We start from the raw sequence: 141,157 nt of genomic DNA, 5'->3' as shown, positions 1-141,157 counted from the left end.
ATACACTCAGATGCACACATACACATTCAGAGATTAGATTTGGTAATGTTAAACTAGTGATGTGTTTTTTTGGTTTTGTGGTCTGAAATTACCGTCGTGTTTTATTCCAGTAATGAGTCACAGCCGATATAATGTGAGAAAAGACGCCAGATTTCAAAGGTGGATTCTGACCCCTCCCCACAGGAAGAGCTGTTTACAGCAGCAAGACAGATCAAAAACACACACACACACACACACGCACACACACACACACACACACACACACACACACACACACACACACACACACACCACCGTCACCACCACCACCCGAGTCTAGCCCGGCCCAGGTCAGGTCAAGCAGGATCATGGGAAACCATTCCTGTGGCCCTTCTCACCTTTTTCATCTCAGAGCGTCTCAAAAACATCCCAGACATCGTGCTCTTTGCTCCCCTCCTCTTCCTCTTCTCTCACTCTGTCTTCACACACACTTTCAAGTCAAACCATCCTTTTTTTTCCAGCTCTGGAACAACAGCAGTCACAGATGAAAATGCCACGGTGCTGTCAGTGGTAGAGGGGGGGATTTTCAGCTTTACCATGGCACATGCATGTGCAGACTCCTTTTGAATCGAGGGTTAAATGTTCACAAAAGCCTTTCTCGACTACTTTTTTGAGGACTGAAACAGTCAAATTAATGTTTTCTTTGAGTTAAACCAGACTAACTCTCTCTATGTGCTGCACACATAATGGCTTTGATTCTTGATGGCATATGATTTAATACAGGTGATTTTTCCACCAGAACACACATTGGACTTGCCAAATTTTCCCATTCCTCCCCAAATGTGATGAAATAAACAGGACTCTGTGGTCTATTTCATTTGCCAGCTGCAACAGCAACGTATAAAAGAACTTTTAACTGGAGCTTTAGCTCGAGCCTGTCACACAAAGCTGCTGTTAGCATTAGCATTAGCAAGCCTGATAAAAATGACATCATACTTGTGCGAGATCAGTTCCTCTGCAGTGGCAGTAAACACCTCACAGAGACAGACCAAGATCTGGAAATACTTCCCAAAATTCTGTTTTCCAGGTTTTCCTGTTTGGCAACCAGTTAATGACGTTCACATGTGAAAATTATGTCGTAAAACAAATCATTCAGTTGCTCTTCTCTCAGATGCATAACCAGAAACTGCTTTGTGTGTGGAAGCTGTAGAAATGTTTTTTAATGCAGTACAAGTATATAAACTTTTTACAAAAGCAGTAATTTTACCTCATTCACCCCCCCTGCTCTGCGCATCCTGGCTACTGTACCCTGAATACTTCCTCTGTGTGAGACATGCCGTCTGGTGTTTGGTGCAGACGTCAAATGACCCAAAACTGCTGCTGTGTTGCATTTTTATTCCTCTTTGATTTGGTTCAATTGCTTTTATGCTTTCATACCTTTTCGGGTGGTTGATTTACATTTCATGTACATTCTATCTATTATTTTCCTACTTATACGTGTGGTGAAGTAAGTCTGCTCAGTGTTTGTATGGATAGTTTTTTGGGGGTTTTTTGAATCGGGGTACATATAATTGCTATGTGAACGTCCTGTCAGTGGCTACATTACTACTTATATGAAATCTCATGCCAAATGATGTCCGCATATGTTTGATGATCAGATCCTGCCAGAGCTCTGATTTTCAAACCAGTCAGACACAGAAAAGTCAAGTCTGTCGTCATGTTGCCTGATTTTCTAAAGGAAAACTGACCAATACAAAGTCCATTTATCCAGATACCATACTGGTGTGCGTAAAATTGCTTGAATTCACAGTGAACAGTGAAAGTCTGTAATGTTTTTATATCTGACAACTGACACTGTGACCACTGCTTTGATCAAATCGGCCTAAAGGGCTGCCATGCACTGCACCATGTGACGCCCAGCTCGGGTATTTCCCTGCTTTTTCTTAGTAAGTTTGGGTGGGGGGCAGTAATGAGAGGGCCTTTCCCTTCTTTCATGTCACTCATTCTGGTTTTCATTGTGAAACTTTAAATCCTGCCCTGCGTGGACTTTGGAGGCTGCTGGAGCAGATATTTACAGATTGAGGGATTAGGAAGATAGCTCTTATTAAAACGGAGTCCTCATCATTTGACTGTCATTCTATTTAATCATCACTAAATGGACTCATTAAATTCCTCCTCTAAAGTGTTTCCATTCAAACTCCGTGGCTTTGATGCAGTGCGCGTACACACACACACACACACACACACGCGCTAACACACATGCTAACACACACTCAAACACACACACGCGCGCTGCACTGACCCAGTCTATTGAAGAGACTTTTATCAAATGTAATTTATCAACTTTCTAATGCGACCAGGACTTGTGATGCAGTTAATTCTCCAAGAGGGATTAGTTGTGTGTGTCTGTGGGTGCACAGTGTGTGTGTTGCACTGAAGTGCTGCTCTGAAAAGGGCATGTTCCTTTGGTGTGTAACCGTAGATGTATGAAATATGTGTTTTGCCTAAACCTTTAGTAAATTGAATGTTACACACCACAGGGCACAAGTATTTCCCACAGATGTTTTTTGGAAAGCGTGCTTTGGACAATCTAAACTTGTTTTGTTGATAATCAAATGAAAACAAACTGCCTCTCATCCAATGAGCTTCTTCACTTCTAGCTGATGGACAGTTCCAGATATTTAACCTCTGTGACGTCGTTATCGAGGTCACTGATACCATGTACCACACAGGGCGATGCTTACTCTTTGACTCTCGCCACCCACTGGAACGTGAGTTAGGAGTTATCAGAGCCCTGCGAGGCCGAGCTGATAGTGCACCAACAAGTGGCCAGGCCCAGGAGAGGGAGCACAGACACTTAAAGCTAGTGGATCTTAACTGGACCTCACTGAAAACAGCTGCAAGACTGAGGAAGGACACCAAAACTGCAGGTGGTGAAGAGAATAAGAGCAGCATCGTCGTCCTTTTGTGCCTGCAATGTCTGAGAGTTTTCAACAAACAGCACATTCATGTGTTTTTCAAACCCAGCATCCCTGCATGTCTAAGAGAAACTAAACCATTTAGAGACAACTCACCAGGCCAAGACTCAGCAGTACCTCCACCTGAGAGATAAGGGATAGGACAACAATGTACATACTTTGGTCCACTAGGATTTAACAGTTATTCACAGTTGGCTTCATGTGACAACTCCCAACAACTGTCTTCACACTTCGCCTCAAGCTCCTCCAACGCAGGAGCGCTGACGAGCCAAGTGGTATCAATGACTTTGATAATGGCTCCACAGCAGTTAAATACCTGGAACCCCCCACCAGTGAAACAGAACTGAAGACGCTCCTGCGATGAGAGGTGAGATGTTTTCTAAAGCCAAGTCCAGCTGCCTTTGATTTAACCCTCATTGGGTTCCCAAGAGGATGTAAACAATGAGGACTTTGATGATCTGCTGATTTTTCATTAGGTTGACCTTTTTGTTTTTTAAATTAAATATCTGAACTGTTGGGTGGAAGTCAGTGAAATTAGTCTCTTTCTGTGTGAACTGTAACAACTTAAATCTGCATTATGGCACCACCATGAAGTAAAAAAGTTCAATTTGTCAAATTCTTTGGTTTATTAAGAGATAGCTAATGTTAGCATGCTAACATGCTTGATTAAGATGCCACATTTTACCTGCTTAACATCAGAATGCTAGCAAAAAATGACGTTAGCATTAGCTCAGAGTACGGCCTCAGAGCTGCTAGCGTGACTGTATTCATGGACTTTTAATGTGTAAGTGCCAGTATCAGTATCTTTTAATAACAGAGGCCTCTTCTCATCTTCCTCAGCTCTCCTTCAATATTTTTCCTTTTCTCAAACCCCTCTCCTCCTCGTCCCAGGCTCTCCTCATCCTCACTTGTTGTCTCTCCTTTCTGTCGAAGCCGAAACGGGTCGTTGACGGTTAATAGATTTAGTCGCTATTCTGGTGGAGAGACAATAAGAGAACCACCAATTTATCCACCGTTTAACTGCTCCAATCTAACCTCCGTAAACTCACCCGGTGAAACTCATTTCTGTGTTTCCTCGCCAATCTGAAAAGCTATCATCTCACTAATCTCGGGGCTTTCAATTCGCCGGGGGGACAGGGGGAGTTGAACCAATCCCAGATCTCGGAGATGATCTGTTAGCCTGGCGTAAATGTTTATAACACGGGGCAATCTCCAGGGTTTATACGCTGATGCACATGCACACGCTCACGTCCGGTCATACACACACACACACACACACACACACACACACACACTTCCTCTCTCTCTCTCTCTCTCTCTCTCTCTCTCTCTCTCTCTCTCTCTCTCTCTCTCTCGTCCTCTCCGGGGCATTTATAGGGATGTGAAAGCTGTTATTGGGCAGGTCAGTGGAGTGGAACTGTCAGATAATAGGCTAGTTACCGTGGCAGCACATGAATGAGGGATGGAACGGAGGAGGGAGACAGAGGGAATAGAAACGCTCAACTCACTCCTTAATCAGAAGGTAAACTGGAAATCTGGGGAGTTTAGACTCCCTGCTGAAACAGATAGAGAGGGGAAGGAGGAGGGAGAGAAAAGGGGGAGAAAAGTAAGTGAGTGAGCGAGATAGAGGATGACAAAGGGAGGAGGACAGAGGAAATGTGAATGGGCATGGAGCAGAGATAAAGATACAGGGAGAGAGAGCTTATTACCATTCCCAGGGAGCCAGGTGTTTATTTCTCCATTTGTAAACGCTGGCTTCATTACCCAGAGTTCAACAGGAGCAGGCTGAGCTGCGGCTGCATCAAGGTCAGACTAATCAGACAGCCAATGGGAAGAAAGGCAGAAGAGGGAACACAAATTATGTAATGTATCCTCTCCTCTGCTTTTGCCCTCCATCCTTGCCGTTTCCTATACGTCTGTGGTCCTCCTCACCCCGCCTTCCTTCCTCGCAGCCTGCTCGGCCTCCATCTCCCCCCGCTCGGCGGTCCACAGGGAGCAGAGCCGTTCAGACTGCCTCCCACCTCCTCTGATGGAGACTGACAAAGTCTGCTTTGCAGAATGACACTTGTTTGTATGTCTCTGTGTCCTCAATTTGTTTAACGGATCAGCCAATATACTGCAAAACCTGCTCTGCTGCATACACGCGCTCCTGTCTGAGCCATCGGGAGACGGTTTGCATTATTGTGAGCTTAAACTGTGAACACTTGAAGTGAGAAACTCTACCTGCAGGCACAGAACTGCCACTGCTTATCAAAATTAGGTAGAAATTTCAGAAATAATCATAATTCAGTCCCAAACTCTAACTTGGAACTGACCATTTAAAGCAAATAATTACAGTTAGATGATCAGAAAAGTCAAGTCTTAACTGCAAAACCATTTTCAGGAGCTGTCAAAACATTCGAATACCAGCGATTTTTGTGCTGCGAGAACAAATCCTCCCTCACATCCGCATGAACATTTTCGAAATTTCAAATATCAAAAGCGTAGCACCAAAGGAGGAGGCTGAGGTGGTGGAGCTGTCACGATTGTATCATTGGAATAACAATGAGGAGAGAATTAGAAAGGTTGTGCTGTACACTTGTATGAATATAATTGGATGATCCCAGTGGTAGCCAATCATTCGATGGCTGAGCCGGTGATGCATGAAGCATGAATGAAGCAGCTGATGGCTTTAGTGCTCTGCCAGAACGGCTTTCTTGTAAATAGTCAAACGTTTGGTCTGCTGGGTTCTGCTGGACTTACGGGCAGAAAACCTCGTTCACCCTCGATCCTTTTCACAACCCCAACTCCGGCTGTCTTAGCCTACGTCTTGACCTACCACAGCAGCAAAGATGGAGTGTGAATGAGCTTAGTTACAGACGTCAACTGACACATGCAAGTGACATAAAACTTCAGTATTTCTATTTTATGGAACTTTACACTTTTATTTCACCACATCTGACAGGCAGAGGTTGAACCTTTAACTCAACAGCACGTCTGACAGATTTTTAAATTACAACTATTCAGGTTACAGCTTTCCTGCCCTTCCTGTCCAGTGAAAACTAAGTCTCTCTGAGGTGTTTTTTAATGTTTCTGAAGTTTAACCTCTGACACTGAAGTGTCCCTTCATGGCTGTAGAAAATTCTCCTGTTTCTGAAGATAAATAAATTATTTAAAAACCCTCTTGGATTAGCTGAAAACAGAGATGTTCCTCGACTTTTTGGAGCTTCTCGCAGCAACACTTCAAACATACAGCGAAGGCATTGCATTGCAACTACCCAACAGAACGTAAAGTGGTTCAAATTAGCAGACCCTTAAAATGCAATACAAATATCACACATAATGCCTAAAAAGAGCCTGCACAAAGAGTATTTGACACTTAACAGGTGGCACGGTGGCTCGGTGGTAACACTGTCGCCTCACAGCTCGAAGGTCCCTGGTTCGAATCCCGCTGTGGGCGTGTCCTCCACCATGCCCTTGGTGCCTGCTGCTCGAGGAAAAAAAAGGGGCCTTTCTGTGTGGAGTTTGCATGTTCTCCTCCATAAAAATACCCCCACTAAAAACATGCAAGAAGATCACCACCTGACCAATGGTGACAAATGAGAATTGGGTCCCCGGGCGCTGGTCGACTGGCAGCCCACCGCTCCTGGTCTGCCGTGGAGGAAGGACTGTTTCCCTCCTCAACTCTGCATGTTGTGTGTAATGTGATAATACTTTTAGTCAAATTAGGCGTTGAGTATGGATTTGTATACGTACACCCTCGATCCTTTTCACAACCCGGTTATTAGGTTATTCAGATGCTAACCTAAATGTGATGACCTTACAATTAAGCAGAATAATTTTTTAAGCTTTGGCCTGCAAACCCAGCGTCCCAGCCAACCACATGGTGCCCAGCCTAACCATCATGGGGGGGTGGGAGCTTTAAAATGTGAATTCAAGCACCAGCACAAGTCCATTTGACTTTTGTGGTAAAATAAGAGGAGAACATGTTTGGCTGTTCCTTCCAGCTCCTACCACAGAGCCCTCAACCTGGACTATCTTAGTATTTTGTACTCTATAAATGTCTGATTCTCTCATTAATTGGAATGGAAAACAGCAATTTGCTAAAGCTCAGTACATCCTTGTTTTGTATAAGGTTTATTATGCATCGTTCCTGTTCAAATGAAGACACTTGGAACATATGTCTGGATTTGAAGGACTATTTTTTGGGTTGAGAAAATGGCAGTTTAAAGCAGGCTGAGTGCACGCTGTGGACGTCACTTTCTGACCTTACGTTCAAGCAGCATTGTTCTCCGCAGCCCAATCAAGCCAAACAAGACGCATAAACACTCAACAGCTCAACAAACCACTCAAAGCAAGCTTGGCATGATTGCGCCCTCAAGTATGAATTATAGGTTGGTATGTGAAGGTATCTGTATGCATGTGGGTGTGTATTAAGATAAGAAAAGCTTTTTTTTCTTATGCACACATGACTCTATGTGGTATTGTAATAATCACTGATTCTTTTGATGTCCCGGGCTTGAAAAAGGCTCTCAACAGGGCTGTTCTCCAAACTGCTAATCTCTCAAAGGTAGTGAAGAGGAGGAGAGGCAGGAGGAAGAAAGCAACGAGTAATGAGGAAGGAAATGGAGAAAGAGAGGAGGAGGAGGAGGAGGATGGAGAGCGGCGGTGGACGGGGGAGATCAGTGAGAAGGAGGCCAGACTCGTGGAGAGATGGAGGGAGAGAGGGGCAGAAATTGGAAAATGAATGAGAGGAAAAGTGATAAGAACTCTTGCTTTTGAACTTGAAGAGCTTAATTTGAAATGTCAGGGCTATACCTCCCCCCACACCACCACCACCTCCCCCATCATCCTCCCACCTCCTCCCTCTTCCCTGCCGCACTCCCTCTCCTCAGGAGTCCCTGTTGTGCAGTAGTGTGGATTAAAATAATTAAACAGGCTCTGTTTTAATTAAGACAATAAAGCCGGGAGTCTCTAGGTAAGACCTGAGAGAGACTGAGGGAGAAAGAGAGAGAGAGTGGGTGAGGGAGGGAGGGAGGGAGGGAGATGATAAAGTGGTCTAACGAGAGAGGCGGGATGATAGGAGGTACAGGGGGAGATACATTATCTTCATTACTTATCTATCTTGTCTGTTTCTACGCATGAGATTGCATTATCACTCTTTACATTAAGTATGTTTGCATTGGACCTGCATGTATGACGAAAACTTTGTGTGTGTGTGCGTGCGCGTGTGTGTGCGTGCGGGTATGTGTGTGTGTGTGTGTGTGTGTGTGTGTGTGTGTGTGTGTGTGTGTGTGTGTGTGTGTGTGTGGGATAGGTGTCGAGAGCTGCTTGTTTAATGACTTAGGCCTGTATGTGAGCATGAATGTATAAATGCATTTATATTGCTTTTTTCCCCTCCGCCTTTGAAGCATGCATATTTGTGTGTTCCTGTGTAGCGCATGTGTGTGTGCGCATGCATCTTTATTTCGTCTCCCCCTCAGCCTGCTAATGAAATATTTATTTATTTCTCGGAGCGAGGGCGCTGGGTGGCGAGAAACTCAAATGAAATGTCATATCTCATTGTGTCTCCCCGTGAGGAGGGGCGACAGAGGGAATAGAGGAACAGAATTGCTACTGAATTATATACGGAGGATTCAGAGGGGAGTGATTACAGGACGGAGACAGAGGGGATATGAGGAGTAAGACGGAGAGAGACAGGGAGGAGGAGGAGGACGAGGACGAGGAGGGAGAAGCAAGTCATTCATCTTCCATCACTTACTGTTGTGTACGTCATGTTGCTTCTCTGTCACATCATCAGCCTGCGGTTCTGAGCTTCAGATGCTGAACTCTGACTGTTGTGATTCCTGTTGGACACACACACACACACACACACACACACACACACACACACACACACACACACACACACACACACACACACACACACACACACACACACAGTCTGAGTGAGCCACAATAGTGTTTTAACAGAGGCCATCTAGACTGTACCAGAGGGACCAGCTACTGCTTATCTAGTAGTAGCTGTTATCATTGCACTGAGAGCACACACACACACACACACACACACAGTGGGCCTTGCTTCCCACCCAGAGGAGATTAGAACTTCTTAATCTTCTCTCGTCCCTACTTGTGTGGCACAAACATGCACAAACACACATTCAAACACGCTGAGCTGTTTTCCTACCAGCAGCCTGTTCGACCTGCAGAGTCACATGACCGACGAAAGGCGTCAGGCTACTTTCCTGTAGCCTCGTTAGCTCGTCTGCGTGTGCTGTGAAAACGATGAGTGGCGAGGAAGGGCGTAATGCTGCAGGCCTTAAATATATAACAGAACTCTAAAGCAAAGGGGAGATGCAGGAAGTTTGATTCTTTGCTCTTTCATCTGTTTTTAGTTTCACTGTGATCAGTGCAGAAATGTTTAAAAGACAAAGCCAGCCTTCCTGCTAACACAACCTCATTTAAGATTTAATTATCCCTTCAGTATCCGTTACGGCCGCGTTGCTCTGTAGTCCAGACCGACATCTCAGCAACTGCTGGATGGATTTCCCTGAAACTTTGTAAAGATGTTCTTGATCCCCAGAGGATGAATCCTGATGACTCTGGTGATCCCTGACTTCTCCTCTGGCGCCACCATGAGGTTAAAGTTCAGTGCTTTGAATTATGACCAAATACTTCCCATCAGTTTGAGCTGTATTTTGTGTTTAGTGCTAATTCGTAAATGTTTGCATGCTGACACACTAAACTAAGATTGTACATGGTAAACATTGTTGTGAAACATCATCATATTAGCATCGTCACTCTGTGGTAGGCTACAGCCTCACAGAGCTGCTAGCATGGGTGTACACTCTTAATCTTAATCTAGCAGTAAATAGACAAAAATGTCATTTTTCATTCCAAGATTAATTGTTACATCATTAAATTAAAAAAATCATCAATTGTAAAATGCTGCTCTATAAGAAAACGTTGTAATAATACATTTAAGAGGCAATAATCAACCACCAGCAGTGATCATCAGCAGTGATTAGCTTGCTAGCGGTAGCACTATCTTGATTAGGCGACCCCAGCCTTGCAGGACTTTGCAGGCCCTCGAGAGCTTCTGCTCCCTTGCGAGTTTCTTAACACGACCGTTTCATCTCCCTGAGCCTTTCTCACGACCCTTCATGTCTGCGTCGCAGGTGCAAAAACACACCGCTAAACAAACAAACAAACTGTGAAAACAAACGCAGGCTAATGACGGGACAGCTGTGCGCCGCTCAACAGGGTTCTGCCCATTCGTTAAACGCTTCTTTATGACTTTCCCTTAAGGAGTTAATGTGTCAGGGACCAAGAGGGAAGGAGAGTTAACACCTCAGCATACAAGTCTGAGTCAGGTCTCCATCTGTTTTGAAGAAGGCCACAGATAAACACTTAAAGCTGCAGTAAAAGAAGGAAAACACACTCGTCACCCGCTTGCAGAACGCTCCGTGTGCTCCGAGTGGAATAATCGACTTATCTAATCAATTAAATCTTTTTTGATGTTTTTTTTTTGCTTGTTATGTTTCCCGTGTTTACTTTCCGATCATATTTTTGAGCAAAAAGGAATAAAGAAAAATGCATAAAATTGCATAAAATCTAATTATTTCCACAGAGCTCTGCAGCGAACAACGGAGGACTGTAAATATTCAGACTCCAGCGGCAAAGAGCATGACCAAAGAAATGATTTGCAGCAACACGCTGAAGCGTCAGCTGTGCTGAGAAGCAGGAGAGCCGGCCTGATGAGGACGAGTGTAAAACAGAGGAGCGATGCACTGAGCCGGCCTTTCCTCTGTTAATGACCGAAAAACACTCCCCCCTTTAGGACGTTAATATTTCAGCCAGGGATCACCAATAAAATTCTGGGGCTATATTTGGGGCGGAAAAGTCAGTCTGAAATGAATTTTGTGGGTGCGAATATTGCTGTGCTGTACTCAGGCCAGGGGCAAGAAATGAGACTGTCACACATACGATATTCAATAACGAAATCCCATCATCCTCCACTGCAGGCCAGCCCTAAAACTGTGCCAGTCAGCCACTGACACTTCCTGAAGTTCAAGAAATTATTGCCAGACAGGTGAAGTCTTTCCGTGCTCACTTGGCGAGGGCAGACTGAACCCTGTTTGCACTTTGTATTTGGCATAAAATGTTCATGAGAGCAGCTTAAGTATGAATCTTTTTAAGCAACGTGAGACCAAACCCCAGTTTAAAACAGACATATCTTACTAGCCTGATGCAAGCGTGGCCATTTTAACCACCACTTTAATCATCTCGTGTACAAAATTAATTTCTGACCTTTGACAAAGAATTATTCGCACACTAACAATAATTACAGAGAAACAGGTGCACAAATAATTAGGATGTGCAGAAATGACATGAGCGATGATGATGATGATGCAGATACAGAAGGTCCAATAAAGAATAAAGCAATAAATGTAGCATAAAGGTGTTAAATAAAGGAATATAGTCTTTGTGCTGTGGTGCCATTGAAGGAGGTGAGAGCAAGTGTCCTTCATGGTGAGGATGTAATGTGAGCTCATTTAGAACGTGCAGAGAAACGAGTTTGTGGAGCCGTCAAGCTCCGGCCTTTCTCACATCTCTGAAAACTCGGCATGACTGTTGGATTGATGTTGCTCTTCTGTTTTTCTTCATTAAGTCGGCCTCACATTGTGCTCGTGTCACATCCAGCTCGTCACATGAAGCACGGACGCCCGGTCTGGACCCCTTGGCGTCACTTTTTAAGGCACTGGGTTCCTTTTAGCATCAGTTTTCAACGCGCGGGGCTCTGAACACGTGGTTAACCACACTTTGGTTAGGTTTAGGAAAAATCATGGTTTGTCTTAAAATTAGCACATTAAGTTATGTTACTTCAGAAATCAACCCTCACCTTTTTCTCACCTGAGACACAAACCCTCCCTGGTTTCCTGGGTGAAAGTCCTGTGTGTCCAAGCACCCCACCTTCCTCACATCTCGCTCTTTGTAAGATGTCATTTGATAGGTTGGGAGGGGGAACAGGCTGCTATTGGACGACACTGCACACTGATAAACAACGCGGAGGGCTACCCAGCGCCTTTAAAAGCGACATGTGACGCATTAAGAGTGAGGATAGGTTGTAATTTCTTGTTGGTGTTTGGAGTTATTTAGTTTTGCTTTGACCAATCAGCAGTGGTTGAATGCAACTAATTATACTTACTCAAGTACAGTACAAATTTGAGCTATTTGTACTTTATCTTTCCATGTTACACTCTGTTTCTGCTCCACTGTACTCCAGAGGCAAACATCATAATTTTTTACTTCACTCCAATTGTTTGTCATCTTTAGTTCGTAGTAACTTTATATGTCGAGATGTTTGCACACAAAACAGACAAAGAGCTTGTAAAATAAGTTTTGTCAATTAGTCATTTGGCAGAAAATCAATGGGAAAATACTTTGAAGACAATTCAAGTAATTTTTCCTGCGAAATCTTTTCATGGTTCCAGCTTCACAAATGTGAGGATTTGCTGCTTTTCTTGTTAATCATACTGGGTAATTATGCTGATATTGCACATACTGTACAGACTTACTGGCTGTGTGCATGTGATAAGTGTATGTGCACATGAGTAACTATATATTTTAGTTTATTCCAGTTCTAATATTTGTATATGTTCTGTGTGTCTGTGCAGCATGAAGGGGTTATAACTTACATTTCATGGTGCAGCTCTGTTGTAAAATGAGAAATGTATGTTTGTACAGTTTGCACAGCTGCGTCCACGCTTGTCTCTTTTTCTTGAATATGGCTGCCTACATATACTGTACACGTACGCAGGATGATGACATCCCCATTCTTTATCACGCCTACAAAGCTTTGATTAGCCTATTGCTTCTCTAACCCGGGCACCACACCAGACCTGTTTGAATTGCTAATTGAGTTCGACTGGGATTGCTGGTTTGGGAAAATTGAATTAGAAAAAAAGGAAAGCAAAATCTTCACTGTTTTCAGAAATCTGTTGTTGGAAGGCCAAAAACGGTCCGAAGCAGTCAAAGTATTAATTAAGGTCACATATAAAGCGATAAGATAAGATAAGATAGACTTAATGCAGCGCTGCTCTCAGACTGACAGAGTGTGTGTGTGTGTGTGTGTGTGTTGTTTAGGTGTGTATCATCTGGCCTTCTGTTATTGAAACGGCTCTCTGCTGTCATGTTATCTCACAACTCTCGGCTATGAAGGACATTCATTCCAGAACATACAAGTGCAATAAAGATCATGGGATGAGCACACATGAGATCACTTTAAAGGACCAAACTGTTACACTGTGCTGCACTTTTTTGGAGTCTGAAGACCTTTTGCCCTGACCCATAAACCACAATGTTTGGCAGCGCTTTATCTCTTGACCTCTGATGAATGAGAGTCCATTGTACGTTACATTAGGTCTCATGATTAGCTTCTCCACGCCATCATCTCAAATGCATTTTTATCTTGTTGCCACAACGACTTCATTCATCGTTTTCTCTGAAATCGCCCTCTCAGATGAATTCTGCTTCCACTGCGAGTGACTGTTTTGCATTAAAAGAGGCACAACAGTCCTCATTCAGGAATACTTTTGGGTGGAAGCGTGTGAGATTGAAATGTTTGGTCCCGCTGTTCAGGAAAACACAGTGCAGCGTGTTTTCCGTTTCGATGACATGCGCTGGTGTCTGCGCTTATCTCATGAATAAACTGAGATCAGAATAAAGCCGAGCAAAAGGCTGGCCTCGGCCTGGTGTGTATGGAAAAGGCTGCAGAGCAAGTAATAGCAGCAGGCGTGTGGGAGTGTTTAATGGAGAGTGGAGTAATTTGCACTTTTTAATGATGATTAGAGGAGGAAATTGGCTCAGATTTACAGTGTCACTCAGCACTGAGACAGAGGAGGGAGAAAATAGAATAAAGGCCTCTAAATTGTCTGATACTTGTGTGTGTGTGTGTGTGCGTGCATATGTGTGTGTCTGTGCACAGGTGTGAGACAGAGAGAGAGACCCGTAACGTACGATTGACCCCCCCTCCACCACCACCACCCACAGCACCCATCCACCCACACACCTCCACACCTCCACTTGCAGAGGAAATGTATCACTTAAACCAACTGCAGCTCAGCTCACAGAACCTAATGAATCTGGACTCAATTTTACGCCTAGCTGCCCTTCCAACTGACACACACACACACACGCACGCACACACACACACACACACTTAAACACTGAGGCAGTCTTACCTATACGTAGCTGGGTGGTAGTCTTGTAACGTAAAGAGGAAATTGGAAAAGTGTGATTATGGCACTGATTGGCAGAAGAGTCTTTTCTCAGACTTTTCTGTCTTCTCATCAACACTTTATTCTCCTTTTGACCTCTCCATTATCAGCCGAAACCTGTCAAAACTCTGGACATTTATCTCTTTCTTCTATGTCTCTAGGTCCGTTTTTTATTTTTCTATATGATTGCACCATTTGCTGAATTAATAGAGGGGAGAAAAGTGCAGTGGAGGAATAAAACGATGTTGCTGAAGCTGGATTAAAGAATCACAACATGCACAGGATCTTGTCCTACAAAGAGGGCAGGACTGTTAGCCTGATAGCCTGCAAACAACCTTTTTTTCAACTAATTTAGTCAGATTTTGCCCTATTGTGGGGCCAATATGTAATATATCACATCCGGCTGATCTGATGACTGTTGGCTAGCTTTTAGCTTCTAGCATAAAAAATTGTAGTCAGTAAAAGAATTTTTTTTCATGTAAGGCCACCTCAGAGGACTTTTTTGCTCTTATAAAATGAAAACTTAAAGAAAAATGTTAAACCTGTGTTAAATTAGCTTAACCTGCTTTTTGTGCTGTCCCTCCAGCTAACGGAGGATAACAGGCTAGCAAGCTTTCAAGCTAGATTTGTGGACTTGATAGCTTACAGTAACCTACTGTTAGACTGGCCCCTCGACAGTCCTCTTCTGTTTCACACTGCCGCTTACGAGGAACAGACATTTTACCTGAGACTTACTGTGAAAACATGAGGAAAAATACATCATTTGGGACAAGTGGCTAACATGTTAGCACACATTTTCACTGCATGGCTCAGCTTGACTCGACTCTACTTGCTCTTTTTTCTTTTTTCCACTGTGGATACTACCTGGTACTTGAAGTTTTTTTTTTGGTATCACCTGGTTTGAGGGTCTAAACAAGCTGAGCCAGGCAAAGATTAGCGGTGAAGCTGTCAGTTTAGCCACTAAAGCTCCTGCATGTTGTTTCCCAACTGCTGTGAAAGTGAAGTAGGCCGCTGTGACGATCAGCTAAGAGTCCCGCCAATATGGAGGGAGTATTGTCTGGAGTGCAAAACTGTCCTTCCTTTGCCTTTGTCTACCAACACAGCTTAAGAAACTCACCTCTAATAGAAAAAACTGGGATAAAATGTCTCGATAATCACACTGAATTGTCATTTTTGGCTCCATTATTCCGTCTCGCATTGTGTTTATGTTGGGTAATTTCCTGTCGTTGCAGCTGCAGTAGAAGTTACTCAGAGTAGATTTAATTTGTGATGTTGATTGAAGAAATATGTTGAGTTAATTGTTCGTTGAGTTGCAACAGTGTGAACATCAGTCTCATCCACGCTTGTGGTCATGTTTGAGCCGACTCTGGCACAGATGACGAGGTACGACCCCACTCTTCGTCTGCCTTACAGCACTGCAATGGGCTTTGTTGTTACAACAGGACAAACATCTGTTAATGAACAGATGTTTTCAGACTTTTTCAGACCTTTTCAGTCACATCAGAGTTTGAGATGTGGGCGATTTGGAGGTCTGGCACAAGGTACCTACAGTTCTCTTCAAAAGCATTGTGAATATTTCCAAACCACGTGTCACCTTTTTAAATGTTAATTGTGAATACTTGAGAACAAAACTCCTCTGTTTGGTGAAAACAAGCTGGGTCGGCACTGACCTGGTTTCCGCCTCCACTGAGGCCTCCGTGAGTTCTGAGTGAAAAGCTCTTCAACACGGTTACAAACAAAATGACATTTAGTGCAAAATCACTCGAACAGTTTTGATCATAGATGAGAACTCAAGAGGAGAGCGACCCTTAAAATGCAGGTTTGTTGTGGTTCACACAAACTAACCAAAATGTCTCTCCAACACACACAAAGAGACTCTGTCATTCTGAAGACGAGTTGTGCAGCGTTTTTTATTTATTTTTTTGTGGTGGGGAGCCATTGCATGCATTTCTCTATTAAGATATGTAAATTCATAATCTCTCAAAAGCCCATTTTTACACCCATTTCTCTCTGTCATTCAAACAGTCCTCCTTCTCCCCTCTTTTCCTGCCTCTGACTCGCGGTTTGGACGTCTGTCTTTCTGCTCTGTCACCCTCCGTCTCTGCCATCCAAACAGCGAATGCCAATGAAGGAGACTTGCCTCGTCCCTAAAGGCCAATTGTCAGGCATAATTACCATCAGAGAATTAGAGGTTGAAAAAGCAGATTAGATTAGAGCGTGTGTTTCATTTCTTTTCCCCCCTCTCTTCGTCTTGCATTGTTCCTCTGCACTCTTTATTTTTCTCATTATTATAGAACTAAAGAAGAAAGAAATTGAAAATTAAGGAGTGCAGAGAAACGGAGGAAAAAGAGAAGAGAAAAATAATCATTTGCATTAGGACCGCAATTTAAGGTTACTGTTATAATCCATTCATTTGGCCACTATTTTTACTAGGAATGCTTTTAAAACATCATAAAATAGTGAAAAGAGCCTGGTGATGTCTTTAAAAGTGTTATAGAACAGCGAACAGCAACAAATCCTCACATTTGGCATTTTTGCTTGGTAAACATTTAATTAATCCCACAAATTGTTCACTATTAATTCATTAATGGTTTAATCTACTATTTCTGTATTAGGTTGCATTAAAGTCAGATCAAACATGCTTAGACTGAAAAGGCAGTTTACCTGACAGGTGTTTCTGTTACTTTTAGCAGGATGAATCTCATCAGACTGCATCAGCTTCAGCTCAGAGTGAACCAGTAACTGAGTGTACCTGGTCTAAGTAAAGACGCTTGCACACGCACACACACGCACACACACGCACACACACGCACACACACGCACACACACGCACACACACGCACACACACACACACACACACACACACACACACACTTATTGATTGACTGGGCAAACCTTCAATAAAGCTCCCCCCTCTGCAGCCGTCGACCCCCTCCAACAGACACACAGACACGTAAACTCCATAAACACCAGCCGACACACACACACACACACGTGCACACACACGTGCACGCACACTTACAGATTCTCTAAAGCTCCACCACAGCCACAAACGGGCGTCGTGCAGCCGGCAGAGTGAGGAGTGCAGCTCGATTCGGTCCTCTGGCGCCCTGCAGCTTGGACGCTGTCCCTGCTCTTTGGCTATCCTCTGTCATTCCCGCCTTGCCAGCTCTGTCGTTCACACACATGCACACACACACGCACGCACACACGGGGCATGCCAACTGTTACACTATCCAAGCCAGGATGACCATGTGTTGTTGTATCCTTCTAATGTCTCCATCATAACAGCAGTGCTTCTAATAGCACTTGATCACTTCTATGACACAACACGCTTCCTTTTCTTCTCTAACGTCCTCCATATTCTCCTCTGCTATTCAGATCAATGGCGGCTGACATCATTAAAATGCACCGGGCTGATCTTTACACACACACGCGCACACACACCTCCTAGAATCAACGCAATAATTGAAATATTTTCAACCTGATTAGGTCTGGCCTGCTGGCTGGGTCGGTTGCTAGGGCTGTGCTCCCTGGTTGCTAGGGGGAGTAAATCATCTGGCATTATTTGATTTCTGTCCCAGATATGAAACCGTTACCGCGGCGATTAAATGTCTCACAGCTTAGACACCTTGAGGGGGGGAAAGACCGAGGAAGAGAAAAGGGAGAGACCGAGAGAGAGAGATTAAGTTGAGGAGGCGGAGGGAGGGAGGGAGGGAGGGAGGGAGGCAAAGAGGCCCCTCGTGAGAAAGAAATATGAGAAAAGGTGAGAATGATAATGCCTAAATACAGAAATACGGAGTGTGTGTGAGGGAGAGAATAACAAGGTAATAAGGATGAAATGTTTTCCTGCACTTCCATGTCTCAGTTGGCTGTTCTTTCCTCCTGACGGCCGACAGGTTAGTGTGTGCGTGCGTGCGTGTGCACATGTGTGACAATAACGTGTTTAAGCTAGCATGCATGCATCCTGGTGTGTGTGCGTGCACGTGTGCGTGCGCGCTCAGGAGCTGTTTGCACTGTGTTGATATAGAGACGTCTGCAGAGTCACGGCGAGGGCACGGGGATCCGCCTACACATGGGAGCTGTGGGCGTTCTCAAATGTTTATAAAACACAAAGTGAACCAAGAACTCCCACCGGAGCACACGTTGTACACAGAAGAGAGAGCAGAGAGGGGAGAAAAGACAGAGGCAAAGGCAAAGGCAGCGACAGGAAGTGTCTGAGGCTGGCTGTTTTACGTGTCTTTAAGGTTAGTTAGCCAGCCAGTGGATCCATGCAGACATAGCAATGCGCTGCTATTAATCATATCTTGTAAAATTTTGCTGTAACATTGTAAAAATATACATATGTTTTACACATTCACAGTGTCACATATTATATTCCATATTTTTGGAGAGACATACACGTTTTGTTCAAACGTAGGACTGTGCATCAGACTTAAATACCTTCCAAGCACCAAACAAAATGTGTCCGCAGCATCTCACCTAGCAGCTGTGCTAATGTGGCTACTTTTGGGACCACATGAGTCTGAAGAGCCTGCAGATGCTGAAACACTGCCCAGCTGTTTGTACCGTGAGGACGGCTTTCACAACTCACCGCTGCAGCGTTTTCACAGGGAAAATCCTCCATCACAACAATTACATGGAAATTACTCTGTCTGTCTTACAAAGTCATCTACCAGCAATACAGGATTGCATGTATTTTACCGGCCAGTGTGAGACTTTTTGGGATGACTTGCATGGTGTTGCTGCAAATACTGACTCACGTTCAGCTTCTTTGCAGGACAACCGTACTTTTTTTGTGTTTGGGAAGCACAACAAAAAAAACAAACACAATTCACTGAGGAAATCAAGAACTGTTTGCTGATTTGAAGCTACTTTATTTAGCAAATGTCTTGCACAGCTGTGTGTGCTTTCATCCACCTTGTCTGACATAACTTATGTTTCTATACAGCTTATGTGCAACAGCAGTTAAGTTGTTTTAACATAATGAGGACTTGCTGTTAATTAATGTATGTGTAAGTCTACACATACAGAACGTGTCAGTAAAATGTTCGCTGAGAACAACTTTAATTTGTTTCCCACCAAAATCTCTGATCTTGCAATATAATATCCTTATTAAACATGCTAATGGTTATAGCACTTGGTTAGGGTTAGAGAAAGAAGCCTGCAGTGACCTGAGACATTGTGTTTAGCAGTATTTAAGTGAAAGCACCATCTTTCCCTGATCTTAACCAAAGAGCGTCTGTTGCCTCTGAGCATAATAATTACATTTGAAACCACCACATAAGGGAAAATCTTAGTTTATTTCTAGGAGGCAGGGTTGATTTTCACATGCTAAACACACATTTTTCCAGCAAAGATTCTTAAGTCTTACTCATCTGCGTCTCTTCTGTCCCCGTCTCATGTTGACACAGTTTGTGTTGACCTCTCACAGGCTGCATGAAGCCAGCTCGCCCTGTCTGATAGGATTACAGCAGTAAGCGCTTGTATTTGTATGTAGCTGTCTGTGGCTGCCTCTCTGTCCCTCTCCCTCCCTCACTAGGGTGTGTGTGTGTGTGTGTGTGTGTGTGTGTGTGTGTGTGTGTGTGTGTGTGTGTGTGTGTGTGTGTGTGTGTGTTTCTGAGTAATATCAGGCTACTTGAACGTGCTGTCAGATGGAGAGATGAAAATGAAAGAGGAAGAGAAATGATTGTGTACCACTCGCAGCACTCCACATGAAGAGCCCGCAGACCGTTTTATGTCAAGCACCCCAAATAGTTCTGTATTTGATCACGGACCCCCTTTTGATAAGTTTGTGTCCTTACCCCACATTCATAATGTCAGCAACCTGGTTGATGGCTTGCTCTGCGCTGACCAGTTGTAGCCGGCGTGAGAGGCTCTGATTTTAACAGAGCGGCGGTCGAGTGCAGTTCAGTGTTTTTACAGCGGTAATACAGCCTCATGCAATAATACAGTCTCCTTTGGAAAGCTGTGATTGGACAAAATGCCATAAAATTTCATCTGTTTCTCGAGACGTTTTCTCTTTCAAATGAGAGATGTATAATGAGATATATATAAGACGTATAACTTTGACTGAGCTTGACTGTTGCGTCATGTCCGATTGGTCGTCGATGCCCAGCGACTACAACACATTCATCCAACTTCTCGGCCAACTTTTCTCAGCCGACAAGCTCGTTAACCTCCTGACTTCCTTGCATCAGTCGCTCAGCTCAATCTGGAGTTAAAGGACGTGTGGCGACTTGTTGATTGTGCCGTTTGTCGTGTTAACACGAGGTTAGGAGCCAAATCGCAGACGGCTTTTGTTGCAGACTTGACACAAATTTATGTAATTGTACCACTGCTCTTACAAAAGGAAGGGTGAGAAATAAAGTGACTTCCTGCACTGAAGTTCAAGGATCCTTTATTCTGTCAGCGCTGCAGACCACAGACAGAGCACCGCTGCAATGAACTGAAATCTGATTAAAGCGTCTCTGCTGTAGTGACCACACACGCTCACTGTGCTGCATGTGAGCGTGACAGTGGGGCAAAGGCCACATCGCCGTCTCACTGAGTTATTGTCTTTATTTACTTCTTGTTCGTATATATATAACGTGGATTAACCTTTAGCCTCGTGATACATTTCCTGATCTCGCTGAAACATCAATTAATGGCCAGCTATTCATTCTCTTCATGCAGTAAACAGTTGGATAGAAAGTGGTGGGCTTTGACGGAAAATTAACCTTAATGGCTTCTTCATCTTGAACGCCATGGAAACTGAAAACACTTAAATACGTGTAACAATAACCCTAAAGTTGTTTTTCAGTTGAACTGATTCTGATGCAGCACCAGTTCAACTAGAACGTCAGATGTGAGTGACACCAAAGAGCCCATCAGAGCTTCAAACTCACCCGACCGTCATTAGTTATATATGTATATAGAAATGTTTTATTGGTATAATGAGACAAAGACAAAGCTTCAGTTACAACACAGAAAACTTAGCTCCTCTGTTAGATAAGGTCACTTTAAACATAAAAAGTCTGAACTATGTAACTGCATTTTATCCCTGCCAGACTTTCAATGTAATTGTAACCAAGTGCTATCATCAAAATATATTTGAAGTACAAAAACTTCTCATTATGTTGTTGGATCTAGTTATTGATGCATTAATGTGTTCATCACATTAATGTTGCAGCTGGTGCAGGTGGGGATAACTTTCACTTCTTCACACACAGCTGAAACGCTCGTGAATTGACTCCACAACAAATAATAACACATCTGGTCAAAGGTCAAAGGACAGGTTTGTGTCCCATGTGACACCAAAGTGAAGCCAGATTTCTTTTGTGAGTGAAGTAACGTAACGTTTGTAAGTGAACTTACGTAAGTAATGTACGTAACAAACGTACTTAATTCACGCTAAACCGTGATCTTTTCCTGAACCTGACAAACATATGTTCATTGTTGTTGCCTTAAAAAGTGAGGCCAAGGGGTCCCGACCAGGCGCCCGTATGTACTGATCAATTGAATATTAGCTTATTGTAACCTATAATAATACGTAATGTATTTCTCGATCATATTTTGTGTTATCAGCCTGAATCTGCAACTAGTAATTAACACCTGAAGCTGGAGTAGAAGCAGAAAGTAACATAAAATGGAAATACACAAAGTACAAGTACCTCAAAACTGCACTTAAGTACACCACTTGAGTAAACGTACTCGGTTACTTGGCAGCACTGTTCTGATGAAATGACGTTTACTGACTGGTTTCAGCAGGAAGTGGCTCAACTCATCTGTGAATTTGCACTTAAAAACAGAAAATAGACGAGTTTCCAAAAGCACAACCCACAAACCATCAGCTAATTTAAACTGGTGTAGTACACATCCCAGTTAGCGCCTGCTGCTCCCAGAGCGGAAAAACTCTTTTAGATGAAATGAGTGTGTATTTGTACATGTGCTCACTTGGTACCTTAAATCTCCTGCTATGTTGCGTTGTGATAGTGACAAGAGTAACACAGCGGCAGTGTTCACCAAAGTGGCTTCTGCTACTTTCTTCCATTGATGTAATATTAGTCACACTTTAGGAGTAGTTAGCTAACTGCAGTGAAAAGGATCATAGTGGGTTTCTGGCGGAAAGTACACTGCTCTAATTGCCTTAAACCTGTTTCTCCCTTCAACCAGTCAATATGCCCACAGTGTGTGTGTGTGTGTGTGTGTGTGTGTGTGTGTGTGTGTGTGTGTGTGTGTGTGTGTGTGTGTGTGTGTGTGTGTGTGTGTGTGTGTGTGTGTGTGTGTGTGTGTGCGAGTGTGTGTGCGAGTGTGTGTTCCACTGGTCAATAAAGCGTGTGCTGAGAGGCAATTGGTTGTTTTTCCTCAACTTGACACGTTTAATGCAGTCACACTTCAGGTAAACACACACAGGCACGCTCACACACACACACAGGCACGCTCATGCACACACACACACACACATGCACGCACGCACGCTACGAGGCTATTGGGTAAATGGTATTGATTCTGTCCTGTTTTCAACTTATTTTCCCTCATAACCCCTCAGAGCTCAATCACACTCAGTGACGAGCGTGGAGAGTCTCTTAAATCACACCCACATGCAAACACAAGCATTTATTCATAAGTGCAAACACACCAAGAGATCGACAAAGCTCTGCTGTAAATGCCATGTAAAAAAAAAGTTTTCAGCCAAATGAAACACAGATGATGAAGAATTTCCTCCGATGACTCCAGTGATTTACTGCCGCTCTTACCGGGCCGATGCGTCGTCTGGGCTCCCAGTCGATGAGCGCTGGTGTCGACCGGATTTAATTGGTTTAAGTTTGAGCTGCTTGAATTCCACCTGCTCCAGTCGTGTTTGAATCAGCCGCCTGGCCTTCAGCGCAGTTCGCTCTTAGCTAGTGTTCATACTTGAACCTGGTCAGTAAATCAGAAAGTTTTAATAAAAGGTCCAGTGTGCAGGATTTAGAGGAATCTACTGGTGGAAATGAAACGTAATATTCATGTTTTCATTAGTGTATGAACACCTGAAGATAAGAATCAATGAGCCCTTTATATCTGCAGAGAGAGTGTTTGTACAGTAGCTCAGAATGGACAAACCAAACGCTGATCACAGGGAGGGCCTTCCGTGCTTTTTGAGTTTTTGCTGGAGGAGAGGGTGAGGGGGAGGGGGAGGGGAGGGGTATTCAGTTGGCTGCAATCTGCAACCTCACCACTAGATGCCACTAAATCCTACACTCTGGACCTTTATGGGAAACTTTTTATCATCTGTGTCTTACTTCAAGAAGAAAATCGGTTTATCGTAGTCTTGGCTGTCGTTCCATGTGGTTAGGGAGGATGATTGCAGAGATCTTTCAAGGTCTTTAAAGATATTTTAAGGCTCTTTGGGCTGGTGTGAATACAAACCATCGAAATCTGGTGTGGACCGAACAGACCAAGACCCAGCCGGAGAGCTGGTCTCGGTTCACTTCCAAACGAACTCTGGTCCGGTTCACTTAATATGTGAAAGCGACCGCGCTCGGTCCGACCCGGTTCTAAAAATTATATGTCTTTTTGAACACAACAGGCTCCTGTTGCTGCAGGCATTATGCAGGCATTATGGGAAATAACAGAACAAAAGTTCTGCAAACCTTTCTAACTGTATAAGTTACCCCCCCCCCCCCTTTTTTACCGCATTACCCTGCGTTATCCCGCCCCCGACCGTTTTGTCCAATGATTGATCAATCTTTGCGCACATGTGGGTTTGTTGACAAATTCTGGGGCTCTTGCGAAAATTGCAATGTGGACCAAAAGACTTTCCTGGTCTGAATATGCCCTAAAATACACTTTTTTTCTTTTTTTTTACTGTATGTGAGCCCAGTGACTCGATGCTCCATCTCATCATTTACACCCAGCGTTGATGTTTCATGTGAATGCTGGAAGTCGTGTGCACTTCACGTAGTTTTTGTTTAAGGTAAGGCTGTGGAGGCTGAGCTGGTGGATTTGAGTCGCACATCTGACAGATTTTTCCATAAATAAGATTTTTCTGTAACCTTAACCGAGCGTTTTGGTTCTTAGACCTACTGCTGCTTAACCGTTCTGTGGTTGCCATGTGCAAATCATGCAGAAAGCAGCATTTTTAAAAATGTAGGCATTAAATGTAGTAAGGGTTTTCACAGAATGTCTGATAATAGGACTGGTCAATTAATATTAGTGTCGCCTGGGTGTATGTTTCCATGGAGGGAACTGTGAAGAAGAGAAGAATTACCTGTGACTTCGCTCAAGTCACTCAGGAGAGAGAAAGACAGATAGAGATGGATGATACATTTCAATTGTCAGGTTTTATGGCTCGGTTCACCCATAAATTACAACAGTGGAATCTAGCGATGCAGTTTTGACTTAATCTGATGAGATTCAGCAGTATTTGCCTCTGAGATGTCTGCCTTCAGCCCAATACAATGGAGATAAATGGAATTTCAATTCATGCTCGCTGTACAATTTACACTGGAACACAGCGGGAACATTAAGAGGAACATTGTTTCTGGACAGACGCGTTTGTGTTGGATGTCTGAAATGTATTTATTTTCACCGCACTGGGGAATGGATATCTCCACATCTCAGCAGAGAAAACCAGAACTATCTGGATGACTAAAAACTACTCGAGGAAAGTGGGTAAATATGGAAGGAATTGGCATGAAAATCAAAGATGATGAGTAATGATAGTTTCTAATTAGATATGACAGAATTACACCATACACAAACACGCAAACAATGCTGCTCCTCAGTGCCAGTGAGGCAGAGGGGAACGCTGTTTTTTACAGGCAGGAGTGTGAGCTTTGACACCCTCGCAGCGTCCAAGAATAAATAATTAGTGGAGTTGGCACTGGAGAAGACGGGGGACAGAGATGTCATTATTTACGCCAGATTATGGACATATACACACACTGACTCACACATGCGTGCATATTCGTATTCACACACACACACACACACACACACACACGCTTGCAGATGTGCAGGTTTTAATTTGGCAGGTGACTTTAGATGCATCAGTGATTTGTTCTTTGTTTTTCCATCTTTAGCCGCATTAGCTGTGAGGCACGAGGGATGACTGTCTGTCTGTCACTTTGGCCCAGACTGAACTGGCTCAGGAATTATTGGATGGATTGCAGTGAAACTTTGTAGATTTGTGGTCCCCAGAGGATGAATCCCTCAGACTTTGATGATCCTCTAACTTTTCCTGTAGCACCACCATGTGGGTGATTTTTTGTTTTTGGTGAAATGTCTCATTGCTCACTGGTACATTTGGTACAGACGTTCATGTTACCGTCAGGTAAATTCAGGTGATCCGTTGGCCTTCCATATTATGCCTTCATCAGCTGAAAATGTAAGTTTGTACTTTGGTTTATGACCAAATACCTGCAAACTAATGACATTCCCATCAGGCCCAGGTGCACCTGGTATCAGATGTTAGCATGCTAGCAGGCTAAAGTAAGATGGTAAACATGGTAATCATTATATCTTCCTAAATATCAGCATGTTAGCATCCTGACATTAGCATTTAGCTCAAAGCACTGCAGTACCAAAGCACCGAGCCTGCAGGGTGGCTGTTATATGAAAACATACAGGTCAGCATCAGATTATCCCTGAGTTGCCCTGCTATTGTTGGATTGTGTGATAGAAAACTTACTTTGTGGTGCAGCCTTTCGTTGTTTTACAATGCAAGCCTTTCTCTCTGATGTCCAACTCTGGGCTGGGCGTGGCTCAGGACTCTCACCCTTTGCCAGCTGTGGAACTGGATGAAACCAGTCCTGACTCATGCTTATCGCACATGTCGCCTTCTTGGCCTTGAATATTCACACAGTGTGCCTTATAAATAATCTTTCTTCAAGTTTCTCTTGGTCTCTCACCCTGCATGTTGCACTGCTGTATGTTCTCTGTGTGACTCTTTTACCTTCTTTGCAAAGAATAAATCTCAGAAACACAGTTCAGGTTCTTGAATTTATTTCTGATTCTCAGATGACAGTTGTTAGCGGCAGACTGGTTGGTAATCAGATCACGGATGCTGCAGGTCGACATTATTGCTTCACAGGCCAAAGTCTCACGTGGCCGTCGCCATATTTAAAAATCTCAGTATTATTTGTTGTTTGATTTATTGCCATGTTCCCAAGAAAACTGCTGGTGTGTCCAGTTCCTTTCACTTTGGTTAAAACGATGTTAAATTTTGAAAGGTGACGAGGCGCCACATGGTGCATTTTAATCATTGCTAAAGAAATAAAATCCTCAAGAGCGCCATTACCCTGAAAACACTGGGTTTATTTTATTAGTCACTCTTGCATAGGTAGTATTGACCAGCAGTGTGTGTGAAGCAGTGAGTCCTGTAGCCTCTTTGTTTCTGTCTTTTCAGATCATTTTTACTCCCGCTTTCCCTCCAATGCACTTCCTCTCTGTGCCACTCTGCCCCCTCCCCACACTGCCCCACCCATGCCTCCCTAACTCACTTCAAGCGGACATCCAGACATTTGTAGACTCACATCTGGAAACAGCATTTAGCTCTGGTCGAGTCTCAGGAAGTTTTCACACTTCACGACTCATTAACCTGCAGACCTGCAGGCCTCCCAAGCAAGAGAGGGGGCAGCGGGGGAAGTGAATGGTGGAGGAGGAGGAGGAGGAGGAGGAGGAGGGGGAGGAGGAGGGGGAGGAAGGACAGATAGGGGGATGATGGGTTGGATACAGGAAGGAAAATGAGATGATGGAGGAGGGCTTGAAGGATATTTGAAACCAAAGAAAAATGAGCACTCACATAAAGAGAAAGTTGAATTAGCACATTTCTTCTCACCAGACCAGTAAAAAATATTGTCGCTGGATTTAATTGGTCGGTGGCTGTTTGAAACACTGTCAGTTTCAACGGCTGACAGTAAGAGAAGGTTATTGAGGAGTTAACATCAATATATGGAAGACGAACAGAAAGAGGTGCGAAGAAGTCCAGAAAAACAGATCGGACTGAGGACACGACTGAGGAGTGATGAAGTAAAGACTGGATCATGTGCGTGTGTGTGCGTGCGTGCATGTGTGTGTGCGTGCGTGTGTGTGTGTGTGCGCGCATTGTCCAGGGTGTCTGTGTCCAACCCTCTGTGAGTAATGTGTCTGAGAGAAGAGCTTTCTTAATGAAACACTTTTCCCGGAGTGATAATTACACCAGTAGAAAGCAAGGACACCTCCAGTCAATGTGTGAAACTTAGCTTACTAAAACACAAAGTTCCTCCCAGGCTGCTGTGTGTGTGTGTGTGTGTGTGTGTGTGTGTGTGTGTGTGTGTGTGTGTGTGTGTGTGTGTGTGTGTGTGTGTGTGTGTGTGTGTGTGTGTGTGTGTGTGTGTGTGAGACATGCTTTCACAGTGTGTATAAGGGAGGCTGACATTATAAGCTTTGCTTAATAATCAGCCCAATAAGTTGGAGCAGAGCTTCTCCCAGATGTGTTTGTGTTTTTCTTTTGCAGGATACACGAGCTGACATTTACATGAGCCTCACAAGCTGATTTAATGCATTCACTTTCTATACACTTACTGTATATGAGGCCTGCTTTCTGTCTCGTGGGGGTCAAAAATGAAATTATATTAACTTTGCCTTTTCCCCCTCTGCCTTTGGTTTGTTCTTCCCTTTTCCGTCTCTGATTTCAATCTCTCTGGCACAGCTGACTGACAGCCCCTGCTTTCACTGCATGTCACAGTGGTTGAAATCTCACTGAGGGGCTCGATGCAGATAAGCGGTGAAGATGTGGATAAGCAGTGACAGAGCTGGGGCTCAGATAGGCAGAAGAGAGGAGAGGGGGGATGAAAAATCAGCTCTATATGTGCTGGAGATGCACAAATACACAAAAGATACCTGCGTCTTTAATGGAATTTGCAGGAAATCTTGTATCACACTTCGACAGCCAAAGAATTTAGTTAAACAAATCAGACCTAGACCAGCAGAACAATTCAATTATTCTGCGTGGCTTTAATAAATGTTTGATATGCATTACATGGGAACTTTCTCATTCAAATTTTACGATTTAACAGTTGTGGCTTTTCCCATTAATTCTCAGCACACAGTTACAATTTGCTCTGTGGGCGTTTATTAAATAAATATGAAAAAAGTTGAACAAAATTATAGTCGGAGCAGGATAGGGTGGAGATTAGCGCACATGAGTAAAACAAAAGTTTCAACTACCGGTGCGTTTATAATACAAACTCCTGGCGTGTGCGCGCTGGGATCTGGCAGATGAAGTATTTAATTCTTTGGTTTAATAGATTTTTCCGCCTTTTTGGAAATATGGAAATGCCCTTACTCCTTTAGCACATGCAGACTTTTCCACGTGGTGTAAGCAAATCTCTCTGTTTGTCCTGCTCTCACTGTTGATGAGATTCTGAGTCTTCTGTAATTTCTATAGACATCCATAATGTTTTCCAACTGGCAGATTTACAAACAGTAGCATCTGGAGACTCTGCTTAAGGGTGGCTTTAGCTGCCTGTTCAAAACTCTCTTAAAATTCAAGGATTAACACCCTCTGGGATGTTGGTACATGACTATCCATACCTTGTGCCTTACTGGCTTCACATAGTGGTGATAAAAATAATATTTCTCCAGAGAAATTATTTTGTGTGTCATGCAGAAAGAGAAAATTAAACAAAGTATTTGATGTACCAACAGCAGCTTTTCATCCACCGTCCTCTGATTCCACAAAGAAAACACATAAATATCTAACATTTAAAACGTGGAGCTGAATTTATGTTATGTACTTCTTTCGGTGCGTTTTTGTGATTTTTGTGTTATCATTAGCCCACAGTGTTTCAGTAAGGATCTTATCGTCGCAGATAGTTTGAATGAGGAGCTCCAAAATAATGTTTCTCATCAAAGACGTGTGGAGACTGACGTTATTCTGGATGAGTAATGTACCGAGACGCCCGCCCTAAAATCTTTTTCATTCATTTCATTGGGGCCGAGTGATTGGATGGGCTCATTACAGGCCTGTGATTGCTGTCGGGATTAAAGAGAATTTCAACAGTTATGACAAAAAGGGCTTTTAAAATACATTACCACCATAGCTTTGAGCAGTCGGCTACCAGACGCCCTGTATCAGCTTTGTTTTCAGCAGGCTGACAGTATAATCTTAAATCAAGGCAACATGTGCTTGTTTTTGTCTGACTGGATTCATCTTGTTACCGGGCAGTCTTTGTGTCAGAGCGCGTCTCATGTTTCAAGCTTTTCTGTCCTTAATTGCCTTAATAAGATATTATAACGTCTTTTTATTTCTGCCTCTGAGTAATTTAATGCTTCAAACTAGAATTTCCAGAATAATAAAGCTGATGAGCTCAAAACTTTCTGTGTATGCAGACAAACGCACTTGTTTTCAGCCTGGCTGCACTACCTTAAAGCTAACTGTGATAACACGCGAATCACATGTGCTAACATCCCGTCCCAGAAGCACAGTGGCGACGTCTGAATCTGTCACACGTTTATCGATTGGTGTTCGACATGCGAAACGCCGGGTGGAGAAGTTTATCACTGTTAAAGTCTCATTATGGGAAGAGTGAAGTGTTGGAGTGCAGCTCACATGTTCATGAATTTCACAAGACTTTTACACCTCCACACCCAACTAACAGCCAAAAACAAGAGTGATGAGTTTATTGGACTCATGCTTTAAGAACAATAAGTAAAATAGATTTTGATGGGACAGTCATAAAAACAGGCTTTAGGGAGTGTTGTTCATTGTGTTCAGGAAGGACGCTACATCAAATGTTTTGTATTAACTGCATCATTTCCAAACATAACCATGTAGTTTTCATAGAAAATACAATAAGTCACTACATCATTGTGAAAATGGCCGAATCAGCCATCGACAGATTATAAAAGAACCAATAAACCAATTATATAAAGACAAAACGAAAAGTGGCCGTGCTTTTAAAGAACAGTGTAAATACAGTTCAGTGCTAACCAGCGGGATGTTTTTCCACACGCAGAGTGAATGAAAGCCCACTTATCATTTTGCCAATTAGCTGCGTGATGGCTTTCAGCTGAAATTAGCCCATCCACTGCTGTGGAGTGCAGGTTAGACTGCAGCAGCCACTAAATGAAAAGAGACACTTCAAGTCTCCTGAATGAATCAGATAGATAACAAACCAACTCCACGCTGCACCGACAATGTGCAGCTTGATCGCTCGCAAACGCACCAGAAACACGTCATGTCATTCCCTCCGTGTTGAATAGTGAACTCAGGTAAAAGCAGCAGAACTGTGGGACGGTTGGGAAAATATGCTTTCCAATCATTTGGTGAGCTCGTGGGTATTTCTTCCATTGGATTCACATGTAGCTATTTAAGACTTTAAGACATAAGTTTACTGTTAATTTAAAGTTTATTGTTACTGAATGCAAAAATATGGAAGTCTGTTGGATGAATACTGTGCATGGCAGTCAAAGGGAATTGAATTCATTTTCTTAAACTGGACATATATCAATATATTTATTATGTTATTCTCTACCCTGTGGACTCCACACATACATATAAACAAAAATCGTATATATACTCAAGAACTGTCAAAGATCAACCGTACCGGGAGAAAATGTACCAAGTCGCATGCGTACATAAAATGAGTCATCATAGATAATGAAAAACATGTGGAATCTGTGCCCCGACAAGTCCTCTATATACAGGTGAAACAATAATGGAGATAATATACCACCGTGTCTAACCCCATTACTGAGATGAGAAGAATTAACTCATCTTATCTGCTGTAATCTGCATGGTCTCGCAGGCATACCAATCATCACCATTCAAAGGTAGATATTTGGGTTCTGCTCTACACCTGTTTTCACACAGTTTCAATCAATCTGAAGCCTTTGTGGCATCAAAGAACCTGGTGAAAATAGCATAATTTGCTTTTGAAGTTAAAAGCTAAATAGTTTTTTGAAGTGTTCCTGAGCCCATGTAGTAACATCCTTCAAGCAATCATGTGTTCACAAATCAGCGAACCTCGCTGGTGAAGGGCTGAGCCTTTCCAGGACGCTCCTTTCATACCCAATCATCACCTGTTACCAATGAGCCTGTTTTTAGAATCAGGGTTTGTAGATTGAGGTGGAAAATCATGAATTTAAGATCCTGTGAAAAAGCTGAATGAGCCTGTTTTTGATGCGTTGAAGGTTCCTCATGTCTTACTGTCATCTTCCCTCCAGCTTTGGACTCTTCATCAGGCCTCGTCTTCTGTGCGCTGAGAGGAGTCAACATCATCAACAGGAAAGGTTTTCTTGGCACACAATGGAACAAGTCTGACCAGCGTCTGTGGTGAGAGGCTTTGCTGTTTGTGACCATCGTTTCTTTGCAACTTCCAAAATTACCCCGTTGTTATTTACTTATTTATTTTACTGAAGCAAACAGTGAGTTCAAACAAAGCTTTGGCACATTTTACAGCATAGAGACCCTCCTGCTGCAGGTTCAAGTGAGCTGGTTTCATTTATGAGTTCTCACATGACAGTCAGAGGCGTGGGCAACAGAGGGCTGTGCTGTGATCTTCTCAGCCAAAGGAGACTTCTCAGATAGACAGGAGGGCCAATCAAATCTCTGCTCATTCCAGTCTTACCATGCCATTAAACTCAAACTTTGGTCGGTGTCTTTTCTCGTGTTTAGCAGCAAACAATGAGCTCAACTGGAAAACCACAGCAACACATAAACAGTAAGGGCCGTGGCTTTAATCAGTGTAGAGCTTCTGAAACTGCGAGGCGTGGGAGAGTTGGAGGGGGGAGGAGGGGAGGAGTGACACGAGACGTGAGGTTGCATGAAGAAACATACTCCTCCTCAGAGTCGTCAAGTCTGGACACACGGACACGACGCACATATTACATTCAGCTGACTTCCACTTTCAGATGATGTCACCGCGAGCATCCACCGGAGATCAACCTCCAAAAGTCGGGTTTGAAATCATAAAGACGCTCCGTTTAACTCCAGAACTTGACTCAAAATCCTAACATTTTTACGTTTGCTTCAGTATGAAAGTCATGCAGTGACAGATGTCTGTACAGACGTGAATACACTGCAGACTGGAGCCGCTCGTGGCTAATTCAGCATCATTTTAATGGTGCCACTGGACAAAATGTAAGCTAATACAGGGTAAAAACAGCCAGGGATGAAGGTGCAGCCCACAGCTGAATGACTTCATAGCAACATTATACTTCCTGTTTGCATCCCCCAAATGCCCCAAATGATAGGAAACTTAGCATGATTATCCCCAAACAGAAGTGTTTGGCCATAACAAATAGGAGCTTATTTGTGAGTGTTATACTAATGAGCATCTAATCTGCTCAGCTTCTTAACTGGCTACATTGACAGATTGCTTAAGATTAGTTAAACACTTTCTAGTCCAATTTTGTCATTAGCAAATGTTGCTGCAGTGCAGGTGTGGCTTATTAGCATCCTGTGCAACTTCAGGGATGTGCACCTCCGACACTGCATTCAGCATACAAACCTGACCTGCTGTTAGTTTATTTTCTGAATAACATGTCTTTTATCATAGATTACATTTTATGATGGCAAACAGAAAACACTGGTAATCAGGCCTGAAATTGACGTTTCATGCACAAAGACAGTGATTGTTTTGGACATGAATGAAATATTTTTGCCACTGGCTGCAGAAAAACACAATATTTGGCTGTTCTCTCTCACCACAGGCCATACACACTGTCTGTGGCATTGCAAATAAACCTGTCTATCATGATAAATGTCTCCATGCATGCAGCATTCTTAGCACCAGCCTCCTCTTCTGTGCTGCTTAAGGTTCACGTCCTAAAGCCATTAACAGTAAGAGACTTCTGTAACTGCTGTGTAAATGACATTGGCCTGAGAATATAAGACACTGCGTGCCGGCTGCAGCCACTATATATTCAGCTCAACTACCATAAGGTGATTATACAGAGGGCAAATTTTTCACGTTTTAAAATGATATTTGGTCATGAATTATTAAATCCAATCACTATTAATTCAGTTTCCAGGTTAGCGGCCATTCAGCCACAGGTTAATAAGCATACGGGCTAAAAACAGCTGAGTCAGCACTGATTGACTGCCGGGTTTTGATTTACTAGATGTTCTTCTTTGGCAACTGAGGACACATTACCAACCAATTATGCAACTGAAAACTTTTTACTGGGGTTCAATGAATCACCCTTTATGTCAAATATGACCTCTGGGTTGTCCCCGTGCTGAGCAGAGCAAGTTAGGGGTTTCCCTGGAAATACTCACCTCAGAGGTACTTTACTCAAGTATTTCCATTTCATGCTGATCTAAACTTCAGAAAACCACTTTGGCCTACATTTCACTGCAACTCATTTTGACAGCTATATTTACAAATTATGATTTTACATACAAATATATGAGAAATTATTAGATGATACAGTGTGATGCATAGTTATGGATTAAACCACAACAGCATATAAAGTTCAACCAGCAGTAACGTGCTGCTTATATATTATTGGATCTGTAATCCTATAAGATTTGATATTCAGTGGTGGAAAGAAAATAAGTACATTTACTCAGCTATTGTACTTAAGAACAATTATAATGGTACCTGTACTTAGCTTGAGTAGTTATGTTTTATACTTTTTTGCTCGATTTATCTGACAGCTTCTGTTACTGTTTTTAATAAGAATTTTCTATAATAATATAGAAATCAAAGGGTGCTGGGAGTGAGAGCTTTAAGTCTATTTTTCTTCTGTAGGTAGAAATGTGAAAGCAGGACTTTTAATGTACGCTGTGATAATACTGAATACAGAACAGTCGTTTTTCAGCATATCTTCATTCTGCTAATGATTTCTTCAGTACAGGAGTTTCGTAGTACAAGTAGTGTGTTTTTGCTGCTTTGCTTCAGAAAGGTTACTTCCTCCATCACCGTCCTGTAGGTCCAGTACAGAGGCTGCAGCAGTGCAGCTCCACAGCCATGAACAATGAGGTATTGGTGATCAATACCTGCTCAAATAGTTCTGTGTGTTTGAATGTTTAGTCAGGACATGTGTCTGTCACTTCCACGCTTCAGTTAACCCCAATCAGCTGGTGCCAGACCTGCTGAACAATTTGTCTCATACACTGTAGATAAATAACACACCATCTCTCTCTCTCTCTCTCTCTCTCTCTCTCTCTCTCTCTCTCTCTCTCTCTCTCTCTCTCTCTCTCTGTGTGTGTGTGTGTGTGTGTGTGTGTGTGTGTGTGTGTGTGTGTGTGTTTAACTCTCTGATGCTGAATCAATGCGACACCTCAGGGATGGCACAGTGGATGGGGGGGGGGGGGGGGGTGAGGGAGAGGAGGGTCGTATGCCAGCCTCGTTCTTCACACTTCTTCTTCTTCATCTCTTTTTTTTTTTTTTAAGGAGAGGTGTGTGCGAAATAATACCCGCTCATTAGGAGCGCGCGGCTCCTGGTTAATTCATCCCGGACTGTCATGGGCTTGTGTACGACCCCCGGGTAACACATAAATCACGCGCAGAACCAACCGGTCGAGCGGCAAGCTTCATGCCCCTAACGCCGCTGATTTATCAACCAAATTACTGCGAGTCCTGCTCGGCCCCAACACTTTGCCGAGGAAATCACCGACTAACCCCTGAGCGAACCGATTTATTGAAAAGCTGTCCCCCTCCACCTCCATCCCCCCGCCTGCCCCGCTTTCTGTGTCACTCCACTCATCTCTCACTGACTTAATTAAAATCTATCCCGTTGGCTCGTTGGCATTTATTACAACCACTGGGCTAATGAAACAAAGACCACGACAAAACCAAAGCTGCTTTGTGCCCATAAACGTTCATTAAACCACAACACACACACACACACACACACACACACACACTGTACTTATTGGCATTTAAACAAGGTGGGCTTATTGGGGTGTCTCGGTCAGTATCCTGAAAACACTAAAAGATTCAAAACCAAACAGTGAATCAATGAGCTCTCCTGTTTGCTGATGTCGGTTTGACATCCTCATTGCAAAATCAGACGTTTCATCTTCAAACTGCCTGTGTTTCACTGTTCCTCTGACCTGTTAGTGTACTGGTCACCCTTCCCTTTGACACAAACTGGGTTTGCACATGAGAGGAAGCACCAGTTCAGGAAGTGTTTTGTGTTAAATATGTGCATATATTAGTTTTGTTTGCTGCAATGTCTTTTTTAGGGTCAGTTAGATCCCAGATGGACATAACTCCTGATATTAAACTCCAGAAATCCAAACTGACTTTGGATATCTGCTGCTTGCTGTGAACACCAGTCGAAGAGCTGAGGACGGTTCGCGTATTTAACCGTGTTTTACAGCTGGAGTTTCTGATGCTCCAAACTGAAGTGATGTGACATTTCCTCCAGCTGACTTCCCGAACACGTGGGTTAAGATCATCTTCATGAGCAATGCTCATGAAAGCAGGAAAAGTCATGATGTATCGAGGTGATAAAAGGTTGTGAAGTGAGTTTTTGGAGCTTTTAGAGTCTCCAGGAGCCCACTCAAACAGCATTATTAAAAATAAACCACGAGGCCCTGAAATTTGGCTGTCAGGCCAAAAAAGTCTATTCTCTAATAGCTTTAATTAATTAGTTTTCAGGAAAGTGTGATTCTCTTCAGGAACTGATCTGAGAAGGTTTAGTGATCAGGTGCTTCTGGTCTGTTCATTTGACTGAAGTGGTTTAAAGACATTCAGTTCAGTTATTACATCTGTCACATTTTGGTTTTTTTTTAAGTTCATTCTTGATCTCAGAAACAGATGTTTGACAAAAAATATCTTATCTTCAGGTCCATTTTTCCAGAGCTTTCATCCACATCTTCAGCTTTGATGAAAGCTCTGCTAGTAAGTGGACCTTGAGTTTTTTTTGTCAAACCTGTATTGATCTGTAAATCTTTATTAGCACTGATATATTCAAACAACAAACATGAGACATCCTTGGCTCTGAATAAGGCCTGTGAGTATATAGACCTTCATTAGAAATCACCTCAGAGGTCCAGTGTGTGTCAGAGGGGTTCAGCCCATATTTATCAGTGTAAAACCAACCTCTGCATCGGGCAGGTCACACAGGGTCCTGGTGTGTGACACTGGCCCATCCAGTCCGGATCAAAGACGCCTGAAACTAATGACAAAAGCTGCTAATTTCCTCGGAGGCTGAGGGAGGGAGGGAGGTGATGGAGAGTCAGAGGGGGTGGAGGTGGAGGTGGAGGCGGGGGGCGGCGCGTTGTAATAGGTTCTTGAAATTACGCTGATAATTAATTGTGCAAATTTGTTTCTATTAAATAAGAATAACACGTATATTGGAGAACTCAATTAGCGTTAATTAATCCTGCCACTAAAAACAGCGCAGATTGGAGGACTTTCTCTCCTTCTGCGGTTCTCTCCAACCTTAGGCTGTTTTTTTCTTGGAGGTTAGGCAGCCATTGGACTCTCTCCTCTCCTTTTTTTTTCTTGCCTCCTCTTGAGAATTGGAAATGGGGGATGGAGACGGGGAATGTGGAAGGTGCTAAATTAGCTGGCTGATCCGCGCTCATTGCCGCATACACATCCCCCTATTACCGTGCCCCTGCGCCGCTTAATATTCCGGGCATGGCGGGCGCGTCTAGATAGCAGATTTATCAAATGGGAAAATGAATGTATGATGATCAGTTAAATTGAAAATCAGCGGCCGGGTGACAGGCCGCACTGACACCTCGGTAATTAGAAAGAAAAATGATGGCGTCCGAATGCATAATAGAGCAAAAACAATTTACGCTATCCCCCCACGCCGTAATGATCGCGCGTTCAAATTGAAAATTTCTCCCGGTTGAAATTGAATTCATAAAGTGTGATGCATGAGCGGCACGGACACAGCGGGAGGGCCCGCCCGGTCCAGGCTCCGAGTGATCGATTGGTCGTTTGTGTCGGTGCGACCAAAACACACCTCCCTCTCTCTCTCTCTCTCTCCCCCTCTCCCCCTCCCTCCCTCCCTCCCCCTCTCTCACCCTCTGACTCACCCTCATTCGCTCTGAGTTTACTCAGTGTTTCACGCTGTGGCCCCTAACCAGACAGACAGATATTTTGGGGATTTAAAAACGGACATACACAAAAAGTCGTATTTTTCCTGCTTTGACACGTGGACTGCAGCTCAGTGACGTGTTTATCTTTCTGAAAGGCGGTTTAAAACTGAAAAATTTGCACAAATACAACTCAAATCATACGAGGTCTTCGTGAAAGCCTGTCTGTAGAGCTGCTTTACACTGTAAAACCATAATCTGCTGGATTATACCTCTGAAACAGTTTTAGTAGCGGGGTCATCATTATTTCCAGATGAATCAAAGCTTCAGGTGTGAAGGCTGCTGGAAGCCCGCTGTGGAATAAACACGCTGCAGGCCGCTTACATGCATGCCGGCTCTTCATTTTAAAAAGCTGCTTGAGGAGGAGCAGATTCTGTTCAATGGCCACAGCAAAATGATAACCCTGTTATTCAGTTTATTTCTTAGCCTAATTATTTGGGAGAGACATGTCCGTGGTGCGCAGCACAGGCGCGTTGCGTCTCTCCACACGCGCCCTCACACGACACGCGCACAGGCCTGCTGGAAAGGCCTCGCTGAAGCCAAATCAAACCTATATTTTCTAATTAATCGTACTCTTGAAACTAACCGATTATAATAAAGCGTGTCCCCCGCCAAAAAAAGGGAATAAAAGTAGAAATTTCACAGAGCGCACGCGGAATGAACGATTTAATGTGATTGTTTCGGTCGAAGGGGACGTTTCCTGAGGCCTTATGGGAAAATAATGTCCTTATGAATTAAATAATAGGGTTATTACTTTCATTGATTTTAGCTGTCTGGGAATTTAGTGTTGAGCTTCGGTCTTAACCCGTCCTCCTCCTGCTGTTTTTCACTCCGGCTCCCTCCTCGTCCTCTTGTCTAATTATTTTCCTGTAAGCCCGCTTCCTACAGCGCAAATAGCAGAGTCACTGAGCGAAAATTATGTAAATATTATTAAAGGGACTCAGGCACGGAAATTCATTTTAGGTCGGCGCAGCAAAGTAAAGCTCTGTCCCTCGGATCCCCCTCAATTTATTTGCAAATAAAGGCGAGGTGACCGGGAGGGATCAGGGATATTTAGCCGGGCTGTCAACACGGCTCCTCCGCGCGCCGGCTCGCCAGAATTAATGGTTTTAATAATTGGGATTTCAGTTTCCAGGGAATTGGTGGCGTTTACACTTCATAAGCTAAACACACTCTTTCCTAAACGGGCGCGCGCGCACGTCCAGCCGGTGCGCGCGCACACACCTGCACTTTTAGGAGAATCCGTCTCCTCTTGTGTCCCTTAACATCTCTAATTCAGCCATCCTTCACTTTACTTTTTCTTTTTCTTTTTTCTTTATTTTTTTTTTTTTTAGCTCAGCCAACAACTGGTCAAAAATATTATTAATGCAAGCCCGGCGCATCACTCGCCTCCCTCTCCCTCTCCCTCTCCCTCTCCCTCTCCTATATCTTTATCTGTCTCCCCCCGAGGGACTCACGCTCCTATTAGAACAAATGACGAGGGGCCCAGGCGCTTTTGTAAAAAGGCGCAGGCAGGCGGGCGCGCGCCTGTCCTATTATGTGCGACACATGATCAATAGGGCGATAACGCGGCAACATCAATATAAGCGACAGAACAATGAGGGATATCATCGAACATCTATCTTAATATAGCCGACTACAAGGGCCGTCTGACAACCACGGCAGCTCATGAAAATTCCGCCCCACGAATCTACCACCATCTCCTCCTCCTCCTCCTCCTCGCGCTCAATAGACTATGCGCACTCAGGCACACGCGCGCACGCTTGCAAACACGCACACATACACGATGCAGCTGGCGCGGCTATTATTTTCCCATTTCAATTTGACACCCCTGCCTTTCATGCTAATTCTATTATTGTAGGAAGTTTATGTGATTCCATATCACTAGAAATCGGTAATGTCTAATAACCCTATGGGCTGAAAGGAGGGGAAAAAAACTGCCTCGAGACCCGCGGCAGCCAGTGGGAAAATAATTACTTTCATATCAAAACTCAGCAGGAGGCGCAGGGTCCTATAGCCCGCGGCCACTAACCTCATTCCAGCTCGGCCTTTCAAATGAATAAATTTGTTAAAGCAATAAATACAAACAGCCAGACGGACTTGAGCCCCAGCTCCGGCTCACTACACAGAGAAAAAGGAGGATTTATCTGCAGGAACACGACAAAACTCCAGCCGCCATGATCCAAGGTTCTGCCACACAGCAGCCTCTTTTTTTTTTTTTTTTTTACCTTTCCCCCTGAACACGCACCTGGAAAGACAGTGATTCAATTTAAACAATAACTTTATTTATCAAAATGTTTACATATAAATATCATTTTCTCGTTTTTACAATATCTGAGGATTTTTGTTGTGTGTAAGATGTTTATTGTAGCCGAGTTTTTCTTACAGGTTGGTCAGCAAAAAAAGAGAGAAGGAACCTGCTTCTATGGTGTTGAGGCCTAAAGCCTGAATGTGAGGACGGCCACAGCTTTTTGGGGGCCATCTGGATTGATCACACATCATGATTAAAAAATAGATGAGAATTAAGTCTCCTGATTCCTGATATGTTTTAGAGTGTCTCAGCAGAGCTTTGGGAATGTTTGAATAGTCTGAGCGGTGTTCCTGGTCCTTTGTTTATGTTTGCTCCTTGCAAGTGTTAGTCCATATCGACATCCTCTCCATCTGTTCCGGGTGTTTCTTGACAGTCTGTGTTTGCCTTGAGATGCTCGGAGAGGTCTGGAGATGCTTGCTCCTCTCTTGCACCCTTCTCTTTTACACACAGCTCGGCAGCTTGGCAGCCATCGCTCGCTGCCTCCGTTCGAACTTTCAGACTCCTCTCCTCGCTAATGTCGCCGGACTGCGTGGAGCTCAGCCTGGCCAGGGCCGTCTGAGCCACGCCGTTTGGTGGAGGAGAAACAGGAAATCTTCCATCACCGCAGTCACCACCACACTCCTCCGTGTCTGTTCCATCCGCTCTATTGCTCATGTGATTGTGGTGATGCTGCGTCATACGCTCCATATGATCCGAGTTTAGAGGCTTTGTGACAAAGCCGGAGAGGTCAGCGGGAGCAGGGCTCCCTTCACTTGGCACACACCTCTGTCCCAGGCTGAGCCTGTTCATGCTGTTGTCCTGACATGGTGAGGCCTTCAGGGCTGTTTGGGGCACTAAAAAGCCCAAGGGCTGATGGGTAATGGGGTAAAGCAAGAAGTGACCTTTACCCACCAGTGTCCTCTGACTGGGCAACGAGGGGAAGTCCAGCTGAGATTTCCGCCGAGGCGTGGCGTCGGAGAGGAGGCTCTCCACGCTGAAAGGGTTGCGTTTCTGCAGGGCAGAGGACCTCGGGCCTCCAGGGCTGGAGCTGTGCGTGCTGCCTGGAGAAACCTGCTCCGGTTCTCCTGCGGTTCTTTGGTTTTGGTGGTTTTGTAGTTGGCTGAAGTCGTGTCGTGTTTGGTCACAGCTGGATTCCGTTTGGTGTCCTCCTGCACCCTTCGTTGCTGGCAGTTCGATGTGAATAGTCCCACTAACGCTTGACGAGTGCTGCTCGCTGTCGGTGAACTGGGAGACCCCGCTGTCGCTCTCCGAACCTCCAGGTGTGTGGAAGCTGTCGCCTGCGAGGAGCTTGTTCTGGGACTTCAGCAGCTTCCTCTCCTGTTTCCGTTTCTTCTTCTCGTTGCGCTCTTGCTCCCGGCGTGCGATCTCCTCGGGGTCCATGGGCTCGCCGCTGCACGTGGTCGGGTGGGAGTTGTGGGCAGGCCGCCCCGGCCCTTTCTTTGTGTTCTCCTTCTTTCGCCATTTTGCACGACGGTTTTGGAACCAAACCTATGCACACGCACAAAGACACACACATGAAGTTCACACATACACAGGTGGAAAACTGACACAAGAGATGATTTTTGTCTGAAAACAGTTTCTGTCCAAACATCATCTCTGAGATCATTCAGAATATCACGTTTCATTTTACATTTGTTTTGGCAGTTTTATCATTCAGGCATTGATTGATGGATTGATTGATTATTCTGGCACTTCAGATAATTAATCGTCAACGATTTTGATAATTAATTAATTAATTCATTTATCAAGGAAAGATTTCAGATTAGATTCCCCAATATGATGATTTTGTGCTTTTTCTCACGATTTGCGTCAAAATAAATCAAATATCTTTGTGTTTTGGGCTGTTGGTTGGACAGACAAAAAAGCTAATTCCAGACCTCTCCTTGGGCTCTGGGGTATTGTGATGAGCTTGTTACATTATTTCCAGACATTTTACAGACTAAATAGTCGTAAAAATAATGGATCAATTACTCGGCTAAGAACATAACTGCTGGCTGCAGCATTAGTTGGAACAACAATGCAACTTTAACAAAACAAGGCCTCTGTTTATTTTAGGCTGTCCACAGTCTGAGACAATCCAGTGTAATGTCCCTGCAGTAAGCGTCTCCTGTGGACACTACGATGCTGACCGTCTGACAGCAGCTCTATCGATGATTCGATCAAAATCTCTGGCTGTTTTTCAGGTTGAGTTTGGGGTCATTTTCTTGGATTGGGGTCTCCTTGATGATTTTTCCCCCTTAAGGAAATAAACAGGCCACATTAGACAAAATGTCACTCAAGGCGTGTTTAGACAACCCCAGACAACAGACCTCACACCTGCCATGATAATAAATCTGTGTCAAAGTGATTATCAGATAAGGACAAAACCATACTGCCTCCAAATCCAAACACATACCACAAAGCTCTGAAAGAAGTGAAACCTTTGTCCTCTGCCTCTCTGCTGCCTGCGTCTTTGTTTACTGCGGCTTTAAACATCTGAAGAGTACATTAGGTTAATGGGTCACAGAGGCGGACCAGCAGATGCACACATGTGCCGGTGTTAATTACCAATGAGTCTGTGTAATGGGCAACTCCGCCAATTACGTTTAATTGTACCGTAGCTAAATCAGCCATATCCCGTCTCTGTATATTCTTCCACACCCGGACTCCGCTCATGTGGGGCTTAACACTTGCACGGCAATCCCCGGCTCTCCTCCCTCCGCACCGAGCCAAGAGAGGCAGCTTCCCCCGCCTGAGAGCTCTCACTGGCCGGCCTCTGGGCGCGCTCAGGGCCGCGTGTTCGGCGCTGATAACGCCAGGAGTTTAGCCTGCAGGAGCAGGATCCGCGAACATTGCATAATAAGGACGGGACACCGACATCATGTGCGACAAAGGCGCTTCTTATGAATTGTTAATGTTGGTTATATCTTTCCCCCGCAAACCTGGTGATAAAGGAGCGTTAAGCAGCTTGAGGGAACAATAATCTGAGGTTTAGGAGCGAAATCCCCAAACAACATACAGCAACGGCGAGCTCTGCTTCTGTCCCGCTTCTGCTCGATCCAGCCATGCATGAGAATTATGTGGAGCTCATTTCGAAAGACACGAATATACGTTAAATTACACAGAATATCAGAAATGGATACACAGCTTTTACACAGCGTGCAAATAATACGCACCGAAGCTGTGTTTTCCTTTATTATTATTATTATTATTATTATTATTATTATTATTATTATTATTATTATTATTATCACATTAAAGAAACCCCTAATCATGAAATAGACCTATCCTTTCACAAACTTTGACAAAATTTTATTTATTTTTTTTTTTTTACTTTTCAGTAATTGCCCAAAAATATCTCTTGCACGCTGTTAAATCGTTATTATTCTGCTTCTTCTTTATCTTATTATTATCATTATTAGCATTACAATGTTTTTATTATCTTTATTATCGTTATTATTATTGTTATTATTATTATTATTAGTAGTAGTAGTAGTATTAATAATAACATGTTAAATTGTTTAATTATATTTTTGTCATTACAAAAAACATAATCATGAAATATTGTACTTTTAGAATTACTATATGTAGTCAGTAATAATAATAACAGACATAATAATAATTAACAATAGCCTGAAATAAATAAAATAATAATAATAGGGTCTACTTTCGCTTAAATTATTTTAAACCTCAAACTGAACCGCCTCAGACTGTATAATTTGGGGTACTATTGTGAATAAACTGTCAAATAATTAGATGTTAAAAAAAATTGATGGCAAAGAAAGAATAATAGTTACGGCTTCCACCCCTGGGTTTGCTCAGTAAATAGCCTTGTTTTTATTAACCCATAAATCAATAGGTTGCCTCCATGCATAATTCAGAAGAGACTCTTTATTGATGCTCTGATAATTGACAAATGGCTATCTCGGTGTGGGACAGGCCTTCATGGGCATCACAAAAAACAAACGCCCCTCTCACATTTTCTTCAGAATTGGATGTTTTGTGGATTTTCAGCCTGAGATCAGAATTTATTTGGAAGCTCAGCACCTCAAAATATCCGTTTCTCCTCCACCAACCAAATAAATGAATGGATGCGTCTCAGTCCACTGGACTCGTTTCTCGGTGTCTTTACCTGAACCCTTGACTCCACGAGGTCAAGCCTGAGCGCGAGCGCCTCCCGCATGAACACATCCGGATAGTGACTCTCGTTGAAAGCCTTCTCGAGCTCCTCCAGCTGCCACCCGGTGAAATTCGTCCTCGTGCGTCTCCGTTTACAACCGGGACCGTCCTTATCCGGGTCCCCAGAATCTGCATTGGTCGACGTGTGTGTGTGTGTGTGTGTGTGTGTGTGTGTGTGTGTGTGTGTGTGTGTGTGTGTGTGTGTGTGTGTGTGTGTGTGTGTGTGTGTGAGTGAGAGAGAGGAGAGACTGTCATGGCAGAATTTGCTTAAGCACCATTTTAGTGTGAAACTGCCCGCTGCCACACCTTTCCTCTAAAATATGTTGTTGCTCGTGAGCTCTGACACATCACGTCACACTTTTAGGCCTAAAGGAAACTTAAATGTCATAATTGATACTTAAACGCGTTCTCAATAATTGATCAATTCAGTTGTGACCCAAGAATCAGCGGCCAGTATCGCGATTAATGGCAAGTTCTCACCTTTAGCTGAACACACAGTGCCATTGTCACATTAAATTGTTAATTATGAGCCTGCACATAAACTTTTCAGCGTTTCTTTTTAAATTCACGACGCTCCACAACTTCTAAACAACAGGCTTCCCTCTGCAGACTGACTTTCTCTTTCAAAATCTGTCCTTAAAATAAAAAAGTGTATAATAGGCTACAGCCACAAAGTCCACAACAAATCGCCTCAGTTGGCCTGGAAACAAGCCACTTACGCTCTGATATAATGCATTGTTTTCACACGTGTTTATTAGTGAGACACCAGACAGAAAGAGCCAGGCCTACCGGAGAGTTTGAACGGCTGGTTGTCGGACGAGAGCAGCGGGTTGGAGCTGACCACCGAGGCCGAGCAGGAGCCGTTAAGTAATCCGTCTATAGAGAAGGGGACGGCGGCCGAGGACTGGAGCTGGTGTCCGCCGGCGAGCTCGTAGACGTGCTGGTGATGGTGGTGGTGGTGGTGATGGGGACCGAGCGGGTACGGGAAGCCCACCAGCCCGCCCAAGGAGCCTCCGAACTGGGCGTGAGGATGCTCGAGGACCCGACTGTCCATGCTCGCCGGGGCTGCGGCGGGGCCGAAGTGAAGATGCAGAGGGAGGCAGTGTGGCTGAACATGCAGTCAAAAACAAAAGTCAAGGAGAGGAGGAAGAAGCGGCGAGGAAGAGGAGGTGGGGGAGAGAAGGGAACCCAGACGGCCGTCTCCCGCGGCCACGGTAGGCTGCGGGCTGGAGGTGAGGCGGCGGAGACCGGGCTGCGCGAGGTATCTCACGTTTACGGTCCAGCCGAGATGTCAACCCTGCTCTTTCTCTCCGCGAGCCAGCTCATTAGGGCTCCTCCATCTGCTCGCGGGACCAATAAGAAACGTTAATCGCCCTGTGACGTCAGAGACGCGGTTAATGGAGTAACGGAAGGCAGAGCACGAGGGGAAAAAGGAGAGAGAGAGAGAGAGAGAGAGAGAGAGAGGGGACGCTTTTTTTCCTTTCCAGATCGATCGCTAATTACACCTGGCGCGGTCCTTTAATTCAGCCCTGTCAAAACAATGAGGCCGAGGCTAAGCCGCGCGTGCAAACAGCCAGGTGATTGATAGGCCGACTCCATTAAATTCTCAGGAATAGAACCTGCACGTTTTCTATATTTCTTACGCGAAAACACGTTTTCTCCTAACTAACTTTTTAAAGCAATCACTCCTTCCCCTCCGTCTCCCCCCGCGTTGCTCGTGCGCGCGCGCGCGCGCGCTCCCACATCATGCGTGTAAGTGTTTTATAGGGGCATTCAGGGCCAGATTGATCCAATAACAGCGCCTTTATCATCCCCCCTTTTCCTGAGCTGTCACATCGCATTTTAGACTACAAGCCTCTCTCCATCTCCCAGGCACACACACACACACACACACACACACACACACACACACACACACACACACCGTCTTACCGAAGCCAAACTCCGCATCATTATCTCGATTTTTCACCCGAACAGCTTACACCGATGTTAGTTGTAAATGACGACCAGAGTGGGTTGTACATGATGTGATGTTTCCTAGAATTCAATACTGGCACGTGCAGGCGCCGTTCAGCCTTAAATTGTGTATGTATGGTTACAGGACACTATTGAGCAGCTTTGCTGTAGTTCAGTGATGCTTTTTTAACCATTGAGTCTGTTATTTTTTGCTGGTTTCCACAAAAAATGTTATTTAGAAAAATGAAATATATATATAAAAAACAAGAATAACCTGAAGTCTTGGAATGTTTTTAGTTTTAATTAGCCTAATATTGATAAAAACACAAAAGAAAAACAACAACACACTTGTAAATATGTAGCCCATATAATTAGTATATATAATATAATATATACATAACATAACACAGGGTATCAATTAGGTGGATGTTAAGTTAACCAAACAATCTCACCTCATTCATGTCTCTTGACAACTGTGTGAACTCCACCTGCTGATGGAGATCAAAAACAGTTACTGTGGATCTGAGCTGAGGTTGTTTTGTCATCTACTGTTTCAAAAGTCAAGAATACACTTTAATAAAACTCAATTATTAACTATTAGACACCCAAAACAAATGCACAGACTCCACCCAGTGACTTTCGGTAAACACAAAGCTCTGCTCCTCCACCAGTAGGTGGCAGTAAAGAGTAATGCAAATTATCGTAAATACAATATATGAATGCGTTAACGCTGATGAAGAAATGTGTTATATGCTATCCATTATGATCACACCTGCTTCATTTGTACATGAATCAAGCAGTTACAGCATTTCCCGAAAAAATAACAACTAAAAGAACAACAAAGTCATTGTTATAGAGACCTAAAAACTGAAGAAATGTAGCTACAACACTGATCCCGTGTTTGATCTCTAAAAAGCAAAAAAACAGCTGTTTTACATTTGCTATAATTCTTCCCTGATTGATTTTATATTGACGCTTTCTATATTTATGTGTAACTTCACACTGTAATTATATGCTCCTTCACACAACACCTGGAAAACTGAATCGTTATAGACCTTCATCTACACACAGTCGTTCAGCCGCTGCGTAAAAATAACTTGGGCTGCAGGTAAAACTTTGCAGCTAAATCATCTTAGGGTTACATCACACAGGTTTGCAAACATGAAACTTTTCCATTTCACGCCGCCTGCTTTCGTCATGAGGTCTGTGTTGGACTAGATTTTGGACTCACTCACACACGATATTATGTCAAATGTGGATGCCATGTACAATAAACATGGTACATTTGAGAGGTTCCACAAAGACTCGCCTGTCGTATCTGGTGGTGATGCTCCACCTTTATTAGCGGCACTTGAGGTTAATGGCATTTGAACTCAGGTTCGCGCTCCTCCATGTGTTGAACCTCTTCTTTGAATCTTGATCTCCTTTGAATAAAATCAACCACACAATGGACGCAAAGCCTTAAATGAAACAAAATCTCTGTGGTGAACGAAAAGAGCACGAAAAAATACCTTTTCCATGGCAGCTTCTTTTATACTTGTATGTGGTTACTACAGTTACCCATAATACCCTTCTCCGTGTAGGCCGGCGGAGGTGTTTGCATGCATCTTCGTAGAGTCAGTCCAGAGCCGCACAAGCTGCTCTGTGAGGTCATACTGTTGAGCTGAATGCTAATATTTCATGCTAACGCAAACAAGCTCAGAATGACAATGCTAACATGCTAATGGTGACAGTGTTTACCACGTTCACCATCTTAGATTAGCACGTTCGGTCAGTTAGCACTAAATGCAAAGTACAGCTGAGGAGTATCACTCATTTTGCAACCGAAGAACTGGCTGGATTAAACTTTTGACCAGACGATGGTGCTGGTTGAAGAGCAAAAGGATCGCTAACGCTGATGCAGTTGATCCTGTGGGGGCCATGAATTTTCACGCATTTCACTCAAAACCACAAATGTCAATCTCATGGCTTCCATTGCAATGAATCCTCTGGAGACCATGAATGTCTGTATAACATTTTGTCCCGATTCATCCAGTAGATACTGAGACCAGCTGGCACTGCTATCTGTAGAGCTACGCTGCTAACATGGCTAAAAACACAACTGAAGAATTAAAGGTGTACCATGCAGGAACTGTTGGATACTGTTTGTGAACAGTTTTTGGCACTGTGCCATTGTCATAGCTTCCTCTTGGATGTTTGGTTGTTAGGGTCTGCACCTGGTTGCTACCTTTCCCGACCTCACCTGTGCTCGGGGCTACATACCATCTGCCCAAGGTTGAAGCCCAGAAACGTCCAACCACAGCAAAATAAGAGGAAAATAAGCATCTTCATGCACTTCTAGTGCCTCATAACTGATGTTTGAGAGGGATTTCTTTTATATTTGAATCCATATATTGTTTTTTTTTTCTTCTGAAAATCCTGCACAGCATACCTCAGATAATGCCATAAAGGGAAATGTGGTTGCTTCTCCTCCAGAAATGAAGTTTAAACTTCCAACTGCTTTTTGTTAAACAATGGAAACCGCCCTTTTCCACATCCCAACAAAGCAGTTTTCACAAAACCAAGTACAGCATGTGCTGTGAGTCATATGTGGTATCTGTCTGGTCCAGATTAAAAAAAGGAGAAGATAATTGCAATTAAAATTTCAAGTTATCCTATTAAGTTGAGGGTCTTGTCTAATGCAGGGGAAATGGTGCTCGAATTGAAGTATGCATTGAAAAATGAAAAGGTTCTGAAATTTACAATCACAGCGCAGGCCAGGAGCAACTGGGCGTCCAGGTGGACATCTTTGGGGAAGCGATGGAGAGAGAGGGAGAGAAAGATTATACATATAAATTGTAAACGGTGTCGCAGGGGCCAAATCTTGCCCGAGGCGGTGACTGCTTCATTTTGTGTTAAATTTCTTGACAGAAAGCCACCCGCGTGCTGGTGAATACTGAATGGTAATCAGAGCTGGTTGAATAAGTGCCTCTCCCTCCCTCTTCCATTACTGTGAATTAATTCGACTTTATTTATCCAATTTCTGGAGCTGACAGAATGTTAATTTGAGTTGAGATTTCTCTCTGCTGTTATGCCTGTGACCCGTAGCCCTGGGATTGGCGTGTTGTAATAACCTGAATCTTTCACCAGAAGCTCCGATAATTGTTACCTTATTAGCATGTAAATTGTTTAATTAATATTATTATGAAGAACCATATAATCCCTCAGTTACTTGACCCCGAGTCCACACACGAGCAGGCTTTCTGCATTTCAATGTCTAGTTTTTAAATGGACTCTTTAATGTTGGCTGCTCGTCGGGCTGTTATAAACCCCTTTTCCCTCAATCTTAGTGCAACTTTGAACGGCTTGAGAGGTGCTTTTGATGTCACCCCGTCGCTATCTCTCTCTTCTGCTCTCTCTATCCCCTTTTTATTTCTCTGCTGCTCTTTCTGATGTGTATTTATTTCCCCGCTGCCATTTTTGAACATCAAAACCCAACGCCTTCTTGTCATTTGCTTATAAAAGCTCTTTTTTTAAAAAAAAAGCCCCCCCTCCCTCCACTTTCCCAGTGGCTGTGCGAGCCAAACACATGCAGCGCTCGATGAAAAGCAGCCCTTGACATGAGGTCCTAAGAGACCGCAGCATTTAAATTCGCTTTTCTTCCTTCCTCCTTCTTTTTTTGCTGGGCACGAGTGACATTGTCAGATGCTAGCTTTAATTAATTTGATAATAAGATGGGCGACTCACGTACAGGCCTCCAGCCTTCCTCCCCTCTCTCATCTCTCTGTGCAGGCAACACAACCAGACAACCAGTCCCACACTGAAGGGAGAAAAGGCTAAAAAACAAGACAAAACATTGGTCCCCTCTGTGGTGATGGCTTCTAATCTGTCGTCGTTTTAAGATCTGAGGTGGCCGATCGTGACACTTTAATATTTCTAATTTGGTCAAAATAGATGTGGAGTCACAGGGAATCCCCAAACAAAGACCAGTCCACTTTGTTGAGCTGATGTCTGGATAAAATCAGATATTTCTGCATGTGTAATTGGACCAATGTTCATGCTGTACAAAACATAATAGCAGACAACATCCATCTGATACCTCCTCAATGTGCTTCTTATGTGTATTTGTGTTTCATTAATTAAAATCTGGTCTAAATAAAGTGTTTGTAATGTTCCTGACTAAAATATAGCACAGTTATAATGACAGCATGGTCTAATGTGCACCAGCTATCAGTAATACAACAAACCCCTGTACTTCTACTGCTCTTGCTGGGATCAAATAAACAATTCAGCCATGGTTGAAACAACCTGAAGGGGGCCTCCAGTGAAAAATTGCATTTGGACGTGCTAACTGTGCAGCAGCTTATCGCAACAACAGTTAAAAAGCGGCGGTCCACCGTGGCAGTGCGTCGTTTCTGCCTGGGCGTGAAAAGTTAGCGTGTTCTCATTCTGCGGTCAAGTCGGCGGTAATAAATATGCAACGTCCAGTTACGCTTCGAAAATAAAGCTTGGTGAGAAACATTTCAGGTGACAAGATGGTGGTTGCGGTTGACTTGTGTGTTGTGTTGATTGCGTGTGTTGTGTTGATTGTGTTGATCTGCTCCCTGTCCTGCCTGGACTCTTGCTCTGGTATTATCGCCCCCTGCTGTACGTGCTGCATGCACTTTTCAAGCCTAAAAGCCCAAAACACTGATGTAGCAGCGTTGTATTTTAATATGGAGGTCTATAGGGATTGACTCATTTTTGGAGCTAGCCCCTAGTGGCCTTTCAAGGAACTGCAGTTTCTGGCACTTCAACATGTGCTTCATTTTTCAGGTCCAGAGGCAAAGCATCACATGGACACGGTGTCCTCTAGTGGATCGGAGGGTGTTTTAGACACTTCGGTGTGATTCTGGTCTGCAGCAGATGTGAGTTACATGTTTGAAAAGCTGTACTTCGGTCTTTGGATATTTTGGTTTGAACAGTAGCAGATTGAATTTTGCTGATGTGACGTTCATTTTTTCCTTATTTGACCTCCATAACTTTTGGCATACAGTATATTGGGGGTATTTTCTACAGCAGAAACAAACTATGGAGTAACTTTGGCTTAGGTCTACCAACAAAGTGCTACTGTGTAAGCTAGTTCCTCCATTCTGCCAATTAATAACTCATAGTCATCAGTACATGTACAACATTAGACTGGGAACTTTGTGTTTGCTCAGAAACCCTGAAAACCACCAAACTGAGTCATGGATGTCAGAAGTTTCCCAGACGTTTGGGACAAGTTTCTTTGTGGGGCACTACAGATAAGCATGTGCATGGAGGTGGCTCAAAGGTGATCAGGCGGCACACTGAGCAAGCAACAGGCTTCATCTCACCTTTGTTGTGAAAGGTCTTTATGCTTGTTGTTCTGTCTGTTAGCCAGTCTGTGGTTCACCACAGTCCACACTGAAATATCTCAATAAGAACAACTTATTCTAATCTCTCAACTTTTCATCAGGCCAAAACGAAAATCTGTCACCAAACTCTTGCACAATTAATGACATTCCCATCAGCCTCAGCTGCACTTTGCAGCTCAGCTCAGCATCATCGCAACGTGTTTGCATTGTCCTTGCGAGCATGTTAGCTCACCGGCCGCTGTCCCTGCAGCACAGAGCGGCTAGCATGGTTGCAGACCTTTACCTGTGTTAAATTATCTGCTGTGGCAGCTATCAGTCATTTACCAGTTATGGCCTACATCACGTTAGGCCACAGACACAGTTTAACACGGGTAAATCATTTAGCACTTAGGGGCCGTGAAGCATAATACAGTCTCACACTGCTGGTCACTGAGCAGCTCCTCAGGGGGACTTCAGGGTTTTAATCTTTACTAAAAAGCATCTCAGTGACTTTTGCTCCTTTACTTTCTCATCTGTTTTTCCTTCTAGTCCACAACCGCTCACCAGTCGCAGTGTGTTTATAGAGCGCCATGCAGCCAGACTCCATATGCACACTAAATCTGCATGTTTGAAGAATCAAAGGTAGATTTGTGACCAATCATTAACAAATAAGCTCCGAAAATGAAGCAAAAGTCATGCTGTTTATCCAGTTTCTAAGCAATAGGTTAAAATGAGAGGACATTTAGGAGTGACTTTTTAAGATCAGGCCTCATTTCAAGCCTTTTCTTTAGCAAAAGTCAGTAAACGGGGTAACCAGTTTGCATACTGAGGCTACCTGCCCTGTGCAGAGACAGGCCTGCCGCAAGTACATTCACATTGCCCTGATGGAAACAAACTTTTTTTTTTTTTTTTTGGTCAAACATGGCTCACAGATAAAATAATAATGATAATAAACTCTGATCATGTAGGCCACTACACAGAAGAATAAGAATCTTTTCTGAGGCACAAACCCTCAACATGCCTCTTGAGAGGAGGAATCAAGTCATATTTATTTTTTAATTAGCAAACTAAGGTGAAGCAGTGGAGAGTTAATTACTCAATTACTGGTCCAAGTTAATTTTTAACTATCTGAAATGATGTCACTCATTATTTAGGCAATTGGTTGATAATTAAGAGTCTAATCTAAATTAATTGTTGGGAGGCGTTTTTGATCCTGCAGTGTGCTTTGTGCAGCCTAAAACCAGGAAAGGATGCGATTCCAATTAAAAGTAAAGGGATTTGATGTTTTTTTGTTTTGTTTTTTTCCATAAATCCTGACACATAATGGAAGCTTTGATAATTCAGAAAAGGAAAGAAGCCATTTCCAGGCGACTGCGTTTTAGCCCCTTCTCTCCACGCAATTAGAAGCTTTTCCTCCATCTAATTACGAGCGTAATTGTGCCTCTGACAGAACATTGGGAAGAAATGCAAATTGTGATTGATTTAGTTCTTTACTTTAATTCACCTCTTGTTTGATATAGATTAAACGTGATGCCTTTAAAGTCCGTCAAAGCCTCCCCTGTGTGTATAATATATCTTTAAAATGAGTGTAACAAAAGCCAAACTTCCTCTGGAGCAATAATTCCATTTCAATTAAAAGTGACTTATCACCTTTTCCTAAAACGTGCTTAATATGCCAAAAATGTTCTATGCTTGAAAGAGTCCGAAATGCCATTTTAATTGTTATCAGCAAGTCGGATCTCCCCCTCTCTCCCTCTTTCTTCTTCACCCCCCCCCTTCTTTTCCTTGGCTGTCTTGGCACAAGCCGCACGGAAATAGACCTAATTAACCCCCCTAGCCCACAGGGAAATCCGCTATGCAAATGAACATTTTCAAAATATAGTAATGATATAATTTGAGAAATGGTGACGCCAATTTTTCACGCACTGGCTCGAGGTATTTGCATATGCGCTTTAGCAGCCGCATCCACACCACAGGCCACGTCTCTTCTCAGCTCTGGACCATCAGGAGCGTGCGTGTGCGCGCGCACGTGTGCGCGGGGCGGGGGGTTAAGACAAATGCTCAGATCTGATGGGCACAGAGGAAGAATGGATCAGCCTTTTCGGCCACTGGCTGGCTACTGGAGCCCAACAAAACCATCTGCCGGGAGTGAAGCGGTGTGGGGAAGGAGGAGAAAGTCACCTCCTCCCTCCCTCCCTGCCCCCCTCCCCCAAAGAGCCCAGCTTAAAGCCGCTCTGTAAACGAGGAAAGATGTTTTAATTAGGAAGCAAGTTCACGCGCATCTCATTTAAATCACTTTAATGAACAGCTTAGTCAGAGCGGCCCGCGCGCTGAAATGAAAGGCTGTTTGAGACAAAGGTGTTTCTCTGCTGCTCGGTTCACGTGTTGTTTTCTCAGCTCGCCACGAGGCCTCATTTCTCCTAACCCTCCTAATGTCAATTTACAGTGTACACATGGCCTCCACCACTTCCTTGAATACGTTTAATCTAGTGCAAATATGCCTGTTTCTGCTGCCTGTTAGGGTTCAAAGTGTGTCCATATAACATTTGGATTACAGCACAGAGAACGGATCACATGTATAAAAGAAAAGAACAGCTCAGGTGCAGTGTGTGCAGGCTGCACTTCATCACATTCACTGTTGATTCATGTACAATCATTCCTTAAAGAGACGCGTAAATACATGCTGAGGACTATATCTGCTCTTTATTCTGACACACGATTCATCAGTTGAGGCGCCGCACACAGCGAGGGGGAACGCTGCTTAAAGAATCAGCAGATCAGCTTGTTTGGCCGTCTTTACACTGCAACAGCATTTTAATAAGGTGAGATAAGATCAAACTTCATTGATCCCACACTGGGGAAATTAAGTTGCTACAGACAGCAGGAGAAAAAAGGAGAACAAATATATTATCAATATTTTATCCTCATCAGTTGCGTTTGGAGTTTTATGGACGTTGTTTGAGCTAAACTGACAAGTTGAGTTTCAGTGATGCTCCTCCATCATTACATTACTGTACAGGAAACTGTGTGTTTGAAATTTCTATGACTGTGCTTTAAATGTTCTATTTAAATGAGTCACAGTCAGAAATTGTATTCTTAAATCTTCTCCTTTAGGATCTATGATGCTACAAGAATCATTGAAATTCTGACAGTTTTCAGCCGAGACGAAACCTGAAGGATGTAGTTGTTCATATTTCCTTTAAAGTTGATTTGTGGTCTTAAAAACGTTGTCAGTACTTTACTTTTACTTCAGTACCTGAGAAAACTCACACAGCTGCATTCACTTTAACACCATGATATTTATTTTACTGTCACTTCACAACACACTGAGGATAAAAACTTCATAATGACACTGAGGACTTAACTGTGGAGGAATCTTTGAAATTATAACTTCAATGCTGCACAAAAGATATTTTAACACACAAGCACTCTCTCTTCTCTTCAGCAGCTTTTCTCTTGCAGCCTTTTTTGTACAAGTCATGACAGCATGCAGTCGATGGCACGCAGCCAACATGACAGAACAGTTGAAGCAATTAATGCTCAAAGATATCCGTCAGAGTGAAATAACTCCAGATGAACCGCCAGTCCAAGCACAGCCTGATGATACCCTCTGGAATATCCCATCCTAACATATGTCTAATTGTTTACTGCTGCTTGTTTACATAAATACAAAATGTTGCAGGGGAGGAGGGGAGGGGGTGGGGTGGAGGAGAGGGGGTACACTATAAGACAGAGCTGGAGAATTAATAACAATTTGTGGCAGATAATTACTTATCAATTAAAGCTGTTATCCTGCCTAATTAGGCAACGTTCATTAAATTCAGCCAATTTAAACCTTAATCAAAGTTAGCAGGGCCTGACAGCAGCGCGGGGCTCAGTGCAGGAGCGCCCCCCAGTGGAGGAGAGAGGAAGGAGGCGCCGTTCAGGGTGCTGTGTTTTTTATTTATTTATTTATTTATTTTGTAGTCTTGGAGTGGGTGATGATGAATGTCTTTTTAATTGTCATATTTTGAGACAATATTTATTTTCATATTTAAAAGTTAAAAGTAGTAATATCACAAGTACAAATATTAATATATCATTTGCTATCATTGAAGTATTAATGTCTGAGCATTAAGGTCGAGCTCATTTTTACTCATTCATAAGTCCAAAGAAATTAAATCTGTCTGAAATGTAGAATTTAACTGTAACGCAGCATCAGAGTGAAATATTCAAGTAAAGCGTGGCCACATGAGCCTGTTAGCTCGCATGAATGAGCCACTAAGTGTCCCTGGGTTCGCTGTGTGCCAGTTTGACTTTGATATTAATGATATTTAGGGAAACGGTAAACTATGGGAGCACAATATCAGCTCAAATAATGAAGTTCTGACAGCCAGATTTTGATCTAGAACCCCTCTTCCAGACAGGGTCTAAAGTTCAGGTGAGCAGGACCCACGTGAGTCTTATCAGCTGATATCTTGATTTGATAATGCACATCATGAACAGTCCAAAAAAAGTGAGTTACTAAGATTATCTCCACTGATATTTAAAACATCGGAGCAGAGGAGAAAGGGAAAGGTTTCAGTTTAACTTTAAAATGATCACAAGGAGCAGGTGCAGGTAAAGCAGGTGAACACCAGGTGTGTCAGCTGATTGTTCAGTTGTAGCAATAAGACTGATGATGTCACAGATCTAAAATTGTGGTGAGATACAGAAACAGGCCTCTCGGTCTGAGGCTCTGGAGCAGTTCTTCCTTTTGTTCCTTAAAAACTCTCCTGAAGTAAAAGCAAAAATACTGAGTTCCTTTCCACCAGTGATGATTATCATTGTTGTCATTAGTAGATGCTGTAATAGTATAAGAAGTACTACGATCAAATATTGACAGAAAACACCACAGTGTAAAAATACTCAAAAGGTCCCACATCCAAACACCTTCAGCAACGTAGAGCTGTTTTTTTTTTTGTTTGTTTGTTCTGTCAGGTAGTTTCATCTTAATACAAAGGCATCATATTTTAAAAGATAATATTTTTTTGTTTTTAAAAACTCAACCTCCAAAGTGTCTCACAGGCTGAATCCTATTAAGCTGCTGAATAAACAGTAGAATGAAAAGTACATTTGCTTCTGAAGCGCAGTGGAGAGAAAGTATACGGCGTCCGAAAATGGAAACACTCAAGTTAAGTAAATCGAAATTGTTCATAAGTGCAGCACTTGAGTAAAAAGTTACTTTCTACCAGTGATTCTTATTTCATGTGATGTTTCATATTAATATATTGCACTCATGCACGCAGTGACTGGAGGTCTAACACACTCCTTCACCCTCTGGCCTGTCAGCTCAATCGACAACAAAGCACGCGCTTCTCGGGGAGGCCTCAGCACCAGGAACGAGTTAATTAATATTGGCTCTTGTTTGGTCTAGTTAATGAATGAGTGAATTATGCACCTCTGGGACACCGCCTCCCCAATCGCTTTAAATTATCCCCCCCACACCCCTCTTCCTACATTGTCCTCCAATTTCCCCACTCTGATCCTGCACTGATGGGGTCCCTGTCAGCAACCAGATCATGACACACACACACACACACACACACACACACACACACACACACACACACACACACACACACACACACAGGCTGAGGCTACCCCTGCAGTCTCCATCTGTCTGTCTTTGTCCCGCTCGGGTGTATTTTACTTCTTTGTCTCCAGCACATTTATTGACGCCTTTTCTTAATTCAATGCTTCTGTTCGACCTCGCATCGTCAGCTCAGGGTGGCAAATAACTTCCATCCCATTAACTCGCTCGAGAGGGGAGGCTAGTCAAACAAAGCCTGGCCGCAATCTGATCCTCTCTCTCTCTCTCTCTCTCTCTCTCTCTCTCTCTCTCTCTCTCTCTCTCTCTCTCTCTCTCTCAGACACACACACGCGCTCAGTCGTGTTGGTCAGAGAGGGAAAAAAAAGATCCATATTATTTGCATTAAAAGCCTCGCACCGTGAAATTCATTTATAATTACAAAGCGGGGTTCTGCGTGTGTTATGCAGATCAGGGACATGTGTGTGTGTGTGTGTGTGTGTGTGTGTGTGTGTGTGTGTGTGTGGAGCGACTGGCTCGGATTGGTTATTTTGTGATATGCTAACACGGAATGTATAGTGACAGATTGCAATTATCCCGTTATTGTAATTGTCAGAGTCAATTCTCTGAGGCTGAGCGCAGGCTGCATGAGAAAGAGCGCTCGGCTTACGTAGGCTTGGTCCTCCCTCTTTAAACCAGGCTGTGCTTTAGCAAACACGCTGCTGCACAGAATCACTGCAAGTGGAGCTGGAGGTTGGCTTTGACCCCAATTTTCAATATTTATAAATCATCTTTTAAGTTTCGATTGTTTCTTTTATGAAATGAGCCTTTGCTGAAAGAGCATTTTAGCATCTGAAAAGGAAACTAAGGCAAGATTCTGCTAAACTGTTCCCCAAAATAGTGTCAGGCCTGCTGTGACTTCATAACCCCAACTGGCTGAAAATGTTCAGCAAGTTTCATCATGTCCAAAAAAACTATGATAAAGTTGTCATACAAAATATGGGCCGCTACGTTTAGTGTGTGTGTGTGTGTGTGTGTGTGTGTGTGTGTGTGTGTGTGTGTGTGTGTGTGTGTGTGTGTGTGTGTGTGTGATGAGGAGCTGATGTCAGTTCAAGGGAAACTGCCCCTAAAATATGTCTGCAGTGTCGCTTACAGATATCCACGGATCTCCAGCGCCCCCGTGTGGAGAACAAGGCGCAGTGCTGGACAGCGTGGCCATCCCATCATCGACTATTCTCAAGTATGCACCAGAAGCAAAATACATTTTCCTTCCTAACACTTCAGCATTTCATTTCACCGAGCATCAACTGGAGAGGGAAGCGAGCAGATCGATGACATCGGCTGAGCGCATTAAGCTGTGTCCTGGTGGAGTGTGCAGAGGCACGTTTCTGCAGAAAATAAGATACCTATTGACTGATACAGAGGAAACTGTGGCAACCTTTCAGCTTACAGTTTCATCCATGTCTGTCCACACTTGTATAATATGTGCAGTGAAGACGGGCAAACTGGACGTTGTCGCTGTATTGACATGTATGATTCCAGTGAATGATGTCCAGTGAGAAACTTCACTGAGAGACTGTTTTCACAGACGAGCTTCATCACATGGTGCGATGACAATCACCTGAACATCAGCGGAACCAATGAGCTTGTGATGGACTGATGCTTTTAATATGGCTGCTGCTGCAAAGACGTTGCAAACTGTAAAACGTGGACACTTCACACACATCTTCAACCTGACAGCAGAGGAGATCTAAACAATCAGCACAGTTTCAAAGTGGACACCAAAGATTAGAGTCACAATTCAGTATCGGACCGAATGTGAAATATGGTCCCAATCTGTCCGTCTGTTCCTGTTATGGTGCTGAATAATGGCCAGAAAAGTGTTTTTGCATAACACTATGATGTCACAGTGAAGCTGACCTTTGACCTTTTGGCTATGAAATGCCATCACTTAATAAAACACAATGGAAATAAAATGTGAAACTGTGAAAGTCTCCTTCACAAGACAATATTATTTTGTTACTCCTTTGTATATAATGTACATGCAAAGTTGATTTTAATTGTTTCCTTTTATTGTTTGTTCTTTTCTATCCCTCCTTTTCGTTCTTCCAGTCTGTAACAACAAAACTTCCCCAGGGATAAAGTTTTTATCTTATCTTATCTTACCATATCTTATCTTTTCTTTTCTTCCAGCGTCTGTCCACAGCTCTCACCTGTGCAAAGGAATGAAAATGTTAATAATTGTATGCTAATTATCTTGTGCATTTCATGCTACTCAGACCTGTGTGTCGCGCGTGCGCATGTTCTTCATGGTGAAGTCAGTGCATCACCTCAGTCAAGGATGTGTGGACACGCCAGTGTGAGTCCACGCCTACGAGGCGGCTGCAAACAGCGCAGAGTTACGGAGCCCCCAAAAGGTACCCAGGTGTCACAGGTGAGCACTGAGCAGAGCGCGCGCAGCACACCTGCGCGTATTTCTGCTTAATGGAGCCCTTCGCGCCTTGCGGAAAGCCAACCACAGAGCTTTGTGCTTGTGTGTGAGCTGTGATGGCTGAATGTCGGAGAGTTCAGCTGACCGCTCTGTCCTCTGATGCGCCTCCATCCTTTGACGCGCAGGCTGCCGCGCCGGAGTCTCAGCGCGGTGCTCCGCAGGGGGAGGAAGGCCGACCCGCCGACACGGTCCGCCTGGCGCTCACCTTATTCGAGCCTGATGAGAGGAGCTTTCCAGAGTTCAGCTACAGTCAGCTCGTCGACAGCAAGGTGGGATTTTATTCTGACTTCTGCGCAGAAAACTGAGACCACTGATGGTTTGAATAGTCAAGACTTCAGTCTGAATGTCCGTCAGCCACCAGCCCTTATCCCACGTCTAACCTCTAAGAAAGATCTGCATCAGCTGGAAGACATGGAGTGAAAGTTGAATGAGAGTGATTCATGTAGGAAGAAAAGTTTCCTGATGTGATCACGCTGACCTTTTATTGCTTCCTTTATCTTTGTTAATGATTGATAAATATCGGCAGGTGGGGCATTGAACTTTTCCCTTAACTGTGAAATTCGCATTAATTTCCTCATTTTTCCTCTAAAACTACACAAATCAGAATGTTTAGAATCAATGATGGGTCGTCTTTGTTAGTCCTGTGACAAACTGAGAATCTGTCCATGCGCAGCCAGTGCATGCTGGGATGCCCCAGCGAGCGCAAACTGGAGCTGACAGGAAATGAACATCTTACAAGTCACACTGAGATTAATGTGTGACTGAAGGACAGAAAACTGTTTTTTATGTGTAAAATGTGTGTTTCAAATGAGACTTTCCATTTTTTAGATCAGCCAATCAAAAGGTAAAGTCCCACTGAGCAGATTTGAGGAGGAAGAAAAGAGGGCGAACGATGAGGTCGCTGCCATCGCAAAGAGGTTGGAGGAGAAATACGTGAGTGGCTTTACGAACCTGAGTCATTAGGACAGATTTCCACTGGGACTCTTTAGTTAAATGAAGAGCGTTTCCTCTCCACTTTGAAATTGTAAAATTAGTTTGAATCATTTTTCCTCCTCATCTGAATGTTGTCACGTGGCAGAACAAAGCTTTGCTGTTGCAGGGTGACAAACCTGAGAAAAAGAAGGACCGCATTCAGGACTTGATCGATATCGGATACGGTTACGATGAAGAGGACTCTTTCATTGACAACTCGGAGGCTGTGAGTCAGCGTTAAGTCACACATTAGGATGTCTCTAACTGTTATTAAATCATATTTCTGTGACAGTTTTCAGACATTGTAACTAAGCCTTGTTTTTTACTGTAGTTAATAGGAATTTGTGCCTTTTTAGCAGTTTTCTTCACTATCTTCTGCTCGAGCAGTGACTCATTAGGAGGGCAGTTCACTAAAGCCAACAAGTCAAAGTAAAACCAGGTGGATCCAAAGAAACATGTCCGACAGAATGAAGACGTCTGCTCAGAAATGTGGTCGCTCTTTGTCAATCTGATTTTTAGGCTTATTGTCTGAAATATTAAAATCTAAATATATACAAATTAAAATGTATTACCTCTCTGTAGTATGATGAATTTGTGCCGGCCTCCATCACGACCAAATTTGGTGGATTTTATGTAAATTCGGGCGTGCTGCATTTCCGCCAGGCCTCTGACACGGAGGACCTCGCAGCGGAGGAGAAAACACTTGAGCCCTCAAAGGTACGAAGCGTGGAAAGCATGAATGTGTTCTTTGCACCAGTGTTTCGTATCTCTAAAAAGTTTTCTATCTGACGGTACAATATGAAACTTTACAGAAGCGTAAACTCAACAGCAGGAAGGATAAGCCAAAGAAGAAGCCGTGCAGAGGCCATGAGATGAAGAGCAAAGTGGATCCAACGTCAAGGTGAGGAAGCAGCGTTGTCTCTGTCTGGATTCAGTGCTTCTCGACATAAATCTCTCGTCATCGTAACGTGTTTATCTTGCAGCACTGAAACTGGAGCGGATGACGGGATGAAGAAGAAGAAGAAAAAGGCCGTTGGCACTTTGAGCATCACCAGCATGTTGAAAAAGTTTCAAAGAGAGAAGGAAAAGGAGCGACAGAAGGTGGAGAAAGCCAATCAGAGGGCAGCGGCGGCAATCGTGGGCGCACCCACAATCCCTCTGTGCCCTGCGGATGCAGCTGGCGGGGGAGGCTCCGGATTGGCCGACCCTCTCCTCAGTTTAATTGGATCTACCAATGACCACGCTCTCATCCAAGCAGCCAACACGGTGGATTTTGATATTGATTTGGACTCTTTGTTCGACGTCACTGAAGGGACTTCCTCGCCAAAATTGGTTCCTGCCACAGAGACGCAGCTTTTTCAACCCGAGACAGATGATCGCACTGAAGCTCAGCCTCCAAACGCAAAGACCGACTCACGGCCGAAGCCTCATTCAGAGCAAATCCAGCCCCCACCTCATCTGTGTGTCCCCCTGCCGGAGGGACTTCCATCAGGACTGGAGGACAGTGTTCAGAAACTCATGGTGGTAAGGTGTGTGTGTGTGTGTGTGTGTGTGTGTGTGTGTGTGTGTGTGTGTGTGTGTGTGTGTGTGTGTGTGTGTGTGTGTGTGTGTGTGTGTGTGTGTGTGTGTGTGTGTGTGTGTGTGTGTGTGTGTAGGGGGGTGTGTGGGGGTGTGTGTGTGTGTGTGTGTGTGTGTGTGTTGACAGATGGAAGCGTGAACTGTAAATAGATGCGTGCAGGATGGATGCACGTAATGACGTCCACTAATATTTCAGGCTGCCAAGACGTCAGAGGGGGAGTCGAAACTCAAGTTCTTCACTCCAGAAATCAACTCCATCCTGCTCGAGTGAGTCCAGCAGCGCAGACAGTTTGACTGCTGTTGTCTTAAGCCTCTTTTAGACCGTTAGAAAGGCGCCCTGTGGACTTTTATTGCAAAGACAGATTTCTTTTTCCATTCAATGCGTCTAAAAACGCATTTTGTGAATCACTGAGGGCTAACATACGTGTTATGTACATTTAGTGAATGATCACCTTCTGATTTATGTTCTGCACATTGCCACAACACTTTTGGAGTCAGATATGATCTGGCTTCAGACCATACGACATAGTGCATAATTCAGCTTCACTGTGTCCTTGTCCAGCATCGAGTTGCAGTGTCGGGAGCAGGGCGGCCAGGTGCGCTCCAAGGTCTACACACACCTGTCGTCCTTCCTGCCCTGCAGCAGAGACACACTCCTGAAGCGCGTGAAGAAACTGTTACTCACACACACGGTGAGCGTGCTTCAGCGTTTGCGTTGTGGTAGTTCAGGTTGTATGTTTACACGCGACTTCTTGAATTTGAAGGAGGAAGCTGCTGATGTGGAGGAGCCCATGCACAAACTGAAGGTGGCCATTGGCAAAGCTATGCCCGAGCAGATTGCACGTTTCCATGAAGTGTATGAACAAGCCAAGACTTTGAAGTAAGTTCATCAGCGTATGCCAGCGGGTGAGCAGAGTTTGGATTTTATTTAGCGCTTAGACCACTTAACAAAGTCAGCAGTTATTTGGACATACCAGGTTTGCAAAGTTGTGTGAAGAAACATTTCTATTAACACAGTTCGATGTGGTACACACAGCATACGCCTCTTTCTGAGCACGATTTTGGTTTTTGGATTTCTCCTCGAGCTGTTTGTGTCCATTTCAGAGCAACGGAGGAGGAGAGAGAAGGCAAAGCTGGCCCAGACGACAGCGTGGAGGGCAAAGGAGGGCGAAGAGGAGGAGGTCCGAAGAAGCTGTTCAAATGGAACGACGAGATCAGGTATATTACAGATCGGCTGATAATTAGAGATGGTTTCATACTCCACGATCACCTTCTGAGAGAATCAGGCTTTTGTGGTGCGTGAAAACCGAGAGGAAATGAAATAACCTGCTTCAGTGCACATCGTGCTGTTTGTGTAAACATAATCCTTTTCTGTCTCGTGCAGGGAGTGCTTGTGCCATGTGTTACGGGTGAAAATGGAGAGGCATAAAAAGGAAGGCAAAGGGAGCCAGGAGCTGGAGGAGTACCTCAAGGCCTTGTTAGACAATGAGGTCAAAGCGCTTTGGCCAAAAGGGTGGATGCAGTCTCGGTGTGTGACAGTGGTCATTCACGCCTTCGCTCATAAAAACCTGATTTTCATACTTTTTAAAGTCCCTCTTTACTCGACTGTGTTGTTTCAGGGTGCTGATAAGGGAGAGCAGGAACATTTTAAACCTCTTTACGTCTTTACCGTGAGTACAATGAGCTCCAAAAAGAGGCAATTTAGTTTCTTTTAAAGATGCAGCTCCAACACATGAAAAGTCAGTTTTTAACTCCACTGATCTGTGTGTGCTCAGAGTAAAGAGGACGAGGCCTGAGAAGAAGAAGCCGCCTTCTGTCTGTGGTCCCCCCCCCACATTCGATGGCTGCAGCTTTCTGCAGGGATCTCCACCACTGAAAGGACTCCCCCAGACAGCAGACGTCGTCTTTATCGAGGGCTCGAGTATCTCCAAGATGATGGAGGGGAAAACCGGAGGAGGGATGGCGGCAGATGCTGGTTCCTCCACACCCGCAGAGTCAGACGAGCCTCTGGCCGGCGCCACATCAGCTCCGACTCGCTCGCTTCTGGATCTCCTCGCCGATCAGGCGCTGGCTCGGGAGCAGCCTCTCCCAGCTTCCCAGGAGCTGCTGGCAGCAGCTGTTGCAAAATACAAACGTTCAGATCAGCACTGGAGCTTCAGGGGAGACACCAGGAGTTATCCTCCTCCTCCTCCGCCTCCTCAGTCCAGCCCAGTCGGCTTCCCAGTGAGCGGGCCGTGTCAGGTCGTTTTCCCCCAGCAGATCGGAGACTTCGACCAGCACGTGGATGCAGACGAGGTGCAGATCATCTCGGATGATTCTGACATTATGATACAATGACCCCCCCCCAGTGCAGGTTTACACACAGTAATTAATGTGTTTATTTTTGTTGTTGAAACGTTTGAATGTTGAAATCAGCAGTTGGATGACTCACAAGAGACAGATTAAAAGAAAAATCAATCAAAATTAAACCATCCTGACTCTTAGTCTCCACTATGAATCAAGCAATAACCTACATTTCCCATAATGCAACAAATGGCTTTTTTTCCCTCCCTGCCTGCTAATGAAGACCATGGGATGAAAGCTGAGGAAAAAGCCAGTCCATCAAAACAGAACCATGCATCTTAAAAAAAGATTTAGCTGGGCTGCATTCAGTTTATTTGTTTTGGAAGGTTTTTTGTGATTATTTTATTTCAGCTTTCAGAAGAATGAAATGATTCACATTTGGTGACGTCTTTCTTACATCTTTCGATACCTTGAAAGCTCTAATAATTTGCTTCAATGCCGTCGACACAGCCGTGTGATGTCAGTTTCTTTGGAGACAGAGTGGACGTGCTGGACTCTAACACAACCCAAAAATCACCAGTGATAAAGGGCCTCAGAGAAATGAATAAGATAACATCAATCTGACTTTCTACAGCCACAAGCTGTGCGTGGTCCTCAGCTGAAGCTGTTGTCCTGTTGTTTACTGCCTGTGTTGAGCATGAGATGAAGAAAGTGAAGGCAGATGCGAATAATAATAAAACCTGCTGCTCCTACTCAAAGGATTGTATTTGAAAAGCTTTGTTTGAAATGTTAATGATTTACTTTGAATGAATAAATAGTAAAGAGCGTCCGTGTTGGTGCTGGTGGTTTTTAGCTTAACTGTCTTAATGTGACGTCCGGCAGCTGAGGCAGAGCTGAGCCTTTAAGTTCTGGTAATTTAAAATGTTTATTGAAAACTGACGAAGGGTCAAAGTGGCCCGTCTAAAGCCCAGAACATTTTACTGTTTGACGCGAGACAGTTGAGCATTTTCATGTACAGCAGACAGAACATAAACCTGGTGAAAGATCTGCGCTCTGCAGCGCTGGAAGCGTGGATGCCACACTTGAGAGCAGCTGTAACGTTGTTTAGCAAAGGTCGTTCAGAAACATCCTGCAGCAGGCGAGAGAGAGAGCAGTGACAGACCTCTGACAGCGTGAATGTTGATCGTTACATTGCACAACAGAAAAATGTGAATTTCTTTCCTGAGCAGCTTTCAGTCTGGAACATTTACCTTTTTGTGCAGATTACATGGAGACTTCAGTCCAATAACATCAAATGTACCTCGGCAGAAGCTCTCCGAAAGAACTTCATCTGCTTCTAATTAGACCCCATTGTTTGTTTCTTATTATTTGCAGTGTTGAAAATGATGCGCAGGAAGACGCCGACGCAAAAATGGATCCATTTTAACAAACGAAGAGCGCCGCAAAGCGATGAGTCGAGTCATCCCTGACCAACGTGTCTCAGAGCAGGAGCGGTTCATCCACACAGCACAAGAAGATCCCGCTGGTTCTACAGACAGCTGATCATCTGAACGAGCAGGAGAGCCATCAGGACATGTCTGTCACAGCTGCTCGTGCTTCCTAGAAAGAGGAAGAGACCAATGATGAGGATGACGTATGATCTCCATTTTCTAATAATGCAGGTACTTAAACATACCGCTGCCACCAAGGACCTCCACCTCCACGGTGAAGTTTTTCTGTTCGAGAAGTCCTTTTGCCAAGACTGTGTATTTCCCAGCATCCTCTCTGCTTGAGCGAGTGGGCAGGGCGACAACCTGCCCATCTCTGAACCAGGTGACTGATGGTTGAGGGTTTCCTCTCACCTCACAGCTCAGGCTCTCTCCCTCTCTCACCTGAAGTTTGCTCGGACAGACGAGCTGTGGACCAACTGAGAGACGAGAGACGTCAGAGAGGAGGAAGAAACAGCTGATAGAAGAGCATGGTTGATGTGTTTCCCATCAGGAAAGGGGTGAGAGGACTATTGAATAGAGGAAAGGGATCTTAAAAATGGAACACCTTGGAAGTTGAAAATAAAAAGTCTTACAGGTACAAATGACACCTTAGCCAACAATAACGAAAGTCAGCAGTTTCACTCACAGAGGATCGAGGCGTTGAGTTTCGGAGACGTCACCACTGGAGGAAGCCGAGGTCCTTCAGGTCCCAGTTCCAGCTTGGCTTCACACCAGTACTCGACTCCATCATCCTCCTCAGTGGGGCTGATGTTTAAAGTGAAGACCTCAGTCACTGGTGTCTTCTGCTCTGTGTTATTGTTGGACCGCTGTGAACCCAGTGCTGTCTGTCCTTTGTAGAAGGTCACAGTGAGGTTTTCAACAGGAGCAACGTCCTGTACTGTACACTGCAGAGTGTACTGATGATCCGCACGCATCGGCCCAGTGTGGTTAACAAAGCTGATGGAAACATTATCTGGAGGCTCTGTGGAAGCACATGGACAGATTAACCAGACAGGAAAGGCTTGATGCGTTTTCTAAAATGTCAGAAAGACAAAAATTTGGACTCACTGTAGACTGTTAGAGGGAGGGGAATGTGGCACTGCCCCCCCTGTTCAGACAGTGCATAGCACATCGGCTCGACGCTCCAGTTGCTCATTCTGTCCACACTCCAGACGAGAAAACAGTCCATGGTGGCTTCAGGAGCTGCCTAGAGTTTAAATAAGTCACAAATCACCAAGAAATTAAGATTTGGTTTGAATGGTAACTACAAAGGATCGAGTGCAGCAGCCTTGCAATGAATCCTGTCTCTATGAAGGCTATAATGTTCACAGTCTAAGCTTATGTGTGCCTGAGCGGGTGCTCACAGTGTCTGGCCTTCTTGGAGTCTCTGGGTTTGGTCCTGGGCCCACATGCAGGAGACCCCGCCTGCCTGACGCGAGCTTGAATTATGTCATTAATTGCCAACAGCTGAGAGCGTAATTCATAAGTGTAGCTGGTCCAAGAGGACAGTAGCCTGAAGCTTTGTTGTGGTGTCATTATCTCTGCAGTCACAGTAGATCTGGGTCACGGTGAGGAGAGGAGCTGATCACCATGTGGTTATCAGTCAAATCAAGCAGCGAGGGAGGCTGTCGCAAAGACTCAAACCCAAACGTGGTGAGCGTGAACAAGGACTGACTGGCTGAGGTCCCCGTCCACTACTCTTGTCTCCACAGGACATTTTCTGTGTCCTGGTGGAGTCCAGGAACAACGAATCCAAGTGGGCCACATATCAGGCTGCACACCTCCAACTTCTCTGCAAGGTAACAAACCCTGCACGTTCACACCATGTGTAGCAGAAAAGGCCAATTATTGCTCGACTTCTGTACGAGTTTAGTTTGTTTTGCTGCCCCCAGAATTCTGTGATCTGTAGTGTTAAACCACATTTTCTGTTACCACTAGAAGCTGCAGGTGCCACCATTCAACCACACCTGAAAATCTTTGAGTCATTCAGAGTTACTCTTTATGCTCATATGGTGTTGAAGTCATGTATTCGAGAGAACTGATCCTCCTACCAGTGAGACCGCCCAGCCGAGGAGAGAGAGACCCGTCCTCTGCACAGAGCAGTTCGCTGTGGCTGGATCTCCAAACCTGTGACGGGAGAGTTTACACACACAGAAACATGAAAGAAAGCCCGTTTCCTGAACAGATCAGAGGTAACACAAAGGAAAAGGAGGGGATCCGTTCAAAGTAGCTGCTAGTCTCAGTGTCTTTTGTATTTGTTTGACTTTTGATGCCTGCGTTTGTGCACAAATTGAGTTTTCTGCACAGCTTTCCCTCCTTTTTCCTCGTGGCCAGTTTAAACAGGCTAATGATTATGAGAGTAGAAGATGTCTGGAGACCAGATATTCGTGCCTCAGTGCAGAGAATCCAGTGCTTTCAGAGTGAAATCAGTCGAAACAGCCTTCACACAGTGCTCACTTGAATAAGACATCTCATTACTTTGGTGCATACACTGCTTCCCATGTTTGCTACAAGAGTTTAAATCTCCTCTGCTCCTTTAAAGACACACAGAACGTTATTTGGAATTTGGTTTAAAGGACCCTTTAATCACTGAGCCGCCCTGAAATTATCACCAGCTGTTCCTGACATACCTGACCACCAGAGCCGGGGGTGACAGCCTCAGAGGGCAGCTGATCTTTTCTGCCGGCTGTCCGGAGCCGCTGAAGGGTGGGATGCTGAGGGAAGGAGAGGCCAGAGACGGCAGGATCGTTGAGGAGGGAGAGGGAGGTGAAATCTGCGCTGCGAGGGGTGGAGCGGGTGTGTAGATGGAAACGGGGGATGAGGTAGCTGCAGGTCGCAGGGAGAGAGGAAGAAAGACACACTTAAACATGTAAACCTGTGATATATATATGTATATACATTAAAGGCTTATTAGTGGGCATTATTGTTTTACTCCAGTTACAAAACATCACATTTCACAATAAGTCATCTGAATCTTCTAAAGCCTAAACATTTAACAGAGAATTACACCTAAAATATAAGATGCGCTTCTGTAAAAAAAAAAAAAAAAAAAAAAAAAACAGCTTTGTGTATATATATTTATATTGTTTTTTTTTACTTACTGTTATATTTTTACTTTTTTAATAGCTTCTTTTTAATAGATGTGTCATGCACCAACCTCACCAAAGCAAATTCCTCTTATGTGTAAAATCGTACTTGGCAATAAAGCTTTTCTGATTCTGAGTCTGATTCTGATTAAGCAGTCTTGCCCCATTGGAGAAGACCCCAATCCACAAAGGAATTTGAAAGTATCTGCAGTGTTAAATCCAGTTACAGAAAAAGAAAAATCTCTATCTCTTCATTTGTTTATATTTGTCCTGTAAGCTCCACGAACTTATGAGCCATTTTCTCCTCTCTCTGCATAACAAAGGCATGGGTCAGCTGAATTTTGCCATCTCGTGAAATAATACTCTTTTTAGCTGATCTATTGTGAACCATTGTTTGGTAGCGCGCTGAATACACCCAGTGTGTTCCTCTGAGGAAGGAAGGACACCCTGCCCAAGTCCAAAGAACTCGCTCCTCTTTTCTATGACCATTGTTCCACTGAGTCCTGAGGCTGTTCTGCTGCTATCAGAGGATCTCACCCACAGTAGCTCACTGCTGTGTGTGTGTGTGTGTGTGTCGCCGTGCTGGCTGTCAGTATGTTTGGTTATGATTCCCAACATGCCACTCTGCAAAATGAGTGGAATGAGACGTCTGCCAGGTTTTGTCTACACCCACAGTTCTCTCTTCTAGAGCTAAATATTCTCAAAAATCAACGTTTTGGATGACATTTAGTTTATTTCTAATTCACATGTATTCAAAAGTAATAACACTAAACGTGGAAGTAGGAAATTATATTTTAAGTATCAAAATTAAAGTACTAATTAATCAGAATTTACTCTTTTAGGTTTATTATCATTTCTTTAATTTTAATGCTGCAGCAGGTTGAGCTGGATGGTTTTTCCTGTTTCATGTAGAGCTGGCAAATTTAATCTTATTAACAACAGCATATATAATTAACTGATATATTCTGTTTTAATTCTTCTAATCTGCGAAGTAACTATAATATTACAATAGTACAATATTTCCATCTGAAAGTAGTGGATTTAAAGAATAAAGTGGTGTAACTTTGCACCACTGTTAAAACTGTCATTCATCAGTTACGACACACGTGATGGATTTCCTCTTGTGATCTTTACTACCTGTGGTTCCCAACCTGAGGGTCGAGACCCTCGACAAGAAATAAATAAAGTAAATCTGAGCGATAATGAGATGATTTCAGATAGTGAGAGAATAATAATAATAATGATAATAATAATAATAATAATAATAATACTCCACACTTGTTTTTCTCTTCAAGTTATTGTTGCCCAAAAACTCAAATTTTCCTGAAAGGGTTTTTACAAATTCTTTAAACATTCTCTGCTTTTTGTTTTGTAGAAAATCTGCAGTTTGGCTCTTTAGTCCTGTAAAAATGTGTAAAAAAGCCTCTTTGGTTGAATCTCTCACACCTCACTAACATTCAAAACCTGACAACACTAAAAAGCCAAAAATAGCCAAAAGATAAAGTCCACTCTTCCAGATCAGCAGCTGGATCGTCTGCTCTGCCCTGACTGTTCCCGCATGGAGCAGCTTTGCTGGTTTCGTCTCATCGTACCTGCCGTCATTTCACTCACCTGAGCCGAACAGGCAAAACAGCAGAAGCGTGATTGGCCGTCCAGATGCACACATCCTTCTTCAGCTTCCCTCGCTCAGAATATCAGCAGCTGATGATCAGACGTCTCTCAAACAGTAGAAACTGGCTGTGAGGCTGGCAGTGACACAGTTTGAGACTTCTGAGAAAACACGGGTTATTTCAGGTTTTATGGGAGTGTGTGTGTGTGTGTTTGTGTGTGTGTGTCTGCTTATGTGTGTCTGAAGCTGATGATCAGGCGATTCCTTTGCTTTGGCCTCTGAAAGCCACCATGGGCGTTCTCTGTTGGTATATCAAGAAAGGAAGGAAGGGAGGGTCAAGAATAATGTGGTGTAGTGCTGCAGCGCAGAGGGCAAGAGAGTGTGTGTGTGTGTGTGTGTGTGTGTGTGTGTGTGTGTGTGTGTGTGTGTGTGTGTGTGTGTGTGTGTGTGGCTGGGCAGTTACACACAGTAGAACTGTTGAGAAAATCTAACATAAGCTGATGGATGATGTGTTATCACAACACTTTCACTGCATCACTGCTGTAGTTAAAACCACATTATCTCCATATTTCTCCACTTCAGATATCCTCTTAAAGCTGCTCTACTCAATATTTTTACATTAACGATGGAAAAAAATTCATGATGTGAGTGTTGGCCAGCAGAAGTTGCTCCATGTTTCGACATCTTTCAGCTCGTTGTTTTGCTTTTCCGCCAGCAGCTTTACAGGTTTGGTTCACACTGCTCTCGTTGGAGTCAGCAGGAGGCTGTTTTCACTGAGGAGCTGTGGTAAACCCACATTAGGACGGCCAGACCAGCGCCTACAGCTGGGGACACAGTGGAGTGTTCAGCTGCTGAAGAGCCAGATATTTCCCTCTGGTGCTTAAAAAGCTTAAAGGAGAAAACTGGAGCTCATCCATCCGCTGGACACAAACTAGACTTGAATGCTGATGTCAGCAAGAAGCTGTTTGCCTAATTTTGCAGTGATGTGAGTTACAGCTGGTTGCACTGCCCCCAAGTGGCCAAAGTGTGCAAGTGCGCAGTATAAACACGTCACTCTGGAAACTCCTGTCACATGGTAACTTTGTGAAATTCAGATTCCAGCCTTGAACTTGGTGTGTAATCACTTCACGCCCCTGTCCTTACTGTCTTCAGGAAGCCTGAAAGCGTCCACGAGGCCAAATTTGGTGATTGTGTATTTTTTCTTGGACAGATTAAATGTTCCTTTAACATGGAGGACCACATGTCGCATTATTAATTGACATTTAATTGGACAGTAAAAACTGAATCAAATACAATATTTTACAAAGAAATCAATGAATACATTGATTAAAGTATTAAATGTTTTCTTTAATTAAATGGCCAATAACAAGAAGAGGAATTACAAGATTTTTTTACAGGACAAATACACACAATAATAATAATTCTTCTAACTATAATTAGAATAATATGTCCATTGAAAAGCAAAGGAAACATGAAACGCGCTGCCTGTCGTGAGCAGCTGTAAACTGCAGGTTAAAATGTGTTAAAGTGTCTCCGGTTCATTCTTGATCTTTAATTCGCAGACGGAGCAGTGGTGAGAGGTCACAGCACCTGTGAGGAGACAGTTTGAACTCTTATCCATGCATGCATTCATCTGGGGTCATTTATTTGAGTCAAACTGACCTCTTTACTCTCCTCTCTCCTCCACACTGATCATCTCTGCCGCTGCGCTCTCAGCTTTTCGTAAACTTCCTGTTCGCCCGTCTGAAACCGAAACTAACATTTTGCGCCATTTCTCTTTGCATTACTGAGCTTCTGGAGCTGCTGCTGACACGGTAGGTTTCTTTGGATGATCGAGCTCATTTAAAGGCAGCTTTGGTGCTGCTTCAGCTGCAGCTTCCTCTCAGTCTGATGAAATGACGATCAGAAGTGTGAAACGGGCTGCTGGCGGTGTTTCAGCCGCCGCGCTGTCCTTCTGTCTGCAGCGATAACAACAGATTTATTCATTTCATCCGGATTCATTTCTTATTTGCAGAAGAAGAGGGGCGTTTCCAGTCGCGTGTTTTTAGTCTCTGCTGCGAAATGAACTGATTTCAGAAGAGAGGCACGAGTTCAGATCACAGGACAAAGAGCGGGTCGTTCCGGATTAGTGTGTATCCGGATCCAGATTTTTGTTTTAAAGGATTTCAGGGAACCACTTTCTAACCAGACAACCTCTACAAGCGATTATATGAAACTGTAATCAATGACTTTATTAACGTTACTGGATAATTTACAGATGCGCGGTTGAGCCGGTATGAGAGTAACACCGCAATGGTCCCTCTGAGTCTGAGCGCGTCAGCACATAAAGCCCTCCACACTTTAGTGAAGCTGGAAAGATTCACAGAGTCGATGCTAACAGTAACTCAAACTTTCAAACACCGAGGACACCTCTTTCAAACCGCAGCAAGGCAGACAACGAGCTGCAAGCTAGTTTTAATTAAAACCAACTGTCCTGTGTGCGGAGACGAGTGCGCAGGGACCGTCTACAAAGTGCAAACCCGAAAAGAGACACGGCAAAAATATTCAGTGACTTCCCTGTTACATCTCGCGGTGGTTGCACTACAAGTCATTATTTCCCAATAATTTGCGGTAATTTTTATTGGGAAAAATATTTAATCCCTTCACTGATGTACTGCGTAGTGTCACAGAATCACTTCATGATTTGATCACTTCAGTCATGTTTGTGTTTTATTGATCCCGGCACATTGAATCTGCAAATATCTTTCCAGCTCTACCAAAGCAACAGATGTTAGTTTCATCCCTCTACAGTAACACGAGTGTTTCTTCACCTCGCTGCTAATGCATGCAATCCGCACTGTGTGTGTTACAGTATTTATTCAAACGTGTGTATTGCACCAAAGGAGCCTTCCTTCCCTTATAGACCCCTTTCAACCAAACTGTAGTGTAGTTTTACACGTTTCTGTTGTCCATCACCGTACATACATTTTGTTATTGAAAAGAGTTGTGGGAATGGAGAACCAATGTTAAAGTATTAAACAAATAGTTTATTGTGTGTTGAGACATTCAGCTCATCCCTGGCTGGAGAAGTTAAACTATACTGTTAACAGTTACACTGTTCAAACTGTTTTTGTAAAACATGTGATGAAACTGAAATATAAAGCAGTCTGTAATGTTACCTTTAAAACTGACATTTATCTAAAAGTGTGACTTTACCTCGCACCAGCTCTCCCCTACTGCTCCAATAATGAATAAGAGTGAGAGAAAAGGGGCGTTCCACTGATTATACATTAACATTCAGTGTACACGTCGTCATTAAACAGTTGTATAAGATCTTCTGTGGTCCAAAGTTTGACAAATAACCAGGCGGATGTCATCAGGCGATGAAAGATGCTACCAACTTGCAACTAGGATGCAGTGCTTTTGGAGATTTGAGGCCAAAAATGAGGATATCTCCGCCCCTGATGCTTTGATTCAGACTATTAAGAAGCTTGTGCCCCAACAAGTGCATAGGACAGAGAGCGGTATTGATCTTCATATCGAACTTTTAGCACCAAAAGTGTTGTTGAATTATTTCTGCTGAAGGCTAATCTGGAAACTAATCTCTCCACATGTTCAGTGAGCAGAGATGGTGGTTCCGCAGCTTCTCTTGGGCGCTCTGGAGGACCTGGTAGATAACGAGCTCAAAACGTTCAAGTGGTATCTCACGATACCGATCCTGGACAGCTGCAGCCCGATTCGGAAGTCCCATCTGGAGACGGCATCCCGGACGGAGACTGTGAGCAGGATGATAGAAAGCTACGGCGAGGAGTCGGCGGTGAACATCACCGTCGAGATTCTGGAGAAGATGGGCTTCAACAACACTGCAGTGAAGCTGAAGAAGATGCACGCAGGTGCAGTGGATAAGTCACAGTAACCTAGATCAGTTACTTTCCGGTTGGTTTTTCTACATGCGTCTGTGCTGATTCTCATCTGCAGGGGGAACAACACCCTCCTCCTCCTCCTCCTCCTCTTCCTCCTCCTCCTCTGCTGTGCCACCTCCTGCTGCTCCCGCCGCCATGATGGCTCAGCAAGGAGGTGTGATCATCGCCCCGACAGTCACCGGCGGCACCTCTGGAACGTGGAATATAACCTTCAATAAATAAACTCGTTAACCAGCCCAGGATGACCAGCAGGGACTTTTCAGCATCGCTGTGATTGACAGGTGCTGTAGTTCACCTCCTTTAATTCCACGTCCGCAGTAAAATAAAACTGTTTGTACACAGTAACTACTTTTTAATAACACTTTACTTTAAGTCTCTGTATTTAGCATTTCTAAAAGGTTTATCTGCTTACCAGTCAAACCTTCTCATTCAATGATTTTTCTTTATTTTTATTATTTTTCTGCATTGCAGATCAATACTGAAGATACCAAAACTATAACAATAAAGTGCAAACAAAAATATTAGTTTAAATTCTAGTACTAACCTTTTAAACCAAGAAGCGTTGCATTACATGAGCTGGCCTCCACGATCATCCGAGCTAAGTGAGATGGTTTGAAATGAGTTGGATCACAGAGTGAAGGACAAGTGCTCATCTTAAATGGGAACTCCTTAGAGAGTGTAGGAAAAGCTTTCCAGGTGACGACGACCTGCAGCTGTTGAGAGAAAGCCGTTTGTAAAGCTGTCATTGAAGCCAAAGGTGGATACGTTCAAGAATCCCAGATTTAATACAAATTTAATTTTAATACATATTTCCACGTCTTCTTTCATAGTTTTGATGTTCAGTATTCAGTATTAATGTACAATAATAGAACTGCAGAAAAACTATTGAATGACAAACTTGTGCATTACAGTGTTACAAACCATCTGTTCAGTGCTTATATATACAGAGACTTAAACTAAGCTCATTTTTGTATAGAATAATAAAAAAATAATTGTATCTGTCAAAGTTTTTTGTTGACTGGACCATCCCTCAAATCTGATTCAAGTCTAATGAAGACCACGACCTTTACATTGATTGATTGACATTCAACGGTGTGTTTAGACTACGCACCTTCAGTACATTTTAATACATTTTTATTGTAATTGTGCTTGAATATGCCCTTTTCTAAATAAACAACAACAAAACAAGCAGTGTAGCATGTAGCAGTGAATATTTATGTACAATGGGAACACAAATGGGTGAAGTTATAACCTGTAAGATTTCAGTCCTGTGCAGAAAACACTGACTCCAACAGTGACAGTAAAAACTCCTTGCAGACCATGAACATTACAAAATGTCTGTTCATATGATGGCATTAGTAGTATTAGAAGTATTCTGTATCAAACATTTTTATTCCTTATGGGCATTTCGGCTTGCCATAGTAGGAAAAGCAAAGCTGTTACTAATAGCATGAACGGTGGCTCTGTTCTGTTCAAGTGTCCCGTGACAGTGTGCCAGCGAGGCGGCAAGAACAATATCAGGACCCTGAAACTGAAGCAGCTTTGAAGCTTTAAATCTGTGCTTTCATGATCTGCTCCTGTGACTGCGACGCATTTGGAAGTGTCGATCCTGGGATTGAACCAGCTGCGTCATATTTGCAGAAGCATCTTGCATGAGGCGCTTGTTACCTCCACCAGGTGTCAGCAGGTGGAGCCGGGGCCACACTGATGTGTTGTTGTCACCGTATCACACCACCAGTTCCCATTTCTCAGAGGCAGATTAAGACAGAGCTTCAGCGTGGAACAACTGACAACATATCTGAAGGTCAACCACAATTATAAGCTCATTCCTTTTTATGATGCATCACATGGCTCTTTAAAAGGTGTTGACATGAAATAAGTGGAGTTATATCATCAGGAAGTGGATGTCCAACTGAATGTATGACATAATCATAGCACAACCTTTGAAGGGATGTTAGTCTGTTTCAGATGCTTGTAAATTATTTTATGAATTCAGTTACTGTGATCTGCTGCATCTGACATTTTGGATGGCTAAATGGACTTTTGATGGCGGTTTTCTCTAAGCTTTATCGCAGCCAGTGTTATCTGATCAGTATTATCTGTTGCTGTGATGCCCATGAGGCCAGTTGTCTGCATGTTTATTATCTCTGAAGTCTTGACTTCTCCTGTGTTTCTTTGTAGAACATTGCAGAAAGAGTTTTTGAAAAGACAGTTTTGCCTGCAAATTTGTCAAAATTTTAACATTGAATATCCATAAATGAGGTTCTACAGGACCCTTCATCTCAAAGCTCTCAAAACGTTCTGCTCTTTCTCTCTGTAACATGAATTTGAAGCTGTGTGGTTTGCAGTTGTCAAACTTCCTACTCAGCGGTCTTCAGTTAGAAACTTAAAGTGCAGTATCACCACCAACACCGTCACATCCTAAAACTTGACTTTATCATGATCGTGTTATTCACCTGTTTGTTCGGTGGTGATTTTTATGTTCATCATCAGCTTTGCTTGTAGTATGTTGTGCACGTTTCATTTGCACGTGAATGTAGTGATCTTCAAGTTAGCTTTCTTTTCTGTTTGAGAGGAGAGGACTGGTGGATTGGACTGAACCTTCAAGAAACATTAAAAAAGTGGCTCAACATTCAGCCACACCAAACCACTTTCCAACAACTTCCTCTTCCTCCTCATCCTGTCAGTTAGTCATTCATATTGGTTTTATGCCTCATTAAACAAATTATTCATATTGCTCAACTTGAAAGTGTCTGTATCAAGCTGAAAAGCTTCTACCAGAGAGCTTTCTTGACACAATGCTGATTGCAGACATAAAAACCTGTAGGCCTATTTAAAAACTGAAATTACACAGAAAACATAATCATGCTCTTCAAGCTGAAAACTGAATTAATAAGCAATAACGTACACAGTTGAATAAACTCAGGAGTTTTGTTGCTCCAGCTTTATTTGGTCTGGTGTGACCAGTCACTTATGTTGGCTAAGGTTAGCAAACATTAGATAAATATTGCTGGATAACAGCGAGCAGGAGTCAGTTCACTGGCTGCTTTCTTGGCCTACTTGTGCTGCTTACATTATGTTTTAGGTTGTCACACATTTCCTGCTTCCTCATAGTTTGCATCACCAGTTCAGCAGCTCTGCTTCTCACCTACAGCATTTAAGCCTCTTTCAGGCCCATTTTGACCGTTTTAGTTCTCATTAGCGTAGTTTATGGCTGCAGCAGGATGCCGTTTTCAATGAAAAAGCACAAAATTCAATCAAATCACACTGTGCTCCATTAGCTCAGCAACAAATGGCAGACAAAGTTAGCAGCAGGCTGGGGAGCATGTTGGCACATACAGCTCCTAAAGAGCCAGATATTTCCCTCAAGAGTCGGTGGAGGCCAAACAGAGACTATATTATGTACTCATATTCATTAGGTGGCCAGAAACAGGTCTCCAGATCAATGCTAATGTAGCTCCTTGAAAGTTTTTGGGTTTTGTTTTCATTTGATAGTTGGTTGGTTTTGATTTTTGTGGGTCATTTAATGCATCAAATCTCAATTAAAGTATGGATGTGAAGTTAAGTCAGTAAGAATATTCATAATAAAGCTTTTGTCAGTATCTTTCTTTCGTGAAAAGTAAAACATTACTTTAATGGTAAATAACTTTAGTTCCACGTGTCACACATGGCTAATGTCATTTCTGCATACATGGCAACCCGGACATCAACGCGTCCGACGTGGACTGACATTCGTGTGGACATTTTCAGCCGGAAGCTCACAGTGAAAAAACTGAAGCGTGTGACCGAAGCTAGGCCAGGTAAACAAGGTGTAGACAGGACCGTGTTAGTGAGAAGCTCAACGGTTGGACAGACAAATAACACGCGATTATAGATTGTTCACGTAGACGGCTGCTGTAACTGACACTTACCCTGATTTTGTACATCTTGCCGCACGGTATCGCCCTGTAAATCACGCCAGCGGCAGTGTACCGGATGTAAAGCCGACAGCGGGTGACGCTTTCGTCTACACCATCCTCAATGTTTTGTTCTAGTATTCAAGACCAGGAAGTGAGAGTTTGTGAGAGCCATCTACAGGCTAGCTGTTCCCATACGCGATGAAAACACAAAAGAACTCGACAGCGTAACGTTAACAGAAATTCGTATACTTTAACGGTTATCGACGTAATTAAAGAACCGATACTGTGATTTGTAAGATTAACATCGACGTAACTGTCCTCGGATCCTGTGAACACCACTAGCTAGCTTGCTATTCAGCCATCTGGCAGGATTCTCGCTCGCTAACATTAGCAGTTCGTTACCGTTAGCAAGTCACTGCCCGGTGATGGCTGTGGCACACAGAGGCTGTGTCGTGGCTGGATGTTTACTCCTGCTGCTGCTGGTTGGGTGCAAAGCCAGGATACACAAGCTCACCCTAAAGGTAAGGCGGCTATCTCACATCAGAGTTATGTTAGCTAGGCAGCTAACGCAGAGTACTACGCTGGTTTGAGTCCTTCAAACGGCATTTTATTAGCTAGCTAGGTGTGCTTTAATTAGCTTTGAGAGACCAGGATCCAAACATGGTGTGTTGCTGTGCCAGTATAAATCTCGGTTATGAGTGAGGAGATCTAAGCTATGAGGATGATAATAGATGACTTATCGGGGCTCTCCTCGAGTGAACTGGAGGTGTAAATGCTAAAGGACTGAAGTGTTCGCCACAACAGCTCATCTCCTGCTTCTGTTTGCTCTTCTTCCCAGAATGAAACTCGATTTATCGTCGACCTCAACAACTTTGGTTTCTATGCGAACGGGACTCTGGATGTCAACCTGCACTCTCTGCGCATCCCAGAAACGATGAACTCCACCTTATACCCTGTAAGACGTGTCTGTTTCTGTGTGTAGTCCTGAGAGTTTGTTGTGGTTGTGAGCTGTAGCTGCTTTCACTGGTTTTCAACAGGTGGAGTCATTATCTTTAAAATGGTTTTATGAATCATTCGGAAGAAATGCACGCTGGGATGCATTGAAGGAGAAGGCTGGTGATACTCTCTAATTTCTTACTGTTAGCTGCTCCCTTGAAAGACTCAAACCAACAATGAGTTGATCCTAATGACGATTACTGCTTGTGTTGTCAAAGGCTGATGTGATATTTTCCCCCTATGTGCCATAGTGCTGTTAAAAACATACCAAAAAGCCACGCCATTGTCCCAGAGGACATGTTCCTATGTTACCACGACCACGGGCACAAACCTGCATACATACACCTGGTGCAGTAAATCCTGCCAACCTTTATATGTTCCCTGTCAAATAAAGATGTCAAATATACAGAAATATGTGAAATTATATATCTGTGACCTGTCTTCTAAAGATTTATACCTTCATCAGAAACAAAGGGGCTTTGCTTTGAGCGTCTCATCGTGGTGAGGAAGTCACGATGACGCCATGTTAGTGCTCTGTCTCAAAAATATTTGCAGATAGTATTTGTAGATGATGTTCACGCCCCCGACACCATGAGAGGGGACACGATTAAACTGAAACTTGTTGTACTTTTCCCTGGCCATCCACACACGCCCTGCAGTGGCTCTGTGCCCCCCAGTTTGAGAGCCATTTGAGGGACTAGTGGCATCTAACAGTGAGGTTGCAGAATGCACCCACAGACCGTATAAAACATGGACGTAGCCTCTAATGTCACCCGTAGGTCTCTGAAGAGTCATTGTGAAGCTCAGAGTCAGCGGCTCCAGCCGTCACCATCATGGCAGCGCCCGACTCTGCAAAACTCCCAGTTAATCCAAAAATGGTCAAAGAGGTGGAGCTGAGGGAGTCTGAAGGAAGCGTGGACGCTGAAACCCAGTGCCCAGCTGTCACTCAAACCAGCCATGCTCACAGCTGTGTATAACTGTAAGCCTTAGTATAATTTAAGTCAGTGGTGTACCCCCATATGGTTTTCATGAATGGGAAATTGGCCGTATTCTGCTGGAAAGTCGGGCATTTCAATGTGAGCGTCTGTGGGGATTGACTTACTTTTGGAGCCAGCCTCAAGTGGCCGTTCGACGAACTGCAGCTCTTGGCACTTCCACATCGGCTTATTTTTCAGCCTCAGAGGTTGCTGCTAGATTATGAGCAGCTGAAGACCCCTCGACTCACACCTCCCTTACCAAGCAGGCAGGACGAGGATCCTCAACTACAATTGTCCCAGGGACAGAGTTTTTCAAAGCTGGTGCTGTGGCCGCCGAACTTTCAGAGGGAGAAAAATTGCCTTGTTTAATATTTTCACTTTCCTATAAAACTAATGGTGTTTTATGAGACCATATTGGTGTCTTCTCAGCTAGAAGATGCTCTGTGACCTCTGCCAGGATCCCAGGAAGCAAACAGCGACTTTGCGACTCATTTGGCCAACAAAAATAAAGCCAAGTGACGCCTCTTGTGTCTAATAGACAAACTTAGTGATTCTCCGACGACGTCAGCGTTACCTCCCACAGTCTGCTGTTGGAGTTATTCATGATAACTAACTGAAGTGAATCAACTGATTCACCTTTAAAAGTCAAATTAATCAAAAATAAATGAATAAATCCCAGATTTTATTTCTTCCTAAACACGGAGCTGAGAGCTGAGCTTAGCTGAGGCATTTGTCAGTTGGAGACTTGAGATAACCTCTATCTTATATTTCAGTAGCTTTTCTTGGTCTTGCCCCTGAGGTAATTTTGTTGAGCGATGATCTTTTTCCAGCAGCGGAATCACAAACAAGTGAAGTCGTGTGCTTCTGGCGTGTGGAGTGAGTGGTTTCACCTGTAGTATTTTCACTTCTTATTGTACTCTGACCACTGGAAGTCAAATGTTGGGAGCTCTTAAATGGAGCCAGACTTATGGGTTGTTGAATGCTGCCAGTCTATTACAAATCCTGGAAATCATGTTTTTTGACCTACTGACTGACCTCAGTACAACTGTCTTCAGGTCGGTTTCAGCCTCTCCAGGTCGCGTGTGAATGGAGTCTTGTCCTACACGGTGAGTACAGAAACATCTCTGGAGGACATCACGTATTCTCAGACTTGTTTTAATTAGTCACAGTATTATGTCAGTAATGCAAGATACTGACACATTATTGATGTTGCAGGGCAGGTCTGGTTTGACTGCTGTGATTTTTGTGTTTTCTCAGGCAGAGGAGCCGGAGAAATGCCCGCTCACGCTCAAAAAGTGGACCAACACCGAGCCGCTCATCCTTTTTCTGATTGATATCCACAAGCTCAGGTGTGTATGTTTCAGCACCGCTGCTTACAGGAGTGTGTTCCTGGGCCCTGGCAGCCTCATGTGAAGGTTAACTGTATGATGTGTTTGATGTGTTTGTGTAGCGTCACTGTGACCGCTATGGGTGACCAAGATAACACCTTGTTCGCAAAGCCGAAGTCTGAACCGACTAAAGGTCAGTGCCGCTCACACTTCATAACAAATCAATCTGTTTTTTTAGAGAAAACAGACTGTGCTTTGAAACATCATGTGAAGATATAAAAATAGCTCGTTTACCACCATTTAGCCAATGAATATGACACACAGCTTGCTTTGTCTTGTGTCCGTTTGTTTACTGCAGGTCAGAAGAAAACCAGGGAAGTTCCTGCTAATATTACAGCGAAAGCAGAAGACAAGCATGAGGACCCAAATGAAGGCAAATCAAAGCTGGATGAGAACAACAAGCCTGACGGTCAGGACAAAGATGGTCAGACAGACGGATCGAATGTTCCTGCAGCAGAAGCGAACAAAGCGAAAGGAAATGAATTCCAGGTAAGAGGTGTTGTTCTTTCTTTGTCTGTTTGTTTGATCTGTTCATGGAATCAGTTTCTAATCTGCGTTTGCTTCCAGCTGTGGAAGACCAACCAACTGGTGCTAGCTTTGGATAAAAATAACGGCTCCTATAACTTCAGTGTAAGTACGCCCGTCTCAGCCGTGCCGTGTGACGTGAAACCGAGCTTGATGTGCTTCAGTTTGCACGACTTGCTGTCTGTCCCTCCTCCACAGTTCCACATGGTGGTCGGCTTGCTCGCCGAGGGTCTGTACAGCCTCAAGTTCCACTACTGTCAGAACAGGTCGCCCGGACGCAAGCTGCCCTACTCGTTCACGGTAAGCTCAGAGTTTCTGCGTGAGGACACACGTGCTCGGGTATGCATGTGTTAACCTGAACGCGTCCTCTGCAGGTGGAGGTGACGGAGAGGAATCCAGGCGGCTACCTGTCTGCAGCAGAGATTCCTCTGTCTCGCCTTTACATTGGTATGGCTGGAGTCTTCTTCACTGCTGCCATGGTGTGGGTGTACACACTCATGAAGCACAGGTACGCACCGTAACAGGCACTCTGACATGGGCGCTCATAGTACTGTGGAGCAGAAAGATCCACAAGCATAAGAGTCATTCCAGCAGATCTGGGAGCTGAAGTCACAGCAGAACACAAGCATGCTCAACATGACACGCTCATGTAGAAGGAATAATGTGTATCATGTGCACCGTCTCAGTTTAGCCTGTTAGCATGCTAATATTTGCTAAATAGCACAAAACACAAAGGAGAGCTGAGGCTGATGAGCGTGTCATTAGTTTTTCAGGTGTTTGATCATTAACAGCATCAGACTAATTAAAATCTGTTGGAGGAATGGCCTCAGTTCATCCTGACAGGCTGAACATCTGAGACGAGCGTGTGTTCAAACGTAGCATCTGTTTCATCTCATAGACCTTTTTCACAGAAGACGCTTTGACTTGTTACGTCAGGAAAACCACAGATGAAGCTAACTTAGCTAACTCTGTCACTTAGTGTCATACCAGTGAGTCTGCACAGAGCTAGCTCACCTGAATGGAATGCAGCCATTTTAATGTTACGATCGTGCTGAAACTTGAGCAAAGAGGAAAACTCAAATATGAACACCCTTCATGAGGTAACATACATCATCTCCTGCATGCTTGTTTACAGGTACAGCGTGTTTAAGATCCACTGGCTGATGGCAGCACTGGCCTTCACCAAGTCCACATCACTGGTTTTCCACAGTGTGAGTTCACTGTCGCCTCTTCTCTAGTGTCTCCTGTTTGTCTTTGCCTTTTATTGTGTTGTCGTACTTCTGTCTGTACACCTGGGTTCTTCGTCCCTTTATGGAACCTCTCTCTGTCTCTCTCTGTCTCTCTCTCTCTGTCTCTCAGATCAACTATCACTTCATCAACACTGAGGGCCATCCTATTGAAGGCTGGGCCGTCATGTATTATATCACACATCTGTAAGTACAGTTTCCAGGACACAGACTTTAAAGCTCTTCAGGACCCTGTTGTACGTTTTCTTATTCTTACAGTTTGTATTGCTGTCCTTTCCAGGCTCAAGGGGGCCCTCCTCTTCATCACGCTGGCACTGATTGGCACCGGCTGGGCTTTCGTTAAGTACATCCTGTCTGACAAGGAAAAGAAGATCTTCATGATTGTCATCCCTCTGCAGGTGTGTGTGCATGATAAACAGTGGCTGTGTGTGAGTGTTTACGCTCAGTGGATTTGTTCTGGTGATCCGCTCACCTGTCGTCCTCCAGGTCCTGGCTAATGTCGCCTACATCATCATCGAGTCCACAGAGGAAGGCTCCAGTGAATACTACCTGTGGAAGGAGATCCTCTTTCTGGTGGACCTCATCTGCTGCGGAGCCATCCTTTTCCCTGTCGTCTGGTCAGTGTGTGTCCATTAGAAAAGTATAATAAAGGCTAGTTTTGAGACGAGCGTATAAGCAGCTTATTGTTTCCGCAGAGGATAGTTGAGATACGAGGATCTTTATGGGAAAATGGCCATACGGCATCCAAAGTGCCCCATTTTCAGTGCATTTTGTAAGACAGTCAACTTACTCACAGCAGTAATTACCATAAGTAATGCTGAAAAGAAAGCAGGAGTGATGATGGGCCATTATGAAGAGCAAAACTACTCAGTTTACTCTCCAAAACCTCAAGGTATGAAACTCCTAGTCAGAGATTAGCGGGGTACACGGACCGTGAATGCAAGTTTGCCCATGATGGTAAATTATCTATCTATCTATCTATCTATCTATCTATCTATCTATCTATCTATCTATCTATCTATCTATCTATCTATCTATCTATCTATCTATCTATCTATCTATCTATCTAGGTCCATCCGTCATCTACAGGAGGCCTCCAGCACCGATGGCAAAGGTGAGAGTCCTGATCAGTTGCGGACAGAAGGTGTGATGAGTTGTAGACGACATTTTTTCTGAAATTTGGTCCTCGTCTCTTTCAGCTGCCATGAATTTGGAGAAGCTGAAGCTCTTCCGGCATTATTATGTGATGGTAAGAAGAAGTTCAGCGCAGATCCACCCACCAGATCTGACCCATATTAGACTGCCAGTGAAATGAAGTTTGTCAGCCAGTATTGATGGCTTGTTATCTTCATCCCTTAGATCGCAAAAAAAAAACAAAAAACGCTGATGTTGTAGATGATTTTTTTTAATTACACACATTTTCATTATCTTGTGTCAAGCATTATTTTTTTACCACATGTACCTGAGTCACAGCAGTTGGCAAGGCCGCTGCAGGCTTCTCACTGAGCCGAGTCGAGTCAGACACTGTTTGACCTGTTCGAGCATGTCGCTTCTGCTTTGCTGCAAAGCAAGTTTTTCTATCCTGGAGCAAGATGATCAGGCCAACTTTCAGCTTTGTGCAAGTTTTGATATTCTGTTTTTCTTCACTTTCAGATCGTGTGTTACATCTACTTTACAAGGATCATAGCCATTCTGCTCAAGGTCACCATGCCTTTCCAGTGGCAGTGGTGCTATGAGGTAAGACAGCAGCCAAGTACAATATCACTAAACACGGCACGGCACAGGGACTCCTGTTTGGAGGTCTGATTCCAGTTATATGAAGCTCATTTGTACTCTGGCTGGAAAGAAATTAGTTTAATTTGACAAAATAAAATGAATGTGCAGCTAGAAGCTGTTAGCTTGAGGCTCAGCAGCTGGCAGATCGACTGTGAGCTGTATTCATTTTTATTGTCGGTGCACATCTTAATGATTCTTCTACTCTGTCATTAAACTCACTCCTCATGTCCCTTCAGTTTCTGGTGGAGGTGTCGACTCTGATCTTTTTTGTGCTGACGGGTTACAAGTTCAGACCAGCGTCCAATAACCCCTACCTGCAGCTTCCCCAGGACGAGGAGGATGTGGAGATGGATGAAGTGTAAGCATGCACCGTCACTCCTTCCATTGAACGCTCTAAACCCTGCAGACTGTTTTAAGTCTTTCTTTACACGCTTATGGCGCGTCACACACATCACTTACACAAGCTGCTGACGGTAAAATGGTTAATTCGTGCACATACTCATACACCGATGGCAGCGAGCTGTCATACAAGGCGCTGGCCTGACCATCGGGAGCAATTTGGGCTTCGCTGTCATGCAGAAGGACGCTTCAAACTGTGGCAGAAGGCGATTAGTGGATGCCCGCAGTGCCTCCTGAACCACAGCAGCTAACGTGCCGCTTCCATAACACTGAAGGCAAGCTGTTAGCTAGAAATGGCATGTATTATAGATTAGCTCATGGAGGAAAAACAACACACAAATATGAATATTAGAGATGTTTTCCCATCATGCTCTGGGACCTATAAACAGGTGGATAATGTTAGCATGGAGACAGTGAGCAGTGGGTGTTTTAGCTTAGCCTGTATTTCAGAACGTCCTCCATGAAGAGTCAGGCATCAGCTGCTAGCATTTCCTGTCCGCACTGTAACTGTGAATGCAGACAGCAATCCCTGAAGTGCTGTGTGCATCTGGATCTTCAGCTAAAAGCAGTGGAGTTTTTTAGTGATTCAGTGCTTTTATGGCTGTCTGTCAGTGAGGGACAGCAGAGACACAGCTTCCCGCTCACACAGGAGTGTTAATATCAGAACACGTCGGCTGTCGTCTGCCCTCTGGCTGCCAGCGTGTCGGCCTCCGGTGCCGTCAGCGAATGTCCACACAGCAGATATCCTCACCCAGACTTCCTCCTCCGCGGCCTCTGTGACTTTCAGGCTCGACAGCAACTGAACATCTCAGCTCACCTCTGTTAACAGATGTCAGCATACTTGAAATTTCCAGGCAGCCGATTGGTTCTAAGAGAACATTCCAGCCGCTGTGTTACGCCTCTTATGCCCTTCAGACGGACTGTTTACCTGCATGCAACCAGCCTGCTCAAACGTGATTGGTCAATACTGCGCAGATTGCAAACAAACCACAATGCTTTATCACAGTCTTGTGTTTTTCGTATCAGTCAGGCACAAAGGACAGCTGAAGGTTAAAAGGCTCTTTAAATGAAGTGTGGTTGCTCCTCTCTGCTTCCCCCCCTGTCCAGAGTGACTGAGTCAGGAGCGCTGGAGGGGATTTCCAAAGTCAAGAAAACCTGTAACGGACGCGATCGCCAGAAAGAGTCCACCTTGTGAGCGGGAAGCTGCATCTCTGGGGGGGGACCCACTGAGCACCCCCGGGCCAGCTGGCACAGAGGGGTGCACACGGACCAAGGCTCCCCACCCCCGGCGACAGCTTTCCTTCTGAAACTCTTATAGTGGTTGCAGTGTTTGTGCCCACTGTCTGGCTATGCAAAAAAAACAAAAAAACAAGAACTTTGATGGACGCCCTCCATTTCCCCGGAGCACCTCCACCCAGAGACTCTGAAAGGTGTCAGGGAGACGAGCTCCTGCCACATGGAGGGGTGGAGATATGAAAGGAGGTCTGATGTTCTTTAGTTTTCACTCTCATTCTCTCTCTCTCTCTCTCTCTCTCTCTCTCTCTCTCTCTCTCTCTCTCTCTCTCTCCAAAGATAATTATCATTTTAGAGAAAAGCTCGGTTTCCGTTATGTTTATATCGGTTATTTAAAAACGGTTCCTCTGCCTCTTAGTTGTACCTTTTCGTGTGTGTGTGTGTGTGTGTGTGTGTGTGTGTGTGTGTGTGTGTGTGTGTGTGTGTGTGTGTGTGTGTGTGTGTGTGTGTGTGTGTGTGTGTGTGTGTGTGTGTGTGTGTGTGTGTGTGTGTGTGTGTGTGTGTGTGTGTGTGTGTGTGTGTGTGTGCGTGCGTGCGTGCGTGCGTGCGTGCGTGCGTGCGTGCGTGCGTGCGTGCGTGCGTGTGTGTGTGTGAATATGGGGCAACACAAAATTTAAACACAATGGTCTTTTCCTTCCTTTTGGAGTCCTTGGCCCGTGCTCAGGTAAAAGGCTAATCAGTACATATTTCAGATCTCATCGGTTATGACACAACTTTACGGCCACACAATACTGTACACGTTGCTTTCTTCTTACACACTTCATTGATGTATTGAAATATACGGAGAGACAGAAGAGGTCGTATATTTCAGTGTGTCGACTTCTTCCACATTGAAATGTTTGATTTCAGTGTTTCTGTGTGTTGGAGAGGAGGAGCTCCTCCGGGCCGTCTCATGGACCGCTGCTGTAATTTAGTGCTTCAGTGGTTGAGGTCAGCTTCACATCTGTGTGGACCGGTGACTCGTGGACCTCTGGATGAATAAAGTTTTTGTGACCAGCAGTGGCCCTGCTTGTGTTCGACGGCGGCCTTGTTTTTTTTTTTTCTTTTTCGGCCATGCTGTGCCAGTCTGGGCAGACGAGTGACCTGACAGATCATTTTTGAATTTGTACGCTTTCGGTTTTACCTCCTTGCTCTTGATGTGAAGCTTCTTTTATTAATTATTGATAACTTAACAGTAAATGATCAGAAACGTGTTCAGCCGGTCGGGGTAGATTTGTAAATAGTTTACAGAGAAAGACTGTTGATACAAAAGGAGGCACATAACACTTTCATAAGAACTGCATAGAGGCTTTGTAGACAGCGCTTCAGACCGTAATGACAAAGATTCACGTTCAATCAGATTTATTGATTCATTGACGGACGGTCGGAGTCAGATATGAGGAATCAAGAAAAGACTACTGAGAAGCACAGACGCTCCTGGACGGGATGGACGGCATTTACAGGCTGGTTGTGTGTGTCTGTGAACCAGCCGAACAGAAGAGGGTTTGTGCTTGTTACAGAGCTGTTTGATATCTGTGTGAATTGTCACAATAAAGCTGGTGTTCTGGAAAGGTCTCAGACGAAGCTGCTGTGTGTAAAAGCCTCCACACAACTGGATTTGGTAGCTGTGCTCACAGAAAACTAACATCTGCAAAGAAGAGACAGAGGTCATCATATCTGAGTCAGCTTAAAGTCCAAAAACAGACACATCCCATAATGCAACTCTTCTCTTTGCTCCCTGTCTGTCTTTCACACTCCCCCTTTTTAACTGCCTGTCTGTGTTAAAGAAAGCCCAGTACCAGTTACTTTCTCCTTCAGAGCCACTTTATGGAAGGAGTCAACCCATTTTGACCAGTAAAATCAGCTGAAAGCTCCCCTTCACTCTGGTCCCGCCTTTCCATGAATATGTTAAAATGTTATATTTCAGGATAAATTTGTGAAAATCTATTAAACCAGCACCATAAATATCAAGTTTAAATATCAAGTGCATTTTTGTTAAAGTAGTAGTAGTGAGTATTTCTGTGTTTGTGTTTTTCTCTCTGGTTACAAAGTTGACATCTGGTGTTTTGTGTCTTCCACTCTGACTTAATTACATGGGATCAGTGCTTATTTAGTCATATTTAATATTCTCGATGAGAACTCGGCACGTTTTCAGGGCCTTTAACCTGCAGCAGTGTGTAACAGAACATGGGCTCCAACATGAGCTTCAGTCCTTCAAAGAAATGCATCCAAAATCCTGAAACTGGGGCACGTGTTGAAAAACTGTCAGCAAATATCCAAAGACAGTAAGCGCGCGTGTCTCTGAATGCAGCTCAGCTCGCTGTATTGTGGATGTAAACTACGAGCAGCCCACATGAGAGGAGCAGTTAAACCTGGCCTTCATCCTCTCATGCACGCGCGCTATTATGGATACGTGATGGCGCATCTTTGAGCAGCCCTCCTCGTGCTGCGGCGTGCTGGAGGTGAGCTGGCTGATGACGGGCTCGTCGCTGCTGTCCTGTCCGTCCGCTGGTGCGCAGCCATGTGCCAGCTCAGCCCCTCCCTCCCGCCAGCTCCAGGCGGACGCTGGTCCTCCTCACTGCAGTCCACCGGCTCCCGTCAGAGTGCAGCAGACTGCAGTCTCCATCACACTCCTCCTCTTCCTCCTCTTCCTCCTCCCTGCGCTCCCCTGGCAGGTGGAAAGGACACACGCACACGGGGCCGGCACCATGTGAGTATCAGCTCTTTATATCAGACTGAGAATAAACGCCACAGGCTGATTTTGCGCTGTTTCTTCACAAATGTTTGGCTCTAGCTGATGTCTGTTTTAGCGACTTTTCTGCAGCGTCATGCACAGGTAAAGTTGATTTTTGCGTCATTGTTGATTGCGTGCATGGAAATCTGACCTTCTCTCTCAGTCCTTTTCATACTGCTTTAACATCTGTGCGTACAAACGCAAACGCACCAGCAGATAGACATGAAGCTGAGCTGGTGACTGTGTTTTGAGATGCCGTCGTTAAATAACCCCAATTTTCCTAAAACGGTCTTGGATTTAAAGGAGGTGTTTGGTTAAGCTGAACAGTCCGTGAAGGTGCAGATGTCAAAGAGCTGAGATGAGCTGCTCTTCCTCCATGACCTCAAAACGTCTTTGATTTTGAAGAGGCAGAGTGTGATGATGCAGCAGACCTCTCCCTCCCTCCCTCCCTCCCTCTCCCTCCCTCCCTCTCTCTCCCCTCTTTGCGTCGGAGCAGAAAAACGTGTCCCATTTCATCTCTGCAGTGCCAACAGCGGAATGCAGCACGCACACACACACACGCACACACACACACACACACACACACACACACACACACACACACACACACACACACACACACAGAGTCAGAGCTTCTTCAGATCTGTCTGCCGACATTTCTCCTCTGACGTTTTAAAAATGTTCTAGTTGTGCTTTTTGTCAGTTTTTTTAGGCTTTTTTTTTTCATTGCCTCGTTCTCTTATTGGTCCGTGCGTTATTATCCTACAAATGCTTGAACTGAAGATGAGTGGTTTGTCCTTCCTCAGGGTTCTCTTCCCAGTCTTGGCCATGTTGGCCCTGGCGGTCTCTGCTGAAGGAAGTGTTGGGTAAGTCTGTCGCTTCAGATGGATGCACTACGTGGCCAAAAGTATGTGGACATCACATGTGAATTCAGTTTAGCACTTTTCTCTTAAGAGCAGTCTGACATCTAAAGAGTGTGCTGGCTGTTATTATGACACGTCCTGACTCTGAGTTACAGCCTCTGTGTGATTTGTGATTGCTGGACAAAGGGGAAAACAAAGGGCATTAATCTGCTGCTGCACCAGCCTCCACTCTCCTACAAGGCTTTTAATGGCTGCAGTGGTTTCTTTGTCCCATTCAGCCACAGGAGCTTTAATGGGGTCAGGCACTAATACAGTTACCAGATGATACTTTGAACTAACCTGTCATCGCATTAAAGTCTTCAGAGCAGGGACTTCTGGCTGTTTCAAGGTCAAGATTGAAAAGGTAGCAGCGATGGTGCTTCAGTCTGGATTCAGTTGGTGCTCGCTCTAAAAGAATCATAAAACTGATTTGTTGTCTTGATCTTATATCTTTTCCTTTGTGCGTTAGACACTTGATTCTCATCGTTTCCACACGTCTTTTCTGTCTCCTCTATCTTTCACTTTTTGTCTTGTGGAAAGCACTTTGTGTCTTCAGTTTTGGAAAGCGGTTTGTGATTACAGCTGTTTTGCCTGCTTGCCTGACGTTGGGTGATCAGGCTTTGCTCCGGTGTGGTGTTAGACAGCGGTTGAGAACTGAGAAATACATCTGTTTGTGGGGCTGGCTTTGTGCACGAGGGCACTGAAACGCACACTAGTCAGCCTCAGACTAAAAAGTATACGAAAGTGAACCATGTCCGTATACTTTTGGCCTCCTGTCATCACTCTTTATCTATACTGCATATTAATGATGTAGAATGTTGCACAGATATATTTCTATGTGCTATTTATTGTAGGATAATACACAAAGTTTACATATTCACATTGACATATATAGTGTACACATTTTTACATACTTTTACATATTCTCTTAGATATTTCCTTTTTTCTATTTTATTACTTTTGTGCTATGGGAGCACCTGCAACTGATCCAGTTTCCTCCCGGGGATCAATAAAGGACTCTGATTGTTTGTTATAGGCCGAGTACCAACAGCAGCTTTTGCACAGAGTCGAAGGAATGTCTGGAATATGCACTGGTCTGCAAAACAGATGAATACGAGGTGCGTGAACTCAAAGTCAAACAGCAAGGACGTCTGTCCATCAAGGTGTCACTTCTCAGTTTTGTTCTCTTATTTCCCCGTGTGTGTGTGCGTGCACGTGTGTGTCTTCAGGTGCGACACTACAGCCCCACCCGCTGGGTGTCGACGGATGCCGAAGCCTATTTCATGGGTGTGGGTGCAGCCATGGCCTTCAGGAGACTTTTCCAGTACATCTCTGGAGCTAATGAAGGAGGTGAGGACAGGACGGAGGCTGAAAATCAGAGTGTCGTCATTGTGTGTGTCTTATACTGTGTGTGTGTGTGTGTGTGTGTGTGTGTGTGTGTGTGTGTGTGTGTGTGTGTGTGTGTGTGTGATGTAGGTATCCAGATGGAGATGACCGCCCCCGTCCTGGTCAAGATCCCAGAGGAGACCAAGTTGTGGGAGCCGGCTGTCTACACGCTCAACTTCCCGCTGCCGGCGGCCTATCAGGACAAGCCGCCCGCGCCCACCAGTGACAAGGTGAGCTGGGCCCGAGCGGTGGGGAGAGGAGCCTTTAGGTGCAGGGGGAGGCAGTTTTTCCAGGACTTGATGAGCTTGCTCTTGCCAGTCAGGAGGTCAAATGCTTAACCTCTCAGTGCTTGTGTGTAATCTGATCATGGATTTTTGCTTCAGATCAATAGAGAGCATTGACTCTCCGGTGCTGCCTTCACTGACTCAGCACAACAGAAATAGTGCTGTCTCATGCTCTATCAGCGCTGCTGTCCTGTATCTGTTTCATGATATAATTGATTAATTAAAGAGGGAAATATTCTGCTTTTTATTCCATGACAGTTATTTGACAGCTGCAGTCACTGGTTACTTTTCAGATAATATGAAAAGCTTATAAATACAACACATTGTTGAAGATTAAACAACCTTTTGGCTTTGATTGCTCATGTGGTCAGTTTCACATCTCTCCTGTGTGCTTCCACACATCCATTTAAACAGCATTTCGTGCTGCCTCGCCCGCTCTCTTCTATCAATCTACTGAGACATATGTGACGGCTAATGCTGCATCTGCGTCTCCTGCACAGCTGTATTTCACTGAGATGCCAGAGATGGACGTCTATGTGAGGAGTTATGGAGGCTGGATGCTGTCTGTCACCTCCAAGCTTCACGCTCACCTGCTGACTAAAGAACTGGAGAGAGTTCGAGCTTCCTACAACCACAGCTACCACTATGGAGTCGGCTATGACAGGTATTACACGTCCAGGAACAGTCTCTGACTTTCCTATGCTGCTTTGTTTGGCTGCCAAAATCTCACAGGTGTTGCCTAACTGACGTGAGAGTTGCAACCAAAAATGTCGGTGCGCAAACCTACACTGAGCGTTTCTGTAAAATCTGGATCCGTATGCTGCAGAGCTCAACGCGCTGCAGCTTAAGAAGACGCCAGCAAATAGACAAAAAACAGACAACAGCAGCTGTTTCCAGGGGACTCTAAAAAGTGATGCACACGGCTGGGACGCGCTTGTTCTTAACTCATTACTGAAGTCGTCTCTCAGGCAGCGATCAGGGAAAATAAGCTTGAGTATTTTTTAGTGGGACAACAAGAGTTTCCCGGCGTGTGCATCGGCTTTTAGTGTCCCCTGGAAACAGTTTCCATTGTCGTCTGTGCTACTGGCAACATGGAGAGGATGCAGGTTACATTGTGTTGAGCTCCACTGTAGCAGATTAAAGGCAAATTACAAGTTTCTATAATAATCAAAGTAATGCAGAAGATTATGAGATCTATTATGATAATTGATTATGAGAGATCTCACACACACACACACACACACACACACACACACACACACACACACACACACACACACACACACACACACACACACACACACACTCCAACACCACTGCTCTCATCACTCACTTGTAATTGTTGCGTTCATCTCTTTTGCTCTTTCCTTGTGTGTGTGTGTGTGTGTGTGTGTGTGTGTGTGTGTGTGTGTGTGTGTGTGTGCGTGCGTGCGTGCGTGCGTGCGTGCGTGCGTGCGTGCGTGCGTGCGTGTGCGCATGTGTGTGTGTAGTCCCTTTAAGCTGTTGGACAGGCACAATGAGGTGTGGTATGTGGCCGAGGGGCAGGTAGTTTGCTCAGATCCTCGGGAACCGACCCCTGCACACACTCCCAGGCCGACCATGACCAACCCCCCCACAGACTCTGTGTCTGACCCTCTCCCACACACACTCTCTGACTCCCCCTCACTCACTCCCTCCAGCCTTTCCTCAAACACAACATACAACGCCTCCTCCTCACAAACGCCCTCCGACACACCCACTCTCCCTGCGTCCAATGCTCCACCCAGCCCTTCGTCCAACCTGCCCGCTGATGCCCCGTTCAGCAACCCCCCCACCTCCGCCCAGATCCTGCTGGACCCAACAACCAACTCCTCCGATCCGGCCTCTGCGAGTCCGTCCCTGGAGCCCCAGTCTGACGCTGCCCTGTGGAACAGCACAGCCCACGGCGCTCTGGATACACAAGCCGACAGCAACCCTGCGGTCGAGCCAGAAGACGCTCATTAGCGGTCTGATTTGATAAAAGCAGCTGTTCCAGGTGTATTAACATGGAGTCTAAACAGAAAAGAAGCAGTGGAGGTGGGTGATAGATGGAGCTGTTCTCTTCCTCCTAATCTCTCTATTCCTGTGTATTACACCAACTCCTCCTTATGGCACTTAGTGTTTAACTATATGTTCTCTCACAGCTTTGCACCTGCAGCTTCCTGTAAGCAAACACATGCTTGTCCACTTTGTCGTTCTGAGGTTATCATACCAGCTGCATTATAGAATTAAGTCTGACGTATGCATTAGTTAGAAAGTTAGAGTCCAAGGTTATTGTGTTGGATCAGCCGGCTCGAGCTGAAGGCAGCGACAGACGCTGTTTAACATCAGTTTAACCCTAAAACTAACTTAGCAACTAATAGGACTTCAATGGAAATGAGTCGAAATGGAGTTTGATGGTGTAATTAGTGATTCCTCAAAGTTTTTGTCAATAGTTTCCAGCCATAACATCCTACAAGCTTCTTGCACTCTGTTGAGCTTCATGTCAGTTAATTTCATGATATATGTGGCAACATAGAGGTGAATCCTTATAAATTCAGTGTGCACATTCATTGGGATCTTTGGCGCTAATCACTGATACTGAATGGCTCTATATGATAGTATTTCTTGAAATTTCCCAACTTATTATTATTATTATACTTTGGATCGAACATTTTTGCCCAGTATTTGTTCTCAAAAGTGCCTGTAAAAACACTCACTGTATGTTTTGCAAATCCTATCGTCTTAGTATTTTAAAATCAGTTTTCAGTTCACCAGTAAGCAGTTTGATCAGATTTTGTGGATTTAAAGAACACCTTTATTACAATTTAGGATTATGATGAAGGGATACAGTCTGCTGTGTAGCAGAAAATGGCTTGTTGTTGATTTCCCTTCATTTCACTGTTGAAAGCTCAACAAAAAAGAACAGCAATAAATATTTTAGCGTCTTTGAATCACAGTCACCCACACAAGTGTAAAAACGTCCCGCTGTCTTAGACCAACATGTTTCAGACGAGGACAGAACAGTGAGATTCACACACATAAGCACAGCTCTGGTCCCCTTGATTAGTTTTCTGTTGGCTAAAAACATTAACGTATCAAAATGTTTAAAGTTGCTTTTTTTATCCTGCTGGTGGCGCTGTAGGGTGATGTATTGCATCATGAAGGATGCACATACTGTATGCGTCGTGAAGTCAGAGGTGATGAGGTGATACATGTTTGGTCTGACCAGTGACAGCTGCAGGAGTAATGTGCTGCGAAAAGCAGAAATGTGCTATTAAAGAAATAGAAAAAGACTTCTAAACAATACAGGATTCAAAAACCTTAAAAAAGAAGGTTCATCCATCAATTTAATGAGACAGGGAATACATTCAGCAGGTTTGTCAGGCCTCATATAAAGAAAAGGTTTTGGTCAAAGATGAAGAAACCCGTGTTGGTTTCCAAAGGAAACCCCACAGAGCACTTTCACCTTTAGCACACTGTAGAAATCAAGGCCCCTGTCTCAGTTGAGGCCTGATGCTAAATCTTGGACTTACTTTGTATCTGCTACAAGAAAAATCAAATCATTCCACATCAGCACCGTATCTTAATTTTCAGCCTCGGTATGGTGGTGGTCTAATCCAGAAGTGGGAGGACTGCCCCAAAGATCCCAAAGAATCACGCCTGATCAACCAGTGCAATATGAATGACATCAGTTAACAAGTGATATTCTCTGTCGATGCATATCTGAGCTGCATACTGTATGTTCTGAGGAAGGTGCAATAAAAAACCATAACAAACTCTTGTCAGACTCACTGTGTTGTTGATGTCTTTGGACTTAATGACAGTAATTACTGTTCTGATTGTCTGATAGATCCTTCAAGGTCCAGTGTGCAGGATTTAGAGGGATCTATTGGTAGAAATTCAATATAATATTGATAAGTGTGTTTTCATGAGTGTAGAATCACCTGGAGATAAGAACTGTTGTGTTTTTGTGACCTCAGAATGAGGCAGTGAGTCCTCTTCCTGGGGTGGCCATGTTTTTACAGTAGTCCAGAACAGACAAACACACTAGAGGTTTTTGTGTGTGTTTTCTGTGGGTTTCATGGCCACCATGGGTTCTCCTACACGCTCGGAGAGGGAGGGTGAGGGGAGGGGTATTCAGTTGGTTGCGATCTGCTACCTGACTGCTAGATGCCTCTTAATCTGACACTCTGGTCCTTTAAATGTTTTTCCCTTTGGGTTTGAAAATTCCTCAGTTTGTCTCCGTCAGGTGGCGGCATTAAGGCCGACACTGTGGTAGAAGGCAGCACAGCTTCACCTGCTTGGTGAGTCGTCTACACCAAACTCTGTCCAGTCTTGTGAAATAACCTTATTATTAACGATGATTCTCAGTTTTCTCTCCAGCTTTTGTTCGGTGACAATGATACCTCTGTTCTCTTATGTATGTCAATGTGGTAATTTTGTCGCACTGCCCCCAAGTGGCCAAAAAATGTAAGACTCCAACCTCCAATCCTGATTGTGCTGCTGAAGCTGAGCTGCCACTCAATGCTAGTGAACATTCGGCCCCCAGAAATATAAAACAACTTCTTAGAGACCTTCTGTTTACAGGCCAGAATTCAAAGTTTTATCACAAATGTATGACCGCTGCTGGTGACCATCTGTGCATCTTATCAGGACACAAAGTCACCTAAACTTGCTGCAGAGATTTTCAGGTTGCTTATTTACCATGTTACCATGCTAATGTGCAAGCTGTTCATTAGCTTGTGAGCATTGTCATACCTTCAGGGAAGAGAGAAAAGTCCTGGAAGTGATGTTGAGCAGTTGGTTCACTTACAGTGAGTCTTAACCTTTGCACCTCCTCTAAAACCTCCTGAATGCCCTCCAATCGCACTCAGCCTGCAGAAGACTGAACAGAGGAACCCAAAGACGGCTCACACATTCATTATTTAGAGAACGGTCCTGAGCAGCCATGTAGTGTCCTGCTTAAATCTCAGGTCGGCTCTGTTCACTGTCAAAATTATGGACTGCTACTAACAAGATCTCATTCAGTGTGGGACAAACAACAAACCATGCGGGTGGAGCAGGAAACCAGGAAGAACTGAGCGAGAGAGGGAGGACAGAGAGTGAGGAAAAAAAGAACGAAAGAGCGAAAGAGCTTGATCAGTGGAGTTTAATCCAGTCTGTTATTTCATACATGAATGCTGGTCTGAAACACACCAGTGTAAGTGTGTGCACTCTACCAAAGGCAGGGTCAGGGTTCACTCCCACTTTATCAAATCTGAATCCAGTTCTGATGGAATCCAAATGCTTTTGAATCCATTATCAGTCTTTTAACCTCGTAGTACAATATGTACTGTTTTTTCAGGCATGTTTAGGGATGATACTGTTCTTCAGTGTCATCCCTAAAGCTCAGAGTCGCTCGTGCACATTTTCAGCGCTGCTCTCTGACATTCATTAACTCCATCCTGACTCATTTTTCCTTTTGCTGTGTGTTGCTCCTCACGGGGAGGCTGTGCTACAGCTGCAGAAGCCGTCGAAGCTAAAGTCAAAAGCAACACAGTGGAACTAATATTAATTCTACTTTTTCATTGAGCAAACATCAACTAAACCTCACATTTCTCTCTGTGCACGATGAAATTAATGTTACCTGACGACGGGTTCAGTGTCGCTCTACTGCAGGTCCCAGAATAGAGTGACACTGGCAACAGATTGATTATCAAAAATGTCACAAGTTCTTACTTTAACATGATGGACAACAGATAAATATTCAAGCTCCAGACTTGTTTTTTCCTCTTTGTCTTCCAATAAAGTTAGGACGCTGTGTAAAATGTAAATGTAAATAGAGCAGAATGTAATCATTTGCAAACAAAGTGTTTACTGACAACAGTTTTAAGTGTTCCTGAGACTTTTTAGGAATATTCTTTATCCGGTCATGTGTCCACAAAGTGGTGAACTGGCTCCATCCTCTATGAACGACTGAGCCTAAGTTTACACCTAGCAGGGTATTTTGGAAAATGGATATTGTGGCCCCTCCATTTTCAAAAATAACATTGTGCACACAACATTGTTTTCAAAAATGTCGTTTTCATGAACCCGGATAAAAACGCCGTCGAGCGCATCATAACTATGCCAAACCTATGGGCGCGAGTGTAAACAAGGTCGCTCACATGACGTTAAGTATTCAGTCGCATGTTGTGACGTTTCGGAACCTAAAACGCCGTTTAACCCAGTTTACATGCCAACAAATAGCCGGCGTTTTCAGAAATCTCCACCGGAGTTTTTAAAAATGATCGTTTTCCATGAAAAAAACTCTGTTTGCATGTAAACGAGAGGCCAAACCGCATGAAAACATATGTGTTTTCCATAAGTGTAAACGGGGTCTAAGTCTTTCCAGGATGCCCCTTTCATACCCAATCATGATCCTCTCACCTGTCACCAATCAGCCTGTTTACCTGTGGAACGATCCAAACAGGAGTTTTTGGAGCGTTCCACATCTTTCAGTGTTTAGTTGCTCCTGTCCGAACCAGTTTGAAACGTGTTGCTGCATCAGATTCAGAATAAGCAGATATTTACAAAAATCAATGAAGCTGATGAGGTCAAACGTTAAATCTATTGTCTTTGCACTGTTTTCAGTTGAGTATCTGTTAAGAGGGATGAGCAAACCATCACATTCTGTTTAACTGATGTTTTTCACAGCGTCCCAACTTTTTGGAATTGAGTATTTATGCACCAATCTGCAAAATACTACAGTTTCACAGTTATTTTGTTGACTCTAGCACATTTAAGTTAAGGCGGTCCACCATTTTCAGTCAGTCTTGCTCCGTCATCAATAGTTAATATTTTCATTATGGATGCCTGTAGTCTCAGAAACAGGTAAAATAGGCTGAGAGAGCGCGTGAATCAAAGATTTGATGCAGGATTCTTTGGCCTTTGAGCTTAATCAATCCAGGTATTTTACCAACGTGGAACTGGATCCAAATGGAAGCAGCTATCGGAACCCATCCCTAACCAAGAGTGCAACGATCCAGGTACTGTAAGTTTGGCATGACGTGTCATCTTCAATATGCTGTTAGTTCAAAGCTGTTTACTTGGCATCTGACACTTGTACGTATATCCATTATCAACATAGTTTCTTCAAACATTCAGCTGATATTATTTTGAAATAAGCTTAAACCACACACAGTAAATCACCCTCCATGCTGCGGTAATCATCTCTGAAAACCACCGACTCATTTACAGATCTTTGCCGTTCACTGCTGCTCTCTGCAGCTTATGCTTATGGCTATCTTTCACTTAGCAAAACAAATGTGCTTTGATCCACCTATTGAACATTGATGGTCGAATTAAACTTGAAACTTGTACAAGATAAAAGTCCCGTCAGTCACTCCGACACAAGAAGGCATTTTCTCTGTTTGGCTTAGCGTATAAAACTGGCGTTCTACTCGAGGACTTCAGTCCACAGAACCAGAACAGACAGCAGTCGTGTGTCTTATGAAAGTCAGCGTTGTTCAAGAAACAACTTAAAGTTTCCCTTTCTGCTCAGTGAAAGTCATTTCTGAGTTTGTTCTTCAAATAAATGAATGTATACCATAATGTAATGAGACTTTTTAAAAGCAACTCTTCTTTGTGCAGTTAACCTCAACTTTTTAGAAAACCTTCCTCTCTGCACTCTGCATGTGGGAGTGTGTCTCATTCAGTGTTTGGGAGACGAAAGCTGTGCCGTTAACATTGTCATGCACATGAGTGGGGAGTACAAATACTTTTTTAAAGTTTTGTATTTGTAGTAAAATCCCATGGCGGCAGAGGTAAGGTGTATGTATGCACACACGGCTAAAGGCTCGACTGTGCATAAAACTGTTTTTCAGACTTGACTACAGATTCTCTATAATTACAGTGTTTTCTTTCATGATCTGCCACTGTGATGTGTCTGTTCTTCACTTGGAAACGGCCGCCCTCTAAGTAATGCTCGCTCTCCTGCTTCCTCCTCTTCCTGCTGTATTTCACAACAGTTTTACTATAATTACAGTGTGATTACAGTGTTTGTTTCATTGATCTGTCTCTGTGATGTCTTATGTTCCTCACTTGGAAATGACTGCCTTCTTCGTAATGCTTGCTCTCCTGCTTCCTCCTCCCGCTGCTGCTCCTCCTCCATGCCAAAGATGGCTGGGGATGGTGAAGGCGTCCACACTCATGCCCACGGTTTTAGAGGGGATGGCACTGAACTGCTTCCTGTCTGAACTGTATTTGTAGATGGACTCCACCTGGGTGGAGCTAATTGCCCGCGGGCCCACGCCAGCCAATCGTACAAGTTCCTGGGAGTCAGAGTTCATGGTGTAAACGCCCCTGAACTGGCAGCTGGAATCACGGAAGAGGATGAGGAAGTGGTTGGCGGGACTCTTCTCCATCTCCTGAGGTTGGAAGAAGGAGGATGTAAGACAAGGAAGAGTGCACAATATCAAACTGGCTGTGGTTCAGTTTCCATCTGCTTGTGCCTACAAAGCAACAGAATTCCCAGCAAGATTTAAATGATGAATATCATTGATTTTACTGAAGAGGTAGCAAAGTAAAGTAAAACGCATCGTCTACCTCAACGATCTTGTTTTTTTGTGTTTCGTTGACCTTTCCAGCAAGGCAGCAGCGAGACAGAGCGTTGTGAATGATGAATTTGTTGGACTTGAAGCTCGGTTCTTTGAAGAGCTTCGGACCTTCAAGAACAAACACAAGCACATTCGTTTATGCTAACCCATCGGTACAACTGTAGGCATTTCGGCAAGGCGTATGAGTACTGTGTAGTACTGTACCAGTGTATTCTGGGGCAGGTGAGGTACCATTGGAACCAGTCTCCCATTCTTTATCTCCATTCTGATTTGCCAGTCTACTTGGTGGCACACCTCCTGCAGGCGAACCAGGACGGCTGTTGGAGAAATGTCAAACAATGATGCAATAGTCCATCACCTCATACCTGTGCTATACTCGAGAACAAACTGGATTCACAGTTGGATCGTCGATAAACGAGCATCAACCCGCTCTATGCTACTCTTTTCTGCCCAAGTTGGAAATGTTTAGTAGTAATTAGCTGGATGGATGGTGGGCTGACATCCATCTGAGAAGGTGAGCAGTCGTGGTAAAAGAGTAGCAAGCAGAGCAGTATGAACTGAAAATGTTTGTGTTACTGAAGCAAAGGAGGTGTTAGCTGTGGAGTAGCAAGAAGCACAAGAGCTTTTTTTATCTTAAAAGGTTTGGGTGTACAGCACAACTCTCAATCCTCAATCAGTATTCAACAAGTGGTCACAGCCCTTATACTTGAGTAATAAATCACAGAACAGCGCACTTGATTGGGATCCTTTTTGTGACACAGACTATCATCCAGAACCAGCAGTCAATCTCATTTCAGCTACATACTGACAACTCTGTGTGTTAATAATGGAAAGTTTAACCAGTAACATCTAGCATGCTCTTGTGCTAATGTTAGCACACCACTGTATTACCTTTATTTACCTCAAAAGTTTAGCTAATGTTAGCATCAAAACATGTGCACTATTACTGGTAATTTGGTACGTGCCATGAACTGAGGTAGTACACAAGTGGAAATTTGGCATGTTGGTTTTGCTAACATGTCTGAGGATCACAAATTCTGTTCAATTTCTGTACCAAATTTCATGGCAGTCCATCCAGTAGGTGGCGAGATATTTCATCTTGGACAAAATAATTGGCTTAAAAAAACTAAACAAAAAACAACCAAATCCGACCAATCAGCACTTCCATCTTCTAAACCAAGCCACCAATGTGGCTAAAAAAGAGGCAAATGATGTATGCAGCAGCGTACCTGCTGGGCTTCTTTGTGGGGTCGGTACATTTGTTTCCTGGCTCATCCGTGGCTGCCAGATTGAGGGAGGAGTGAGAGTAGACTTTGGTCAATTTAGAGCCTGGAGAAACATAAATCATTTGTCATTGAAATCATCTACAAACGCACAACACGTCTTGATTGGTTGATATCTTTTTCCACTTTTGACTCTACCAGTTTTTCCTTTGGCTGGACTCAGAGACAGCTGTGTCTCCTCCCTGGTCATGCTGCGAGGCCGCGAGCGGGTTTTCTTAGTGGAAGACCGTCCGTGATTGGTTGATTTCTGTCGAAACATTTTGTCCAAGTCATCCATGAGTCTGAGTTGTTGCCGCAGTGCGTACTCCCCTCGTGTGAAATCTCCGCGGCGGGCAGGTGTGGCAGGAGGTGTGGGGGAAGGTGAGGTTGTGCCTGCAGGAGGCGTACCGGAGGGAGATGCCACTCTTTTGTCTGGTCTGAAACCGAGAGGAGTTAGGTTCCTTTAACATGGGTGCATGTCAGCGTCAGACTTATTAGTTCACAAATGTACAAATGCAGGTATGGCAGAGTTTGCATACAAAGAACTGTGTAAGCGTGCACTTTGTGCAGGTGCATTCATAAATGTGTTACCTGTTTTCTCTTTCTTGTTCATGCCACTGTCTCCTTTTCTTCAGCTCCTCAGTTCTCTTCTGCTGTTTTTCCAACAGGACAGCTCTACGCTGGGCCATCTCTCCCTCACTGTGTACCTCCTCCTACAGCCACACAGGCACGAGATCACAAATGTCACGACAGAATTAATGTGCAAACTCTTTCCCTTCTGTTTTGTTTTGCAAGCACTCACCGTAAAGAAGAATTTAATTCCTCCTCTCGTGCCCAGCTCGTTCTGTTCTCCACTTGGTTCCAATGTTTCCGTCTGTCTTGGGTGTTCTCCATTGGATTCCTCTTGTTCTGACATGTTGCCAGCTCCTGTGGCCAGATCCAGCTGTTCTATGGGGTCCAGGGGCTCTGCAGCTGGTCTTCTAGCAGGCTCCACAGCAGATTCTGTGTGGTCGCTCATAGAATCAGAGGAGAACTCCTGCCCTTCATCAGTTGGTTCATCACTGCCCCCATCTGGACCTCCAAGAGATGACAGTGAGACCTCAATCAGGCTGCAGGGCTTCCCTGCACCTCCACCTCTCCCGCCTTCACCTCCTGCGCTGTACGCAGCAGAAAAGGACATAGTGTCACTCTCAAACGAGCACTCAGACGGAGCTCCAGAGCTGCTACCACCTGCTGCCATAGGACGATCTTGTCTTGGCTGTTGCAAGACCGGCAGCCCTCCGACAGCCTCCACCTCCTCTTGTTCCAGTTCCAGGCTGAACTGAGTTGGTGTCTCGCTTGAGCCTGTGTCTGACATGCACTCATCAGGCTGCGGTTGCTGGATAGGCTGAGGAGACTCTTGAGGAGTCCGAGGACCACCGATTCGGAAGGAAGAAGAGGTCTGAACCTGACACTTGCTGGGGGATACACGCCGCAAGTGGGGGAGGGTGTCCACATTCTGGGTTGGTGTCAAGACGCGGTTGAGTGGGGGGAACTTGAGTTCGGAAGGCCGTGGGTGAGGCTGATGTTGGTGACGTGGGTGGTGCTTTGGACTGCGGGGAGTGGAGGAGGAGTGGATCTTAGTGCGAGGAGCTGGGCAGGAGGAAGAGATTATAGATTTGGGGGAGGTAAGAACTTGTGAACGCCGTGACGGCGAGGAGGCAGAGGGGGGGTTGGCAGGAGGAATCACCCAAGCTTTGCTGGTACCCTTCGTGGGAGTCTTTGTCGGGGTTCTTGGTGGTGTCTTTGTCGGGGTGTGAGGAGGAGTTTTGGGTTGTGTTTTGGTATTACCTCTAGGGGCTGATTTTGGAGCAGTTTTGGGTGTATTTCTCGGTCTTTGGTTGCTCATGAGCTGTTGTTGCTGTTCGGTGAGTTTCTGCATGTCCTTCTGTAGTGACTGCAGAGCTTCACTCAGCTTTTGCACGACTTCATTGTACTCCACTATGACAGTTTCACCTCCTTTCTCTTTCTCTGCTCCTTTTTCTTTCTCTGCCCCTTTCTTACTTTCGATAGAGAATGTGACCTGCTTCTCTAACCGAGGAGGATTGGAAACAGATGGCTTTTCTCTCTCCTTCTCTCCATCTTTTTCTTTCTCCTTTTCCTTCTCCTCTTCCTGTTTCAGTTGCTCCTCCATATGTGTGAGACGCTCCTCCAGGGTAAGATTATCCTCCTCTGCTCCCTCCCCTCCTCCCTCTCCTTGCTCTCTTTTCAGCTGAAGGAAAGCAGTTTTTCCAAGCCGCTGTCTGTGCTTAGCGAAGATTGCTTCAATACGTCTTTTTTGGGCTTCAATGCTTTTGCGTTTTTCTTCCAGACGAGCCCCCAGCTCCCAGGCCTCGGAGCCCGGTTCCGGGCCTCTGGGTCCTGGGCTGTCCTGGCGACCAAGTGCCCCTGCTGGGGTGGAGGGTGTATGTGGAGTGCCTGGGGTTGTTGGGGTCAGAGCAGAGTCCTCCCCCGGAGCAGCAGGATGTCTTCTTCTGCTGTCTCGTCGCTCAGCAAAGCTTGTCAGGCGTGGACTGTTACTGGTGCTATGGTTTTCCTGGCGACCGCTGCTGGGTCGAATATTACCAGGGGCATTTCTCGGGGTATCATCCGATGCGTCAGAGGAGTCAACGCTGCCATCTCGTAGAACAGAGTCATCATCACGCGACATATCAGAGGTGCGTCCTGATCTCTCCTTCCTCTCTCCCCTTCCTTGCCTTTTATTATCACCCACTTCTCCTCCAACAGGCTGGTAGAGGACTCCAGAGCGACAGGGAGCAGAGCTACTGAGCTGGGGATTATCCTCCTCTGGGGAGTGTAGGAAGAATCCAGCAGGGGCTCCTTCGGGACGTAACCTGGGTTCTGGTCTTCCTCCCAACACTCCTTTTCCTCCTTTCTCTGCTGTCCTTCCCTTCCGCCGATCTTTGTTGCCAGGAGTGTGAACCACCTGCAGCGCCTCCTCGATGGTCGGCAGCTCTCCCAGTGGTGTTGTGTGTGCATAAGGGCCCCAGGATGAGCGCTTCGATGGTGCAGAAGCGCTGACCAGGTGGCTGAAGTCCTCTGGAGGGCTGTACGAGACATGAGTCATCCCTGCTGATGCCACTGGTGAAGTCATTGCAGGGATGCCGGTGGTGAGGCTGTCAGTGCTGACAGAGCGAAAGACAGAATCTATTGGGTTTCCCATGACAATGTCAACATCACTGTCCAGCCCAAATGGGATGCTGAAAGTCACTGCTGACAGAGGACGACTGCAGAGAGGTGGATGATGATGGAGGGATGGACAAATGGATGGGTTGTGCCAGTCAAGAATGGAAAAGCAGAGACCACAGAAGCCAAAGTAAGAAGATTGAAAATTAAGATAAAACATGAATGCAGCACAACATTTACTACTGAAATCACACAGAGCTGCTAAGTATAACTACCTGATTTGTTTCTTTGTCCAACTTTTGTTTTCTGGGAGGACAGATAAAAAGAAATGTCCATTAAAGTCTATATTGGTTAAATCCATTCAAATAAAAACATGCAGTGCTCTGTTTCTTACCTGATGACACAGGTGAGGAGATGGGCACAAAGGGCTGTTTGAAGATGAAGGAAGGAGACCCACTGAAACAGAAAATACAGCCGCTCATTCACAACTCTTTAATCGAAGCAAGTGCAAAACGTAACACCTCACAATAGTGTCCGTGTGTGTGTGTAGACCCCACCGAGATCTCTCCTGCGCTCAACTCAATAAATGCTTTTGTAGTTTAGGTTCAGACTGAGTCCACATTACACTGAGGCTCATACCTACTTATTCTACCCTAATCACTTTTTGTGGGTGGTGCGACATTACCTGTTGTTGTTCCCGCTCACGGGACTTGTACAATCTAGTAACCCTGAGACATCTGAAAAAAGACACAGAAGTTTTAGAGACCGGTCATCAAACAGCCAACAGTCAACAGAAATGCTCTCATTAACATGCTGGAAGTCACAGACCTGTGAGGTCGATGGGTTGTATGGGCTCAACAAATTCAGCCTTCTTAACCTCAAACCACTCCAGCAGTTCAGCTATGAAGCTCATGATGTTCAGCTGAGGAACAGAGCATACTGGGTTACTGTGGAAAAAGCAAATGGATGCTGCATGGAAAGCAGACTGCCACCACCTTTAAGAGTAACCACACCCAGAGGCAGACAGTTCTACTCACACTGACATCTAGTGGTTGCTATGTTCAAACACCTGCATGCCTGCTTTTCCATCCATACCTCCACCTCTCTCGCTTCTGACTTTGACTGTACTGATGCATAAATGTGCTTACATGCAGAGCCGGTGGAGCGTAGAGCAGGTCCTCCACAGCCAGGGGGCAGCAGCTCTGCAAACTGCTCTCACAGAACTCTTTAATCAGCTGCAGGTTGTAGAGACTGTCAGCCACGGACATGGTGTCCTTCAGACACACATCTGGAAGGCGCAGAGGAATAACACATGAACATATGTAATGTGCAATGTTTGCGTGTGCACGTGTGTGTCAGCGGCAGCTTGAACTCTGTGATTCACTGAAGGAGATTTGTAACAGATGCTATTTGAACATAAGAACGCTTTGACAAATGAGATTCACTGAATTACTGCAGCAAAACTAAAATATGAAACATGAACTGCAAACTACCATCAAGGGTCAAAATGTTTGTCCAGACAAAGTGATAAAAAAGTTGTGAGAGGTGCTTTCGCAGTGACTGCAACATCTATTCAAGATGCTAAATTCATTGGAAACCATTATTTAAATGATGGGACCATCATTTAAGCTGTTTAGTGTTTGGAAGCATACATTAGATAATGTACAAACATGAATATTTAATCATCAGTGTGTACGTGTATGCATGTGTGTTTGAGTGCGTGTGTGTACCCTCCAGAGGCAGCAAGCTGGAGCAGTAGAAGTGCAGCACAGCAGCTATAGCGCAGCCATTAGACAGATCTTTGACCGCATAAACCAGAGGGAAAGTAGGAGTCAGCTTAGACTGCACTTTGTCCTTCCTATAGCGAATCTAGTAAAGAAAAGAGAGGGAAGGAGGAGGATGAGGAGAGAGAAGATGGTAAAAAGAGGAAGAGTTTTGCAAAGAGAAGTGGGAGCCGGATAAAGCAAAAGGGCAAGTGAGGGGAAGAGAGGAAGGATCGTCAGGCAGACAGAGAAAAATTACAAATATGAAAGCAGATAAAGGACTATGTTGTGTTTAAGAGTTAGAAGAGTGAAAAAAGAAACGTAAAACCAGCCAGGACCGTCCTCCTTTCAGACGACAAATAAAACCAGAGACTCAAACTATGACACCAGCCAAACTCCAGGAAACCCAAAAAAACAAAGCGCAAGACCAGCGATGCCTCAACTAAGAAAGGTTTGCACGCACGCACGCACGCACGCACGCACGCACGCACGCACGCACGCACGCACGCACGCACGCACGCGCACACCAACCAGAAGGTGCAGTGCAAAGTTTAAAGAAAAATTCCAAAATATAGAAAAACGTCAGTGATTAAAAGCGAAAATGAGGGCGTTTGTCCTCCGGTGTCCATGCAGCAGAAACAGGCACTGACGACACTGTGAGCCTTCAATTCTGATCAGCTAAACAAATAAAAAAGAAAATTGAACTCAAAATCATACTGTGTCACTGTCGATGTGTGAAAGAGACAAAACACACCCAAAAGAACCCAAAAGAAAACAAACGCTGCATGTGCATCAAGTGGAACTTATGCTGGATGATGTTACGCAACCTTGTTGGAGGAGGACAAAGGTGAAAAGTTCAGCATCAAAGAGTAACATCGAGTGTTAGTTTGCCTCCTACAACACGGCTTTGCAACATGCACTTTAAAGAAAAGCAGCAAAACAACAGAAATATGGATAAACACTATTAAAAGCTAATGAGGTTTAACTGATCCATCCAACCTCGGGGTTGGAATAGTGATTAGTTTGCAGCCTGTCGGTCAGTCAGTCGGTCAGTCATTGGTCGACGGCGTGGGAAAGGTGTGGCGATTGGTCAGTCCGTCCGTCAGTCATTGCTACGGGAGATGTGGAGGATGAGGTGAGAAAAGAGCGAGGTGTTATACGTTACCACTGGCGGCTTATTCCCCGACTCCTTCAAACAAAAAGCGATAGCATGCTGGATGGGGGATGGCAGAGAGAGGGAAACAAGCATAAATGACAAGGGGGCCGGTCAACATGGGAACCGCCACACCACAAAGTCACATGGCACTGCTCAGGGAGAGAAGAGCGACAGCAGAGGAGGAGGAGGAGGAGGAGGACGAGGAGGAGGAGAGGATGGGACAAACAAAGGGGGCGCAGAGGTAGTTTAATAACCAGTGAAAGAAGCAATTTCACCTCCTCCCCTCCCTCCCTCCATCCCTCCCTCCTCTCCAACATCTCCTTCTCCCCCTCGGCTCTGATAATCTGAGCAGTTTGAGATGAAACTGATGACCGAACGTAGCAAAGTCATAAACACCCCAGTGTCACGACCTCATCACTTCATAACAATAAGCAGTTACAGGACATTATCAGTGGCTTCTAACTGCTCAGTTGTAAAAGTCAGCAGATATTCAGATGACGTAACCGTCAAACACTCATAACGGGACAGATAAGAGTTATGTGTGGCATTGCCAGCAGGCACAATAACGTCAGCCAGAGCAGATGGACAGATTCAGAGAGATCGACAGGAGAAGATCACACTTACGGGGACTAGTTTCCAGTACCAGCGGGTGGATTGAGACTGCCAGAGAGCAAGGCATGACAGACAGACCAGGGGAGAGAACAGAAGCAGAGCAAGGTCGATGTTAGAAGCTGCAGCACCACAGCTACAGTGTGAGACAGCTGCTTCATAGCACAACATCAAGCATGAGTGTGTGCTGTGGAGGTGGTGGTGGGGGGGGCGTGTGGGGGGGGGGGTGTTTTACCGCATCCTGAGCAGGCTGCAGGTCTGTACATGTCTGCGACTTTGGGGGCTCCTCGTCTTCTGTGATTTCTCTCAACTTCTGGTTCAGCTACAGGAGGGTAAAAGGACAAGTTCACTATCGTTCAACTCAAACTTTATTAAAATTTGTCCACTAGAGAGGACACGAATCCCCCCGCTGTGACTTAAGACACTGTCAGAGTCAAATAATGACACACAGGACAGTGAATCCTAAAAAATAATTAAAAACATAAGAATTTGTACAACAATGTCCAGCTCCTCACCTGTTGCACCTGATTCAAGTAAATCAACAGAGCACCAAAGATAACACTGATGATGCACACAGTATAGAAATATGAATATATACATATTTACATAACAATATAGCAAGTAAAGCGCCACTACAGAAGGAAGAAATGAGAGAAATAATAAAATTAACAATAAATAATTGTGCACTTTCAGGTCCAGTCCCACTGAATTGCTTGTTAAACATTAATAATCGTGCACGGAGCCAATCATGTTTGTGAAAGTCACTGTACTTCAGAAAATCATCAATCAGAAAACGTTCACATCAAGTGTTTTCTATCAGGTTTTAGTGACCAGAAACACAAAGCTTTGCACAGGGTTCATGCAGCTCGAGGGTAAAATTCAAGCAAAGTAGCTAAACCCCAAAATTTCACTCTTATCTGCACATCTCAATTATTACTAAGAAATGCAATTAGCAAAAACAAACTAGCATAATGTCCCTTCATTATTTTATTTTACATTTTACAGTTCAAATCAACTTGGATTGTATGTTCTGATCAGGATTTTTGAATGCTCACTAATTTGAACTCCAGGAGGTGAACAAATATAACAATGGGGTTGTTTGAACTGTGAGTGAACTGAGACTGAACACAACATTATGTTGAACATCGAGCATTTTTCTAACCTTGAAAACATAATGGTTATAATTTGTACAAACCCTCTTTGACTTTTGATGAGTCATGATGATTTGAGATCATTTTTTGGTAGAGCTTAAACTCTCTCTGGGTTTACTGAGAGCTTCCAGGGAAGCAGATTTGCAGGCCTAAACGAGCCGAGCGAGACGGCGCAGCAGAGCGATAAGAACATTTTAACGAGGTCTCGAGTGAAAAACCGTGAACCTGCCCTTCGAGTCAAACAGCTATTTAAACGAAGAGGGCAGAACAGCTGAGAGTGGCATCAGCACTGTCGCCGTGGTTCTGTGCTCTCACCCTGTTGACCCAGAAGAGCAGAGCGTTCTCCCACGGAGCCCCGACACCCATCTGCTCCGCCTCCGCCGCCATCTTCACCCTGCCCACCGTCTCTTTGGCAGCCAGTGTCATCAGGGCGTCGATCAGGGCCAGGTGGGCTTTCTGCACCAATCACAAGAGAGACAGTTCAAACACCTGTGTCTAAACGCACTGACAGATGTAATCAAGCCTAAAATCAGCACAGGAGGAAGGTTCACGCACTGCCGCCCTGACTGTCACCGTTTTGACAGAATACTTTTGATCTGCCATGTTTTCTCTTTGTGGATAAACATTTTTCATTCCTCTCAAGGTAAGCTGCTAAATATCACTTCATTCCCGTCCTCCTCTCCTTTTGTCTTTCGTCTGTCCTCTCTGCTTCTCTTCTTCTTTCCGTCCTCCCTTCCATCTGTCGTCCCTGTCTGTCTCACTGCTTCATCTACGTTAACTAAACTCACATGAAAGCATGAAGAGACACAACAACAACAAACTTCTGCTTTTACTGCTGATGCCTGTTTATCGCAAAGTATTTTCTACTGTGGTATTTACCTGAAATAAACACCTAAGGGCCACATCCACCAGAAATCAAAGAGGAAAGAAGAGCAAAAATACAAACTTGAGACCACACAGGAAAACACACCCACCGTCTTGATGGGGACGTATCTGAGGTCCTCCTCGGTGACGTCTGCATCCTGGACCTTTGGCGTGAAACCTTTCTTAATGAGGAACTGCAGCAGGGCAGAGTTGTCGGCCGGAGAGCCCTGCGACGCTGGCAGGGAGGCCCCGTGCGCCTGGGCCAGCAGGGCCTGGGCTCGGCAGTAGATCTCCGGGGACAGAAGCAGCTTGGAGACGGACGGCTTGAGGTGCTCCTGTTCATACTGGTCCTTGTAAAGTGGCTCTCGCAACTCCACAGGAACGTTTTCTGAGGAGGGAGAGAGGACAGTCTCCTTGAGCTTGACTGCTAATATTGTACAAACATTCATGGTCCAAAGAGGATGAATCCCTCTGACTTCTGTGCTGTGGACGATTTGTCTTGTAAATGTATTGAAAGAAAGAAACAAGCTCAGAATGAATATTTCAGTGGATGACGTACGCTGAAAGAGTCCAGCTGATCATTATCTACAAGCGGAGATAATTTTTCAGTGGAGGAACTCGTTCATCTACGTTTCCTGAGCTGCATGTGAGGAGAAACAAAACGGAGAAGTTTTTGGTGCAGTTATAAGACATTTCTTCTGATCCTGCAGATACTAGAGATGTGAAAACGAGGCAGCTCCCCTGCATTGCTCCCAAAGACAGAGGACAATGCGGAGAATTGCTTTATCAACACATTGTCCCATGTGGAAAATAATACAAAAGTGGCTGCGGCCAAGAGACTGCAGCAATATCATCTGTTCTGGAAGAGGAAGCTCAAGAACTACTGGATAACAGAGAAGACGTTTTCCCACTGCGGAAATTAGGTGACAGTAAGCGACAGCGTCTGAGTGCAGAGAGCCTGCAGGAGAAGATCATATCATCATCTGCATGAACAGCTCAGCCATGTTCCCCAGACAAGTGTGTGTGTGTGTGTGTGTGTGTGTGTGTGTGTGTGTGTGTGTGTGTGTGTGTGTGTGTGTGTGTACTCAGACCACTACGAGTGGGTCGTTTCATAGACACACACGCGCACACACACACGCACGGTGGACATAGAAACACACACTTCCTGGCTGACCCATATTCCACCTCTGCAGCCTCTGGAAGGCTGTACGAGGAGCCGGGATAATCCTGAAGATTGGAGTGGACTTCTTAAAGGGACATCAGAGTCTACATCTCTTCCATTTACTACTGCAGTCAATCCTCATCCCCTCTAAGCCTTTACAAATTCTTTCCTACTCCTTCATCTGTCCCCACACATCTAACTCCGACTCGTCATGAGGGCTACAACTTCTCTCCTTTTCCTTCTCTCTGAAACCTTCTGTTGTTTCTGATGTAACAGGAACTCCTTCCTCCCATCCTCTCTGTGTTCCTCAAATGAAAGAAGAGAAATTACTACAAAACCTCAAATTTGAAGTCGATCTTAGTCACTACATAGACAACAGCTGAAGCACACACTCCACTGCAGTGTGACACACACTGTTTGGGGTTAAACCCTCGCCTTTCACACTCTGCAGCGCTGGGAGGAAGTAGGACTGCCGTCGCCATGGGAATGGTGCAAATGGAAAGCAGCCATTCTGTCCCCATCACAGCGGAGGAGACGAGGCTGGACTGCAGAGCAGGAACCAGCTAACCCATTTAACATGAGCGCTAATTCAATCAGGAAAAAACAGGCCTGTGCAGCTAAAACAGCACAACAACAACAACAACAACAACAACAACAACTGTCAGTGTTAGGCTGCATGGATGTTAGGAGTCACCAAAACATGTTGGTGAGAAGAACATGCTGCTTTCAGATCTTCTTTCCACACGTATACAAGCACATGATTGGTGATGAAAACCACTTCCAATTATTTCCCAACCTTACTCGTCAACTGTTCTGTCTGTAAAGTGTCAGGAAACTGAAAAATGCCCGTTATAATTTTCCAGAGACCAAGTCAGAGTCTTCAGATCACTTGTTTTATCAGACCATCAGTCCAGAACTCAAAGGTATTGACTTTACGCTCATATATAATGAAGAAAACCGTTTCATTTGAGAGGTTCAAATCAGAGCATGTTTAGTGTTTTTTTGTGTCTTTTTAGGAATATGATTTTAAATTTTTTTTGGTGAAAATAATCATTCCCACTAATTGTGAATCATATTACAATTGTCATATCTGTCAAAATAATCGCAATGATTTTTTTTATGTATCATGCAGCCATTGCTGTTTATGGGCGGTGAGAGCCGAGAGACTCAACAAAGCAATAAAGTTTAGAGCAGGAAAAACATGAACATGAGCTGCAAGTCATTATAATGCCCCGCAGAGCTGAGGCGAACCGCAGAGTCAGGTGATAATTCTCACGATGAACAACCATTTTCAGGCAGTCCTGCGATCTTTTGTTACCACTGAAATATTGATAGATCATCTTTAAAGAGTCAGTTTATAGTTCATAGTTTTGGTTTTCATAATTGAGCTGAACTGAACTTCACACTGAGATCACATGACCTTGTATTTTATTTCGGTTAATTAGGAGTCTTTATAGGTTTTATCTCATGTCGCTTATCAGTGCTTCTCTACACTCCTGTGATCTTTAATCTCAGTGAGGTCATTACCTGGTTAAATAAAGGTATAAAGCCAGAGCAGGTCCTGGAGTTTGATGCTTGTAAAATCACACTTCACTGTGCTAACGCCTGTTACTGAAACCACAAACAGGCTTCTTTAATTCACACCACGTTTATAAGTGACGTGGAAATCATGTCCTCTAAAATAACCAAAGAAAGAGGACGAAATGTCACTGACAAAGCTGTTTTCTGAGAGAAGTCGTCCTCTGGCCATGTCAGGGAGAATAAATCTCCGCTGAATCAGGAGTGTGTGTTGAATCCCACGTGCAGTTTTACTCGTGCCATTTTCTTCTTGGCCTGCATTAAAATTCAATGAGGCACCCAGTGGGCATTTTCCAGTTTACAGACTACAATGAGGCCTCCCCGCTGAGAGGTTTTCAGCTCATCGCTCCTCCTGTGCCGCTGACTGGCAGATTGGACACAAATAAAACATGAAAGTCTGTCGAAACCGATTACAGCAAAAGAACATGCATCATTACATAAAGAGTAACTATGCAACTTTACTGCTGCAGCGTTACCTACAGAGTGACATCACTGTCAGCCAGCCGAGCCTGAACACACCACGCTGATCTGTGACATCTGGACCTGAAACAATCAGCCGATCAACGACAATTAAGATCATTGATTGATTGTTTGGGCCTATTATCAAATAAAATGACCAAATATTCTGTTTAATATATCTCAGGAGGAATGTGAAGATGTGATTTTGGGCATTTTCACTATTATTTTTTTCTATCCTATATAAATATATGCTTGTATATATATTTATGTTAATAAATACATGTTATTGATTAGAAATAGCTGTGATGCTTGTGACAATACTGATTAGATGCAGCACCCGACAGTATGATGTCATCCAATACAACACCACCACCAATAATAACACAGTGTCAACAAAACACACACATTTTAAGCCTCATAAAGGTGTTATTCACTAAAATGGTTTTACACTGGATCACACATCTGTGCAGGTTTACTGATCTCGTGCTCCTCTATATAACAGCTGCTGTATGCTGGCCTCTCAGAATATACAGACAAAGCTGTCTGGTACAAATATGCTTTTACACCTCAAAATATATCTGTAAGCTTGTTCTGAAGTGCTTCTATTAGAGGATGCATTCGCAGCAGTTGCCACCAAAGACGCTCCATTGTCTGACAAGAGCTACTATGTCACCTTCACCGCGCTGCCACGCGCTATAGCACAGCGTGCGTGCGTAACACTGACACAAATATGCGGTCTTGACCCATTTTTCGCACGTATCTACGGCCTCCACCTTTCTGCAGACGTTTCATTCAGTTGTAGGCTACAAATCCCGTTTTCCTCTGCAGGTTATATTTAGGCTGGTGAACTCCTCCACAGGCCTGCCCGGCTCTGACAAAAGGCTTTGTTGCACTGCAGCGATGACAGCCTCCACTTCCTTCATGCATCACGCATCACTGAGGAGATCCCTTCTGACAAGCCTCATATTCATGTCAGTAATCGCCTCCTTATCTGTTAATGGTACATGCATGCGGTGTTAAAGCTGCACGGCATGGAGGGGGACGAGCGGGTTAACTATAAGCATCAGCGCAGCGTGTGAGGATGGATGCTGTGCACAAGATGCTGGAGGTTCCCTGAACGCCAAATAAAACAAGTCTTGACTCAGAGCTCCATATATAGCAGGATTAATTATTAAGCGCCCCACCCAAGCAGCGCCGAGTCTGAACAGCAAGACGGGACTGAGTCTACCTGCGGAGCCGTACGATTTCGACAGCAGCCACCGGACGCTGGCGCAGATCTTGGCCCGGTTGAGGTCGTACTGGTCCAGCGGTTTGATCTCCGGCACCGAGAAGGTCTTCTTCATCGCGCTGGGAGAGTCCACCATGGCCGCGCCGCGCTGCACGGAGGACATGGAGGAGAAGGCGGCGGCAGCAGCAGCAGCGCACCGGGAAAATGTGAGGAGGAGGGATGGAGGAGGAAGAGGAGAGCCGGAGGAGGCGGAGGAGAGAGGGAGGAGGACCCTGTGATGCAGACTGACGCGTAAAAATCATGAGAAGACGACACAAAGTGGAACAGAAGGGGATGAAAGAGAAATACACGGAATAATATGAGCTTTTAGATGAATCTGTTAGAAGCAGAATGAAATACCTCACATCAGGCTGTCAGCGCGGCTCCACGCCCCCTGAACGTCACACCTCTGTCAGCTGGGACGTCGCAGAAACACACGCTCAGCATATTTTCGACACACGTGAAGGCAGCAGCAGCAGAAACGAGCCTCACAAATATTTCGGCAGAAAACAGACTGATTTTACCTGAGAGCCGATCAGTTTCAAACATGAGCTGCCAACATACATGTCAGTAACAGTGCGGCCTTTCTTCCGCACGGCGGCGCCCCGGAGCAAGGCACCGACTTTCACCCCCAGTCACCGACCACCAGGTGACCCAGTCTGGAAACAATGGAGGGCTGTGGTTGCGCTGCAGAGCTGGAAACGACAAAACCTGCATGAACGCACACACACCTGAGCCTGGTTCACTTCAGTGTGTTTGGTCTGTTGACTGATTGTTGCTTTTCATGCGTCTGGGTTTTAATGTCAGAGCAGCTGAATTTGATACCATCTGAACTTTGACCGTCTATTCTTCTTCTCTTGTTCTAACATTGTCAAAGGGGCTGACATCTATTCATCAAATAAGCCTTAAATTATAAAGCCCACCTGCTTTGTACCGCCATTGTAGCAGTAAATGCTTTTAGACAGCAACACAATAGCTAAATGGTTAACAGCAGAAAACTGACCACATGTAAGCATTTTTGAAGCGACACACAAACAGACATAATTTATCTAGTTTGCATCTGTTCTGTACACACACACCACAAAAAACCTCTGCAACAGGAAAGCCACAACTGTCACATCGGGACATGCACACATACTTCTCCTTTCATTAAAGTGGCCCAAACAAAGGAGAGAAAAAATGATTTCGCAAGAGAAAACACAGAAGAAACAACTGAAACTGTGTTTGTTTCTCAAGGTTGTGTGGCACGCAAGAAACAGGAAGTGGGTAAAGAAAAAAAAAAAGCAAGATAATGGCAGGCGAAGGAGTGAGCAGGGCGGTTTTTGTGTCCATAAAGTTGTTCTGGTTGTTGTGCAGAGTCTAAATAAACTTTGTGACCCTGAGTAATGTAACAAGATGGAGGAGAGGAGGTGCAGAAGTCTGACTGTGAGCGAGTGAGCGAGCCTGGAAGTGAGCTGGATCACTGAGGTCCATCCTCATTCAGGCTCTGTTAGAAAGGCTTGTGACTCAAACCTGCCAAAGTGCAAAAAAAAAAAAACCCAAAATAGAAGAAAGTGTGACTCCTGGTAGAGTTTAAGGACGTGCTGGAGTGTAATCCAAGAGAATAACAGTCCGTATGTGGAAGTGTGACAGTTTGTGTAACTTTGTTAGCTGCATGACAGACTGCTGCAATCTGCCCTTTAGATTATCCTCCATTATTAAATATGAAATTATTAATAATTAAATTATTAAACTGTTGCTTTGTTTGTTGGTGGACTGTACACACAACACTGGTGTACGTGTCACATGTGTGCACGTTAGTGGGCTGAGTGCCATCAGAGCAGGTGAAGCAGGTGTAAACAGTCAAATTAATGATGGCTGAATTCCATTTAGCTGCTTCTGCTTCAGGGCCCCGCTGCTGTTAATGTCATCAGTCAGGCCTGTGGTTTTCCTCTGTCAGGTCACCAAGGAGAGTCTCCATACGCAAACGTTTAATGGTGGTGTGAAGTGTGCACAGGGCCAAACATTTCTGGTGCGTGTGAAACAGCAGAAACCAGAGCAGCGTCAGAATGTCACAGAACCCGTTTGGCTCTTTTCCTGCTGGTGGCCGGCAGCACGTGAGAAAACTCACAGAAAGGAGGACAAACTGTTTCTCATAGTTGATCTTTGTGGCAGTCGGTGGAGGCGTCTTACAGGATGATAACGGTAAGAGCAGGCACATTATTTTCAGACTCTGAGGACAAACACGGGCAACGCGACCTTCTGACGGTCGACAGGATATTTGCTGTGTGTGCACATTTTTGTGTGTTTTAGCTGTTCAGTTAGACTTCCACTTTCTGAGGTTTAAAATCAGGTTAATTAAGAACTGTGGAGTTTGTAAAAACACCTTTTTGCTGTCTTTACTTCCACTATTTTTTATTTGTTCTTAAACATCCACTCTGTCAGTCTCTGATCGTCTCGTTGGCTTACTGCTCTCAGATTTGGCACAATTGTTGTGCAGTTTTGTGGTATTTTATTTTCATCAGTGCAGATTAAATGTCTTTAAGGACATCTTGCCTAACAGCAGGCAAGTTTAATCAGCTTTGTTTTCAGTGTTTTGGCGACACAATAATTTGAAACAGAATCCAGTCTAGTCATCCTCTGACTGGAAGCCAGCAAAGGCCGCACCCACTGAGCATTTAGCACTGAATTTAAACTATTTAAAGGATTTCAATAATGTCGTTGAAATACATTAGTCATAAATTAGTTTTTTAGACTTTCTCAGACATTTAGTCATTCTCTGAATTTGGCTTATTCTTGATATTTGATGAATATGCAAACTTTAGAGCCCCTAAAACTCCAAATGTTAACGAGGGTGTTTCAAACCCCATAAATGACTAAACAGATTCAAATCCTCTTGGTGTTTCCTTGCTTCTGTACTTCTGTTGTGAAAAACTGGCCTCCAGAACAATCTCTGCATTCACGCTGATCACCTTTCTTCCTCCTGCAGTGTTATGGGCGGCTCCTCCTCTAAAAGAACCTTTTTCTGGCAAAAGAAGAAGAAGTCGCCCATGAGCAGAGCCTGGAGGAAGCTGAGGAGGGCGCTACCCGATACGAAACGCAAGAGGAAGAGTATCCCATCACTGGATAAACTGAAGCTGGACAACCTGAAGAGGGAAATGCATTCCCAGAAGAGATTCTCACTGCCAACGGTCAAGAAAGAGCCGATTTCGCTGAAAAGACTCTCTCTTGGTAACGTGAGGAAGGAGGGCTGGGGAAAGAGGGGGAGCAGATAAAGAGATTTTCTAAAAACCTCAGAGAGGGCTCAGCACTTCATGAGAGGTCGTCTCCGGCTCCGCGAAGCTGGAAAATCAGACTGAAAGATGGAGCAAAGGTGTCTGAACAGGGGACAGGGAGACCCGGTCGTCCACGACCAACAGGGTCCACAGAAGACAGATCGTTCAGAGACGTCAGTAAACACGCCAAGGAGACTCCCAGAGAAATGAATATTTAAAGCCTTTAATGACGTCACCGTCAGTGACTGCGGCAGGTTATCATGGCTGAAAACACAGGAAACCAAACCACAGCGTGGGTCATATCAGCTTTACTTAACATGAACATAAAGCAGCTGCAGCGTTTTCCCCCTAAAACTTCAGATCGCTCATCGCACACTTGCCCTGTTTGCTCAGTCATGCTTGGCTGAAAGGTTCATTAAAAAAATATGTAAACATTTCTGGATATTATTCTGCTGAAAAACAAAGCTTGATTTCCCTTTAAGGTGTTTTTTTTTTTTGAGTTGCCTCTGATGCCAAATCTGCTAATGTGCACCAGCTACTGTACATAACATCTACAGCTACAATGTGATCATAAATAAAGTTTTATATCACAATTTACAAATGAATATTATGTGTCACTGCAGCACAGACGACAAAACATTGCAGCTAAAAGCTTGAGGAAGGACCAGCTCACGCCGACTGTGGAGGACTGCAGAACAGCTGTTTGTGAGCTGCAGACCGCAGCAGATGTTCCTCAGCGACGCTGCATTAAGGCACAAACAGGATCTCCTCCATTAAAGTCAGCGTTCCCTTTGATATTCATGAGAAAAGAATCTAGACAAGAAAAATGTGCACTGTGACACGCACATCAGGACATTCGTGTCTAAACTTCAAACATCCTGCATCTAAAACTTTCTGACAATCTCAGCAAAACCAAGAACCGAGACGACGAGGTCGTGCTCCTGCGAGGAGAAAACATGGAGAGAGGTACGAGAAGACTTCAAAACAGGGTTATAAATTCTAACCGAGGCTTTATTAACCTTAATGAATCATTTATTTATGCTTTTAGGTCAGTAAAGAGCCGTTTATCAGGATAACTGTCGAGCTGCCAGATTGCCTCTTCATTAAGAATTGAGCCAAGAAAGATCGAGAGCATAAAGTTTGTGTGCTGGCTTCAGTCAGGCCTATGAAACATCTCTTTACATTACACGTGCAGTAAATCCCTGACGAAGGGTCTTTCAGTGCAATAATCCATCTGGTCTGCAGTTTAGCTTGTTTATAACCATAAAATAATCCAAGACATAACATCCATGCCAATTCTGATACTAACAGTTAGTATAAGTGAGCTGTACTGCTGGCAATTAGTATATAAAAAGTACAAAACTAGACTTTCAAGCAGGTACAATGAGGTATAAAGAGCGACCGAGGGGAACCAGGACGTGGCTGAACGGGCTTAGACGGGAGGTCGGACCTTCGAGTGGAAAGCCACAGCTGGAAAAATTAAGTTGTTCTGAAAGGGGTTTTGGTTTGGAGTTTTGGAAGTGTCCAAAACATCCATATGAGCGGAACTCATACATGAGTTTAATGATTGATCAATAAGACTGGAAAATCAACCAGGAACAAATCCATTAATTACAATTTACAACCCTTTGAAAAGTCCAGTACAGAGAGCTACTGGTTTCCTCATCAGATTCATCAGATTCCCAGTGGTTACACGCATGCACACACGCACGCACGCACGCACGCACGCACGCACGCACGCACGCAGGTGCCAGTTTATTAGGTACACTGAGCTCAAACTAAGGCATGCTCACACAGCAGTCCTGCAGCAAATCCTTCACAAACCGTTTCAGAGACGTGTTGATTGGACCTTCTGATGGTTTTGGAGGATGTTGCTGGTGCTGTTGCTGAACGGTGTTTCTATTATTTTGTTCAGCTCGTTTAGCTCATGAGGGCAGGTGAAAAAACAGTAACGACTCTTTTAACTGCACCATGCAAAACATTTCAACAGCAGCACGAACTACACCCACTACAACCTTCATGAAGGGAGGACGGCTGCATCGGACTGCAGCAGCTTCAGCTTGGTGCTCCTGATAAACCCACATGCACAGAAACCATCAAGATGTCACTGAAGCCATTTGCAGCAACAGATTCTACTTATAGAACTCAGCGGTGCTCAACAGTGCGCGTATTTCTGCTCGGCGACACAGATTCAGTCATTTCCTCCGCACTGCCAGCAGCTGTGAGCGTCACTTCTTCTACCGCCATCTGTTAAGGAGAAACTTGCGGTTCATTTATGTCTCAACAGGAAATGAGTTGTCCGATGTGCCCCCATGTTGTTTAAATGGCCCAGTAATGGACGCTTCGCCTCCTCATGTCTGCTGAAAGTCGATGATGGGGGGGCAAATGAACCACTTGTTTCCCTTTGAATTAGCAGACGCTGCATGTCCAGCATCACGTTGGCCGAGTGATATATGAGCTTAATCAATTCTTCTTTGCCCCACGCACACACAGAGCAGGCGGGAAAACAAACAGTTTTGACCTGGACAACATCCTGCTGGCTGAGGAAGAACAGCTCTCAGCTTGTTTTTGTGGAGATACGCAGAGCCGTAGATTTCAGTGTTTCTGAACGAGCGTTGAAAGTTTCCCGTTGTTTGAGTTAATTCCATTTCTCCGAGGAGACGGGGTGGTCTTCTGAGCCTTCGTGGATGAGAGGGGTCCCGTTGCTCCTCTCCAGCGGCTCGGCGGTACGAGACTTACAGTTCTACAGACAGAGGTGGAGAGACAGATAAGAGCATGAGGCCAGAGTTGAAGTGAGGTGAGGATCCGGGGGGCGGGGGGTGAGGAATGGGGATGAGGTGAAGCAGAAAGAAACAGGAAGTGGAAAAGGAAGAAGAGAAAACGGGTTAGTCATGTCCAAACTAGCAAACAGAGCGAAACGAGCGGAGAGAAAAGATATGAAAACCACGTTTATCCCCGAAACCTTTTCCACACGGTCTGACACGATTCCAGATGTTAGTTTCACAGAGAAGCCGTCAGGCTGCAAAGCGGACACAGCAGGCGGACAGACGCCACCAAACAAACCACAGCTGTACACAGACGTCTGCATTTATTCATATTAGCCGTTTATTCATATGAACGGAAACAAGGTTTGTACAAAAATAGACCCTAAATAAAATGAAACTGTTTCTGAGCTGTCAAAACGACACCATCAGTTAGCCTGTAATAATAATAATATGAAAATCAGCATCAACACACAGAATATAGTCTGAGTATACGGTTATCCCTTTAATAGCTTCCGGTAATGCATTCCCTTTAAGAGTACTTAGAATTAATGACTTACTGTTACCCATAAATGTCTAACTTCCCTTTAATTGCGTGTGTCACTGCATATTTTACTATCAACACACAGCAAATGCAAATTTGTCCCAGCCGGCTCTCTCCCGCCTCCCCTCTAATCCTAATGTCCAAAATACGCAAAGCAACATTTTTGTGAATCAGTGTAGACGTTCACATGCACGGAAGACCGCACACCCATGACTGCACTTCCTGTTAGCGGGCTGCGTGTGCGGGTGTGTGTGGGTGTGTGTGTGAGAGAGAGAATGATAGAGTGAAACATGTCCAACATACACACATGCCAGAGTAACAAGTCAGAGGAAATGTGGCGAGGAGCATGACCCGCTCCAACCACAAGCACACATCTGGACTGGTTTAAGACTGTACGACACGAGCGCACACACTGACACACACACACACACACACACACACACACACACACACACACACACACACACACACACACACACACACACACACACACACACACACACACACACACACACACACACACACACACACGTTAACAAACAGCACAGAGAACACAGGAATGCTGCGCTTCCTATAAACGAGTGACGATAGCGTAAGACAACAGGGTAACTCCAGCAAAGGAAACCTGCATGCAGCACGACGCCGTGTGACCGTTTAAGCCTCGTTTCATGAGACGTGAGCTCGATCGAGGTCGCTGGTTGAAGCTTTGCGAAAGTTTGTCTTGTGGAAAGTTTGACTTCCTGCCTGGTTTAATGTACAAATGAATTGAATTAGATTTGTGTTGTAATTAGAACAAAAACAAGTTACAAAAGAGTTTGCGCATCAATCGGAGCGCCATTTACTTCCATTCTCTCAGGTTCTGCGTTCAGCACAGCGCGAATGAGAGTCATTCAGCTTCAGCATGAACTACACTGAATGAGTGACAGTCCTTTCAGAAGTGACTCATCACTCGATCAGGAGGAAAAGTTTCTGATTTGTGTCGCGACGTCTTTTGGACGATGCTTTGCATGGACATGGACGTGTCTTCTATTTTAAACTTTATACAGTAATATTTTACCTTTTCTTTACATACTTAATTGAAAATTTGTACAAAGGATCTAAATTAAAGGAGAGTAAATGTATTTGATACAAGTAAGTGCCTCTTATTTGAGTATATAATTCATAATGTAATAAGAAATGTGCCTTTCCATGTGTTCACTTTATGTCATCTCATGTGTATAGTGTTGATATGAAATGACCTCAGGATGTGAGATTTTGGTCATATCCCGGCGGGGATTATCTGACATGTTATATTTAACCACACGGCTGCAGCTCTGTCGTTTCTTTGTCTTTACGTCTGTATTAAGTGCTAAGACGCCTCGACCGCGTCTGTCCTCTCTGCAGGCAGACTCGGTGGACAGTGGACAGTTTTCATTTGAAACCATGTAAATGATCTGATGACGGCTGAAACTGAAAGAACGCTCTGGTTCGTTCGAGTGTGCGGACTCTCTGTTCTCTCTGGATCAACGTTCGTACAAACGTTGCCTTTTCATGTGATAATGTCTACTCGCCCTGACGCTGACATTTATTCTGACTGAGGAACTGAAAGACGGCAGTGCAGACAGTAGCCAACAGATAAGAAAGCCTGATAAGGAGTGGAGGCAGTATCAGATAATAAATGCCAGGCGTCCGACACGGCGCAGATGTCAGTGCACTTTAAGGCTGCTTTTGTTGTGCAGGTTGACTTCAGGCTCACTGTGCTGAATGTGGTGGCTCTCTGGCAAAGAGGGGGCGTCTTCTTTTGTTCAGCATGCACTTCTAGAAGTTCTACTGTGCATTTTTTAAGCAGCACAGAGCTCGACAACGTGTGTTCATACCGTAAGCAGCCACCGCGCAACTGCCATATATAACCACCAGTCAGCACAGCGATGCTGCAGCACAATAGAGTTAATTAAACACAGAGGTCACGTACACACACACACAGCACCGACAAAGCAGAGGCGCTAGTTTATATTTGGTCGAAGCAGCGACCACGAAAGACACACAAAAGGCTTAAATTTAACGACTTCTACGTTTTGCTACGCTTAACTACAGTACACAAACCAATCACTTCCAAACAATACATCAGCACGTTTGCATCTAAAGACCAATCTGACCTCAGTGACCTTACATACATTATAATGAGGTGCAATCCCTTCTGATAAGCAATGCTCAGCGTTTTTAATGTGCAGTGATGTGTGAACCGTTCAAAGTGTGTTTAAGCCTATTTATAACTGAAGTTTATGCCAATGCGGATCCAAATTTTGTTTTGCGTTTTTCCGGCCACTGCCACGAGGGATAAATGAGGTGCTCCACTGAGCATGAAAAGCTCAACAAAAAAAAAAGAAAGAAAGAAATGGAAACGAGTGTCACATCCTGCTCTCTTTAAAGCTGCAGTAAGCGGTCGTTTTGTCCACTTGGGGGCAGCAGAAACAAGCTGTGAATAAAACACTGACATAGTCACTTTTTAAGCTGACATTTAAGTCCAATATTTACTCTCTTTTAGCTCTCAATCAACTCCTGAGGGAGCTAGCTGCTAACGGCTGGGGGGGGGGGGGTAATTCTCTGTAGGTTCATCACGTCGAGCGACACCTTTGACATGGCACATTGTTCTCAGGTTCATTTGAAATGCTACTTTAAAAACATGGATCTTCTTTAAATCTAACTGCACCTGGTTGTTTTCACTTTTCTTTAGTTCTTGTCAAGTCTGCAAAGTTGTCAGTTTGTCATTGTGAGTGTGGTTGTTATGACTGTACTGTATGTCTCAGTGTGGTCTCGGGGGTTGATCTTTACGTCCTCAGTGCGAGTGGTTGTTTTGTTTGTGATTGCTGTCGTCGGCTCCGTTGCTTTCAGACAGTACCTCGTGCTCCAGGGTGCTAAAGTGAACTCCAGAGCTGCCCTTCTTTTTGCTGCCCCGCCGGCACAGGCAGCACAGGATCTCCTTGAAGGTCTTCTTCATGTCCTTGTCCCTGAAGGAGTAGATGATGGGATTGACGAAGGAGTTGCACTCGGCCAGCACCAGGCAGTACTTCTCGTAGCGCAGCACCTGACACTTGTCACAGCCCAGACCGTCGAGCAGCAGCACCACCAGGCCGGGCGTCCAGCAGATCACAAAACAGCCTGTCGGGGGAGGAGAGGGAGATCAAGGGTACATAAGGTCATTAGAAGACCTGTAATAACACTGGACATCAGCAAGAAGCCACAGATAAGAAAAGGAGTTACTGAGAGGAAAGAAAAAGAACAGAGTTGTAAAGAATGTGAAGACGAAGGGGGCAGCAACGGGCGAAAGGGAATGTACTGTAAATTCCTCTGTAGACAATGTGTGTGTCTGCGCGTGCGCGCACACACACACACACACACACACACACACACACACACACACACACACACACACACACACACACACACACATATACACACACACACACACACACACACACACACACACACACACACACACACACAGATACATAACATGTCAGCATGTGGACTGGGTTTAGTCTGTATGATCAGATTTCATTATCATAATACTCGATTAGGCAGCTCAGGAATTCATCATGCGCACACATCTGCAGCACCTTCGGCACTAATATGTGCACACGTACGCGCTGCAGGCAGAAATGTGAAAACGATGTGGAAACACACACTCGCACATACAACGCGCGAGGCATTCCTCAGCCCCTGGCATCAACCTTTTCAGTCCCAACGACTCAATGCTGAAGCTCAAACCTGAATGCAAAACCACATCTTCAAATAGCCATTTGGAGACGTGAGAGAACAGCCGAGATGACACAAAAGAGGCCCACTCTCGAGGTCAAAGCTCAAGTTAGTCCTCACAAACATACGAGCGTAAGCCCGCACAGCACACACACTCTGTGCTGTCATGTGGGCTGTTTTCTGTCACAGTGACTGAACTATGCAGCTCCCTGTCAGGGCATGCTCAGGGTTTTCCTTCGGCCTCCTCGCATGCCAGAGGTGCTGCGTCCTGGCTGCTGAGCGACCGGGAGAGAGACGAGTAACAGTTTTAAAACTTTGAGGAATTTAATCCAAGGTTCAAAATGCGAGAGCAGGAGCAGGGGAGTCTGGGAAAGAGAGCAGAGGAGCGAGGGAGGGGGCACAAAACAAGGAGGAATCGCCGGGAGAGGAGTTAAAGTGTGTGTGTTGGGGGGAGTAAAGTCTGGTTTAACTTGTACAGACAAGCTGAGAGAGGAGCCTGCATGCCGGCCTGTGTGTGCAAGCATACGTTTGAGAGGCTGCCGGTGTTTGTCGTTTCATACGGTGAAGATTCGGCCGAGCGCTTCCCTGAAAACGGCCTGTGCCTCTTTGAGTCATATGTTCGCGTGGTTCAGGCCGAAAAACAATCTCCAATCTGCTTCTCACCACAAGTGACGAAATGTACGAATAAAATGAATGAAACTGGTTATTTCACAGGAGTGATTTCAGCGTTTCCTCTGCGGGTTTAAAGTTCTTGCGTCTTCTCTGAAAAAAGGAAGAAATCGGACGGATTTATTAGCGGCGTCTCTGTGGAAATATGTGATCAAACCACAGCTGCACAGACCTGAAGAGGCTCCGACTTCATGAATAAAGACGCTTCCCTCTAACTTTATGTTTGTTGGGGGCTTATTTTATCACAAACATTTACTATTACAGGGAAACACTTAAGATCTGGTGCTTGAAGGTGAATCATTTTCACGTTCTACTCATTTATTTGCAAAGGAGGAAACACCAAACTGTTTCCTGCTGCAAGGAGACCAAGAAAGACCACAGTTTACAGTAAACAAGGCCTCTTACGATGACACTGCACACCACAACGCCTTATTGACAGGCAACAGAGCTGAGGACCAAAGCTTTGTTAGTAAAGTGAGGACAGACTGTGCGATGCTTTGGTGTCTTCAGGGACAGAAAGCAAAAAGTGGGGGAGACATTAAACTGACGAGCAGCATGACCACGATTAACTGTGACAAAATACCTTATTAAATACACCTGTGCACAAAACTCTCAGCGGATCTTTGATTCATTATGTGCAGTGGGTATCAAACAAAAAATCATTTAAAAATTAAGTAAAATAGGCTTTTCATCAAAATGAGTGATATTATAGACCGATGAGGACGGTGAGGTGCAGCTGAAAGCTCCAGAAACGCCGGCCTTGAGTACTTTTTGGTCAAACTACTGTTTCTAAGCTCAATAATGAACTTTCAAGCTGATAAACATCCAGAAATGTACTTGTCGTCCTATCAGCATGATGTTTGTGTGTATGCACTGAGGTATTAGCAAACTCTTGTGTTGTTTCTTGTATTTGCTCTTAAAGTCGTCACTGTTTTCGTCTCCGTTCTGATGCAAAGTGTGTCCACACAGAAGGCCTTCAGTCCTGAGCCAGCGCTTCGCCCAGAGGCAGTTTCTACAGCTGTGACTCACTCTCTCTGTCCGAGGGACAGGGGGCACTCCTGCTTGAAACTGCAAGGTGGGGCTGTGCTGACTCACTTTTCTCTGTTATAAATGAATTCAAATGACACAAGCACTCGCTCAGCTGTTTGTACCTGCAGCAGATTACAGGGTCAGGATTTGAAGTTTTTGGGTTACTCATGTGTCTAAGCAGCGTGTGTGTGCTTCCTCACCCAGGATCATGGAGACGGTCATCATCAGGCTGAACACCGTCTCCCTGTGTCTCATCTGGGTGGTGTGCTGCGACATCTGCTTGCTCTTGTGCCTCACGTAGACAAAGATGCGGGTGTAGACGGCCACCATGACGGAGAAGGTCAGCAGGTTGAGAACGGCCCAGAACACCAGGTAGCTGCGGCTGTACATCGGCGCCATGGTGGAGCAGTTTTCCAGGTCGCACAGGCAGTGCCAGCCCATGGTGGGAATCAGGCCCATGATGATGGCCACCAGCCAGATGAACAGCATGAGGATGAAAACACGCCGGGTGCTCATCTTGCTGTGCAGCTGCATGGTGAAGATGGTTTGGTGGCGCTCCACGGCCACGGCCAGGAGGTTGAGGACCGAAGCCGTCAGGCTGGTGTCGATCAGCCCCTGTCGCACAAACCACTGGTACTTAGACAGCTTAATGGTCCAGGGACCAGTATGAAACATCAAGTGGAGGTAGGAGACACCTGGGAAGAGGAAAGCCAGAGTTTAACAATGGAGAATTCTTTAAAAGAGCTACAGGATAATACGCATGATTACATAATGTGATGTCTTCAAGGACTAGTTTGTCTTTAAAGATCGACCAAGACTGCGACCATCTGTCTGTTTCAGGTCTTTGCGTGCAATATGAGGGCATGAATAGAGAAAAAAGGCTATATGCTCAAGTGACGCATGCAGTGAAATCTGAAGATGGACGGACCGTCTAACTGAACTTTTATATTTATCGTTTGCATTTACAAGGTCACCGATTTCACTGTTTAAGTTTCATTTTCAAATGTCCCGCTCACTTTGCATTAGCATGCACACAGTCACAACGCTTCAAAGTGACAATGTTATATGAGGATATCATATTGACTTAGGAAAATACATAAAAATGAAAAGTCGTAAACACTGGGCCAACCAGTCTGCAGTAAGGAGCCTTCAACATTAAACGGTGTTTCCCTGCTTATGAGAAAAGCCCATCATGACAGTCAAAGCACTCACAGCCACCGTTCTGTAAGCCTGCCCATTGGAGGCGTCTTGTCATGCATCACTGCAGATTTACCAGCAGAGATGCATCCGAATGCCCCGCTGTGCCATTTCCCAGCATCTACACTCATCAAGCCTCAATAAAAGCAGCATGTGTTGCCCAGATGTGACGCTAGCTGTCTGTGTTGCACTTTCAACATCAAATATCTAAACTAAGATGAGGATGAACTCACAAAGCGCATGAAGAAATTCAGAAACATCCATGTTTTCATCACTGTGGTTAAACTGCAAAAAATGTCCCTAAAAAGAAGACAGGAAGTAAAACACTGGTACCTGAGAAGAGGTCTGCCAGAGCCAGGTTACCCAACAGGTAGTAGATGGGAAAGTGAAAGCGCCGGTTTTTCAAAATGGCGGCTATGACCAAAAGGTTGGAAAAGATGACGATGAAGCAGACCGACATGCCCAGAGTGACGATCACATAGTCCCGACGGCGCCAGTGGTCGCTGATGTTCTTGCCACTCGCCTCGTAGAAGAACTTGACGGTGCGGTTGAAGTAGCAGCCCTCGGTGGTGTCGGTCAGGGTGTCCATGGTGAGGTTTCCGCTGGGCTTGTGGGATCAGAGACGAGTTGGAGAGGACGGAGAGGAGGGCGGCGTTGCAGACAGGAAGCAGAGGAGAAGGTCTAGGACGCCATTCAGACTCGCCCTCTCAGCTGGGTTGGAGATCTGCATGCCATCAGCTGGACAGGTGAGGACTGGAGGGATCCAGTTTGAGGTCTGAGGCCTACGCTGGTCTTCAGTCTGTGGAACGATTAAATGTTATTTAGAGACAAAAACACAGCAACTATGCAAGACCTCATTCCAAAATGTGCTGAAGCTGCACAATGACCTACATTTATTGAACTAACATGAGCTGGGATTGATCCAAGATGATCTAAAATCCATATCAGGTGTCAGGATTGACGTAATTCACCTATCAGATATCAGACGGGCGTCGCCGATCCAGACTTCATAGTCCATAGCTTATAGTTCACTGATGTGACAGGGTTTTTCATAGTACAGATATTTATTTATTCTACAGTCTGTTTCATTTTTATTTCAAATATTAGCTTTGAAAACCAAACTTTATGCATAACGCAATATCTGCCAAATGTACTGTGTGACTCTGTGTGACAACATTATCTAACCAGAAGAATAAGCAGCCAATCAGCTCACAGTCGAGTTCAGAGCAGTCACACAAGTTAATTAACCAGCGCATACATGAACCACGTGGCTACATGGCTGAAGTCATTATCACAGTACTATTAAGGATTAGGACCGTCCTCTTTGATCAAATTCTAACTCATGTCAGCTTTTTCTCTATAACCCAAAATCAGCCTCAGTCTCATTTCTCAAAGGAGAAACTAACACATGAATTCATATTTCTAACTGTTAGTTTCATGACAACAATACACAATTATCACCCAGCACTTTCAGCAAACAACCCAGAACATGTCCGTTTCTGGAAAGTCCTCCTCCACTCAAAAACAAGCTTTGCTTAATGTCGCTTCACTTGTTTGACTTTCACTCTGCAGGATGACGTATGTGCAGTTTGACACCTGAAGCTGTTTTCACATTCATCTCCTGCAGCGAGGAGGGAACTCTGCAGTGACGTGGAGACATATTGTGTCCAACAGTTAAACCCTGAAACATTTTCCTTATTGTGTCTGACGTCACAGAGGCTTCAGTGTGCGACGCTGACTTGCATGTTCTGTGAGTAAAATAAGGTGAAGCATCATCTGTTCCAGGATTAAACTGAGTGAACTTTGCAGACCCCTGCAGGATGTTATGCATCCCAAAGGCCTGAATACACACAAGGATCAACTTTAAACCAACCAGGCTTAAATGAGTAAACAAACAGCAAACGCAGCCGCCAAACTTTCGTTTTTTTTGCAGTTATTTTGTTAAATATGAGGAAAAGTGCGTTCTGTGTTTATTCAAAAAGCAAAAATGTATTGGTGTATAACGCGAGGAGAATCTTGATAAGCAGCAGCAGCAGTTATTTGCATCGTCATACGACTGCCGCTGCGCTCAAAGACCAACGATCCATGCGAGCCGACAAGTCACGACACGAACATGAGGCGTTACGACTGAGATGCTGTAATTAAAACCAACCACGGCTCAGGAAGAACTCAGCCTTCACTTGAAGACACGCATCAGAGTGTGGCCAACAACAATGTGCTTTAATCCTCTATTTAGGGTAAACCTGTACGCGCCACATGGTGCGTCCTGAGTCAACAACACGCCTTCGTACACTCTCCGTTCTCCTGTGAAAGCCAGCGCAGCACGACGACACGCACTGCGCCGTCGACTCCAAGTTCAACTCTCCCAACAATGGAAACAGCAGAGCAGCTCCCTGCAGCAGAGACACACCTCACAATTACACAATCCAGCTATGTAACTCAATCTCAATCCAAACATGCACACACACACACACACACACACACACACACACACACACACACACACACACACACACACACACACACACACACACACACACACACACACACACACACACACACACACACACACACACACACACACACAGGGAGCCTCAGTGACCCACTCTCCTACCAAGGGTGTGGAGAGAGACGCCAAATCCGAAAGAGAAAAATGTGGAGAGACTGAGAACTTCAGAGGCTTGAGAATGAGATGATGGGTGAGACGGCATGCAAGAAAAGGTTTTGATCAAGGAAACAATGGAAAACAGCTGAGAGGAGTGAAAAGCAAAAGAATGTGAGGGGACCAAAAGTCAACGCAAGAACAAGCCTCGAGTGTACAGGAATGTAATTTGTGGTGGGGGTGTGCGTGATTAGTCAACCAGTCGGTTAAACGCTGCTTCACGCTGCAGCGCTGCTACTGAGAAGTTAAACCAGCAAGGTGAGACAAAGGAGGTCACCTCATGAAACCAGTGTGGTTTGACAGCGCTTAGATTAGAAAATGAAAATGAAGTTGTGCGCTGGCAGCAAACTTCAGTGGCACTGAAAATAGGGATGGGAATGGTAGCTCAGTTCCTTGGAATCGTTTGCCTGCCTGGTTAACGATTCTGCTTATCGATTCCGCCTGTTTGCACATGTGCGATAACGTCACGCACGCTGCTTTGTTTTGGTTTAGAAAGTAGGCGATATGGCGTCGAGGCAGAAACGCTCCAAAGTATGGCTATATTTCACACGAAAAGATGGCACCATGGCCATGTACAACACGTGCAAAGTTTCCATTTCTTCAAAGGGGGGAAATACCTCCTACATGCTAAAACATTTGTCCACACAGCATGCAGTTCATTTGCAGGAATGTCACGTGTTTGATGCGCTACTTAGCGACGCTTGTGAATACACCAGGGCGTCATCTGTTCTTAGTGCTGAAGGTAATGTTGAACTCTTACATGCCGTGTCTGTTGTGTTAAGGTTAGCGTCATTTCACTGTGTAAACTGCTTTCACCATATGAATCATCTCCGTGTCCTTCCATCAAATTTAGATGAAGATGACTGCCAGAGTCAGGCTGCCTCAGAGGCTGCAGCACCTCTATCCACTCCTTTCACTGAGGCAGGGAAGAGGAAAATGACCGAGACGAGGATAAAGGAATGTCACAGAGCAGTCACTAGATTTGTGGTGAAATATTTGCACCTTTTTGACACTGCAGATGCCCCTGAATTTTGTTAGGTTAATTTGTTGCATTTTATCTGGCATATCTGTTCAAATGAAAATCAGAAATTTGAGCTCTGTCAGAGTTGCATGTTGTTATTTAAACCAGTGTAGTTCTGCTCCATTCATTCCTACTCTGAGAAGTAGCTCACCTACTTTTTAGGTTTGTTCTGACGTTACGTCACACATCATTTGTGCAAACTGTATATGTTTTATTTTCTCTGCAGAGATGAAAATATAAAAGACAGTTAACACAAACAAACCCATTTGTACTCTTTTATTTCCTCACCCAATGAGAATCGATAAAAGAATTGATAAGGAATCGGACCGATAAGCAAAATCGATAATGGAATCGGAATTGTTAAATTCTTCCCATCCCTAATTTAAAATGGGATGTGGTGAATCAATAGGTCAGAATATACACGCTCCATAATGTGCCACTGTTACGCTGATGATGCACTGATATACCTCTCATTTCAACAACATGATGGCATTCCTGTTTATCCAACGTCAAGGACCGGACGGCGGTTAGCTCCAACAGTTTAATAGATATTTGTTCCAGAACATCTCAAAATGCAGACACAGTCCTCCTGTGCTTCACTTACTGCCAATGTTAAAGAATGATAAAGAACCTTTTCAAGACATAAATTCATTTATTTATAACTCCCACTCCTTTATGAAGTAAATCCAGGCGGTCCAGTCGTACTTCACTGTTCGCCCTCCGATCAGCTGATTTGGTGGTTCTGTGGTTCAGATGGAGAACCGAAGGCATGTTTTCGGTTACGGTTCCTCAGCGTTGGAACAGTTCCCCTCAGAGTGAGATGGGCAGACTCCACTGACGCTTTTAGACGTCCCCTTAACGCTTTACAAGACGGCCAACACATCGCAATGTATTCCTTTTCCATGATCGCATCGGTTTCACGTGTTTAGTTTAACTTTTAATCATTACTTATTTAAGCTGTGCTTTTTTGCATTTTTATATGCACTTCCACACATTTTGCACTTCTGTTTTAAATGCGAGACTTTCTCTGCTTTACATGAGATCATTACAAATCTGCCTTCTATAAGATCGTCTCTTTTATTTGCTTCTTATTGATTTATATTCGGTGATTTCCCTTCCCTTAAATGTCACCTGCTTCGACTTCATTTCTTTTATCCACATTTCACTTATTTATGTATGAACTTAATAGTTTTATTTGCCACTTGTACTTGCACCTGTTTATGTATGGACCCAGTGATGACAGGACGTGAGAGACGCCTTTTGTTGGTTTGTGTGAAGCCGTCAATCAAACACTCTTCCTACAGTTGACCTTCAACCTCCGACCCTCCAGATCAAAGTCGCTCAGTTTCCTACCTACAACAACACACCTGTGACCTCTCAGTTTGCCTGTCAAGCTGTTCTTGTGTCTCTGTGACCGTTGCGGTCTTGTGTTTCACTACCAGCTTAAGGAGATATCACACACAAGAACTCCAACATTTATGCTGACTTTCATTCACTTGAACATTTTCATGCTGCAAATCTTAAAAACATGCAGATGATCTCAAAGGGAACACACACAGGAAGTGCAAAGTGCCCGTCAAACCCTCGCATCCGTTGTCTTCTCTGAAAGTCCTCACCCCACAACATTGTGTTCAGCCACCAGTCGAATGTTGACAATAGCTGTGTTTCAGTGTGTAACCGGAGCCTAAAACACAGCCTTTGATCGTCTGTTTCCTGTGCACTTTGCAAACAGTCAAAGCAGCTGCAAAGCACTCAGGTGAATTTGAATCTGTAACGTCTGCGCCAGGTCACAGGTTTCAGCAGTAAACCAGTTTCAGAAAAATGTTGTCATGTACATTTGAATTCTACCATATTATCTAAAAAAACCCAAAAAACTTTGTCTTTGTTGAAAAACCTTCTGTTTTTGGTCCTTTGAAGGTCCACTGTTCGGGGGGGTCTATTGGGAGGACTGTAATATAACGTTCAAAGTTATGTTTTTATGAGTGTAAAATCACCAGAAAATAAGAACTGTTGTGCTTTCGTTACCTTTAAACAAGCTCTTTATCTACAGAGGGAGGGGGTCCTCTGCCATGGAGTCCACTGCACCACCATGTTTCTACAGTAGCCCAGAACAGACAAACAAACAGTAAATCTAGAGAGCGCCTGTCGTGTTATTTGCGAGTTTCGGGGCCACCCTAGGTTCTCCTGCACACTTAGAGAGGGAGGGGTGAAGTGAGGGGGTGTTCAGTTGGATGCAGTCTGCTACCTCACCACAAGATGCCTACGCACGACCTTTAAGGGCCGCTGACAAACATAATGCTGTATCAGGTGACCTCTTGAAATTGGGGTATTTTCTGCTGACAGATGCAGAGTTTTCAAAGACTGAAAATACTCAGTAATCAATTCTCGATACTCGGCTTGGTGCAATAACAACATGTCCAACTGATAATTCTTCTCACAGATTATGCAGCTGCAGGTTCAGTACATGTGCAGCCGCAATCACAGGATGTGTAACCACCAGAAACAAATCAGCAGTGCAGAATCCTGAATGAAACCCTGCTCTCATCACACCTGTTTCCAGAAGCAAGCAGCTGTTTGCCCCAAAAACCAACTGCAGACTATGGTGGCCCATAAGGACACATGCACTGCAAAAGTTCAAAACATTTCCATCCTGCATATTCAAAACACAGACGGACGCCCAAAACAAATACATCAATGAAAATGTGCTAGAGAAAAAACCAAGCCAACACAAACACATTAAAAGCAACACGCTGCAGATACAGAAAGGATGCAAAGCCGACAACACACAGAGCAAGCACACAATACTACCTGCACAGCAGACAAAGTTAGCGCCTGGTTAATGAACAATGGAAACAGAAGCTCAATACTTTTCTTGCTGGTGGAGACGAGAACGGAGAGGGAGAGTGAGTGAGTGATTATTGTGATTATTAAAATAATCACAATAATTAGGATTATTGTTAAAAAATCATACAGTTTCCAGACAAACGACACGAAAAATGCCAAAGCTGCTTAAAAGAGCAGCAGCTTTCTTACCAACAGCCAGACGACATGATTCATACCACTCATGCCTGTGCAGCAAACATGCGGCTACAGCCAGCAACCTGTTAGCTTAGCTTAGCTTAGCATAAAGGCTAAAAACAGGAGGAAAGAGCTAGCCTGGTGCAGGACAGGTTGCCATCGCCTAGCAACCAGCCGAGACTCCAGGAAGTTCCTGGTTGTGATTAATCAATAGTTCAGCACATAAGCACCCGTAATGGCGACTCGATGCTGCTGCGCTTCTGTTTTTGAATTAATTAAACAAATCACATTTGACACAGCCAGGCTAGTTGTCCCCCCCACGCCCAGTCTTAATGCTAAGCTAAGCTGCTGGGTGCAGCCTTAAATTTAGCTTACAGAAACAGCTGATTAAAACTTCGGGCACATCCCTAAACTTGACCTCGCTGAGGATCCCGTCCCAAAGAAACTGACAAAGCGTTTGCCTCCCTGATCTGTCACCGAGCTCACGGCGCTGCCTTCACTCTGTGTGGCTGCATTTGCATGACTGTGTGTTTTCATGCATCATGCTGCATGTCTGTGTTCGCGCGTGAATGGACTGGGCTGAATCAGTAAACACCAGTTTGAATGCAAACCGGTCATTACCAGAGCAGCCACACCCGAGTCCCTGCTCCTCCTCTCACTCTGTGGAAGCTGGCTGAAGTTAACGTGCCGAGGCTTCACTTTCTGAGAGGGAGAGACAAAAACCAATACTGCAGCGGAGCGCCAGGGACTGTTCGTCACCTCTGATTCCACGTGAAAACAGAGATTCTGCTCATCTCCTCAGGAGCACTCCCTCTGGGCGCGTTTGTTTTAATTACCTGCCTCTTCCAAAGTGCATCCGTCCAGCTGTGCAGCATGGACACAGCCGGTGGGACTGACCAGGTGTCATCTGCACAATGATCACCGTTAGCCACCTAATCACACAGACGCACGCACACACACTTCCTGTCTAACCACACAAGGACATCAGTGTGGTCCATCTACAGGAAGAGCACCAAACGCCACAGAGAGAACTACACAATGTGTTTCACTGCTGTGCATCTGAACTAGTTTCAGCAGGGGCTGCTTTAAATGAATTACCTCGTCTGAAATCCTGAAGCTGCCGTCTGCATTTCAGCTTTGTGTATTTAAATCTCAGAATTTCACTACAGCCGCCTGAGAGTACCTCTGTGTGTAGAAAGTCTGCAGAAAACACACTAAACAACAACCTCATCGGTCAGAATGAGACCTTCAATGCAGGTGGTTTCCCTGAAGTGGTCGAGATGAGACAGAGTTACAAACAGGCTGCAGTAATGTCACTGTTTTCCGTCGCTGACGCACGGGAAACTATCCTAACAGCATCTTTCTCCTCTTTGACTGTTCACTTTGAAACTTCACGAACAGCAGCTGAGCTGCCTCACATCGTCTGCAGACAAGCTGATCATCAGTTCATCAAGTCATTTATCGAAACAAAATCCCCAAAGTTCTCCAGTTCCTGCTTCTCCTGTCTGACGGTTTATGGCTTCACCTCATTTTAAATCACTGTCAGTTGAAGAGATTCAGCTTCTGGACTGTTTGGACATTTTAGAAGACGTCTCCGTCAGTTCTGGGAACTTAATGATCGTTCACATTGATTTTTTGGTGTTTTTTCTACATAAAAACATCTTTCATTGAACAAAAGAAGCCGAAGTTTTCCATCTTGAATGTTGTTCAAATGCATCAGAACTTTTCCCTGAATAAAATCACCTGATTAAGGACAAAACAACCAACATGAACAATCTGACCAACAGTTTTTATAATACTGATACTGATACTCAGCTCCATGAGGGATATAAGTTTAATGGATTAATCTGATCATTTTACTCATTTATTAAGCACAACTGCAAAACATTTGCTGGTTTCAGATTGTCAAAGCGAGGATTCGTTTCCGTTCTGTTTTCTGAAGCAGTAAACTGAACATCTTTGGATTTTAGCCTGGTGGTGTGACAAAAAGTAGCTTTTTTTCTGCATTTTCTTACATTTTATAGACTCAACATGACAAAAATCACTCGCTGCAGCCCCGCAGAGATTTTTCTGAGTCACCATCAATGCAAATGAAGGTGGAAAACATTTGAATTTATTGTCCAACACAGCAGCACCGATATTTACTGCCTCCCAAGCTGCCTGAAGGTTGAGTTAACACTCGGTGACAGTGTCAACAGAGCCTGACGAGCTGCGCTGCATGCCAGGATTTCCTGCAGGAGAAGAGCAAACAGCTGCACTGATGTTCTCACCTGTCCGTCCTGTTTGGAAGCAGGTGACAGGAGATTTATTCTTTTCTGTTTGCCATTTCTGATATGAGGTTACAACAGGACAGGAGACACCGGACGCGCAGAGGATGTCCAGGCTCTGAGGAGCTCCAGGCTGCCTCCACACGGCGCGGGGGGAAGCCCGGCCGCCCGACAGAGGAACAATGAGAAGATCAAACACACTTCAGCCCGTCTCTGCTCCGACACGTCCAACTCACGGCCCACCTGAGGCGCTTCACGCACAAACAAAGAGAAACAAAGCGCAGGGAGAGACGTCGGAACTCACCTTTTCTCGCGTCTGCGAACTCGTTTATCAAGTAAATCCAGAAGCAGAGTCCGCGTCGTGTTGAGAACAATGTGCCGTCACGGGCCTACCTGAGGTCACGTCCTGCGTCACTTTCTACGCCCTCTGAGCTCAAGGTGGGCAAAGATCAGGAGCAATTACTCTTTTCTCCGTCTCTACTGAGGCGCCATTCCAGCTCTTTTTTCCTTTTAATCCCAGAAAACTCAAACTTGCTGGACAGTCTCCGTCACCTGCGTCTACTCTCCCCTTCGCTTCCGGTGGCTCGAGCGCTTGTTACCTGTGCGCAGTGATCCGCGCGGTGAGGAGCAGAAAGGGTGCGGTGCGGTGAGGTGCGGCGTTCCGCTGCTGCTGCCGCGTCTCTCTGACAAAGGAGCGGCCTGGACGCTGCGTCCGCTAACCTGAGCGCCCGGGACCCGCCCCCGCTGCCCCCCTGTTGGCTGACGAGGAGGCAGAGCAGCCAATCACAGAGGAGCTGAGAGGATGGGCAGGGATAGTTTTCAGGCGGGCTTATATGATTTTGGCAGCGGTGGGAGGTAAATTATTGATGGCCAGGGTTGGCTGGAGGTCAGGGCTGCGCTTCCCGGTATGCTGCGGTGAGGCAGCGCGGAAATGCTTTGACAGAACGGCATGAATGTGACCTCTGTGCACATTTCTGTGCAGGACAGGAACCTAAAGATACTCAAAGGATGTTTTCAATAAACATATGTATTTAGGAGCTACAAAGAGGGTCTTTACTGAACAAATAAGCTGAACTTACATTTACATTTTTCAGTTTTAGTAGCATTTTACCACAGAAGTGATGAACGCATCATATATGGTTTGTTTGTTTTTTTGAGTACTTTCACTTTTGTTATTTTAAGTATACTTTAATGTGACTACTACAAATTTTGAATGCAGCACTTTTTGCTTGTAACAGAGTATTTCTGCACTGTGGTATTACTACTGGGCTGCACGGTGGCGCAGCAGGTAGTGCGCGTGCCTCACAGCAAGAAGGTTGCAGGTTTGATTCCCGGGTCGGACCTTTCTGTGTGAAGTTTGCATGTTCTTCCCGTGCATGCGTGGCTTCTCTCCGGCTTCCTCCCAAAGACCAAAAACATGCTCATTAGGTGACTCTAAATTGCCCCTCGGTGTGAGTGTGAGTGTGAATGGATGTGTATATGTTGCCCTGCGATCGGCTGGCGACCGGTCCAGGGTGTACACCGCCTCCTGCCCGTTGACAGCTGAGATAGGCTCCGGCCCCCCCGCGACCCCGAAAGGGATAAGCGGCATAGAAAATGGATGGATGGATGGTATTACAGTACTACTTGTACTTGCGTGAAAAATCTGAGCACTTCTTCCACCTCTGGCAAACAGACATTGTTCAACTATGTGAAACTCACAACCAAGTACTAAAAAGTAAATCTAAAACTCAAAAGTAATTGTAAAATGTAAATGTAAAGTCTAATACTTCTAAAAGGACAACTTTAAACAAATAGCTCCCAGTTGCTCAACTCTTCACAGTCAGAGAGTGAAAAGACATTAAACCGTCTGTCTGTGTCAGCAGGTCAAAGTTAGCTCGAACGAAAAAAGTGCTTGAATCATCAAGTCAAAGACGCAAAAAAGAAACTAATGAATGCAACAATATCATCAGTACGCAGATTTTCTTGTAAAGACGAGAACGTTTCGGCTCTTTTCATTCATGGAAACCCCAAAAATCCATCTTTGAGGGGTTTCACGCTGTCAGATCAGTTTAAGGACGAGTTGTAGAGAAGCGGTCTGCAGGTACAACATCAAATCTCCAGAGCAGGTGAGAGAATGAATCAAAATGTGATCATTATCCAGGATATTGTACGTAATGTCTCATCATTGCACATAATGTCCTGTAGGTCACAGCGTTGTAATGACGGGGGCATACGGGAAGAGGAGCGGGACAAATAAAAGGATTTTATGAGCTTGCTGTTGTAAGTTCTTCGTCTGTAAAGGGGCGAGGCGTCTGATTGGCCTCGTTCTGAACATGCAGAGCACATATATGACGTCTCTGCTTCGTCCTCAGCTGTGGACCTTTTTGATTCCTCCATGTTTCCTGTCACCTTACAACTGTCCACTGTTGAATAAAGGGGAAACGCCTGAAATACTTTAATCTGCTGCAACTGCTTTTAAACAAGCAGAAATGGGTCACTATAAAGTCTCCAAAGAATTAAAAACAACCGTTCAAAGTACCTCAGAAGTGTAATTAAATTCAGCCTTTTCCCATTGCTGTGCTGTTGAAGGTTACTTTGAATCTCCATCTGCTTTCCTTTTGTCCTAACGCTTAAAGAGGAGTTGTGTGTCCTTTTTGATAGTAAGAAACGGCGTTCAGTGTGTCATCCTGATGCCAGCACTCTGCTTCTGTGGGCTGTAGCTGAATCTCTGCTCTTAATTTGGATGCTGTTTCTTTTTGCTCGGCATCAGCTTAGTTTTACCGTCACATGTTGCTAAAACAAGCCAGCAGAGAAGCTGATTACAGCAGAACAATTCTATGGTAAGATATACAGCTTCTTTCAAATCTTCTGTTCGTCAGGCCTGTTGACTTGTGCCCATCCTCATCAAAGCCAAATCTGCCTCTCGCACAGGACAATAATGACAATGACAGTCACAGAAACAACACCACCAACCTCCAGCAACAATGGGCTCATCTTTTATTCAGAGGACGAGGCACGAGGCCCGCAGGCAGCCCAGTTCACCACCCCAGTGAGAGGGCAGAATCCAGAGCGGCGGCGTTGGCGTCGTGTCAGGAGCAGCATGAGGCCGCTGTCTTGTTTTTCTTCGATGCGTTGGTATAGGACTGCGGGACGTGAACCTGCAGCTTAGGATGAGCTGTTTGCACCTGATATGGCTACAATAAGGTCTATGGGACGTCAGAGGCCTATCAGAGTGCAAACCGCCGTCTCATAATGAAAATGAGCGGAGGACAGAGGGGAGAAGATGAGGAGGAAATACCAGTCTGACTGCAGACAGAGACGGAGCAGAAGTGAAGAGACAGCCGAGGAAAAAGTGGACAGTCCTTCCTGTTTACGCTCGTGGTCGAGTGCGCGGAGGTCTGCCGCGACATGTGTGACAGGCGTGTTTGTTCAACATGCCCTCCTTATTAGGCGGGTGGCGTGAGCTCCAGCGCTCATACTTTCCACTTTGTTGTATTGAGCTTCTCCGTTTGCTTTTTTCCTCTCAGCGTCACGGACAGCTGCGTACGCCGTCGCCATGGCGACGAGGATGCTGCTTGCCCTCCATGCCTTCCACACCTGTTTGTCACCCCACATGAGAAAACACATGTGTCACGTTAGGGCGTAATATCAGCCGGGCCGGGTTACCAGCTGGCCACAGCAACACGCTATTACATTTTGTCATTCGCTATTACAGCACCATGAATTGTATCTTACGGCAGTTTTCTTTGTATGAGTGAACATTAAACAGTGGCAACAGCCGGCTTTGACGACCTACTGATCAATAACTTCCATTCGTGGATAAAGGTGACAATCAAAAATGATTGTGATAAAACCTCGGATCACTTTCTGGGATCAACGGTTAATTTTATGGCTTTGAGTTGACAGTATAAAGGTGGTCAGACCAGCATTCAAAATGGGAAACGCTGCAGCAAAATGAATCACCTCCAGTGCAGCTGCAGCTGTGGTCATGCATTATGTCAGGAAGTTTCCTTTTCCTTTGAAGCACAATGACAGCTTTGCTATCTCACTGTCCCACCCAAGACTGCAGCGAGGATGTCAGAGCTGGGCAAAATTCAATGGAAATTACATGAATCATCTGTTGCACAACTTGCTTGAAAACAAGCTTGCAAAGTGCGACACAGTTGGTTCTGTGCTGAGAGCTTCTCCAAAAACAGAAAACACACAGATAAACTGATAATAGACTAAATAACAGAAACACGTCTCTGTAGAGCGCGACGCGACCTGCAGCCGCCAACAGCTCAATCAAAAC

The 141,157-nt window shown here is 44.5% G+C and overlaps 8 protein-coding genes across 13 annotated transcripts; 4 read left to right on the top strand and 4 right to left on the bottom strand.

Moving 5' to 3' along the window:
* Window positions 1-39,493: 39,493 nt before the first annotated feature.
* LOC139350412 (homeobox protein unc-4 homolog) lies at window positions 39,494-45,543 on the bottom strand. Its single transcript, XM_070991773.1, has 3 exons — window positions 44,489-45,543; window positions 43,653-43,828; window positions 39,494-41,029 (listed from the first exon to the last, which is right to left on the bottom strand). The coding sequence occupies exons 1-3, from the start codon at window positions 44,751-44,753 to the stop codon at window positions 39,866-39,868; spliced, it is 1,605 nt and encodes a 534-aa protein (XP_070847874.1). The 5' UTR covers window positions 44,754-45,543; the 3' UTR covers window positions 39,494-39,865.
* Window positions 45,544-59,086: 13,543 nt separating this feature from the next.
* On the top strand, window positions 59,087-63,917 carry LOC139348180 (ubinuclein-1-like). Its single transcript, XM_070988147.1, has 13 exons — window positions 59,087-59,299; window positions 59,859-59,963; window positions 60,130-60,228; window positions 60,585-60,719; window positions 60,815-60,903; window positions 60,986-61,526; window positions 61,777-61,847; window positions 62,143-62,278; window positions 62,348-62,460; window positions 62,685-62,798; window positions 62,965-63,108; window positions 63,200-63,250; window positions 63,356-63,917. Exons 1-13 carry the CDS (start codon window positions 59,087-59,089, stop codon window positions 63,915-63,917), a joined length of 2,373 nt encoding a protein of 790 aa, XP_070844248.1.
* Window positions 63,918-64,215: 298 nt separating this feature from the next.
* LOC139345829 (vascular cell adhesion protein 1-like) lies at window positions 64,216-70,314 on the bottom strand. The gene is made up of 7 exons (XM_070984682.1): window positions 70,030-70,314; window positions 67,963-68,158; window positions 67,384-67,459; window positions 66,401-66,539; window positions 65,979-66,314; window positions 65,539-65,769; window positions 64,216-65,462 (listed from the first exon to the last, which is right to left on the bottom strand). The coding sequence occupies exons 1-7, from the start codon at window positions 70,082-70,084 to the stop codon at window positions 65,392-65,394; spliced, it is 1,104 nt and encodes a 367-aa protein (XP_070840783.1). The 5' UTR covers window positions 70,085-70,314; the 3' UTR covers window positions 64,216-65,391.
* Window positions 70,315-71,784: 1,470 nt separating this feature from the next.
* LOC139348569 (caspase b-like) lies at window positions 71,785-75,096 on the top strand. Its single transcript, XM_070988803.1, has 3 exons — window positions 71,785-71,841; window positions 73,626-73,899; window positions 73,985-75,096. Exons 2-3 carry the CDS (start codon window positions 73,635-73,637, stop codon window positions 74,149-74,151), a joined length of 432 nt encoding a protein of 143 aa, XP_070844904.1. The 5' UTR covers window positions 71,785-71,841; window positions 73,626-73,634; the 3' UTR covers window positions 74,152-75,096.
* A 2,865-nt stretch (window positions 75,097-77,961) lies between these two features.
* LOC139338429 (protein GPR108) lies at window positions 77,962-86,511 on the top strand. Its single transcript, XM_070973419.1, has 18 exons — window positions 77,962-78,349; window positions 78,667-78,783; window positions 80,857-80,907; window positions 81,059-81,150; window positions 81,252-81,322; window positions 81,488-81,678; window positions 81,757-81,819; window positions 81,913-82,014; window positions 82,089-82,222; window positions 82,850-82,925; window positions 83,074-83,147; window positions 83,242-83,359; window positions 83,448-83,578; window positions 84,032-84,075; window positions 84,161-84,210; window positions 84,615-84,698; window positions 84,974-85,095; window positions 86,244-86,511. The coding sequence occupies exons 1-18, from the start codon at window positions 78,254-78,256 to the stop codon at window positions 86,329-86,331; spliced, it is 1,704 nt and encodes a 567-aa protein (XP_070829520.1). The 5' UTR covers window positions 77,962-78,253; the 3' UTR covers window positions 86,332-86,511.
* A 2,224-nt stretch (window positions 86,512-88,735) lies between these two features.
* On the top strand, window positions 88,736-95,500 carry soul5l (heme-binding protein soul5, like). Of its 2 annotated transcripts, none has more exons than XM_070972632.1 (7): window positions 88,736-89,118; window positions 89,949-90,008; window positions 91,081-91,162; window positions 91,274-91,394; window positions 91,521-91,660; window positions 92,215-92,378; window positions 93,205-95,500. In XM_070972632.1, exons 1-7 carry the CDS (start codon window positions 88,883-88,885, stop codon window positions 93,695-93,697), a joined length of 1,296 nt encoding a protein of 431 aa, XP_070828733.1. In that variant the 5' UTR covers window positions 88,736-88,882; the 3' UTR covers window positions 93,698-95,500. The 2 variants fall into 2 exon arrangements, with proteins under 2 accessions (XP_070828733.1, XP_070828742.1); XM_070972641.1 differs by having other exon boundaries at window positions 89,099-89,244.
* Window positions 95,501-96,847: 1,347 nt separating this feature from the next.
* LOC139337824 (calmodulin-regulated spectrin-associated protein 3-like) lies at window positions 96,848-114,964 on the bottom strand. 3 transcript variants are annotated; one of them, XM_070972613.1, is made up of 19 exons: window positions 114,688-114,964; window positions 110,371-110,648; window positions 109,712-109,852; window positions 108,481-108,567; window positions 108,261-108,296; window positions 107,646-107,693; window positions 106,448-106,586; window positions 105,866-106,005; window positions 105,546-105,639; window positions 105,403-105,454; window positions 105,112-105,173; window positions 104,993-105,023; window positions 102,355-104,716; window positions 102,144-102,265; window positions 101,712-101,989; window positions 101,520-101,619; window positions 100,495-100,607; window positions 100,280-100,398; window positions 96,848-100,101 (listed from the first exon to the last, which is right to left on the bottom strand). In XM_070972613.1, exons 1-19 carry the CDS (start codon window positions 114,848-114,850, stop codon window positions 99,772-99,774), a joined length of 4,695 nt encoding a protein of 1,564 aa, XP_070828714.1. In that variant the 5' UTR covers window positions 114,851-114,964; the 3' UTR covers window positions 96,848-99,771. The 3 variants fall into 3 exon arrangements, with proteins under 3 accessions (XP_070828714.1, XP_070828707.1, XP_070828722.1); XM_070972606.1 differs by having other exon boundaries at window positions 102,355-104,818; window positions 114,688-114,887; XM_070972621.1 differs by lacking the exons at window positions 107,646-107,693; window positions 108,261-108,296 and having other exon boundaries at window positions 102,355-104,818; window positions 114,688-114,879.
* Window positions 114,965-120,483: 5,519 nt separating this feature from the next.
* On the bottom strand, window positions 120,484-137,536 carry lpar2b (lysophosphatidic acid receptor 2b). Of its 3 annotated transcripts, none has more exons than XM_070983349.1 (5): window positions 137,484-137,536; window positions 128,250-128,715; window positions 126,920-127,414; window positions 124,165-124,424; window positions 120,484-120,723 (listed from the first exon to the last, which is right to left on the bottom strand). In XM_070983349.1, the coding sequence occupies exons 2-5, from the start codon at window positions 128,503-128,505 to the stop codon at window positions 120,619-120,621; spliced, it is 1,116 nt and encodes a 371-aa protein (XP_070839450.1). In that variant the 5' UTR covers window positions 128,506-128,715; window positions 137,484-137,536; the 3' UTR covers window positions 120,484-120,618. The 3 variants fall into 3 exon arrangements, with proteins under 3 accessions (XP_070839450.1, XP_070839458.1, XP_070839466.1); XM_070983357.1 differs by lacking the exon at window positions 137,484-137,536 and adding an exon at window positions 137,189-137,347; XM_070983365.1 differs by lacking the exon at window positions 120,484-120,723 and having other exon boundaries at window positions 124,041-124,424.
* Between the last annotated feature and the right edge of the window lie 3,621 nt (window positions 137,537-141,157).

This window comes from Chaetodon trifascialis, chromosome 2 (assembly GCF_039877785.1).
Source record: "Chaetodon trifascialis isolate fChaTrf1 chromosome 2, fChaTrf1.hap1, whole genome shotgun sequence".
NCBI lineage: Eukaryota > Metazoa > Chordata > Actinopteri > Chaetodontiformes > Chaetodontidae > Chaetodon > Chaetodon trifascialis.
Note: the sequence above shows the minus strand (reverse complement) of the source record. Positions and strands in the feature narration are given on the sequence as shown.

Bases quoted from the DNA above. Each gene is read 5' to 3' on its own strand.
- LOC139350412 (XM_070991773.1), bottom strand. From the start codon at position 44,753: ATGGACAGTCGGGTCCTCGAGCATCCTCACGCCCAGTTCGGAGGCTCC. The intron at 43,829-44,488 runs GTAGGCCTGGCT...CGACCAATGCAG, and splicing joins CCAGCCGTTCAAACTCTCCG to ATTCTGGGGACCCGGATAAG. The intron at 41,030-43,652 runs GTAAAGACACCG...GCGTGTGCATAG, and splicing joins TCGTGGAGTCAAGGGTTCAG to GTTTGGTTCCAAAACCGTCG.
- LOC139348180 (XM_070988147.1), top strand. From the start codon at position 59,087: ATGGCTGAATGTCGGAGAGTTCAGCTGACCGCTCTGTCCTCTGATGCG. The intron at 59,964-60,129 runs GTGAGTGGCTTT...TTGCTGTTGCAG, and splicing joins AGAGGTTGGAGGAGAAATAC to GGTGACAAACCTGAGAAAAA. The intron at 62,279-62,347 runs GTGCTTCAGCGT...AATTTGAAGGAG, and splicing joins TACTCACACACACGGTGAGC to GAAGCTGCTGATGTGGAGGA.
- LOC139345829 (XM_070984682.1), bottom strand. From the start codon at position 70,084: ATGTGTGCATCTGGACGGCCAATCACGCTTCTGCTGTTTTGCCTGTTC. The intron at 68,159-70,029 runs GTGAGTGAAATG...TGCGACCTGCAG, and splicing joins GTTTTGCCTGTTCGGCTCAG to CTACCTCATCCCCCGTTTCC. The intron at 67,460-67,962 runs GTATGTCAGGAA...CTCCCGTCACAG, and splicing joins CCCCCGGCTCTGGTGGTCAG to GTTTGGAGATCCAGCCACAG.
- LOC139348569 (XM_070988803.1), top strand. From the start codon at position 73,635: ATGGTGGTTCCGCAGCTTCTCTTGGGCGCTCTGGAGGACCTGGTAGAT. The intron at 73,900-73,984 runs GTGCAGTGGATA...TCTCATCTGCAG, and splicing joins GCTGAAGAAGATGCACGCAG to GGGGAACAACACCCTCCTCC.
- LOC139338429 (XM_070973419.1), top strand. From the start codon at position 78,254: ATGGCTGTGGCACACAGAGGCTGTGTCGTGGCTGGATGTTTACTCCTG. The intron at 83,148-83,241 runs GTAAGTACAGTT...TGTCCTTTCCAG, and splicing joins ATGTATTATATCACACATCT to GCTCAAGGGGGCCCTCCTCT. The intron at 83,579-84,031 runs GTCAGTGTGTGT...CTATCTATCTAG, and splicing joins ATCCTTTTCCCTGTCGTCTG to GTCCATCCGTCATCTACAGG.
- soul5l (XM_070972632.1), top strand. From the start codon at position 88,883: ATGACGGGCTCGTCGCTGCTGTCCTGTCCGTCCGCTGGTGCGCAGCCA. The intron at 90,009-91,080 runs GTAAGTCTGTCG...TGTTTGTTATAG, and splicing joins TCTGCTGAAGGAAGTGTTGG to GCCGAGTACCAACAGCAGCT. The intron at 91,661-92,214 runs GTGAGCTGGGCC...TCTCCTGCACAG, and splicing joins CCGCGCCCACCAGTGACAAG to CTGTATTTCACTGAGATGCC.
- LOC139337824 (XM_070972606.1), bottom strand. From the start codon at position 114,850: ATGTCCTCCGTGCAGCGCGGCGCGGCCATGGTGGACTCTCCCAGCGCG. The intron at 105,455-105,545 runs GTCTGTGACTTC...GTCTTTTTTCAG, and splicing joins ACAACCCATCGACCTCACAG to ATGTCTCAGGGTTACTAGAT. The intron at 101,990-102,143 runs GTAACACATTTA...TCTCGGTTTCAG, and splicing joins GAACAAGAAAGAGAAAACAG to ACCAGACAAAAGAGTGGCAT.
- lpar2b (XM_070983349.1), bottom strand. From the start codon at position 128,505: ATGGACACCCTGACCGACACCACCGAGGGCTGCTACTTCAACCGCACC. The intron at 127,415-128,249 runs GTACCAGTGTTT...TCCTCTTCCCAG, and splicing joins TCTGGCAGACCTCTTCTCAG to GTGTCTCCTACCTCCACTTG. The intron at 124,425-126,919 runs GTGAGGAAGCAC...CTCCCCCGACAG, and splicing joins GACCGTCTCCATGATCCTGG to GCTGTTTTGTGATCTGCTGG.